This window comes from Rhinolophus sinicus, chromosome 3, assembly GCF_057876585.1.
Source record: "Rhinolophus sinicus isolate RSI-liver-muscle chromosome 3, RSI-T2T, whole genome shotgun sequence".
Lineage (NCBI taxonomy): Eukaryota > Metazoa > Chordata > Mammalia > Chiroptera > Rhinolophidae > Rhinolophus > Rhinolophus sinicus.
Genome location: NC_142503.1, coordinates 137,248,885 through 137,391,451, shown reverse-complemented (window position 1 = coordinate 137,391,451; position 142,567 = coordinate 137,248,885). Strand labels below are relative to the sequence as shown.

The following is a 142,567-nucleotide window of genomic DNA, read 5'->3' as shown; positions in this document are numbered from 1 at the left end:
TAGTGCTTCTATGGCCCAACACTCACACATGCCAAACTCGCCAGCATATGCATGTCCGCAGATCACAACCGACACACACCGTCCAGCGAATTCCCTAAGGGTCTGCTTTCCCTGGATCCCAGCCTTTCCCCAGGAGGCACAGTGCTTTCCAATGCACCCAGCAGGGGGCATCCTCGCCCTTCCAAATTCTGCCCTGGGAGTGAGCTTTGCAGACTGTTTCCACGCCCCGCCCGCCACCCCCAGCCCAGCCTAAGAGGCACGTTTCCCAAACCAGTTATTCGTGTGACCTCCTGATTTTCTCCATATCCATTCTACCATTATTTATACAATATTTTTTTGTGTCAACCCACATTTAAAAAAACCTAACTGTACTTTTAAAAGAAAAAAAGCCCTTTCAAGAAGGTTTTCTCAGCTTCCCTAATGTGTGGATTTCCTGCATTCTGAGGGCTGCTTTGTAGGATGTGAGCAGGAGAGTACAGGCCCTATGGAAGCTACAGCTGTGTGTGTGTGTGTGTGAGGCGGGGGGGTTCTTAAGAACTGGGTCCAAGCAGTGCTATCACTGGGTAAAAATGGGTGAGGATTTATTCTGTGGATTTAGAGCCTTCACCTTCAGAGAGTGAAAGGATCAGAGTAAAGAATTTGAACTCCTTGCTTTCCTGTGGCACCCAATCCTATAAAATGAGAGGAGCCCGTCCTTTCCCCTCTCCAGGCCAAGGGGGGTGGTTTGTCTTTCCAGGCCCAAAGAGGAGAGACGGCTGGTGGCTGCAGGGCAGATAAGAGGGAGGGGAATTTGGGTGCAGGATCAGGGCTGGCTGCAGGTGACAGGTGCAGGGGCTTTGGGAAGGGGCAGGGATTTCCCTTGCAAAATCCATTCAAACAGACGAAGGAAACCTGATCCCAGGGAGGGGATTGGAACTGCTAAGGGCCCCCAGAGAGGCCCCCAGCTGAAGGGATGGGGGAAGAGAGATGGGAGACAGCAGGGTGTGGAGGGAGGGGAGAGAAGAGTCCTGAGGGCGAAGGGCAAGGAAGCTGGAGGATTTCCAAGCTGCTTCCACAGGCTCAGTCAGGCCTTGCTCCATGCACCACCCCAATGGTCCTAAAATTGGTTTTCTAGTCATTATTTTTGTGCTAGGAATCCCCTTAGCTTCAGTCCCCACTGGCCCTCATCACCCTGCCCTGGCCCAGACTGGCCAGCAGAGACAGTTCTAGGTCCTGAGCGAGGGTCTCAGGGGGTGGCACAAAGGCTCGTGGCAGAACCTGGGACAGAAAGCCAGGCCCTGAGAGGGGAAGGAAGTCCTGGGCAGAGCTCCTTGCTCCCCCAGTTGAATTAACAAGGGTGATAAGCAGATCAGGTTAAGCAAGAGGAAGTGGGTTAGCTGAGCTGGGCTGGGGCTGAGCTCCCTGGGCCGAGGCCACGTTAGGGCTATACACCCTGAGCAGGTGAGCAGAGCTGAGGCCTCTCCAAGCAGCCTCCTGCCTCAAGTGTTCTCACCGCAGGCCTGTGCACAGAGCGGAGGAGAGAGCGTGGCAAGAGAGCCCAATGGAAGCTGGTGGCCAAGGGTTGCTCAAAGCTACTTGTTTTGAGGGGTCAGTGGGGGTTCTAGGTCTCAGCCAGGCCCAGACGGCCAAGAGGAGAGTCTCATGTAGTGGGTAAGGGCGTGATTGCCTCACTTGCACCTCATTTTCATGGGGAGGAAGCATTGAGAAAGAAGAGCTGGGTGTTCAGCAAACTTTGCCTATTCAAAACACTCAATCCTACCTGGGCCCTGCCCCACCCGCAGCTCCCACCTCCAGCTTGGTCCCAGCACCCTCGGGCCCTGGGAGAGACCCCTGTGTTTTGGACCCAACCTCTGTGGGGTCCCTTCGCCTGTGACCTCCTTGCTTCCTCCCCTCAGCCCCACCTGGGCAACAGTATCCCTGCTGCTGGCTCCATGTTGTTCCTTCTCCAGCCCCCCACCCTGCAGCTTCTGACCAGCGACCACCCCGGGGGCTGGGGGGCCCCTGCTGCAAGCTGACCAGGCCTCATGACCCATCTCACAGTCCTGAACAGCAGAGAGAAGGAAGCCCTGAGCAGGAAGTGCTGAGGCGCAGGGTGAGGGCGGGGGTTTGAGGAGGGGAGCCCAGCCTCCCCGGGCAGGAGCAGTGACCACAGGCCCCCACTGTAGGCAGGTGGGAGGAGGCTGATTTAAAAGGCAGCTGGGCCTCTGGCCGAAGCACTCCGCTCTGCACCCAGCCCCAGCCACCCATAGGCTGTAGGAAAACCCAGACTTCCGGACCAGCTTAGGGCGGGTGCCATGTGAGCTCAGCTTGGCTGTCCTCCTGCCAGCCCTCTTCTCTCCCTCCTGCCCACCTCTGCCTATCCAGCTTCTCCAAAGAGGGAAACTTGGCACCATGTCTCTGCTCAGTCCTGTCCTGCTGCCCCCCAAGGTGAAGGCCTATCTGAGCCAAGGGGAGCGCTTCATCAAATGGGATGATGTGAGTGGGGCAGGGGCCGTGGGCTGCTGGGGCACTGGGGTGATGGGGCCGGGCTGCCAGGGGCTCTGCTAGGGCGGATGGGTTGGTTTATGTCTGCCAGGACCCAGGCGCCTATGTGACTTGGCCAGGCCACTGACACAACTGCCTGGATAAACAAACCTGGGGGTGGAGTGTGTGCCTCAAGCATGTGTCCTTGGGCTGCTGGGGCTAAGGCTCTGAATGTGAGAAGAGGGTGGGCTGCCTGGAGGGGGTGTCGCAAGAGCAAGTTTCTTTGGGTCTGTTCTCCCCCAATGCCCCCAAGAAGAGCAGGGTTTGTTGCTCCTGGTCCTGCCCTTAGTGGGAAGAAAGTGTGTCCCCGAATTGACGAGTTGACGCAGGGCCAGAAGCAGAGATGAGCCAGGCCCCTCCTCCCAACACAGACATCTCTCTCATCCCATTAGGATGCTCAGACTAGAATCTTTCACCCCTCCCCACTTGGCCCTATCCCTGCCCCATAAAGCCTTGCTCTCCCCTGAGCTGCTGTGGGGCAGCCACAAAAGGCCCCTGGACCCAAGTGAAAACTGGAGGCTTCTGCTCCCAGGGGCCTGGGAGGAAACGGATTGACTTCTGCTTCTGCTGGCTGCTCTCAGCCCAGCTCTCTGCTGCCTGCCTGTGTGCAGGGGAAGGGGGGAGGCACTCTGCCTGGTGCCCGTGTCCACTGTGTCTGCTCCTTCCCAGATTGGGGCCTGCTTCCCAGCGTTGGTCTTCCCAGATACCAGAGGCCAGGGCTTTTCTTGGGCAGGTGAGGAGAACAATATGGGGCCCCTTCTTCAGGGAGGGGAAGCTGTGTGGCCCAGTGTGAGAGTCAGAGGGCCTGCTCCCAGGAAGGGAACATGAAGGCTCTGGGGGTGGGTGGTGGGGTGTGGAGAACATCCTTAGCGGGACTCTGGGTCTGTGAGTTAAGGCAGCCTGGGGCTCTCAGCCCTTCAGGACTGGGCTAGGCTGAGTAATCTAGTTGCCATGACTATGGGAAGAGGGCTGTGGCGAGCCGCTTTCTGCTTCCCTAGGAGTGTGTGGTCAACATGGCATGGTGGTGGCATGTCCCAGGAGCCCATGGAATGAGGGAAGTGTCTCAGAATGAAAAGTGAAGTGGCCTCTCTCAGTTCCTCTGTGAAGTGTGTGTAACCTGACTGGGCAGAGGGTCATTAAGGGTGGGGACATCTTTGTAGCCTTTTCTGCAGGCCGGCACCTGGGTACCTGGCTGCCGCACTCCCTTCTCCAAGGCAGGGCACTGCATGGTCCTCCATCCTGACTTCCAAGTGCAGGAACCTCCCAAGCCTAGTCTCAGGGCACATGCAGCTGTGAGCCAGGCCTCTGCTCTCAGACTGCTTTCAGCGCAGTTGGCAGACGACCAGTATGTCATGCCATGTTGAATAAGCACAATGCACAGGATGTAATCGACTCCCAACTTAATTTTGTCTCCTGCTTCCCTTTAAAATGGATTTGGTGGGAGAAGCTCCACTCCTGCCCATGGAAGGAAACTCAGCCAACAGATGTTCATTCCATTTGCTCTTGGGGAATAGATAATTCTATGGTCACTTTTCCTCACAAAACCCAGTCTTATGTCAGAAACTAGTTATAATTCAAACCTCCAACCTTTACTTAGATCGACATTTTCTGCCCTCCTTGCTCGAAGAATGGCTTCAGGTGGGCTGCAGTTCCTCTGAAAAGGCCTCTGGTGGGATTCTCTGCTCCTCCTCCAAGCTCCTACAGGAATGGGGTGCAGGGAGGGAGGTGGGAAAGGGGTACCAAAGTGCTTAATTGAACAGGTGCCATTGTCACATCAACTGGTTCCTACTCTCTGAGCCTGGCAAAAGGTGTAGGCTTATTCATTTTCTGATGCACATTTTTGAGGAGACCCTCCCCCCTTGAGCTGGGGTTCTCTTGTTTAGGGTGCTCCTGCCATCTCTATCTGAGGAGGTCAGTTACAATGACTTCTTCCGCCCCTCCATATCCAGTTACCACCTTCGGCTTCCTGCAGCTTTGGACTCGTTGCCTGTCTCTCACACAGGCCCACTCTGATCCCAGCAAAGAATCACACGTTCCTTCTGGGGTTTGGGCTCATGGGGCACATCAGCATCTCCTGCCTCTAACCGTTAGCCCACCTGTCACGGACTTGGTTTCCTGGGCAGGACTCGGACCTCAGTCTGTTATGTTCCACAACTGCAGGGGTGACAAAAGCTTTCCACATGCAGTTGAAACCCCTCACTAGGCTTAAGGTGAGGGGTCAGGCACCCCCAATCTTCCTTTGGGGAGGAAAGGGAATGGAGCTCACAACGCAGCTTTCTCCAAAATTAGCTCCTCACCAAGTGTTCTCTTTCCTCTGTACTTGAACCACCCCTGATCTGAGAACCTCTTTTTGGATCATTTTCTGTGTAAATTCTGCATTTGGTCTGGTTTGGTATGCAGGAACTATCGTACCTTGTTGGAAATTTCAATTTTAATATCTTGTATATCTTTATTTGTGCATATAAAGACCATTACAATCAAAGGTCACCTGTGTGCCCTGCAAACGGAACAGGAATTTAGAAGTGAATTCATTCATCATTCATGTGGTCCTTCAGCAAACCTGGGGCACCAGCTTACGGTCTAGTACACGCTTGTTTCTTAGGCGTCCACGAGCCCCTGGGGATTTCCCAGATGGGCTTCTATGTCTGAGAACCAGCCCTCACCCAGCATGTTTCAGAAAAGGCTTTTCAGAAGAGGTGAGGCTTGGGCTGGTCCTTGGTATTTCAGGCAGGGGATGGATAGTTGGGTGCTCAGGTTTGAAGGTGGGAACGTACTTGGTGGCTATGGGACAAGTGAATGGATGGGGCCCATGGAAGGGAGGACTGGGCATGTGGGAATCTAGGTTGTGACTAGATTGTGCAGGGACTTGGACGCAGGCACAGGAGTTGAGCAATCCTGGAGGTAGTATGGAGACTTGGGGAGAGACAGTCTACCTTGTGGCTGTGCTGTGTTCCTTGAAAACAGTGTGAGGTGGGGGCCAAGACCCTGGTAGGGGTCTAGAGGGAGAACCTCTCTTTGGGGTTTAGAGGGGAAACCCTCTCCTCTTCCAGAAATACCATCTCCAATCCTCTACCCCTCCCGACCCATGGTCCAAAGCTTTTAAGGCTTATGCCCAGCCCTTAGCTCTGGAGAACAAAGGGAAATGCCTGCAGATTCCCGGGACAGCAACATCCTAGGGAGATGGTGAGCTCTGAAACCACTGGTGTGGGCCAGGGAAGCTTGGCCTGAAGGCTCAGAGCAGGGTGCTCATTCCTTCTCTCCACAGGAGACGACCACGGCTTCCCCTGTTATCCTCCGTGTGGATCCCAAGGGCTATTACTTATACTGGACATATCAGAGTAAGGTGAGGCGCCTCCCACTATGGCCTGAGCTCCTGCTGATTCACTGAGTCAAAGCAGCCTCTTGGCATGCGGGGGTGGAGGTGTGGATGCTGGGGAGTGTAGAACAATCTGGAAGGGTGGCTCTGGGGTATCTCCTGTGGGCAAGGGCTATTTGCTCTGGCAGGCAGGATGCAGTCACTCCAACTGTGGCTGCCTCAGGCCCGGATACTGCAGCCTTGGCCTCCTGTGGAGATGAGAGAAAGGCAAAAGAGCTGCTGCTGAAGGCTGATTCTCTGCCTATGATTCTGGGTGAACTTGAGGGCTCAGGGAGATCAGAGACTGGCCTCAGCACCTGGGCAGAAGGAAGGGAGGGGGAGCCTGGGGAGAGTTCAGGATGCTGGAAAGACGGAGACAACAGCTCCCTGAGTTACTCCACGGGCCAGGAAAGGAGGCAATAGAGACAAAGGGTGAAGGGTCACCATGAGTAGGGAGAACCTGATAGTTGGGGAGGGAAGGCTGGGGTCTGGGTGCCCCCCTCCCCAGTTTTGGCATCAAAGGAAGGCAGCTGATGGAGACGCGAAGGGGTGTGGAAGCTGCCTCCTCCTTGCTCTTTGTCCACATCCCTTCTTTGCTCCCACCGGGCCCCTTCCAGGAGATGGAGTTTCTGGATATCACCAGTATCCGGGACACCCGCTTTGGGAAGTTTGCCAAGATTCCCAAGGTAGGTGGGCCCAGGCTCAGCATGGCCACCAGCGCTGTGGGGCTGGGGTAGGAGTCCCTGAGGGGTGGGAAGCCTGATCTCTGGAGCAAAGGGAAAGGTTCCTGGGCAGCAGGGCCTCCCTGAGTCGAGGAAGGGACATGGCTGCTCCTGGGCTTGCTGGGGCTCCGGTGCCAGGCCACCATCCACAGAGACGCTGTGAAGCCAGCTCCTACCCCTGGAGCACCCCACGCTGTCTGGGAGGTGTTACTCACACCCCCTGATCCCCTGACTAGTTTTTCTATATTTGCCCAATGCTGGTAGGAAGATTGGAGAAACGGACTGGTGGGAGCAGGATTCCCTGAGACTGAGAGCTAGGAATCTATCTTCGAATGAAAAATGGCAACCAAAACACACAGGGCTCCCAAGCCCCACAGCTTTGGTTAATCTCTTCCTGTGGGTCTCTCCTTCCCAGCCCCAGTCCCTGGAGTCAGGGAAAGGACGATGCTGAGGCCTGTGGCCGCTAACATGGGGGTGGGATTCCAGCCCCACAGGCCATAGTTCACGGGGCTGAGGGGGAGGGGAGGGAGCCCCGCAGTGGGCAGGGATGGCCCTAACCATGTCACCATTGCTGCAGAGTCAGAAGCTCCGGGATGTCTTCAACATGGATTTCCCTGATAACAACTTCCTGATGAAGACACTCACCGTGGTATCGGGTCCCGACATGGTGGACCTGACCTTCCACAACTTTGTCTCCTACAAGGAGAATGTGGGCAAGGTGCACGGGGACACCTGGCTTGGGGCTTGGCACCTAGGAGAGCCTGGCCTTCCTGAGAGACAGGCCTGGGCCCCCGGGGGGAGGGGAGGGGGTGCGGGCACCTGTAAGGTCAGCAGGCCTGATGGCTGTGCTCTGGGGGCCTGCAGGACTGGGCTGAAGACGTGCTGGCTCTGGTCAAGCACCCTCTGACGTCTAACACTTCCCGCAGCACCTTTCTGGACAAAATGTGAGTGCCTGCCTGCCTGGCCTTAGGCTGTGGGGCTGAGTGAGCCAGGCCAGGGCCTGATAAGCTGCCTTCTGTCCCACCAGCCTGGTGAAGCTCAAGATGCAGCTGAACCCTGAAGGGAAGATTCCTGTGAAGAAGTGAGTCTTCCCTAATCCTCCCCACACTTCCTCCCAACTCCCCAAAGCCTTCCCTCGCCAGTCCTGACCCCTCTCTTTGCCTGGTGCCTTTCTCTGCTCCTTTAGTTTTTTCCAGATGTTTCCTGCTGACCGCAAGCGGGTAGAAGCTGCCCTCAGCGCCTGCCACCTCCCCAAAGGCAAGGTGAGTGGTTCCCCCTTCCCCAGCCCACCCCACTATTCTCCTTCTCACCTGAGTTGGCTCTGACCAGAGGGAAACTTGGCCAGGCCTGGTGGGGGGTGGGGAGGGCAGGACTGACAGCACAGTCCCAGCCAACAGCCAGCCCCAAAGCCAGTAACCTCGAGTTACTGGTTTCTGATACACAGAGACAGAACCAGGGTGAGGGAGGTGGGGTGCCTGGGTTCAAGCAGGTCGGTCTGCAGGGTGGGGGTGGGGGGGTGGGGGGGTGGGGACTGGAGGGTGGTTGTCAGGGCAAGCAGCAGGGGTGGGGGCATTCCCATTCTAGCCTTGGAATGGAAGTGGAGATGAATGTTTTCAGCCTGGAGGAGCAGGATAAGGTCGGAGGGGACCGGAGGCAGTCTGTAGGGATCTGAAAGCAGCAGGAAGGGCCTAGTTCTGCAGGGCGTGGGGTAAGGAATAGAACCAAGGGTGGAAGCTGCCAGGACACAGACTTCAGCTCAACACAGGAAAATGCTTTTCCCTTTCTTTCCAGTTATGTAATTACGTTGTCATTACAAGTTGTATGCAGGGTTACCCCATGAGGTGCATGCATTACAGTGAATCACAAAAAGGAGGCCGCTGGGCAGATTCAGGCCTGAGCCAGGGTTCAAGCCTAGACGGGCAGGCAAGTGCATCTTGCTCCCTGTCCCCCCTTGGCCATGCCTTTATACAGGGCAGCACCTGAACCCCATGGAGTCTTTCCTCCTGGTAAGAATATGGAATATTACAATTAAACTAAGACCTCAATGATCACCTTTCCCCAAGAATCCCAGGAGGAATACTTCCCCCACAGTCACAGCTCTGTGGAGCTGGTGACCCCTGGGTGCAATCAGCCACAGGCGACATAAGCAGGGGGTGAGAGTGGGCTCCCGCTAAGGTCCCTATAGTAAGAACTGAGAGCTGCTGTCAGTACACATCCACCCTCCTTTTCTCCTGCCTCCTGAGCTCCCATCTTGGCTAAGTGCTCCTGATTTGTCAGCTCTCCTGTGTGCTATCTTTGCTTGGAGCTGATAGATCCAAGATCTAGTTTTTGGGAGATCTGGTCTAGCTCTCCTGCTCTAAACTAAGACTGATGTTGGCTTTCCAGTATGATCCTGGAGGACATTTGATGGGTTTTTCTGGAATGGAATACAGAGGCATAGAATGACACTACTTTCTATTTCTATTTCTTTTGATTTGCCCATTTTGGACATTTCATGTAAGTAGATCTTGGATGTCAGGCTTCTGTCACTTAGCGTAATGTTTTCAAGGTTCATTCATATTATAGCTCGTATCAGTACTACATTCCTTTTTATGGCCAAATAATAGTCATGTATGTAGGGATAGCACATAATAGTACGGATATATCACATTTGCTTACCTATGCATCAGTTGATGTACATTTAGCGTTATGAGTAATGTTGCCAGGAACACCATACACACAATTTTGTCTGGACATGCGTTTTAAATTCTCTTGGGTACATACCTAGGGGTGGAATTGTTCAATCATATGGTCACTCTATATTTAACCTTTTGAGGAACTGCCAAACTGTTTTCCAAAGTGACTACTCCATTTTACAATCCCACCAGCATCGTACGAGGGTTGCAATTTCTCCACATCCTCACCAACACATGTTACTGTCTTTTTAAAATTGATTTCAGTCATCTTAGTGGGAGTGAAGTGGTATCCCGTCGTGGTTTAGACTTGTGTTTGCCTGGTGACTAATGACATTGAGCATCCCGCGTTTGAAAATCTTTTTTGGACAAATATCTATTCAAATCTATTGCCCATCTTTCAATTGGTTTATTTGTCTTTTTACTGCTGAGTTGTCCCCTCTTGGATGTCTGATTTGCCAGTATTTTCTCCCATTCTGTGGGTGGTCTTTTCACCTTTTTGATGGTGTACATTGAAGCACAAACATTTTGAATTTTGATGAAGTCCAATTTTTCTCCTTTTTTATTGTTGTTATTGTCCTTTTTTGGTGTCTCCAACTATTATTGTTGACTTTCTATTTCTTTCTTCAATTCTGTCAGTTTGTGCTTTATGCATCTTGGGGCTCTGTTGTTAGCTGTATTATTTACATTCAAATTGCTTCTTTTTGAAAACATGTCCTCCACATTTAATAAAAGAAAAAAAAAAAGAAAAGCTAGTCCGCTGCTCTGGCAAGCAGCAAAGCAGCACCACTTACTTCTGCCCTCTTATCCTCCCTGTTCTGGTCATTCTTAGTTCCAATCCTGCCCCAGCCAAGAGACTAACCAGTGTCCAAAGTCAGGAGCAAAGTAAACCAGCTAAGCACGCTCTCTGCTCAGCAACCAGGACCTTGAAAAGTGGGTGCTTGGCATGTTCTTGATGGTCCTGTGTCTGCCCTGAGCCCTCCCTCTTACCAGGCCCCCTTGCACAAGGCTGGGCCTAGCTGGTGGTTCTCAGCACAGAGAAGGTGTGGCAGGAAGGATCAGGTGAGTCTCTGTCCCCCCAGAACGACTCCATCAATCCTGAGGACTTCCCAGAGTCTGTCTACAAGAGTTTCCTCATGAACCTTTGTCCTCGGCCAGAAATTGATGAGATCTTCACGACATAGTAAGCTTTTTGGGCTGGGCTGGGCATGGGGAAGGGGCGGGAGCTACAATTCCCACTTGCCATGCTGACAATTAGGTGGCTTTGCTGGAGAAGGGGGTTTCCGAGCTCCCCAGCCTAGGGGACGTAGACCTGTGCTCTTTTCTCTGACCTGCAGCCATGCCAAGGCCAAACCCTACATGACTAAGGAGCACTTGACCAAATTCATCAACGAGAAACAGAGGGACCCCCGCCTCAACTCCCTGCTGTTCCCGCCAGCGCGGCCTGACCAGGTGCAGAGCCTCATCGAGAAGTACGAACCCAGTGGCATCAACGTGCAGAGGGGTGAGGACCCAGGGGTACCCCTCCCCCCTGTGGGCCTGTCCTGCTCTGGTAGCTGGGCAGTGCCCTGACAGTTGTCCCCTGCCCCCAGGCCAGCTGTCACCCGAGGGCATGGTGTGGTTTCTCTGTGGGCCAGAGAACAGCGTGCTGGCCCAGGACAAGCTGCTGCTGCACCACGACATGACTCAGCCACTCAATCATTACTTCATCAACTCCTCACACAACACCTACCTGACAGGTGGGCCCTGGCCACATCAGTGCTGACCTTTCCTTTTATGGGGGCTGCTCCTGTCCCTTGCATTCCTCTTGGGACTGCCTGTGGGCTTCCAACAGGATAGACCATGCTGGAGTGGGGTCGGGGAGAGCACAACAGCCCGAGTGAAGTCTCTGCCCCTCCCCCTTGCCCTGGCTCAGCGGGCCAGTTCTCAGGCCTTTCCTCGGCTGAGATGTATCGCCAGGTGCTGCTGGTGGGCTGCCGCTGTGTGGAGCTCGACTGCTGGAAGGGGAAGCCCCCAGATGAGGAGCCTATTATCACCCACGGCTTCACCATGACCACAGACATCTACTTCAAGGCAAGACTCAGAGTGTGGGGGCTGGTGGTAATGGCACTAGGGAAGGGCCCTGGTTCCCAAGATTTCTGGGGGGTGGGGCGCGTGAAGCAGAGAGGAGGAACAGCTGGGAGGCCTCAGACCAGTGTGGAAACTAGAGGGGACCAGAGGAGACAGAAGGCCAACAGTGTCTGTCCAGTTCTATGTGTGTGTTGAAACTGGGGAGTGGGGCTGGGTGCCATTGGGGGAGGGGAAGCCTGGAGCCCTGATCTCTCCTTTTCTCCTCCAGGAAGCAATTGAAGCGATTGCAGAAAGTGCCTTTAAGACCTCCCCCTACCCTGTCATCCTGTCGTTTGAAAATCATGTGGACTCGTGAGTATCCAGGTCCAGTCAGCCTCCTTCTCTACATTCAGCCTGGTTGTCTTCGCTGTCCCCATCCCCTCCCATGCTGCCCTACCCTCAGCTGTCCCTGGCCTCTAGCCACGCCCTCCGGCTCTCTCCCAGATGTCAACAAAATTACCTCGGGACCCCAGCTCTCCGGTTTGTATCCCAGCTTCCTTGACCTCCGGTGTCCCTGATGGCTCAGGCCAAGGGCCCAGAAAGATGGTCAAGAGTGGGGCAGAGCTGCTGAACGCCACCCTATTTCTGCTTCCTGTAGACCCCGCCAACAGGCCAAGATGGCTGAGTACTGCCGGATGATGTTTGGTGATATGCTGCTCACAGAGCCCCTGGAAAACTTCCCAGTGAGTGGACTTCACTGTGGGCCATCTGGGCCTGGGGGTGGGGACCTGAGTCTTGGTAGGGGCCAGGTTAACCACTTGCCAGGCACTGTGCTGAACTTTGGGGGTACGTTAGCAACAAAGAGGCAGTCCCAGCTCTCAGACTGCTTACCCTCCAGTGGGGAGACAGATAAGGAACCTAGTCATGACAACCAGTGGCTGCTGTGGGAGTATGTGGGGAGTCCTGATCTACTCTTGGGGATCAGGGAAGGCTTCCTGGAGGAAGTGATGGCTAAGCTGAAACCTGAGGGAGATATCGGATTTATGTTGGTGAGATTGGGGAGAGGGGTTTCTAGACAGATGGAATAGATGGGAGAGAACATCACTGAGGAACTAGGGGTAAGTGGGATCAGGCAGGGGTGGAGCACCTGTGGGGGAGAGAGGAGAGGCGAGGCTGGAGAAGTGGGCAGGGGCAGATGGAGAACAGCTTGGTACGAAGGAACTTAGGCTACACCCTGACCGTGAGAAGATGCTGCTGACCCTTTCTCCTCTCCCACAGCTGAAAGCAGGCACTCCCCTGCCCAGCCCCGAGGAGCTCCGTGGCAAGATCCTCATCAAGAACAAGAAGAACCAGTTTTCTGGGTCAGCATCCCCCAGCACGGAGCCGGAGCCGGAGCCGGATTGGGGGGCTGAGGGCAGCTGCCCACCCAATGCCCCTGTGAGTGGGGACACAGGTGAGTCAGCCAGAGAGGACTGGGGGCGGGGTGAGGGAACCTCTGCAATGGGAGAGAGGCGCTGGGCCTGGAGGGGACGTGCTGGGGACCACAGTGTGGGGGTCCCTGTGGTCCCCAGTGCTGATGGGACTGTGTATGGCAGTGTGCGCTGATGAGGAAGGGGCTCAGCTGGAGGAGGAGGAGGAGGAGGAGGAGTCAGGAAGTCTGGATGAAGAAGGGATGAAGAAGATGCAGTCAGACGAGGTATGTGTGGGCAGCCCTGAGGCCCTTCTGCCGCCTCCACTCCAGAGCCCTCAGGAGGGGTGTGGGGCCAGGTGTGTGGGCTCTGGACTCTCTCCTTCTCCAGCCTCCTCTCTCCTCCCTAGGGCACAGCGGGCCTGGAGGTGACAGCTTATGAGGAGATGTCCAGCCTAGTCAACTACATCCAGCCCACCAAGTTCATCTCCTTCGAGTTTTCTGCCCGTAAGTTAGCATGGGGTGGTGGTAAGCTGGAGGTTCAGCTAGATTCAGGAGAAGGCCCTTAGGAAATATGTCCTGATACCAGGCAGCTTCATAGGTGGGGGTAAGAGGAAGGAGGGCCTCCCCCTTTCTTGGACTGGGGGCTCTGTCTATAAATATTCAGCAGAGGAGTCAGGCAAAGTCTTGTTTAAGTGGCAGTGGCTCCCATTTCCCAGCACAGGACTGAGGAACTTGGCACCAAGCAGAATGTTCTGGAGTGTGTCGGTGACAGGCAGGTCGTTTATGACAGGCCACCTTAGCCAGGCTGGCCTGGGACTCCTGCAGCCGCCTGCAGGTTCTGTGGTTCCCAAGCCCAGAAGCCCAGGCCCCGTGGCATGAGAACCCCTGGGAGGGGGTGGAAGGCAGAGAAACTGGTCAGTGCACATCTGCTCCCGCACTATGCTGTTTATTTTCTCCGGACATACTCAGTGTCTCCCTTTCACTCTCTGTGAGTGTTCCCAACATGAACACCGCTTTCTGTATACACTTGTGCACACATATATCTCTGCCACCTTGACAACTCATCCCTGAGCCCACAGCCTGCACCCCGACCTGTGCCCACCCATGGCGTGTACCACCCTGTGTGTGTGCCTCTCATCACTACCCCCACCCCTCTTGTCAGCGGAGCTGGCAGGCTCAGACCCTGCCCATCACAACATGTTCCTGACCCCCTGGGCTTATCCTGGCATGTTTCCCATATCCTCCGCACCCATCCCGGGCAAGCACCCCTCACCTTCCAGACTGCGAAACACACCCCGTCCCTGTGCATATTCACTGCACATGCCCTTTACCCCCAGCACACACTGTTACCCACACAGATCTACACATCACCCCACCCCCTGGGGTTGGCTCCTAAACCCTCAGGCCTCAGTGGAAATGCTAGGTTGGAGGCATTTCTGTGCTGGGGGGAGCTGCACCAAAGGGGAGGGCAGGTCTGAGAGAGGGCACAGCCTGACATGGACTCCTGCTCCTCTTTCTCCCCTACACAGAGAAGAACCGAAGTTATGTCATCTCCTCCTTCACAGAGCTCAAGGCTTATGACCTGCTCTCCAAGGCTGCAGTGCAGTTTGTGGAGTATCCTTAAGGCCTCAGTAGCCAGGGTCCCCAGTTGGAGTGGAGGGATGGGGACAGGGCTTACAGGGGAGGGGGTGTTGGGTCTTCCTGGTGCAGGCAGCTCGGCCTCCGATACTCTGGGACAGCTACAACAAGCGCCAGATGAGCCGCATTTACCCCAAGGGCACCCGCATGGACTCCTCCAACTACATGCCCCAGATGTTCTGGAATGCTGGTTGCCAGATGGTCGCCCTTAACTTCCAGACAATGGGTGAGGGCATTCCCAGGCCCTTAAGAACCCTCCCCTGCCCCTCCTACCATCACCCCATGCCCGGGGATGGGGTTAGGACAGGGGCTTCCGGATGTTTGTTGAGGCTCTGGGAGCACTACAGATGTGTGAGTGTTTAGGGACAGAAATGCACTCGCTCATGCCTGTATGACTGCATGTGTATGAGTATGTATGTGAAGATGCCAGGGTGCTTGCTGATCTCTGGCTGCTCTCTGAGTGGGTCTGTGGGAACGCCTGCTCCACTGGCCTCAGCCCCCACTGTGAGCCTGCTTTGGTCCTGCTGACTTCAGGTTGTGGGCTCTTTCTGAGAGATGAGACACCCTAGGAAACCAGACTGGGACATGAGAAACCCTCATGCCCAAGGTCTGCCCAACCTCCCTGTTCACAAGACAGGAGGAAGGTTGGGAAATGTGAAAACAGAGAGTGGGTGCAGGTAGAGGCCTCCTCACCCAGTGCCCTTGTCCCCCAGACCTGCCCATGCAGCAGAACATGGCGCTGTTTGAGTTCAATGGGCAGAGCGGCTACCTCCTCAAGCATGAGTTCATGCGACGACCAGATAAGCAGTTCAACCCGTTCTCAGTGGACCGCATCGATGTGGTGGTAGCCACCACCCTCTCCATTCAGGCAAGGCCCTGAGGCAGACAAGTGGCCGGGAGGGCTGGGGCCTTGAGGAGAAAGACACAGGAGCCCCACTCCTGCACTCCCAACCCCCTCCCATGATATCCTGAAAACTTCAGCCCCAGCCAGTTCGTGCAGTAGCGAGTTGCCTTGGAAACTACCTCCTCCTCAGCACTGGAGGCTGCCTCTTCGTCCCTATGGAAACCAAGGGGAAGGGCTGAGGCTAGGGTGGGGGAGGGGAGAAGAGTGGGCAGAGTAGGGCAGCAGGAGCCCCAGGCTCTGGGGGAGGGTTCAGTTCCTTTCTTGCCTGGGGAGGGAGGTGGTGAGGCCCACACCTCTTCCCTGAATGCTGGAAGCACCTGGTCGCCAGAGCTTAGCTGTCACCCTGGAGCCACAGTCTCTCCGGGGTGGCCCGAGCTGAGTGGGGCTCTTCACAGCACCCAGGAGTGGATGCTTCAGCTAGAGGAACTGGAGGTCCCAGGTGCTGGGCAATGGCCTGGGTGGGGCAGCTGATGCTGGTCTCCCCCGCACCCCCACTTCCAGGTAATCTCTGGGCAGTTCCTGTCAGAACGCAGTGTACGTACCTACGTGGAAGTGGAGTTGTTTGGCCTTCCTGGGGACCCCAAGAGGCGCTATCGCACCAAGCTGTCACCCACTACCAACTCTATCAATCCAATGTGGAAAGAGGAGCCCTTTGTCTTTGAGAAGGTAGGAGGCCAGGGCAGGGCAAGGGCTGAGGTCTGGCCCCAGTTCCTACTTATAGAAAAGAGGAAATACGTAAAGGGAGTTCCTTCATCCTACTCCTCTCTCCACCCCTCACTCTGTGCCCTCCTGAGTTTTAAGAGTCCAAAAAGCAAGTTTACAGAAATGTACTTAGTGGGAAGGTTTTGTGTGTGTGTGTGTGTGTGTGTGTGTGTGTGTATGTGTGTGTGTGCGCACACATGTTCATGTTAAGATCAGAGGCAGAAATGTGGATTCCCAGCCCAGGGTGCAGCGTCCCATGGGATCACGGAGTCTTTTGCCCCCACTGGAAACTTGTTGGCAAAGCTGCCACAGGCTGTCTGCACCAGGACCTCCAGAGCCCTGAGCTGCGTATCCAGCCCTTCTGCTCTGTGTGGCTTGGCCATGGCAGGAGGGGAGAAGATGCCTATATGTGTGACCTAGAGTGTGCCCTCTGTCCTCACCAAATCTGGTCATACATGCCATGTTCTCACAGTGACTCTAGACTTCTGGAACCCGGGAGAGGAGCACCTTGGCTACCCTCTCCCCTCCCCAGCTTGCCCTTTCCTGAACTCTCCTCAGATCTTGATGCCTGAGCTGGCCTCTCTCAGGGTGGCTGTGATGGAGGAAGGCAACAAATTCCTTGGACAGCGTATCATCCCCATCAATGCCCTGAATTCTGGTAAGGTTATGGGTTCTTCTTTGCTGTTCCCAGCAGGCCTGAGACCAAAGCCACCATCAGGAGCCTGTGTGGAGGGTGGGGCAGTTTCAGGGAGGTGCTCCTGAGACTTTACCTAACCCTCTCATGTCATCAGCCTTAACACGTTGTGTACGGCGGGGTTTAAATCCCTCGTGAAGATTCTCGTGATCCGTACGCAACGTGTTAAGGAGTGGGGCAGGAATAGTCCCTCTGCAGGAAACTGACAGAGGTGAGGACTCGGCCCACCTAACAGAATGTGTGTTATTTTCTGGAACTACTGGGCAGTTTCCTAAGTAGCTGACACTTGTTGGGTACTTCAAATGCTTTAAAGGCTTATAACACATTCTCACTTAATCCTAATAACAACCACATGAGGTAGGAACTATTCTCCCTATTTCACAGATGAGGAAAGTCTCAGAGATTGAAAACAACCTGCCCAAGGTCACAAGCCAGACTTGGACGCTGGCCTCTCTGACTCTAAAGCCAAAAGCCTTGCATACTGGGCTGCTCACATGCAGTGCTGGGTGCAGTGGGCTCTGCTCATCGCCTACCCCATCATCCCTAACAGGATACCACCATCTGTGCCTGCACAGTGAGAGCAATATGCCCCTCACCATGCCTTCGCTCTTTGTCCTCCTGGAGATGAAGGACTATGTACCTGACACTTGGGCAGGTAGGAGACCTATGGAATGCTGGGAGCCCGGGCTGTCCACTTTCCCTCCCCCTCCTCAAGCCAGCTTCTAGAGTGGGGCAGGACAGGGTCTCCTAGGCTAGGTGAGGATGGGGGAGGTTTCCAGGTATGTCTCCACAGCAGGCCCACACTGCCCCTGTGCACGCAGATCTCACCGTGGCCCTCGCCAATCCCATCAAGTTCTTCAATGCCCACGATAAGAAGTCTGTGAAGCTCGAGGAAGCCCTGGGAGGCCTGCCTGAGGTCTGTGTTGCTGGGTCCATTGCCAGGGCCCCCCAGGAACTTTGCCCTCTGCGGGAAGATGAGGGAGGGGGCAGAGTCCCAGGCTCCGGGAGAGAGGGCCATTGGAGCCGTCTTCCTAACTCGCTTTCCCTACGCAGAAGCCCTTCCCTCCTGAGAGTCCAGTTGCTAGCCAGGTCAATGGGACACCTGCCCCAACAAGCAACGGGTCAGCAGGTATGCACGCAGGGTCCTCCCACCTACTGGAAGGGTCTAGACTTCTCTGGGGGCACCCACAGGCACATTCCCCCCGGTGGCAGATTTTTTAAAAAAGACTTTTACCTGGGGAGGGAATACTGTGTCTGAAGCCTCCTCGACTGAGGAAATGCACTGCAGGGGGCCCGTACTGCCACCCGCAGCGGGCAGGGAGGAACAGAACTGCGTGAGCCAGGGTACCCCAGGGCACCTGTCAGCCCGTCCTGTGGCTCTTGCAGCAGTTTGGGCCGGGGCCAGGGAGGAGGCCACGAAAAAAGCTGCGGGTACTGCCTGCTGAGTATGAGTGGCTTTGGGGACGAGCCTGGGGAGGGTCCGGAACCCGCGGGGGCTCCTGGGCAGCGGGGCGCCTCACCCGGGTTCCCGTAGAGCCGCGAACCACCAGCTTGGAGAAGCTGCGGGAGCTGAAGGGCATCGTGAAGCTGCAGCGGCGGCATGAGAAGGAGCTGCGAGAGCTGGAGCGGCGCGGGGCGCGGCGCTGGGAGGACCTGCTGCAGCGGGGCGCGGCGCAGCTGGCTGCGCTGGGGCCACCGGGCGCCGGGGGCGGCGCCGGGGCCCGCAGGCTCGGCCCGGGCAAGGGCTCCCGCAAGAAAAGGTAAGGGTGGCGGCAGCATCCTGCCCTCCGAGGTTCGGACGCCGTCATCGGAGGGCTCAGGGCCTGTCCCCACGTGGCCTCCGCAGGACCCTGCCCTTCGAGGAGACCGCCAGAGCCACGCCCGGCGAGGGCCCCGAGGGCGCAGACACGCGCGTGCGCGAGCTGAGGGACAAGCTGGAGCTGGAGCTGCTGCAGCAGGGCGAGGAGCAGTATGAGTGCCTTCTGAAGCGCAAGGAGCAGCACGTGGCTGAGGTGCCAGGGTGAGGGAGGGGTGGGGGGTGACAACCCAACCCACCCCACGCCCTGCTCACAACAAAGGGCTTCACGCTAAGCCCATCCCCTAAACCCATCCTTACTCTCCCCTTAGCAAATCGCCAAGATGATGGAGCTGGCCAGAGAGAAACAGGCTGCAGAGCTTAAGGCCCTCAAGGAGACCTCAGAGAAGTACGGCTGCCTCCTTCCCACATCTGACTCTCACCTCCCGAGAGGGCTCAGGCCCTACAAAATGTCTTCCTGATGACTGTCTCTCTGCAGTGACACTAAAGAAATGAAGAAAAAGCTGGAGGCCAAGAGGTTGGAGCGGATCCAGGCCATGATCAAGGTCACCGCGGACAAAATGGCCCAAGAGAGGTGAGTCCTGGAGGAGAGGCCCAGGACTCCATCTCCAGGCCCAGTGCTGAGCAGGAACCACTCCAGGTGGGAAGAGGCCTATCTACAAGTGCATCCTGACTTGATTCCCAGAGATATACCTGTTCCTTGGCTCTTGAAAGTTAATCTAACTTCTTTCACCTCTGATCAGAGTGTCTGCCTTAGACAAAACACAGATGCTAACACTATTTGAGCAGAAAAGAGAATTTAAGGGAAAATCAAGTATGCAAAGAGGGCGGTGAAACCTTGGGACAGTAGCTTCCCACCTGTGCTTCCCATGCATGCCTTGAAGCACAGTGAGAGTTAGTAAGGAAGCCCTTCCTTCACAGGACCCCCCGGGGCTTCCAATAGCCCCTCAAATCCTCCTTGGGTCTCCATGATCACCCCTCTGCCTGGTTCCTGCCCCTTTGGCATATTTCTCATTTTGCCTACACCCTGAGGAATCTTTGTCTCACCCAACTCTTCCCAGGGGCCTCCTGCCCTCTCTGAAACTCTGATCACCCCAACAGGTTGAAGAGAGAGATTAACAACTCCCACATCCAGGAGGTGGTGCAGGTCATCAAACAGGTGTGTAGGGCTGTGTCCTTCCCCAACACACACACATATGCTCTCCATAGGAATGAAAGGGTGGCCCCTGGCATTTACTTTGCCCTTAGGAAACATACTGTCCAGAGCAGCCCATGCAGCGAGGGGCGGGAGGAGGCAGTGCCACAGAAGGGGAGCCCTAGACCAGCCTGAGCTTCTGGCCTTTCTGTGGAGCTTAGCGCACCAGCCTAAAGGGGTCTGTGTCTGGTCAACTGTCCTGGGCAGAACGATATGGGCTAGCTGGCTAGGGGAGGAAGGGATTGGAGTGGGTGCGTGAGAGGGAATGAGAGGGGCTTCCTGAGGCTCCAAGGAGCTGAAAGAGGAAGGAATGTCCTGCTGAGAATGGACCTAAAGCTCCCCTGGGGCTTATTTGCAACAGTACAGAGCTACCAGCTCCTGAGTCCTGACCTTGTCCTAGACACTAAGCCAGGGGCTTCACGTGAACTGTCTCTTACAATCCTTAACAATCTAGTGAGACAGGTGCTATTGTCCTCATTTTACAAATTAAAAAACAACAACAACAACAGAAAAACGTGTAAAGGTTAAGGAATTTGTCCAAAGTCTTACAGCTGGTTAACTGGGATTGTAGCTGGACGCCAACCCAGATTGTGTTGTCCTGATTCTCTGCCTCTCACTCCCACCCAGATGACAGAGAGCCTGGAGAGGCATCAGGAGAAGCTGGAGGAGAAGCAGGCAGCTTGCCTGGAACAGATCCGGGAGATGGAAAAGCAGGTGACAGGGACTACCACCCTGGCCCCCAACAGTTAGCCTGGCTCCTGGGTGTAAAGGGAGCCCTGTTCCAAGGAGCTGCCAGTAAGGAGCTCAGGGGAGGAGACTCACCCCTCACCAGTGGGTCATAGGCTCGAGTTTCCACGGGGTCCTGGGACCCTTTCAAATGAGGCAGCTCTGCAGATCTCTACTTGGTTGGCACCCCATCTCCTGAGAGGCTCCCTGATGGGCTCCGCTATGCCCCACCTCCCATTCCCATCTCTGAAGAGCTCTGAAAAGACCAGGCATCTCCGTGTTCCACTGCCCAGGGGAGGGAGCATGGGTAGGTGGCCCCTCCTGAGCCAGGCGGTGGTCCTTGCTGTCCCCACAGTTCCAGCAGGAGGCACTGGCAGAGTATGAGGTCAGGATGAAGGGCCTGGAGGCTGAGGTGAAAGAGTCGGTGAGGACCTGCCTCAGGACCTGCTTCCCCTCTGAGGCAGAGGACAAGCCTGAGAGGCCCTGTGAAGCCTCTGGGGAGCGGTGTGAGCTGGACCCACTTACAGCAAAGGCAGACATCCAGGAGAGCCACCTCTGATACCCCCAGCCAACTGAGACATTCTACAAGGAGTTTCGCCCTTCTCTGGGACAAGGCTCCATCCATTTAAGAGGAATGGCCCCAGCAGCCTCAGCATTCGGAGGCTGTGGAAAGCTGGGGCTCCGTTGGACCCTAGAGACTCCTCCTCAATAACCAGGCTAGAGGAGGAGGCAGAGACCAGATACCATCAGGGCAGGGGCCCATCAGGGGCACTGAGGTCCTCTCCAAGCTGACTTCCTTCTCCTCATCCTTCTCTTCCACCTTGAATAAGTCATATATGTGTTGAGGGCAAAAGAATATGGACTGGGAGGCAGGCAATGGGGTCCTAGCCCCACTCTGCCTTTCTTAATATGCAACTAGTGGTGCCTTATTCTGGACTCAGTTTCCTCACCTGGAGGCTTAGGCCTGACCACCTGAAACCTCCACTCTAGCACTTGTAGGTTACGCAGGACCAAATTCCAAACCCTTCTGCCATAAGGCAGGCAGCTCACCCAGGCTCCTGGGCCCCACCTCAGGCCTGCCCTGAGATGGCCTCATTGTCAGCTTCCTGATACAGAGCCTGGCACTACCTCCAAGCAACCTGGGGTCGGGACAGGCTGCCCCTAGGATCCCAGGCTGAGGTCCTGTCATGCAGGGTCTCAGCTCCCATTCCCCACATAAGAACGCAGGACATGGTGAGGCCAAAAAGGAACACCCACGGAGCCACAGATAGGGGAGTCATACCACTATATTCTTGCTGGCGGCTGGGTTGGAGACACAGGAAGCAGGAGCTGCTTGATCTGCAACCTGCCGTCTGCTTCTCTGCCAACCAACCCCCTCTAGCATAGCCACAGCAGTCATATTAGTGGCTAATGGCTAACTGGTTACAGCTGATGACCATCTACTACCCGAGCTAGCACCTTTCCACGTGAGGCCGAGAGCCTGGAAACTGCCCTCCTGGCTCTGTCCCCACACTCCACCCCTGCAGGGTCTTGCCTTACAATCTACACGACAAGCGCCTTCCACGAGGGGCCCTATATCAGGAACCCAGCACACGAGAAAAAATGTCAGTCCAGTTCAAGTCCCAGGAGATGTCCCTTGATGACCACCTATTTTCCTACTAAATGGTGGTTTGTTCCTAAACAGTAAAGCAGTCCATCAAATCAGGGATGAAAGGCAATTCCCCATAGTCCATAGTCATTCACCAGGGCTGTGCATTGGCCTCACAATGTGAGCCCTCTCTGCAGTTCGAGGGCTCCAAGTCCTCCCCAACCTGGGGGTGAGGGACGAGCTTGACCTCACCCACATTTCCCACTGAGGACTCAGCAAGCGTTTCCTCCTGGGACTACAAGTCCCGCATCCGGGCTGCCTTAGCAAGCACTTCCCAGCCCACACGGCCGCAATGACCTTCGCTTTCTACGGCCTATGCTGGTCTGAGAGCCATCCACGTCCTCCCACCCCTCCACGGGGGTCCAACTCCTGAGAACAGTGGTCACCGGGCACCACACACTGTGTGGAGGCCACCTGCCCTCCTGCCCCGAGTCAGACACCATTCCTACCTGGCCGGAATCCTCGCTGTGCCAGGTGTCCGAGTGGGTGGTGGCCTCGGTGTAAGATGTCCACAATTCGAGGAGCCCAGGGGCAGCAGCGGACAACCAAAAAGCAGGTGACGCCTGCTATGGCCAGTAGGGCGGCGTGCCATCTGGAGGTTCGAGAAGACCACCAATTCACTGAGGGGTCACGTTTCTCCCAGGCCGATTGCACCTCCCGCTCCCGGCGCCGCTCCTCCTGGTCTTCCCTAGACTGAGTGTCCATACACACAAACTGCTCCACCGCCCTTCAGAGAGCTTTGGCCGGCACCGTACCCTGCTTGCTGAGCCATGTGTCATGCGGGGTCTCAGCTCCTGCTCCCCGCATAAGAACACAGAATATGGTGAGGCCAAAAAGGAACACCCACGGAGCCTAGATAGGGGAGTCATACCGCTATATTCTCCCTGACGGCTGAGTTGGAGACACAGGAAGCAGGAGCTGCTTGATCCGCAACCTGCTGTCCGTTTCTCTGCCAACCAACCCCCCTCTACCATAGCCATGGCAATTGTATTAGTGGCTAATGACTAACTGGTTATAGCTGATGGCCAACTAGTTACAGCTGATGGCCATCTACTACCCGAGCCAGCACCTTTCCACCTGCGGCCAAGAGCCTGGAAACTGTTCTCTGGCACTCTGTCCCTACAGGTCCCTTCCCTGGCTTCCTGCCTGTGGGGAATGGGAGGCTGACATGGAAAAGCTGCCTAAGCTGTCTGGTCCTCAGGAGGCTGAGACAACTGGGGCTGTGGCTGGTGATGAGGAGAGAAGGACAGCTTTTTGGGCCCTCTCCCACCCAAAGCCTGGCTCACCCCTTTCCCTAGGCCTGGGGGGAGGTACTTCGTAGCACATACCCCCAACCAGGCTGCCTGACAAGGTCTGCATCATTTTCTCTCCTGACTTTATGAGGTTTATTTATTTTTCTCCTTCTTAGTCCAACTAAAGGACCCTATCCCAATATTTTCTGCCTAAGCCTGGCCTCTGTTCTACAGCTAAGAAATGGGGGGCAGGGGAGTAGAATGCCCCAAAATGAAATGGGCTGAGGGAAAATCGTTGGGAGCTGAACCCCAGGGTGAAGTGTCCTTCAGAGCCCAGCAGAATGGCCCTGCCTTTCTGCTTGGAGCGGATTCACTTCCCTTTCTGCCGGCTCTGATGCCACAACCACTGGAAAATGACATCACTCCTCTTCTCCACCCCCACCCAGATGTGGCCCTTCCTTGTCTCCACCCTCAGGGCCAGAGCCAAGGAGCTTAGTGCAAAGGTGTCCCCCACCCTCTTGGGGAGTTGCAAACCTTCAGGCCACCTGCACCCCTTTAGGCAGACTTAGAGTGGTCAGATTCTCAGGCCTAGTGGCAGTTATGTTTGATCCCAACACTGTAAAGAGGCTTGTGGGAAGTCATTTACTGCACCTATGGCATGGTCCCAAATCCCAAATCAGGACAGGCACCGGCTTGGGAGAGGCAGGGTGGGGTTTGATTCTGGGAAGAGGTTGTTTTCTTATCAGAGAGTTACAGCAAATGCTATTAACTATGAGCACCTGTGCCTTTGGAAAAGAAACAGAACTCCCCCATCCCTCTGGGGGCCTGACCTCTGGGATCCTAGCTGTCCCTGGCTGTAGGGTAATGCTAGGGTCCTGCTCATTCACAGGAATAAGCCCTGTCATATATCAGCATGCATACATCCTGGATACAACCAAGGGCAGTGCCCTGTATGCAGCCGTCCAGCTAGGCACTCAGCTGTCCCATCTGCACCCTAGCGCAGGGATGGGGACCCAAGCCTAGAGGAAGTCACTGACCCAGGCACAGGGGCATAAGCCAGAGCCAGTGCCAAATAGAGCCCACAAGACAGCCCCCAACTGTTACTAATGACTGCTCAGGGGAAGGAGAGGCTATCTCTCCCTCACCTCTCAGCTGGCCAGGCATTGTCTCTGGGACCCTAGCATGGAGCTGGGAAGCCCAGGAATGGGGAAGCAGATGCAATCTTGCCTCCTAGAGAGGCCTCTGAATTGCAGGTTTGGGACTTCCCATGAGGCCAGGCCCAGCTGCCCACCTCCCTGCTTTCTGTCCTCTGAGAAAAGGGCAGGTGCCCCTGGGAAAATGCCATAGTCTCTGATCCCTGGAGATGAATTAATCCCTGGCTTCAGGGGCGTGCAGAGGAAGCGTTGCCTTCCCTTAGGGAACTAGCGTGGAAGGGCACTAGCGTGGGAGTCCCATTCCTGCTGCGTATCTGTGGGGCTGGGGTTCCCTGTCCACTGGTCATGCCTCAGTTTCACCTTTGCATAAAGGGAAGGGTCCCTACCCCCTTCCCAATCCCACTGCTGATTCAGATGCCAGAGTCCCCTGCTGACTCACCCCATCCCCTGCACCTCCCTACTGCACCCCCCACCCCAAGCTCTCTGGAGCTTCCCAGCCATGTGCCACCAGGCCCAACCCTGCTGAGCTGGTGCAACGTGACAGGGTGAGGGGGTTGGTGACACTTAAGGAGGAAAGAAGGGGGCCTGTGGGGTGGGGGCATCTGCAGACAGAGTGACAGACTGAAGACCGCAGCAGCCTCTGGGAGGAAGCCCTTTTGCCAGCCAGAGGCCTGCATGGGGAGAGGCTCAGCAGGTGGGAGGGGAAAGCGGAGTGCCTGCCTGCCCCCTGCTTGCCTCTCTCCTGTCAGCCTTCAGCTCCCCAGCGACAGCTTCTAATTCCGGCTGTTGGTACCTCTGCTCTGCAGCAAAGTCTCAGCTTTTTTTCAGCTTTGCTATTTCTTTTCTGTTCAGAGCATACTGAGCCCACAGGGAAGTCAGAACAAAGGCTCTGGGGCCTGAGACCTGGCACCCCACCCCACCCTTCCACCACAGGCCTGGCTGGATTGGCGAGGCCAGCTGGGGCAAACGGAGCCAGCCACTTCTTCCAAAGAGCACCTAGCAGGGGGCTCTCTGAAGGAGACCTGCCCCAGCATCTCTTCCCTGGAACTGTATCCATCCTCCACCGGGAACAGGGACATAAATGAGGCAGTGTTGTCTTAGGGAGGCTCAGCGGGGAGGAGGCAAAACTTTTTACAACCAATGAGGTGTCCAGTCCATGTTTTTCCTGTTTTTCTCCTGTGTGTGTGTGTGTGTGTGTGTGTGTGTGTGTGTGTGTGTAGGGGGCTCACTGCCTGGCTGTAGGATAGCCTGCCACACACAGATTCTGGGGGTGCCTTCTTCCCTGACCCTGAAAACAGAACAAAGGGAAGAAGCAATTTCTCTCATGCTGGAGAAAATGGAAATTGAGTCATGAAGGAAAGAAGAGCCTTTCTTCCACTACCTGAGTAGAGAGGGAGAACATTCCTGCATTCTTACAGGGGTTGGAGTCTATACCCACTCCTGGGTGACACCCAGGAGGGGTCCTCAGGTCTGGGGGCTGAATAACTGCAGCCCTGACACTCTCTAGAGTGATCTTGCATGAAGCAGGCAGGGTAGTAGTATGTGAATCAGTGTCATTTTGCAGGTGGGAATATGCAGGTCGGAAGCCACACTGCTACGTAGTAAATGCCTTCAAGCTGGAACTTAACTCTGACGTAAAATACTGTGCCCTTTCTATGACACCATGAGAGAAAATTCTCCCAGGGGGATTAAAAAATGCAAAAAGAAAAAAGAGGGGCTTCACAATGTGCGCCTGCTCTATGGCTGGGTGCCATGCCAGGCAGACATCTCTGCAGTCTGGGAGCTGGAAGAAGTTCGGGTTGCAGGGCCATGTGCCCACTTTACCACTCACACATGGTCTTCCTCCCAGATGTAAATGCTCTCCATATCATACACCCCCCCTGTCCCCCCAACCGCAATGCCTGCTACAATGCTTCTTGTCAGTGAGGTCACTTTTATTCTTCCCTTAATTTCCTGTCTTTCATAGGAAGGGACCCCTTAAAGCAGTCCTCAACACTGTCCCTTAAAGGTGCTTCTCCCGACTCCATGCCCTTGCATCAGTAACCCCATCTGCAATGTCTTCCTTGTTTCTTAGCAGCCAGATCCCATCTCTCACATCCTTGAAGACCACCTCAGAAGCCCTATTCTTAGAAGACCCCAGAGCCCTCCCCTCCCCACCACTCCACCTTTCCCTCTAAGGACTGTTTCGGTTTGTATTTAACAGATGTATTCAGCTCTCAGTTGATAGCCTCCATTTTTTACGTCCTGGCCTTTAGTCCCCTGCTTGAGAAGAGAGATCTTTTCCATCCAGAACTGCGCTTCTGCTTCTGTATTTCCCACAGCTGGGAACACAATACCTGGCTCACGAAAAATCTCAGTAAATTCTGTAGTTGATACCTGATTCACTTCTTACTTTACAAAATATCCATTCCAACCCTACACATCTTCCCACCTCCGTTCGGCTCTGAGACGCCCTGACTCCCCCTCACCAGAGGCCTGCGGAGCCGGGGATTTGCTAACACAGCTGAGCACTCCGGGATCCTAAGGCGCCCCACTCTGCCCCCACCCCCCCACCCCCAGCCTGCTTCTCAGTCTTGCGGAGCTAGCAGGCGGGAGACTTGTCGGGGTTGGAGACGTCTGAGATTGGAGAACGCACTCTTCCCCCCACCCCGGCTCCGGTGAGCCTGTGCAGGAGGAACAATTGTGTGTGAGTGCCTGGTTCGCGACATTTCGAGTAGCAGTTCCCAGCCAGATTGAGCGCCCCGACCTCGAGCACAGCGCAGGTACCCCCGCCCCCCTTAGGTCGTTTATGGTCCATTTCTGCTCTCATGGGGTCCAATTTCCTTCCACCCGGACCGCTGAGGGCAGCCCTCAGTCTTCCCCGACGGACCCGAGGTCCCGCCAGTTTCTGAGGAGCCTAGGGCACCGACTCCGGTGGGGGCGGAGGGCGGGGAGAGAAGACTGTGACTTTGGGATTGGCCCGGTCGGGTGCATGTGGCCCACAGCAAGCAGCTCCCGCCCAGCAACCGCCGCCTCAGCCCCAGGAGAGCGCGGAGGAGGAGTCGATCTCCGACATCGGGGCCCACGAAGGAGTGGGGGTCCGGGTCGGTGTCCCCCGCCCAGGTAGTTTCTGCCTTGACAGCTCAGCCTGCTTCCAGGACAGCCATTGCCATGGAGACCCCCGAGGCTATAAAGCCAGGTAACCAGGCGCACAGCTGCTCCCGAGCCGCTGAGCCCCCCAAGTAAGGAGCAAGCGCCCTAGTGTGGCCCGGCCCCCGCAAGTGGGGAGGAGGCGGAGGAGCGGCGCCAGTAGCTTGAGGAGCCGCGGCGCCGGGCGCCACCGTCTCAGCAGGGGAGTGGGGGCTGCCCCGGGTGCGGGTGAGTGGCGCGGCTCCAGGCCACGAGTGACTGAGGGGCGCCGGACACCAGGAAAGCAGCGGGAGAGTCAGGAGGGGGCCGAGTTTCGGCTCCCGTCGCCTTGTGGCCGGCCAGAGCGCGGAGTAGCAAGCAACCTACACCTCCAGGCAGGCGGGAAGCCCAGGGAAGGAGCGGAGACTCACCAGGCGTGCGGCCCAGGAGCGGCGGGGCAGCGGGAGCCGCGTGGGGACAAGAGTGGGAAGCTCAGGACCCTTGGTCGCAGCCGCCCACGCGCAGAGGGAGCCACACCAGAGTACCCGCGAGGTCCAGAGCCCGGCGGGGCACCGGAACAGGGGCGCCCCCGTGCGGAACTGCCTGGCTGCCTGAGCGCGGTAGCAGGGGCCATGCTCAAGCCCAAGGACCTGTGCCCCCGAGCGGGTACGCGCACCTTCCTGGAGGCCATGCAGGCGGGCAAAGTGCACCTGGCCCGCTTTGTGCTGGATGCGCTGGACCGCAGCATCATCGACTGCCGCGCGGAGCAGGGTCGCACGCCTCTCATGGTGGCCGTGGGGCTGCCAGACCCCGCGCTGCGTGCCCGCTTCGTGCGACTACTCCTGGAGCAGGGTGCGGCCGTAAACCTGCGGGACGAGCGCGGACGCACGGCGCTCAGCCTAGCGTGCGAGCGCGGCCACCTGGACGCCGTGCAGCTGCTGGTGCAGTTCAGCGGCGACCCCGAGGCGGCCGACTCGGCAGGCAACAGTCCGGTGATGTGGGCCGCGGCGTGCGGCCATGGGGCGGTGCTCGAGTTTCTGGTGCGCTCTTTCCGCCGACTCGGTTTGCGCCTCGACCGCACCAACCGTGCGGGCCTTACAGCCCTGCAGCTGGCCGCCGCCCGCGGCCACGGAACCTGCGTGCAGGCCCTCACCGGGCCCTGGGGCCGCGCGGCCGCCGCCGCGGCGGCCCGGGGCTCCAATTCCGACAGCCCCCCTGGCCATCCGGCTCCCGCGCCCAGCCCCGAGCGCCGACGACCCAGCCCCCGCCGCCTACCGCGACCTCTCCTGGCGCGTTTTGCGCGAGCGGCCGGCGGCCATGGTCACGGCGGCGAGGCTGGCTCAGGGGGCAAGAGTTCGGGCCGGCACCGGGCGCAGGGCAACGAGCGGCCCGAGTTAGGCCGGAGCATGAGTCTGGCTCTGGGTGCAGTGACAGAAGAGGAGGCGGCTCGACTGCGGGCGGGAGCCCTGATGGCTCGACCACACTCGCCCCAGTCTTCGGGGACCGGGAGATGGCGTTCGCATGAGGTGCTGGAGGGAACGCCCCCAACCTTAGTGCAAGCCCCGGTTGGCCTTAGCCCCCACCCCGAGGGCGGCCCCGGCTCTGGCCGCTTGGGTTTGCGTCGACGCTCCACAGCTCCAGACATCCCCAGCCTAGTTGGGGAGGCACCAGGCCCGGAGAGCGGCCCGGAGTTAGAGGCCAACGCTCTGGCCCACTCGGTGCCTGGGCCCCAGCCTTGGCAGTCAGGCACGGAGGCCGTGTTGCTGCACGCTCAGCGGTAAATAGCGTGGAGGATGAGCCCCGTTCCCTGCACCTTTCTGTCTCTGCTCCACTGGGATTTTTTTCCAGGTCCCTTATTTCCCTGGCAGTTTCCCTAACCCCCATGAGCCTAGAACCTGTCCCCACTGCCAAGGCGAGTTGCCCTCTCTCTGAAAGGGACCCCTGTTATTTATTTTTTGTGCTTGTTGGTATTTTTGGTATTTTCTGCCTAAGTCTCTCACCTTCCCTACAGCCTGCCTTTCCTGTCCTGGAAAGGGGAGGAGTAGAAGAAATGGTTCCACGGGCTTCCAGCCAGGAAGATGGATCTCCTTTCCTCTGCCTAAGGCTCAGTCCTGAGTCTGGCTGGCTCCTGCCGGTCTCATTCCCGTTTCTGGGTTTCTCCACACCGTGGCAGTCAGGTGGGCAGAAGAGCGGACTTGCAGAACAAGGGCCTATCCCCCCTTCCCTCCCAGTGATGCTGACAATCATGCAACACACGACCTAAGTCTCCCTTCCCCTTGCGGGTTGGAGAAGGGGACTGAGACCTGCCTTAGAGCTTTTCTGGACAGGAGGGCTGATTAGGAAAGAATGTGAAGGTTAAGTTTTTCTGGGGAAAAACTCCTGCCTCAAGGCAATGAAAGCATATTTTGGACATGGGAGAGCCCCCGGTGTTGAACACCAGTTGTCCCTTGAACCAGCTTCTGGGTAATTACAGCTTACCCAGGCCCACCCAGGATTCAACTTAATTGACAATGTGGGGTTATTGGCCCACACCAACCCCTACCCAGCCAATCCAAGGGCTCGGTTGCATTTGAGTACCATCTTTGAGGTCTCACCCCTCCTGGCCCAGCCTTACTTCCTCTCACTGAAGTGGAAAGGAGTTAGTGTTTCCCCACCCCCATCGCCTCCCAGCTCCCCCATCCCGCACGTGGGTGCTCCTGCAGGGTGGAACGGTTGCGAAGGCTTTGCTTAATTGTACTTCTTCCAATCCTCAAAGAACTCGTCTTTTGAGCCTTTGTATATGAAGCAGAAAGCAGCAGGTCTGATCCGAGGCTTAAGAATTTGACAATGTCTCTTTAAATAGAAGCTCCGCGAGGGGGATAATTGACTGAAGTGTTTGCCACGTTAAACCGCGGCGCGCGGGAGTCGGAAGCCCACACGAGCAGCAGGTCCGGGTTTAAATTACATCAAACTCTGGCGAGAGCTGGGAGAGGGCTGTTAAACGGCTCTAGCTTCTTGCTGGGCGGTTAACGGAGGGTCGGGCGGATGATGGATGCTAGAGGTCGGGACCAAGGACCCCTGCCTCTGCCCGACACGTGGGACGCAGGCCCAGCCCAGCGTCATTACTGGGCAGATTAGTGAGTCAGAGGCAACTGCGGAGAGGTGGTTAAAGGCCCTTTCCCTGCCTGGTCCTTCGTTCCCTCCCTCCCGGTCGTCTCCTCCTTTGTGCCGACCTAACGTGGGGGAACTAGCGGTCTGATGAATTGCGTACCCTAGGACCCTTCGGAAGCGCCAGCACATGTATCTGAGCGCCAAGCCTGCGTGGTTGCAGAGTGTGGGGGCTGTTGCTGTGAATCCCGAAGGTTGAGCGTGCACCCAACTCACCCACCTGCGTTGTGGTCTTTTGAAGACGTCGATCTATTACATCTTTGCAGAACGGAAGGTTTCTCACCAGTAACTCGATGGGAACTGCCTAGAGAGAGAATGACCTGTGCAGAGAAATTGGGCCTGGGGGTGAGGGGTGGGTGATCAGGAGCGGGCCTGGTGTAGGTGGCAGACACCTCCCCAATCCTTCCACCCCTCCTGGCCCGCGAGGCCGTTAGGGCCCCAACACTGGACGCGATCTCTGGTGCCCCCTGGTGGCAGCACTGCGCTCTTCCTCGCTGCACCCTGGCTGGGAGTTCCGACTTACGGTTTCATTTGGGATCACCGCTGTGTACTTCTCCCACCGTGTGCATTTACCAATGGAATCCTCTAACTCTTGTAGTATATTAAATCCTGATACTTGAAATCATTTCATAGCAGTGAAGGGAGGGACAATGAATAAAAAATTCACATTTGGGGTAGCAGGAGCCCAGACCCTTCACTAAGGACCCCAAGATCTTCCAAGCTAAGGCTGTGTGTCCCGAGAGGTCCTGCTGTCTTCTGAAAAATTAGAGCTTCCAACCCCTTCCTTATGATTTCTGAACCTTGGGACCAACTCATTACACAGTTTTCTTCTGATGAGTTTTGCTTTCGTTTCTGGGGGTGTTTGCCTTTCCCCCACTCCTTGCTCCTCAGACTTCTGCCTCCCCTTAGTCCCACTGTCTGGATGGTGCGTGAACGATACAGAAGGGCCTGAAAAGCCAGAGGGAGAGTATCTGGGGTGGGATGGGGGTAATTGGATACCTCAAGTGCAAACTCCTTTTTTCTGATCCTTGCTTGCTCACTCCCTTTACAACTGTGTTTAATTTTCATGAAGTTTTTAATGGTGTAAGAATACAAGTATTTTGGCTTTTTCAGAACACCATGAGGTCTGGGTTGCACGTTGTGCTGAAGGTGCTGTCATCTTTCAAGTGTTGTGACATAGGGCTTTCTGGTTGAATGTCACATTGGGCTCTCTTTATTGGGTAAACAACCACGAGCGCTCCTCTCCATGGAGCTGCCAAAGGCTCAGTGGTTGAAAGTGATGTTTCTAAAAAAAAACCACAGCAGATTGTTTCTGTCTGAACTTAATTGTGTGTTTGACTGACTTGCTGTTCTTGCAGATTTCTTACCAGGCCCAGCTCTGTGCAGAATTTAAACGTTTCACCACATTTCGCTCTCCTGAACTTCCTCTCGTTGTCAACCCCAAGGTGTTGGGGTTGGGGTCATCTCTCGCTCTCTCCACTTTAGAAGAGACTTTTCTAAACATTTTGCTTTTCCAACTCTTGTTGCTTTCGTCGCTGTGAAGAGCCACCCATGCCACTGGAGCTCAGTACCAACTCAGCACTGGTCTGTGTGAGGCTGAATGACGTACACATATGCTTTTGGAATGACCCTGTGTGGTGGAAGGACTATTAGAACTCAGAAGGATTGTTAATAAATCCAGTCTTGCTCAGTTGCGAGAAATAGCCTCTTTTTGCCTTACCAACCACTCCTGACCCTGGGCTCCTTCTGCAGAGGTGGAAGAGTGCACTTGGTTTCCTGGGAAGGTTCCACCTTCCTTCAGCCTCTATCCCAGGCTCTATCCATCTAGAAGGTAAGACTCAGGTGCTGTTTCTGACTGAGTTGGTGAGACTGGGACCCTCGGACCAGGTCAGCTGTCGAGGCGTGAAAGCTCTGGGGAGCAGGAGAAGGTATGCATGATTCCTTGCTCCTCAAGGTTTCAGTGAGCCCATGGTTAGTGGGTAGGAGGTGCTCTCCGGAAGGAAGTACTGGAATCAGTGTCAGAGCTAGAAGTTTAAGGATAATTTTATCCACCTCCCCCACCCCCAGGACTAGAACCCAGGTTTCTTGATTTCCAGCCACTGCACTGCTCTTTCACAACTCCTCACTGTCTCCCTCAGTTCTGAGAACTGAAACAGACTGCTTTCTCACAGGAAGCAGTTCCAGGCCCCTTCCTATTGAGGCGAGTATGCTCTGACTTTCCAGGGAGTGAGAAGCAAACCAGGGAAGGGAGAAGCTGCTGCAGAAAGTGGTTGTCAGCCCAGGTGACTTCCCCAAGAACCCGTGTGGCACCTGCAAGCATGATGATGCACAGTCCTGGGTTTCCTGGCCGGGCTCTTTTCCCCTGGGAGGGAGCCCTATTTCTCAGCTCTTTCGGACCCAAGGGTCTTTCACTTCCTGTGTCCCTCCTTCACTGCCCTCATTTTGGGTCCACCAGGGATACCACCAGGGAGCTGGGATTTCTGTGGACTAGAGGGGCCACTGGAGAGCTCATGGTGGGGAGGAGGGCGGGCCCCACCAGACACCCACTACAGGGTGTCCAGCTCGAAGATGGCCTGGCTCTATTCCCAGAGACAATAGGAGGTCCAGAGGTTTTGAACACTCAGTTTAATTTAAAACAGGCACAAGTGCAAACAATTCACAAAAGTTTCTAGGGAAGATGCTTTTGTTTTTAAAATTCTGACCCTTAAAAAAAAAAAGTCCTTGCAGTTTTTCTGTTTGTTTTGCTCCAGAGCAGGCCACTGGGGAGCAGAGGAATCTAAAAATATGATCTAGATAGGGTCCAGACACCTGGAGTTCTTCCCTGGGCTTCCCTGTCTCACAACAGCCCTGAAGGTAGGGAAGGAAGGAGGACAGGAGACAGGTGTCTGAGGAGGCAGCTAGAGGCAGGTGGTTTGCACAAATGGGGTGATGGGGTGCCCCTTCTCTCGACAACATGGAACCCTGGAAGCTGGTCCCCCTCCCCCAGACCAGGATTTTGAAAAGGGTTCCTGATGACCTGGTTATTGAGATGAAGCTCACAAGTAAAACAGCGTTTGTTTCCTCACCCTTCTGGTTCTTGGGCTCTCAGACTCCATAGTATAGGAGAAACTCAGAAGCCTGCCCCGTCCGCAGGATGTATTAGACTCAATACAGACCTCTTCACTGGTCAGGTGGCAACCTGGGACTTCAGAGGTGGGAAGCCAGGCCAAGAAAGCAGGTCCCTTCAGTGCAGAACTTAGTGGGAGAGAGGATGGGCAAGCCTCACGGATGGGGCCAGGCTGTCAGAGTGACGTTCCTCTGCTTACACACACACACACACACACACACACACACACACACACACACACACACACGTGAGTATACGCATCCTGTAAAGTAACAGCTCTTTTACCAACCCTATTGTTTCTTTTACCCAGAAAATGCCCCTCCCCTTCCTGTGGCCTCCCGTGGTCTCTGAGCAGACTGTGCATACCAGTGTTGTGTGTTGTCAGTGCAGGTGGGTCGGGAAGCAGGTGCAGGTGGGGCTGTGTCTTCAGGAAGTCAGACACAAGGGAAGAAGACAGATTCAGGCAATTAAAACCTTCCCTGTGGCCCTCTTGAGTTCCCAGGGTTTGGAATTGGAGCTGAGCACAGAAAGTATCCTGGTGAAGACAGGCCCTCCGCCCTCATGGGTGGCCTGGGATGCTAGTATACAACTGCCTTTAAAAAAACTGCAGCAGCCTTTTCTGCTGTGTTGGCTACAGTGGCCAGAAGTGCTGGTCTTGGTGTTTCTTAGAAATATCCCTGTGCAAATAACAAAGGGTCATCCTGAAGAAGGGGTCTCCATCATCCCAAAGGCAACTGGGGACTCTCTTGGAGGGGAGAGAGACTGAGGGGCAGGTCCGGCCTGGCCCAATGGGCTGAGGGGCAGGAGGGTGGGGGCGGGGCTTCACATTCAATCTTTGGAGAGAATACTGAGAAAATGAGGCAGGCAGGCCCTGTCAGCAAGCTGGTTGCCCAGTGTCCCCTGCCTGTGGGCACAGGTGGCAGGTGCACTCTGGGGGTGGGTTCAACAGGTGGAGGTCTGCTTGCGGTAGAGATGGATCAGGGGTACCAGGCACTCTGGTAGTCCCGTCTGCAGCAGGAAGGGATGGTCCAGGAGCTCCTGGGCTGTGGCTCTCTCCTGGGGGTCTCGCACCAGCATCCTTTCCAGGAAGTCTCGCAGCACTGGGGACACCTATGGAGACAGGGCAGTGAGAGGAAGCCACAGTTGGTAGTCACTGTTATTCATCTTCCTGGCCCAACCATCGTTTGAAAGTGTTAACATGTTGCGTACGGATCACAAGAATCTTCGTTTTTTTTCTGAGCCATGCGTTAAGGACGGATACGAGAATTTCAAAAGACTGGGCAGAGAGCAGTGAGAGGCCAAGACAGGGAGGTGAGACGAGTGGCGATAGGGAACCAGCTGTGAAAGTGCTTACGCAGCGGGCCCCCAAGGAAGACAATCCGGCCAGGCTCTTGGGATATTTGGCCATGCATCATCTGGAGCCCATAGTGGGAAGAGGAAAGAAAAAATATCACACACGGGTGTGTAAAGTGTGCGCATCAAAAAAAGTGAGAAGTGAAACTCGGTACATATGCAATTTTTGCCGTGTCCCACTGCACAAAGGAAGCTGCTTTCTGCAGTATCACACCAGGAGGGATTACTAACATCATAGGTGAGTAAATCCTAAAAAATTCCATAGAAAAATAATAAATGACATAGAAGCATTTACGCTTTAAAGAGAAGAGTGCATTTTAAAGTAGTTTCTTTTAAAAACCTGCCGGAACAGAGGGGTATGAGGGATTTAAATCCCGCCGTACGCAACGTGTTAAATTCTCTCTTTTCTTACTTCCTGGTTCCTCCCAGGCTCAGCACATTTTGGATCATCAAGTACGTAAAGAAAGTCAGCTTCAGTCCAGGAAAAGTGGCCAGCTCGCCTCTAGGGGTTGCTCCTGAGCAACAGAATTAGGATGTTTGGAGCACTGGGGAGCTGGGCTCCAAATACAGCCCATTCTACACTCTGCTTCTCTGAGCTCTCAGCATTTAGGCTCTGGGGCTCTGTGGAAAGGGGGGTGAGACTGATATCAGTGATTCAGTCCTGAGTCTATCCTTGATGTTGGGAAAAATTGCAATTTTCTCTAGACCTCAGTTTTCTCATCTGCAAAATGGGCTAATGATAAAATGTGCTTTTCCTGTCTGCCACATAGAGCTTTAGTGAAGATAAAAAAGAGGTCAGGGATGAAGAAGTGTTCTTTTAAAAATAGAAATTAACACGGTGGGACCTGAACAGGAAAATTTCTTTATTGATCTAAGCCTCAGAGTCTGAGTTATTGGTTCATTTTGAGCCAATACCTTGGGATGAGACTGACTCTTAGGCTGTTACAGAAGGCTACATCCTCTGGGGAATTAGTCTATTGGAAATCTCCCTCGTCTGCTGTTCTTGGAATCAGCAGTGGTCTCCAAGCACCAGTTGTCTCAGAAAGTGTTTTCTGTCTGTCCTCCCATCCTGCTGTGTTGGGGGGCACACAACTATTTTGCCGTTTAGGAATTGCTTCAACCCTTTGGGACATTTCTCACTATGGCCACCAGATGGCAGTACTGTCTTGCAGCCCTGTGCTGACCTGGCCACCATTAGGGGATATCCACAGGTAAGACCTGCTGGTTTGGGAGTGGATTTGGCAGAAAAGGGTTTTACACACACACACACACACACACACACACACACACACACACACGTTTTAAGGAAAAAACTGTGACTCAGATGTGGTCAGGATGTGCACTGATAGAGGACAAGCCACTCTGCGACAGACTGGGAACACTGCCATGGCTCCCCTGACAGATGTGGTGGAGGGGTTCTTGCCCAGTTAACTCCTCTAGATTCCTCCTGAGGACATCAGGAATTCCTGACAATCTTGCTTTCCCTTCTGTTGGGCTCCTGTCAATTGTTTGCAGGTGGAAACTTGTCAGAGTGACCGTGGGAGTTTGTACATTGGTGTGGCTCCACACGCAGGTGCAGGTTTTGTGTGGAGAAAGAGGAGCCTTTTCCAGGAGCCTAGACTGTCTGGCTTCTGTGAAAGGGAGAGGCTGCGCCTGGGAGTCCAGGCTGTGGTCCTATAAGCCTCAGGAAGAAGGGGGTCTGCAGAGTCATACCTTGGGTACCGACTGACCTTGTGAGAGTTTTTCAGCTTAGGTGGGGGGCTGTCCCGGAGCCTCTTCATGGCTTGCACTGGGGAGTCACTGAAGTAGGGGGGCTCCCCATCCACCATCTCTATCACCATGATACCCAGAGACCAGATATCCACCTGCAGGAGGAGAATATCCCTGATTCCACTGGCCAGAGTCTGGCCCCTTGGTGGCAGCATGCTGCAAAGGGAGGCGAGCAGCTGTCCCAGTTGTCCTTGGTGAGTTGGCTTCCTTCCTGGCCACCTACCCTGTGGTCAGTGTCATGCAGGGTGGCATGCAGGGTCTCTGGTCCCGCTCCCCACTTAAGAATGCAGGATGTGGCGAGGCCAAAAAGGAACACCTACGGAGCCATAGGTAGGGGAGTCATACCACTATGGTCTCACTGGAGGCTGGGTTCACATGACGTGCGACCTGCTGTCCGCTTTTCTGCCTGCCAACCGACCCCTTGCTAACTGCACTCCACCGTGCCAACTGCAATCCGTGCTTGCTAGCCACCATCTTCTTGCTAGCCCCCATTTTCTGCTAGCGTAGCCATGGCAGTTTTATCAGTGGCCAATGGCTCACTGGTTACAGCTGATGGCCAACTAGCCAGAGCTGATGGCCATCTACTACCTAGCCAGCACCTTTCCACTTGAGGCTGAGAGCCTGGAAACTGCACTCCTGGCTCTGTCCCCACAGTCAGTTACTTCCTGCATAAACGACCATTGCCTAGGGACACAGCTGTCAGCCACTCTCTGAGAAAGGCCATTACACATGGGGAAGCCTGGCCATACCCCACCCTGCTCTTGAGCTGGCGGGGGGTGTGGAGTATTTTGGGGATGAGTTTGTTGCAGCTAAGTCACAGGCAAGAGTAGACCCATCCAAGAGGGGACAGTGGGCAGTTGGGTAAGGTATTAACTAAGTGGGAACCTGAGAACCAGGGCTATTTTTGGTTGGAGGGGCCTTTGGAGGTGGCAAAAGTGGAAGAGTCATGTGTTCCCAAGCCTCTTCCGGGAGGACTGGGGGATGGAGTGAGCGGTTACCTCGGTCGCATACAGAGACCTGGAGATCACTTCTGGAGCCATCCAGTAGGGAGTTCCCACCAGGGACTTCCTCTTAGGGACATCTTTGCTGATCTGAGCACAGAATCCAAAGTCCGAGAGTTTTACCTGGGGTTGGGGTAAGAGAGAAAAGGGGGAGTGAATGGTGAACCAGGAGGAGGAACTGTGCTAGGAACAGGGAAGTGGGGGCATCGCTGTGCCAGGGTGCGGAGGGCCCTACCCTGCCATCGAGGGTCAGCAGGATAGAGTCGCTCTTGATGTCCCGGTGGATGACACCCTGGGCGTGCAGGTAAGCCAGGGCCTGCAGCACGGCCTCACACACAGTGGCGATCTGCTCCTCGTTCAGCCTGGACAGGGAGGGCAGGGTCACCGGCGGAAGAGAATGTTAGCTTTGGCTGGGTTGCAGGGCAGATGGGCTGGGAGAGGAGGTGCCCCTGGTACCGGGCTCCGCAAGCCCTGGGCAATGTGTACAGGAGCCCAGTCAGGACAGAGCCCTGGTGGAAATGGGGGCCACCTTGTCCTCCCTCCCCTGAGACTCCTGGGTCTATTAACCCAAACAGACAGTGGGCACTCAGGACGATCTGATAGGCCCCCCAAGTCTGCTGGGCCTGAGGCTGCCTGAGACCCCAGCCAGGGCAATGGTGGGGGCAGCCAGCGCCAGGGGCCCCGCCCTCCAGCTGCCCACCTGACTTGGGAGATGATGTCCGTGAGGGCCCCGCCCTGCAGGAACTCCATGAGCACCCATAGTTCCTCACCGACCAGGTAGCTCTTGTACATCTCCACCACATTGAGGTGCTGGTAGTCCCTCATTATCACCACCTGGGGGCGGGAGGGGTGCCTGAGTGCTGGGCCGTCCCCACTGCCCCTGCTCACACCTGTCCAGCCTGGCTCCGTGCCCACTGCCCAGCCCAAATGCCCGCCCCTGTCAGCCCTCTCCTCCCACCTCGTTAAAGAGCAGCTCCCTGCGCTGCTGCTTCCTGAGGTCCATCATCTTGACGGCCACCTGGCGGCCTGAGTGCTTCTCCCGGGCCAGGCAGACAATGCCTGTGGAGCCCTCGCCAATCTTCACGTAGCTGTCCAGCAGCAGCCGGGGGTCACCCTGGTCCACCACCATCCTGAGTGCAGCCTTGAACTGCTCGTGGGTCACAACGCCCGTGTCCTCAGTGGCGAGGGCTCCCTTGGCCACTGCAGCGTCCTGGGGCAGGTGCAGGTTGCTGCTGCTGATCTGGGCGTGCCGGGTGCGGGGGGAGCCCGCTGGTGAAGACCGGCCCGGAGGAGGGCCAGACGCTGGAGCTCTGCGGAGGGACTTCTGAGGGCTGCTGGTATCTGAGGTGGTCAGAGGGCTGAAGGTCCCCATGGGCTGGTCTGAAGGCAAGGACTGGGCCTTGACCACCAGGCTCGCAGGGGAGGTTCTTTGCTGCGGTCGGAATGAGTTGGGCTGCAGGGAGGAAGAATGGAAAGAGGTTTGGCAGTGCCAGTGTTTGGAGCAACCTTCCCACAGACAGGGGGTGGCTGCTGTGACCTCTGGACATGGGCAGGGTCAGGGCATCAGACCAAATGGAGGAGGCTATGAGCAAAGATTTTCTAATGGAACTGACGCCAAACCATAGACCTGCTTGGGAAACCAGCCCCCACTGTTCCCAGGGGAGCAGGCCAAACAAGAGCTCTTTACATCCACTCCACCTGCTCCTGGGAAGACAGAGAAAGCACAGTCCCCGGGGTGTCCTTGTGCTGGGTATTTCTTCATGGGTAATGGACAGCCAGACCCCAGGGAGGCCACAGGGAGGCAGCCCGCCCTCTGCTGCACGGGGAATCTGGGTCAGAGGCAGTCGCTCCCATGCCTTCCCCACCCAAGGGCCCACACAGACAGAAGCCCTGTTATGTCCCCCGCAGAGGACCACAGAGCCATGTTACCATCTGGGGGTTCTAAGGTTCCCCCTGAGCTGGGGATCTGGTACTGGGAAGATCTGGGGTCAGAAGGGCGGGTCCAGCCAAACCCAAGCCTTGGGGCCAGGGACCCCAGAGAGGTTTTCTAAGGGCTCCCCAGAGAAGCCCCCTCCTCTTGCTCCCAAGCATGAAACTCCTGACTGATGACCCCCCCCACAAGGAAGGGAAGGCAGGGCCTATCCTGAGGATGAGGAAGAGAAGGTGGAGTGAAGTGGTAGCCTGGGCCTTTCCAGGCCCAAGTCCTCCTGCCAGCCTTGCCAGGAAATGTGTTTTTAAAAGGGACCCCTGGAGAGGGCACTACGTAACCTAAGAGAGGACACTTTAGGGGCCACAGAGATGCGTTCTCAGAACTTCATCACCAAGTGGTTGTCTAGGGGCCCAGTGGCTCCTGGTCCTGATTCCTAGAGCTGAATCAAGGAAATCTCGAGGAGTCAGCTTGGGCTGGGCTGCTTGCTCGGGGACCCCAAGTCTGGACCATGGACCCACCAGGCTCAGTAAGAGCTTTTCCCACCTCTTTAGCACCCGCTCCCCAGGTTTCAGGGCTCCCGTCCCCACCACAACCCCTGGCCTTGTATAGGGTCACACATGTGCATGGGTGCACCTGCTGGTAGAGAGTGGAGAGCCCAGTACTGGCATGGCCTGGGGCGTGGGACATGGGGGTGGTGGGGCCATGCTTGGTTTTCACCTCAGCAGAGGCAGGTCCCAACGTCCCTTCGTTGGCTCTGCTGCCTGTGTCCATAAGAAGGGAACTTTTACTTAATGTAGCCACAGGAAAGGACGAGATGAAACTTGCCAAGCCACACCAAGAAAGGGAAAGGGGGGGAACAAAAGGTGGAATTACTGAATTGTTATGGGCTCTGGATTAATGCTGGAGTTACTTGTGTGACTGAGGCCTCTTCTTGGGCAGGAAGCCACTAGAAGAGTCATGCGTGGAGTTACAATGATGCTTCATTTTCCCTTCCTGGGCCATGGCGGCAGGGCTGGACTCTCCAGTCGTAGGCTTGGGGTGCTGTACCCTACGTGCCCCAAAGGCAGAGGCCATGTCATAACATTAAAAAATAATTGTCATTTATTGAGGGCTTACCACCTCGACAAGGGCCTTAAATGTGTTATCTCATGTAAGTCTCATAAACCTGTGGGTTATTTTATTATCCCGTGGACACTATTATTATCACATTTGTAGGGGAGGAAACAGGCTCAGAGAGGTTAAGTAACTCCCAGAGTCACTAAGTAGTAAAGGGCAAGACCAGACTTCAGCCCCGGTCAGTCTGAACCCGGACCCCTATGCTCTAGTCCCATTGGTGCTGTGTGTCCTCGGCATATGATGTAGCACACGATACACAGCAGGGACATAAGCAACGTGTGCTGATTACTGAGGTCTCCTGACGTGGCCTTTCTGCCTCTAGGTGGAACCACTTCTAAATTCCCCACACTTGAAACTCTCTTACCTCTTTGGCCTCCCTGCCCCCACTCAGGGTCTCCTTTTGATCTTTAGCCAAAGTGTGTGACCACAGGCCAAGCTGCCTGGGCTGAGTCAGGAGCCCTCGGCCACAGAGTCTCCTGAAACCACACCTGGCACATCATGGCCAATGGCAACCTGATCTCCCAGGGCATCAGTGCGTGAGTGCTGCTGTGGGAGCTGCTGTGAAGGTCCAGAGCCAGCCTTTCTGGGATGCCTCGGGCTGGCAGTGACTGACAAAGGCTGAGGCTCCTGGCCACTTCACCAACTCCCCACCGCATGTTCAGGCTGGACCAGATTTGCGCCATCACTGTCAGGGGAGGACCCAGGATTGTCCCCCTCCAGGAGAGGAGGCTCCATCACTCGAGCCCCTGTCCACAGCTGTGCCTTAGGTCTGACTTACAACCCTCACGCTGCCACCTAAGCTCATTTCTGCCTGACCCTCAGGAAGGAGCTAGAGAACAGTGGGTGCCAAGATGCCAAAGCCTTCCTAAGAGGCGAGAGCTGAGAGCCGTCTCATGCCTTCCTTCCCTGACTCATCTGAGACACCTAGGGGCTGTCTCACCCTCTCTGAATCAGTCTTTTCATTTGCCAAATGGGAAAGGATGTTATTGTCACCACGGACAGGATGTCACAGGGCATGTAAGAAGCAAAACTGTTCTTCTCTGCCTGCCAATAAATGTCACCGTTAGGACTCCCTTCACTGTTTCCTTTTTTATAAGGAAAATATATGCATTTGAGACTGTCACACAGCCCCAACGTCAGCTCTTCTGCTGCTCCTGGACCTAGGCAAATTCAATCCTTCAGATTGTCACACGGCACACAAACGAGAATAAATCATTACAGAAATGTTAAATAAAACCACCCCTAAAAAAAGGGAAGGCAGGCAGGCAGGAATCGTCCCTAGAGGAGGGAACACTGCTGAATGCCTCAGGGAGAAGCAGCCCGGGGAGCCTCTGCACAAACTCAGGAGAGCGCTGAGAAGAGCAAGGGGTGCAGGCAGAAAGAAGGTCCGAGAAGAGGGAGGCAGGGAGAGCCCCTGCCCTGCCCAGTGCTGGAGCACCTATCTCTGCTGGAGCCTGGGTGGGCACTGTGGCAGGGCAAGGTCTGGGCTTGTGGTGAAAGATGCTGCTTTTGTAGAGGGTGCTGACCACTGTGGTCCACCTAGACACACCCCAGCAGTCAGGAATGTAAGGAGGGTGTACAATGAGCCCCTCTGAGGCCCCCCCAGAAAAGGACCCGGATTGCAACCTCAGACACACACATGCTATTCTAAGCCTTTGGAGGACAAGGGCTCAGCTGATTCAAGCTAGATCCTCAGATGAGGTGGAGCTGGTTTCTTGATTATTTTGTTCTTCATGCAGTTCCCAACCTGAGCCTGTAAGGGGGGACGGCCAGACAGGGCCTGTGTCCCTGACATGCATTCCTCAGTGAACACCTGCCAGGCCAGCTCCCAGCCCTGCCTGTGTGGCTGCGGGGGGCAGTCCTGCTCCCCGACCTACCTTGCTCTGTGGTGGAGGGCCTGGCTTGCTGCTGCTTGGAGGGGCCGTAGCAGGAGTGGACAGGAACATGCTTCGGAATAGTCTGCGCTTGAGGCTACTCTCCTGGGTCTTAGGGCTGGGGCTGCCCTCCACACCGGGCCTGCCCGCCGCTGAGCCCACTAAGCAAGACTGTGGCCGGGCCTCCTCGGCTCCATGCCTGGCAGCCTTGGTCCCCCGCTTCCCGGCGTTTGCAGGGGGCGAGGAGCTGGGCGGGGAGCTCTGCAGGCAGGCCCCCAGCTGCAGGCAGTGCTGTGTGGCACCCTGGAACTCGGCGGGGCCCAGGGACTGCGCCTTGGTGGCCAGCCCGTTGGGTAGGGCCCGTGGGTTCTGTGGCTCCGGCTGCCTGCGGCCTGCTGGTGTACCCCCGTCGCAGCTGAGGTAGAGGCCATGGGGGTCAGTGCACTCAGACTGGGGGCTCTGCAGGTACATGTCGGGGTTGGCGGTCCACTGTTCCTCGCCCAGCAGCCCCAGGGACTGTGCCCGCCGCCGGCTGGCGGGGCTGCGGCCACGCAGGGTGTTGGAGCTGATGACCGACAACTTCTGGATGTCGTTGAGCAGCCCAGATATGTAGCCGTCCACGGGCACAGAGCTGCCGCGCACCATTGTCTGCAGGGCAGGGGAGAAGAACGGGAGGGAGGGGTCTGTTTGTGGTGGGGGGCGGCCTGGGACCAGATCAGAGTCTCCCTGGGGTCCTTGGGGAGGAACATCTAAGGACCTTGCCTGCTGTGGCATCTAGCCATGCTGTGATTTTTCAGTCATTTACCAGGGCCCATTGCAGGTCAGGCCTGTGCTGGTGCAGGAATACACGGAGAAGGCCCACGTTCATGGGGCTTGCAGCCCCGTAGGTGAGCAACCATGAGTTTACAATCCAGCACGCCAAATGGTGTGGGCAGCTCTGCTTGGGGCAATGAAGGGGTACTGGGGGGCCTCCAGACCCCACCTGGGGCCTGCAGATGTTCCCCAGCTGTCTGCAGCCTTCTGGGAGACATGCAGAGCTCTCTGAGGAGGCAGGAACCCGTCCAGGGCTCTCTTCCACACACACTGGCTTTGTGGCCTCCAAATCCCGACAGGGCCCTGACCCCCACCCCTACCAGGTTCCTGGATCTACCCTTCCTGACACACACAATTAAACCCCCAGCCCCACGGGGGCTGCAGGTCCAAATGTCGCATGGGCGCACTTAATACTAAAAGATAATTTGTTGCTATCTGAAATTCAAATGTTATTGGGCACTCTGTATTTTTATTTGCTAAATCTGACAACCCTACCACCCTGCAGAGAGGGACTCCCCAGGCTCCTCCTCCCTGGGTCACCCAGGGAGAGAATGAGAGGCTGATTAACAGGGAATGAAAACAGTGGCTAATTGACAGCTGGTAATTAGGAGTTTCCTCCAGGTGCCTTTGTGGTTTGGCCAAACATGGCATCTACAGAGCGGAGCGAGCGAGAGAGCCAAAGAGGCTGAATGTGGCCCCGTCATTCCCGCCACCCATCTTACCTTCATGGGCTGGAGCTGCACCCGTGTGATGCGTGAAGGGTCCACCACGGGTTTGGGGCGCCGAAGTGTGTCCAGGATGTTCTGCCATTGTGGGGGGAGGCCCACAAACTTGCCTTCTTTAGGGTCAAAGGAAGTGTGGACGCGGTGCTGGAAGTTCTGTGGGGCCGAGATCTCAGGGCGTTTCTTCTTTTTCTTACGGAACATGGTGTCTGCATGGGAAGGTCAGGCTGAGCTCCAGCGGGGGCTTCACAGGAGCCTGGCCCAGGGAGCACAGGTGGCTGTGATGGGAGCTGAGGCACCAGGCTCTGGACTCCCTCCCGCCAGCACAGCTCCCATGTGCTGGGCCCAGGGTGTCCCACCTATCTGTCCTGCCTCAGGGAAATGGCTAGCTCCCAGCAGAGCGGTCTCAGAAACAACAAAAGCACCATAGATAAGCCAATACAGACTATAAACAAGGAAGAGGTGTCTGTCTGTCTCCTTGCCTGTGCCAAGTCCCCTGCTGAGCAGGCAGACTCTGGGGGTGTGTGCTTATAAGATCCAAAGCCCATTACAAATATCATCCCGCTGTCAAAGAATTAAAAACAGGAGAAAGAGGGAAGAAAGCCAGCAAACGCATTTTATGAAGCGAGTGTGACCTTGATTCTTCTACCAGGTAAGAACAGTACAAGAAAAGGGAAATTTGAACCAATCTCATTTATGAACATAAATAAAAATCCTAAATAAAACTAGCAAGTTGAATCCAATAGTACGTTAAAGTTTTTTGTTTGATCACAATCAACTTGGGTTTGTCCCAGGATGGTTCAACAACAGAAAACCTGTTAATATGACATGAAACATTCATAAAAAAACAACCCGCCGAGTCACAGACATGCTGCCCCGTCTGGGACCATTTATCATAGGACTAGGAACCCCAAAAGGGCCCTCATGGTCACCAGGTGCTTAGTCCTAATTCTGGAAAGCCCTGAGGGGTGGCTATCTCAGGGGTAAAGCTCTCCAGGGAAGAGAGAACCCAAGTCCTCTTGGGCACCTTTCTCTCAGGTCTCAGAACTCTGTCTTGTACAAAACATCACTTGCAGTCAAGCCTTCCTCCCTCACCTGATTTGGGGTTTGTCCAAGGCTCTGGTGAGCTCCCTCAACATCTCAGAGTGCTGTGGCACGTGGATTTGAGAGAGGGAGACTGGAAACCCAGGAGCTAAAGTGACTCTTCCCAAAAGTTGCTCTAGTCTGGCCTTCAGGGAGTCTGGCTGGGACCACATGTGATCGAAGTCAAGGTCACGGGTACCCACTTGAATGCTTTTGTGTCTGAAGTGGCTCAAAACAGCTCAATGGTTTTGTTTTTTAAATGTTCTTTATTGTGGTAAAATACATTTAATGGGTTCTTACTCATATGTCACCTGGAAAGGTCACTTCCAGGTTTCAAGAAACAAATTTCAAGAAATAAACACGTTTGTTTCTTGAATGCTTGGGTCATTCATCTATCCACAGATCTGGGGTATCTTTGGATACTGGGGCATGCTCTTTTGACTCCTGCTCTGGAAACAGCACTTTCCAGGTCACGTTAGCAGGTTCTAGAGTAGGTCTCAGATCTGGAAGGCAGTTGGTGCTCACTCAGAAAGGCAGCGGGCTCGAACAGCCAGATTCCCCACTAGAATTAACCCAGCATGAATCACGCTGAATCCATGTCATATCTCTTAGATTGTCAGCTACATTTTGGGACCTATAGGTTCAGGAGTCCACCAAATACCCCCTTTGGGTAAAGTCCCCTGTGCAGGACCCACAAGGACCAAGCACTTTGGAATGACATACACCTGCTTGAGTTACATGTGAATTGTAGGGAGTCTCCCACTAATTTGGGGAGACTTTGAGCAAGTTACCTAAATGATTGGATCCTCGGTGTTCTTTATCTATAAAATGGGGTTAATAAAATAATCTCACAGGGTTTGGGGAGTATTACATGAGTAGATTCCCAGTAAATGGGGGCTGTTTCTCTTGCTGTGTTATCTCTCTCTATCCCTGTCTCTAAGATCAGGGCCCTACAGATATGGCAATGTGAGCAGATACTGCTGTGTTTCCCCAAAATTAAGACGTAGCTGGACCATCAGCTCTAATGTGTCTTTTGGAGCAAAAGTTAATATAAGACCCGGTCTTATTTTAATATAATATAAGACTGGATATAATATAATATAATATAATATAATATAATATAATATAATATAATATAATATAATATAATATAATATAATATAATATCAGACTGGGTCTTATATTACTTTTTGCTCCAAACGACACAGTAGAGCTGATGGCCCAGCTACATCTTATTTTCAGGGAAACACTGTAGTCTGGGAAAGCTGCTGAACTCCAGCCTCTCAGATTCACCTGTCAAGGGGCCAGGCCTGACTTCTGGGACCTCAGGCCCTTGTCACCTCTCCACTATGTCAACTCTTGGTGGTTTGGTAAAACTTGACCTCCTCCCTCTCAGCCTTTGGCTACAGAAGAGTCTTTATCCTGCAGTCTGTCTTCACAGCCTCTGAGACAGACCATTTATCCCCCCTCTGCTCCCTCTGTGAACTCCTCTGGAGGCACAGGGGCACACCCTAGGGTTAAAAAAGAGCTGGTTAATACTGCTTCCCCCCCACAACATCCCTTTCCCCTACTCCCCTGCCCTGCCTGAGGGCCAAGCTTTTGCTGCAAGAAGGCACAGGACAGCATTGTTAGCAAATTATCTAAGTGACTCTAGAACCCTCCTCCTGAGGCTGCCCCAACAGCGATTCCAGAACAAGTTCTTTCCAGAGGCAGCAGGGAAGGCCTGAGGAGGAAGAGGGATGGATGGCGCAGAGTCCTAGGGACTGGGCTATGGTGGTAAGGGCGGGAGCTGGCTGAAGCAGTGAGTGAGCCAGGCTTCTGTGGGTAGGACAAGCAGAGATTTAGAAATCAGAGCCAGTCACGTAGCTAGTGGGAAAGTCACACCTACAGGGACGCTGCCAGGACACATCCAAAATGCGGCAAAGCCAACGCTGCCTGGGACAATATAATTGTGTACATAGAAAATCCAGAAAAATCTACATACAAAATATTGGGATTATATAAGTGAATTTAGGTCTCCAATTCAAGGTCAATATAAAAAAATCAATTGTATGTCTACATGCCAGCAACCAATACAAAGTGATATTTTGAAAAAGATTGTGTGGTACAGAGGGAAATAGAAGTTTGGTCCTTATCCGCTCCTCCTGGGACACCTCTCCTAAAACCCTTGGAATCCCCAGAGGGACACCAATGTTGGAACTTTCACGCCCCCCCCCCCGCCCCCACCTCTGGGAAGGGAAGAAGGGCTGGAGATGGAATTAATCACCAATGGCCAATGATTTAGTCATGTCTATGTAATGAAGCCTCCATAAAACCCCTAAATGACAGTATTCAGGGAGATTCTCAGTTGGTGACCACATCAAGGTGCTGGGATGGTGAGGTGTCTGGAGAGGACATGGAAGCTCCTGCCCTGTGCATCTCTTCCTGCTGGCTGTTCCTGAGTTGCATCTTTTATAATAAACCAGCAATAATAAGTGCTTTCCTGACTTCCATGAAACATTCTAACAAATTATCGAGCCTGAGGAGGGGGTCATAGGAACCCTTGATTTATAGCCAGTTGGTCAGAAATACAGGTGGCCCAGCACTTGAAATTGGGATCTGAAGTGGGGGCGGCTTGTGGAACTGGGCTGGTGGGGTCTGTGCTAACTCCACGTAGTCAGCGTCAGAATTGAACGCCCATTGGTTATCCGAGTTGGAGAAATGGTCTCGGAAGGAAAACAAACCTCTCATTTGATGTCAGAAGTGTTATGGGGGGAGGGGAACCCTCAGATACCATTTTGCATTAAAAATGTCAAATACTCAGGAATAACTCTAACCAAAGATGTGTAAGTTTTCTACAATGAGAAGTATAAAACAAAGATATTAAAGGATGTTCATAAATTGGAAGACTCAGTGTTGTAAAGATGTCAATTATTTCCAATTAACCTACAAATTTATTTGAATCAGTCAAAATCCCAGCATATTTATTTTGGTGAAAATTGACAAATTGATTCTAAAATGTACAGAGAAACATAGAGAACCAGGAATTGCCAAGACAATCTTGAAGACCAAAGCTGGAGGATTATATCACTAGATATCAGGGTTTATTATAAACCTATAATAATTAACATAGGGTGGAATTGGCACAAAGATTGATGAATAGACCAATGGAACAGAAGAGAGAATCCAGAAATAGACGCAGTCATACAAGGTCACTTAATTTATGACAAAGGTGGCCTTGTAATATGGTGGGGAACAGGTGACCTTTTCCATATACGTAGCTGAAGCAATTAGACATCCGTACGAAAAAAGGAAGAATCCTGAAAAATGAATTCATATCATCCTCCAATGATGTGGATCTACATGTGAAAGGTAAAATAATAAAGCTAGTGGGAAAGGTGGTGGAAGGCAGGAGAGGGGGAAACCCAATGTCTGGCCAACCCCTGCCTCGGGTCCAGTGTGTGTGCGTCTGTAGGACCCAAGTTTGGTGGGCTGTCCTGGAGCCCCTGACCTGCTGGGGCCAAAATCTGTCCACACTTGGGTCCTAGAGACAAATTAAACTATACCAGGTTTTCTTTATCCAAAGCAGATTTTTATTTTATTTTTTTTATTTTTATGAGAGTTTGAGCCAAACTGACAACACATGGCAGGGAGCAAGATCTCAAATGCTCCCGAGAATAACAGTTTTGCAGTTTCTTTTATGCATTTGAAATTAAGGAAGATTACATGAGGTGGGAGAATGCAAGGCCAGGTTTGGATTACAAACTAGTTAAGATTATGTGCTGTCACACTTTAGAAGGAGGGGTCTGAAAGGGGGCATTTCAAAAGTGTGTTAACCTAGAGGCACAGAAACAATGGCCAGGGCTGTTTAAGGCAAAGATAAGCCTTTTACTAAAGAACTTATTACACCTGAGACGTGACTACCCTCCATGACTTGCCCAGTTAGGAATTTATGATCAGGTCACCCTGTGAGGTTCCTTTCCACAGAATGAACCCCTTTTTATCCCACACCAAAGCAGAGTTCTTAATGGCACAGATTAGGAGTAGGGCTTCTTTCTACAGATTTCACCTAGATTAGTTTGTAAACGCAGTCTGAATGCAATGAATAGTTGAAGGAAATACAGCAAAACATTCATTGTTGTGTTTGACTGGTGGGGCTACAGGTGATTTCCTCCTACCCCCGTTTTCTACTCCTTTAAATGTTCCTTAAAAGTGATGGGCTGCTTTTCTAAAGAAAACACAATCTTTTTAAAGAAAGAAAAGAGTCATCCGTGAAGACTGAGTTCCTAAGGGACATTCAACAACTCAAGTATTTAATGTTGCCAAGTCGTTGGGTGTGAAACTCCTGAGACACAAACATCCTGCATCTCTCCAGCAACAGAGCCACACACCTGCCCAGACTGGGGTCCTCAATGTGCCATTCCTAGGTCTCCACCTTCCACGCCAATTTCCTACCTTCAGACTGAAGCCCAAGCCCCCGGCCCCAGCCGGGGCTGAGAGAGGGTGGTTGTTGCATCAGCCCCGAGGCCGTAGCGTTAAAGCAAATCAGGCCATGCCAGCCCTTAAAGTTGCTGTCCCTAGTGTCCCACTTCTTTGCATCCACGCTCAATTCATCTAGTGGTAGAGCTTTCCTCCAAGAAGATACATATCCCTGAAGAGGAAGAAGGAAGGAGGAAGGAGGCAAGGAGATGACTTTCGATCAGAGCACTAGTCACTGCTTTTCCTTCTGTCTAGCTTGACGGAAGTGATGTGTGCCTGAGACTCTGCAGTAGAAATGCACAGAGGCAGGGCGCCAGCTCAGGCTCAGGGTGACCTCCTGTCTGCCTGACACCTCAGCCGACTCAGGGCAGAGAGGTGCTGATGATTCCTTCCCAGGCTGGGATGTGACTGAGGAATGCTTTGAACTTCCCTCTTCTGATTGTCTGCAGACATTACTTTCTGGCTGGCTGGCCCTTGGCTGGACCAGAGGGGGATGCTGGTGGTGGGAGGGAATTGCCCAGCCCAAACCAGTTTGTAAAGGAAGCTCCCCGGGCACAGCTCCCGCTGAGGCTGCTTCCTCCAGCCTGAGCCTGGCAAATGGGGAGCAGGTCAGTTCCTGGCAAAGATTTTCTGGACAAAAGGCCGCCACACCCAGGAAACCCCAGGGCAGAAGTGGGGGGAGAGTTCAGGGAGCCCCAAGGGTTGGGACTGTCATGTCAGAGATGTCAGAGAAGATTCAGGACAGAAAGGGAAGTAACTATTCTTGAGTACCTACTATAGGCTAGGCTGTTTCTGAGGATCAACTCATTTCCTCCTCACAACAACTCTGGGAGGTAGGAATTATTATTATCCACAAATCCAGATGAGGTTCAGAGAGGTTAAATGACTCGTCCAAGGTCACAGAACCAGGAAATGACTGAGTTGGGGCTGGACCCCGGATTTGGTTCCAAATCCCTGCTCCCTCCACCATGCCCACTCTGATGGCTCAGAGCTGTTGTTAATCTTCTCAGATCTCAGGGCTGAGCAACCCAAGTAAACCCACGGGAGTATGTTGAAGTGGGTGGGCCAGGGCCAGCTCCCTCAGCCAAGATTGCTAGGTTCTTTCCTGGGCTGATCTGTGAGCCAGAGGCGAAGGGAGCTGGGGCTGCCCTGACTTGCAGGCTGACCCTCACTTTGTTTGGAACCAGGTTTATTTTTGCCCTGCAAGGGATGGGTAAAAATGTTCCAAAGAGCTTATGTTGGTGGCTGTGACGTCAGGGCCTGACGTATATGACACAAGCTGCAGAAGCAGCAGAAGTGTATTCTCTCCAGAACAGGTCAGGTCCCCTCTACAGGGTCTCAGCCTGACGTCAGGCAATCCGTGGGCCTGGCTCGAGAGTGGTGGGTGTAGCTTTGTAGCTGATGCTATTTGTTCCACAGCAATAGAGGGTTTGGATGGTGTCCCTCAGAGTGGGTCACCATGGCTTGGCTGGTCTGGAGTCCACAACCGGGGTTAGCAGAGCAGCCACAGTAGGTGGGTCACCCTCTCAAACTGCTTCTCCTCTGGGAGGAGACCGCCATCTGTCAGGGCCTGGGGTGCCGTGCCACCAAGCTATTGGGCCCCATAAACCCAAGGCAGAGCTATATAGAAATAAGTCTGCATTCGAACCTCAGGCTAGAGTTCAGACATTCAAATGAGTGCTGCCATTTGAGGTAAACCCTTGGGAGTGACTCTGCCTGTTCCAGCCATGCTCCAGGACTTCTAGAAGTCCTCTTTGGAAATCACCTTTGGGGCCCATCTTGAGCCAGTATCAATTGTTCTCCTAGCCTGTAGCCTCCACTTTTCACAGGAAGCGGTCGCCCACCTTACTCTCCATGCCTGGCTTTAAGTGGGTTTGGGCTATTTGCACACATCTAATTCCTTTCAAGGAAAGGACACTTAGTCGAGGGTAGGGATTCCTCCTCTGCGCTGCAGGCTGGGAAGGTGGCTTCTACAGAGCAAGTTTAAAGGAGTTTGCAGCTACTCTGAAGGGGGCGGGTCTTGGTTGGTTAAGTTCCGGAATGTTGGTTAACTAACTGTTAGGCTGGTGTGATTCTTCTCCATTTCTGGGTGACTGGAAGAGAGGAGCTGCACCCAGGACCCTGTTCTGAGTGCCAGTGAGCAGGAATGGGGGGCACACCCGGGCTTCCTCTGCTGGAGGGAGGTTCAGGGCCTTATCAGAGCTGAGCTTGGGCTCAGTGTGGCCCCAGGACGCAGGGTTCCTAAGTTCCAGCTAGTGATCTTGGCCTACTCTCCTGCTTTCGAGGCCTCAGCATTTCAGGGGGTAACAAGGGAATTGACTCCTTTACCACTGGGAGCTTCTCCAGATACAGTGAGGAGAGAAACAGCATCTATGCTAGCTCCAGGAGCCATTTTGGGTGTTTTAAATAATCATCACTCAGGGACAGCCTGATGGAAGCACCAGGCTGCGGGCTGAGCGTTTCACATATAAGATCTTCTAGCCACAAGCCTGAGAGGTAAGACTGTTATTGTCCCATTATGCAGATCAGGAAACCAAGTCAAGGAGCAAGTCCACCAAGTCCACCAGGGGTCCAGGCCTGCCATCTGCCCCTCTTCACATGGGGAGAGATCGTACCCTCCCCACCCTTTCCTGGGCTCCCAAAATACCTTGGGGGAAGGGCCTGAAGAACATTTGCTTTTCTGCCCAGTTGTCACCTGCAGGGTGGGTGGGTCCTAGACCCAGGCTGTGGCTCTCACCGCCATTGCCTGAGGGCTCTATAAGGTCTGCCCAGGGTCACTGTGCTGAAGTGTGGAGCATCCCCAGGGCGCTGAGCCGTACTCTGAGGTCCTACTGTCCCACTGCACTGGCCTAGAGAGAGACGCTAATTGTGCAGGGCAGAGGGCACTGTGCACATAATAAGCCAACATGTCTGGGCTCCCCGCCCTGCAATCACTCCCACACTATAGGTCCCAGTGAATCCCCAGAGGAGAGATAATGGGGCCGTTGTTGAAAAGAATATGATAATAAAGCTCGTTCAATCACTTGTGTCAACACTCCCGTTGAATGAGAGGCCAAAGAGCCAGGCTGGCCAGCCGGAGAAGGTCAATATTGACTCAGGCCCACCTCTCGGCCCAACTCCAGCCTGTACACTCAGGCTGCAGTCCAGGAGCGGCTCAAGCCAGACCAGTCATCTGACCTCTATTCATTGTACTTAGAATCCTAAACCCATCCCTAGTCGGTCTACAGCCCTGGGCCTTCCTGGGCACGGGGTTATCTCCAAGGGAAGAGAGAAAAATGGCCTTCCTGGGAGGTCTGCAGGCCAGACCCCTCTGCAGCAGCCCAGATTTTCAACAGTCTCTGAATGCAGAGGCCTGAGTCTTATCACAGAGTCCTCAATGCCTAGTCAGAAAGAACCCCTGGAGTCACCTACTCACAAGATTAGGTCCCCAATCTCTCTCTCTCTCTCTCTCTGTTTTTTACAGCCCTTAGTTTTCTATTCTTATTTTGTTTACCTCTTCACTTTATGTTCATAATACCACTGTGACTTGGGCCACACCTCCTTTACTGGGTGCATTTTAAAGAAGGCAGGGAGCTGGGGAGAGGAAGGAGGAGATGAGAAAGGGAAGATACACATATACACGTATAAAGCACATGTCAGGCACTGTGTTATGTACTGTTAACTGGTGCACTTAATGGTCACAACTCTGAGACAGATAGTACGAGCTCTGTTTTACAGGTGCAGAAACCGAGGCTGAGAGAGAAGTAATTGTCTGAGATGTAGGTGTGGAGCTGGGATTGAAACCCAGATCTCTCCGACTCCAAGCTTCAAGCTCCTCTATCATATGCAGAGAAGTTAAATGACCTGCCTCAGATCACACCGCTACTAAGATAGGACTGGAAGCTTCAAGGCAAAGGCTCCCTCTACCACAGGCAACACCTATGTCCAGGGTCACACATGGACATGTGACCACATATGACAGGTACAGAGCGTGCTAGTTTCTGCCTTGGAAGCTGGGTCTCCTTCCAGAAACGGCCCCTTCCCTGGGGTCACCTCACTATCTGCCCCCAGTGGACCCTCTGCCTTTACTGTATTCCCATTGCTTTGCTCTAGCAACTTCCATAATCTCCTGACATATAGACAGATCATTCTCCAAGTTCTCCAAGAGAGGAGGGCTCAGGTAGCTTCACCTTTTCAAACATGAGCAAGTGGAGGTGGGGGGAGGTGGCCCCCTGCTGGGCTATTCTCATTTCTCATTTATCACTGTGACTCCTCACAACTATCCTATGAGGAAGGATAGTTTTATAGACGAGGACATTAAAGTTTGGAGAGAAGTAAAGCAACTTGCCTAAGGAATCAAAGGCCAAGTCAGGATTCAAACCCAGCTCCTTCTGGTTCCAAATGTTGTATTCTCAGCCTACACGTGGCCTGAGGCGAACTCACAGCATTGCAATTAATGCTGCACAAGCCACAAAAGACCTGACCACAGACAGACCAGAGCCCCTTCCCCTCCCCCAGCTAGAAAAATAAGTCAGAGGAGTTGAAAAGAACACCAGAATGGGGCAAGATACAGACAAAACAGCCTACACCTGGGAACTCTTCATGTCTTAGTCCTAGCGGCATCTACATCCCGGGGCGGAAGCCGCACAGTGGGTGCCGGAAAAGCTGCAGGGATTTTAGTAGGTTGGAGATCTGGGAAGCTAGTCGGCAGGCAGGGGCGTGCTGAGCAGCAGCTCTGCCTGGGGCTGCTTGCTGGCCTGCTCAGCATAGGTGCTGGGCGTACTACCGCCCTTCCTGTTCGGGAACCTCTTTCCCAAGCAAGAATTCAGCGCACAGCTTTGGTGACACTGCCTTGCCCCAGACAAGCATCAGACGTGATGACAAGGAGAGGCTGGGCAGTAGGCAGGGCGGGGCATTTGAAGCTTTGCTGCCTGCTATGGGCCAAGGTTGTGGAAGTAACAATGTACATCCACTAAGGACAGAAGTGGCACCTAGAAGGGACCACTGTGCTGCCCAGCAGTACCAAGAATGAGCCAGCCCGGGCGGGCCACCTGCCTGCCCACTGTCCCTTCCAGCCTGTTCCCCAAGCTGGTCTCCGGAAGGCTCCTGGGCACTCTACCAGGGCCGGAGATCCCTCACTCACCTCTGGCCTGCCTTCCTCGCCTCCTCTTCCTCTCAAATCCTCACTCGTGCGTGGGCAGAGCTCTCAGGCACCAGAAGAGGGAAGACTAAAGATCTTCCCGGCCAGTCCTCCAAGGCCTGGGTGGAAACATCAGAAATTCACTGTGACAAATGTGGTAAGTTGTCCCGCGGATTTTGCGAATGGACCGAATCCAGAGAATTTGGAACCGCCCCACGCCCGCTGCCACCCGACTTAGCCACCTTCTCAGGTGCAAGGGGAGGCGGAGGGTTCCCCGCGGGGCGCGTGGGGAGGTGCGGCTAGTGGGCGCAGCGCTTCCGGCCCTTCTGCCCACCGCGTTCCGAGTTCCAGAGGCCATGAGTCCCCACCTCGCAGACCCGCGTGGAGCGGGAATCCCCCAGCCCGTTGGGACGCTAGCGCCAGGCGCACACACGCGGAGGTAGGTCCTGCTCCGAAAGCAGCCCAAGCTCTCCGCCCCTGCGCTCAGGCCTCTTCGCCTGGAGCCGGTGGCCCCGAACTTCGCGGAATGAAAACCCGCGTGATGGGAGGCCTTTTCCCTCTTCTGGGCCACAGTCCGAGGAGGTTAGCCCCCCTGCAGCGGCGGCCGGGGCACCCACCTGCGAGCAGAAAGACCCCGAGAGGCCGTGGGAGCTGGATCCGCCCTCCGCGGGAGGGACCTGCGCGCCGGGAACAGCAAGGAGAGGCCGCGCTTGTTACAAGTTGGTGCAGCGCCGGCTTCACCTGGCCGCGAGTTTGATTTCAGGGTGTGGCCTCAGGTAGGACACGGAGAAAAGTCTCCGGAAAAGTCGCCGAGGGGTCCAGGAGCCGCGGCCGGAAGCCCTTCTGCCCAGAGAACGCTTCCCTGTTCAACCCTTTCTGTCTACCTGTCGGCGCCAGCTTCCTCCGGCCCATCGCCGAGGGGCCGTGATCCCGCTGTGACCGGCCGTGATCCTGGTCCCCGGGCTGCCGTGCAGAGGCCTGACCTGGATTATCCTCTGAGCGCCTCTCTGTGTAATTAACTCCTTAATTTGCATTGCAGACGCTCGCTTTTCCCGGATCCTAGATGTGCGGCTCTGCAGGGGGTGTGGGCGGGTGCCCACTCACAAACCCTGCAGGGCCCCAGCTAGAGTCCTGCCACCTGCCACCTCGGCCTGTCTGTCCCATCTTAACCACTCGAGAGTGGTTAAGGAACTAGCCTAAGGTCCTATAGTTACTGAGTGGTGGAGCCAAAATTTCAACCCATCTACATGCCCCAGCCTGTTCTCCTAGGGTAGCCCCTTTGTGCAGGAAGGAAAGCAGGATTTAAAGAGATTCCAGTTTCCTCGTCAGCTCTTGCTCAGATCTGAGGACCCTCTGGCCTGGGAATGCTAGGGTAGAGGACCTCTAGGGAAAAGAAAGCCTCCAGGACCCTGCACCCTCAAACAGGATGGGCCCAGCTCCAGAAACAGCATCTCCTGGTTGTCCCCAGCAATGCCCTGGCTGAGGAGCAGGATGGCTGTTCAGAGTGGCTCACTCCTGATTGTTCTTTGCCCTGCTTTTTTCTGGATTGAAGGATGGTTTCTCCTGTGTATATATGTCATGGGGGAGTGGCGGGGCCACCTGTCTGTCTCCTCTCTAAACAAGGAAGTGAGAAGACCCTGTTGTCCTAGATGTGGGCCCCCAAGAGGGCTGTGTCCAACTGAGTGCTGAGGGGATGCTGGCTTAGAAATTCAATACATCTGGACCCCACATGGCTGCCCCAAGCAGTGGCTGGGTGACCGCCAATGTTGCAGAGCAGGCACCAAGGACAGTGCAGAGATTTTTTGTCATTGTTGGTCACCTCAAACTTGATTCACTGAGGTCTCTATTGCCATGTATCATTTTTGTTCCCTGATTCTTTAGGTATATTAATGCATATAGATAAAGCATTGCTTATGCACATTTTACTCGATGCTCCAACCAAACAGAGCTAAGGTGGCGAGTAGGAATTACCCGGCCCCAAACAAGCCCGAACCCTGTCTGGCAGCACCACAAGCCCCATGTCCTCAGCCTCCCTGAGGCAAGCATGGTGGTGCCCGGTGCTGGCCCTGGAAGGCCACAGACAGTGGTGTGGAAGCTGGGGCAGCTGCAAACAGGTCTCTGCTCCTCTCCTCACCCTCTGCCTTTCCCCCTCCTCTCTGTGTCTTTCCCAAGCTGATTTGTCTGACCAGGCAACATTGGAGGCCGGACCCTGTTAGCCAACCCCTGACCTCCTGAGGTCTCCCTGACCGCCTATGGTCAGCTACCTGCTGAGCCGAGGATGAGGGGGCCACGTGGTGGGGAGGGGGCAGGTGATACAAGTGACTTTCCCCAGGGATTCCCCAGGGACATAGGAGCACTGGCTGAATGCTGGCTTTGGAAAGTGGGTTCTGCTGGTGGGGGTGGGGTGGGGGGAATTGGTTGCTGCGGATTTGAAATGAACCATGAACCAAATGAAATGCATAACATTGTTGAATCCAGAATCAACATCCTCAATTATTTTTCACTGACTCACAAATTCATGCATAAGTTCTTTTCTTTTCATACAAATACCTTATATACGCAAACCACAGCTCCAAACAGTACTTTTGAACAGTTGAACTATGATACAATGAGAATATTATCAGAAATGAACTGGTATTTAATTTGGTTTGAGCCCAGGCTTGGGTATCCCACAAAGGCTGCTAGCCAAGTCCCATCCTCTCCCTGTAGGGAGTGAGTCTAGGAAACCCTGGGGTCCTCCCACCTTTGGGAGCTGCAGTGGGGTTTGAGGAGAGGCAAAGACGCCCTGATAAAACTGACCAACCATGAATCCCCCATCATGGAGGTATTCAAGACCCCAGATAACTTATCAGTCAGATATGCTAGTGAAAAGGTTCCCATACTGGATACTAGGCTAGACCAGGGGACTTCTTGGGTCCACCACAACTCCAAGTTTCTGTACTTCTGGTCACATCTACAGGGGAGTCAGCTGCACCATATTGGATGACCCCCCGCAAACTGGGATGGCTAGGATGTGCACAGGGGGTCCTGAGTGATTAATTCCTATGTGTGACTCCCCCGCTTCTCCCTCCTCCTCTGATCGAACTCAGCCCTGCCCAGAAGAAGGCAGAACAACAATGCATGAGGTGGCAGGAAATCTGGGGGACAGTGTCTTCTCCAGCATCCATGTGCCTCCCTCTGGCTCTGTTCCCAGGCCCAGGGAGAGGGATTAGGCACACCTTCCTTTGAGGAGCCCTAGCAGCTGGCAGAGGCCTTCTGGTTGAAGGGAGTTGTCCACGTACTGCCATCTACAAATTGGGCAGGAGCTCTGGACAGGGATACTTGAGAACTGACATTTCACTATGAACAATGACTCCTGGAGCCCTGCCAGCTCTGGAGCATTGGGCAACCAGAACTGTCTGGGAGGGCATCGGGTGGGCACATTGGGTAGGGCAGGCTCTTCCCGGCTGTCTCTCAGCCTGTGGCTGTTGGGGCCTGTTACAACATCTAAGCACGGGTTCGCGCCAAAGAGGAAAGATACGAATCGACTTGTGGTTTAGAAACACAAACACATTATCCATTGCCTGCACCTTTCTGCTGTGTGACTTGAAAAGCTGCCTGGGGATCAGGAATGCTGCTGATAAGCTCGCTCACTCCTTCTAGGGCGCCTTCTCTGGATGACTCTGCCCTCCTCTAATAATAGCAATAATAATGCCTGCCAATTATTGAATGCTTCCGATGGGCCAGGCCTCATGCTTAGCTATTTACACATATTATCTCACTCAAGTCTTCACGACGACCTTGGCACAGAAGAACAATGCTATTATTATTCTCATTTTACAGATGAGGAAACTGAGGCTCAGAGTGGTTAAGGAACTAGCTCAAGGTCCTGTCGTTACTGAGTGGTGGAGCCAGAATTTCAACGCAAGTCTATGTGCTCTCAGCCTGTTCTCTTAACTCGTACTGCTCAGAAGTCCCCGGTTCCAAGGACTGTATGACATGACTTGAGCGTGTGGGGTTAGTGGGGGAGGCACTGGTCTTTTCCCTCCTTGTGCCAACTCTGCCACCCTGGATGGGTAAGTCATGTGACACAGAGAGGTGGTGGAATATCCCTCTCCCATTTCTGACAAGGGCAAGAGACCCCCCCCACAGCACTGGGTGTGAGGGGCAGAGGGGGCCTCAGTTTCCCACACCCTGTCACTGAGTTTCCTGTTAGGACCCAGGTGCTAGATCTACCCAGTCGTGAGCCAGCGCCCTGCCTGAAGTCCCTGCATCAAGCCATCTGTCCTTCACAGACCTGCAACTTGCCCAGCACCACGAAGCCCACATGCAGCCACTGCTGGGAAGACGGGCCTGGCACACCGGCTGGATGAGGTCACCCACCCACTCTGCAGCCCCTAGCCCTGCCAGAGAGGCACTCGTTGGGGAAGATCCCTTCTTCCTCCTCTCTTCCAGGCTGTCCAACATCTGTCCCTTCCTGCTCTTGGGGTGGCCTGAGCCAGTGTCCCTCATCCTAACCGGACCACCTATCTCTCTTTGGTGGTGGGGCTGAGAGGCAGGTACCCACCTCTGAGAGTCTGGGAGCTTGAGTTGAGGGAGCTGACATTGCTAAGCTCTTGGAATCCTTAGGCAGGAGGACGGTAGATAGAGTCTAACTGCAGAGAGCATGAGGTTTTGCAGCATTGGAGCCCTTCTGCCTCTATAGACTGCCAGCATGTCAGTTTCTTGATGTGTATAGTGGGGGAGGGAGTGCCCCCTTCTTTGAGACAGTGGTGAATGATGAGGTCTAGAGCATTAGGGTACAGGGGCCCTAAGGTTCAGCATCCCCAAACAGAGCGAGAGGCTCTTGACCTGGCCGCCCTCACAGCTGCTAAAGGGACCATGGAGGAAACCCCCTCCTCCATGCCATGTGTGCACATAGCTGCTGCAGGGAGCAACAGAGACCAGCTGGGTGGGCCACAGGGACAGAATCCTAGGCTTCTTCCAGGAGAACTCGCTATGAAACCAACCCTACAGGTCTATCCCCTCCAGATCTTGGAGAGAGAACCCAGCCAGAGGGCGCACTGTCTGGGCCCAGTTAGGTGTTTGGGAAAAGTCCACCGCTCTCCCCCGCCTGGCTGCTGGACACGTGTCCTTTTGCTACCCTGAGCTTCAGCAGAGGGAAAGTCCCACACCCAGAAGCCTCCAGCCTCTCTCTGCCTTTTTCTCAAGTTCTGCATCTATGCTAGGCTCCCTATGCCAACAGGAATATACAGGCCAGTCTTCCCCAAACACAAATTGACACTTGCCTCACAGTCCCAAAGGGGCCTGGCGACCTGGATGAGCCACTGGGATCAAGGGGCTGAAGCAGGGGCAGGGCAGGCTGTGGCACCCTTCCCAGGTACAGGGGCTATGAGCTACCCTGGGGAGGGCTGGGAACGGAAAGAGTCACCTCCGTGCTGACGACACTCATTTCAGAGACATGATGAATTCATTTAATATCTTCTCACTGTGATCACTTTCCAGCCCCTGCTCTTAATGGGCTCCAAAGTTCCATCCAAATGTCTGTTGCTGGCAGTTTAGCTCCCTGGCAGGCATTTTTGCTGGCAGAACTAGCCGCTGGAAGCCTCCTTGAATGGAAACCCTTCACTGTCCTTCCCCTCTCTTCTGAGTTCCCAGCGGCCGCCCTAGTCTGAGGCTGGGGCAGGGCTGTGACTGGCACCCATGCCCTGGTGCCCAGGGCCTGACTGAGGAAGGGCAGGCGAGCGGGCGGCGTAGAAGGCTTGTCACCAGATGAGGGCTCAGGCCAGTGCCCAGGGAAGGAAAGAGTCTGAGGAAGCGTGATGTTGGCTGCCCAAGCCCCATCACAACCCTCCGGCTGGGATACCTTAGCTCTAAATGCACAGAGGTCCCAGGCTCTGTGCTGCGTGGCCTCCTGGGAGCACTGACCAGCTGGCCGTAGAGCTCGAGGAGCTCTGCCTCTGTGTCTACCCTGGGTCAGTGTCAGAAGCAGGACACGTCTCACTATGACTCGGCTGGACTGTGCTGTGCTTAGAGGGTCCTGGAGAGGCCCACACTGCTGCTGCCATCCCTCCTCAGGGCCTTTCCTTATTCTCTGGCCCACACCTTGCCAGCCCCCGGATCTTCATGTGAATGCGGCTGTGCCTTTGCCAGTGGCTGGCATGGTGGCCTTTGCTGGGATGATAGACCATTTGGAGGCGGCTCCTCCCCCTGTCTTGCCCTCCCCTCCTGCACAGGAGCCCTGCACGCCTGGTCACTCCTGGCCTTGCGTTCTTGCCCCTGGCCCTGGCTCTAGCCCTCCCCAGGGTCTGAGACCTTCACCTTTCTGCACCTTTCCCAATCCCAGTCACCACATCTTCCAGCAAGACCCGCTACAGTGGAAAACAAGTCTTCTTGTCCAGCTTGGGCCTGGTGACAGAGTGACAGATGACAGGCCTCCAGCTTCTGAGATCTGACCTCTGATGGCAGCCATTGGACATTTAAATTCCTGCCTGGGGTCATAGTATATTCTGGTGAAAAGACCACCCGAGGTAAAGGGTCTGCTGTGCGCTTCCCCTAACTTCCGCTGCAGAATCTCTTTCATTCCTACCGTGTTTCCCGAAAAATAAGACCTAGCCAGACAATCAGCTCTAATGTGTCTTTTGGAGCAAAAATTAATATAAGACCCGGTCTTATTTTACTACAACATAAGACTGGGTCTTATCTAACATAATATAAGACCGGGTCTTATATTAATTTTTGCTCCAAAAGACACATTAGAGCTGATTGTCCGGCTAGGTCTTATTTTCAGGGAAACATGGTAGATACTCTTGTCATTGCTCCCTTCTTTGACTGAAGACATTGACAGCCTTCTGGTTAAAATATAAAATACTTCCTGGGACAACTAGAACTTGGGTCAATCCATTTACAAATTATCTGGGTCTGTTTACATTCAGACAGTGGCCTGGATGGGGTGGGCAAAGCCTCTGCTTGGGGGGCGCTGCTGAATGAGCAGGGGCTAAGCTGGGGCTCCAGGTGGAACATGATGCAGGTGGGGAGGTTGGGGCACCAGGCCCCTGTTAGGGCAGGAGGCACAGAGGAATGCTGTGGCCTGTCCAACCTCCTACGTTGTCAGGCCAGGCCATCTCTCTGAAGCCATCAAGTTACAAGGCAGCTAACACCTGTCCCTGCTTGGGGTGCCTTTGATGCTGCTGCTGATGGAAGGGCAGCCTGGGTCAGGAAAGGGTACTGGAATGAGAGGTGGGGACCCCCAGAATTGAAACTGGCTCTGCCACCAGTTAGTTATGTGATCTCAGGACCCACTTTCCTTCTCTGAGCCTCTCCTTCCCTCTATAAAATGAGGGGACTGGATTAAACATTCTCGGGGACTCCCTTTGGCTTGAATGTGCTACAGCAACCCAAGGCAGCCAGCTTCTTTCTGGGGCAGCCCTTGCCTCCTCTGCGTTTCTCCTCACTGACCCAGGACAGCTCTCCGATGACCCATCGAGGCTGTGGCATAACGGGTCCCCTGGCTGCCTCCACCCTCTTGCCTACTTGCACAATTCCATGGGAAGCTTCATTTGAAGCTGAAAGAAAGAAAATGGAGGCTGGAGGCTCCAGGCCAGGAAGCTGCAGCAGAGAACCAGTCCTCCCGGTTTTAACCCTGCTGCTGCTGCAGCCTTCAGGAGCTGGGGCCCTTGAGCAAGGTGACTGCTTCCTTGCCATGTGCCCCAGGGTGACCTGCTCTCCTGGGATCAGAGACCAGAACAACACACCAATTGCCCTGAGCTTTCTTGGACCTGCTTCTCTGAGCACCCAAAGGCCCCCTGTCCAGGTCCTAGGCAGCCTGAGTGTGCAGGAGAACACAACTCTGCCCCCACCCCCTTAGCCAGACGCCCAGGGGCCCAAGTGTTTTGAGGCTTTGGCAAACCAGAGTCAAGTAGAAAGATGCAAGCATTTGCTGACCAAGGCAGCACTACAAAGAACCCACAGGTGTACAAAAAAGGTCATTGTCCCTCTGTAAAGACTTGGGTGTTTGCACTACCTGATGTGTCATAATGAGGTTTTATAGAAAATGCTGGCCAGAATGGGTGCCCCTTTGCTGGGGCTGAGGGAACCTGTTTTTTGCATACTAATTCCCCCAGCATATGAAACTCTGTCATGTTCTGGGTTTGCCATGTTCTTTTGGGGGAAAAGAAGCTGAGATTACCTTTCCTCATTTCATAGAACAGATAACTCTTTGGCAGGGAAAAGCAAAACGTCTCTCATGTTGGAGCCATAGGATTCCTGGGCATTTCTAAGTCACCTGCCACAGTGGTCAAGGAGATCTCTGTGGTCTCCAGTCTGGCCCCTCGGCACGAAGCTCCTCCAAGTGTGTGCTTCTGAGGGGCTCATCAGTCACAGTTCTTCAAGGAATCGGAGCTACCACGTGACAAGATTCCAGGCCCAAGGAGTGGAATCAAGGCCAGACCGGCCTCTTAATTCCTTCACTATGTACAGCCCATTTCAAGTTCTGAAGACCTCAGACTCTGAACCCCAGAAAGAAAAGGAAACTCTTAATAGGCTCAGGTCATTCCTTAAAGAACCTCAGTGGACAAACAGTATGCTATTTGGGAAAAAATGAATCTGGTATTGCGTTGCTTCCCAACGTTCTCGGACATGGATCTATTGGCATTCTGAAAGCTTTAGCTTTTCTTCAGGGCAGGGTTCTTCCGAAGCCACCTCCTCCGTGAAGCCTTTTCTGATTCCTCTAAAGACCCAAGTGAGGTCTCTCCTTCCCGGCACTTTGTTTCTATAACACTAATAATTATCACAATCATAATGCATCTTTTGCCGAGCGCTATGTGCCAGCCATGCTGCTATGAGTGCTCACATAATGGCCTTATTGAATCGTCTCAGCAACTCTGCCTCGTGGGTACTACAATTATCGCCGTCGGACAGGAGAGGAAATGGAGACCTAGAGAGATGAGGTAACTTATCTGAGGTCACCCAGGCAGGAAGAGGCAGCCCTGGGCCTGACGCTCACCTGGCTGACTCCTGCTGTTAACCATCCACCATCCTGCCTCTTCCTGTACTTGTATATCTCCCTGAGCACTCATCTTCCAGCTGCCCCATAACTGTAACTGTTTCTTCTTTTGTTTTTCGTTCTCGACTAATCTTTTTTTTCCGTCCATCTTTATAAAGCTCTATGTTAAGAACCGCTCCCAGTATCGGTCTAAGTTTATAAATTATCTGGACTGAATGGGTCGTGGCTGACAATTTCAGTTATGAATTGGGGGCTCAGAGCAGGCAAAAGGACGACACCCCCTATTGCTGCTTACAGCTCTGCAGCTGAGCTGGTTCCTGTCGGGGCTGGCCCCACGCTCAGCTGTCCTCTCTACTCCTCTGTTGAAGGGCTATGAGCTCCGAGGGCAAGGGCACTGTCCGGTTCATTTCTCTGCACTTTCCCTGATCCCTTGTTCCTGCAACCAGTGTTTTGTACTTAGTAGCCAGGCAATCGCTGTTTCCTGCCTGAACAGGGGTGCCAATTGCCATCTCCAAGTGCTGCCTGGAGTTCACATCTTGCCAAGAAAAAACAAGTTCTCCTTTATCTCACACCTCACCCATCTTATCTGAGCCTTTCATGGGCCCTAAGGCTGAGCTCAGGAGGGGGCTTCCAGTCAGCCTGCTAACAGGGCAGAAGGGCGGGCTCGACTTCAGGGGTGCCTCCCAAGTTCTTTCTGCCTCCCAAGCTTCCATTCTCCGTGCTCCATTCCAGCCTGTTGGGTAGCCCACTCCTTTCCACCAAGGCAGGTTCACAGAAATGAACACTCTGCTTGAGCCCTCCAAGGGCAGGCTGCAGAACCCCTGTGTATGAGGTGTGCTAGTATCCTTCCTACTGCCCAAGTCCTAGAACCTGCTCCTGCATTCTGGGCTTTCCCACTCCTGAAACTACGAGCAGGGCTCTGCTTAAGGCCACAGGACAGCTTCCCACGAGCCCTTCTTGCCCTTTGTACCCAGGACAGAGTGTGCTAGAGGTGTCTCTGGGACCATTTGGGTAAAGAATGCAGTTTCTCAGCATCTTTACCTCTTCCCTGCCCAGCCCTCCCCACAGAGGCAGGCAGGTGTAAGAAAACCAGCAGCCAGAGTCCTCCCCGAACCCTCTTAAAACTCCAGGTAGCTTTTTCATCTCCTGCCCCCTATGTCCTGGCCTCTACCCCTGCTCCTTTCTGCCCCTGTCAGCTGCCACCCTGCTGGCCTGCTGTTTGTTTGGCATCTCATAGCCTCTGCCACTCTGAACCCAGCTGGGCACCAGACGCTGCTCAGCTCTGCACACACTGGGGACCCCCAGGCTTGAAGTCACCTTTTGCGAGGAGGCAGGAAATACCCTCACAGCTGGGTCATTTTCCTCATCCTGGAGCCAGGTGTGGGGATTGAGTGGGAGATACTTCGGGGTTCATCCTGACTCTGGTCCCCGGTGCCAGGACATGGGGCATTCCTGGTCATCCTTGGTAGCTGTGCACAGAGTAGGAGACCCCAGACCTGCCTGTACCTTCCCTGTGTCTGGCATGACCCAGAGAGCTCAGCTCACAATGAATCAATCTGTCCTCGATTCACTGGGCCTTCCGTCTGGAAGGGCCATGCAGCCCCCACACTCCCACCTATGGCTACTCATGAGGCACAGAGCTTTCCACCCAAATGAGGTGCTTCCGGAAGCCTTGCTCCTGGTGCCTAACCCCTCCTGACTAGCCCCCTTGTCACTAGGATTCCAGGTCTGCCATTCCTGAGCTGCAGAGGGGACCCCTTGCTTGGCCCAAAGGCCTCCTTCCCAGCTAGATGAACTTCTGTGGGGTTTGGGGACCTGCAGCCCAGAGCTCATCCTCAACTCTTAGAACTCAGTTCCCACCGGAACCAGCTGAAGGAGAGACCCTGATAGGACGCTCCGGCCGTGGTGTGGAACGCGAGGGAAAGACCAAACTACACTGTATTAGTCTGGCTTCTTGGTGGGGCCCCAGCATTTTATAACCCCGAGCTCTCTGGGCCTGCGTGACGTCCCTGGAGCCGATCAGGCATTACCCCTGCAGAAGTGGGGAGCCCGAGGCCTGTAAGGAAGGCTAGTGCTTAGCCAGGCTCCCCCTGAACCTGGTTCAGACTTAGAAGCGGTGCCTCACTGAGCTCTGCATAAGGGCGTGACTTGGAGCCTGGGTCCCAGCAAAGCTCCATAACTATCTGAGGGGTGAACATGACAGGGGAATGTCAGCAACAGCAGAACTAAGCATTTCTCCCTTTGGCAGGGAAGCCAGAGACCTGCTTAGATTGGACTGTTACAAAACGGATGTAGAAAAGGAGTGGCAGGCGGTGGGGCGGGGCGTGGGGCTCCCACAGCTGTGCCCTTGTCCTAGATGGCATGTGGCTTGGACCCCTCAGCACCCCCATCCCGCCCAGGAAGCCGGAGCCCACAGTGGTAGCAGGGGCCTTACCGTGGCCGCTCCTCCGGACAGCTGAGCCTCGAGCTCCCGACTGCAGGCCAGTGCTTGTCTCCAGCCCAGGAAGCGCCACTCCCTTCAGGCAAAAAGGAAAAGAAAACCTCAGTGCTTTTCTCACCCAGTCGTGTCTCCCAAAGGATCCTGGTTGGTGTCGTCCTGCCTCTGTGGGCACATAGCCTCCTCCCTCCCCAGCTTACTCACCGGTGTGCCCGTCACACTGCTGGCTGTGTGGGGGAGGCGGGGGGGGGGGGGGCCCACACCCCTCTGCCTGACACATTAGAGCATGGCATGTGGGGGCCAGGGGCTCGAGGGTCGGACCTGAGCGCCAGGCCGAGCGGTGGCCCCTGACTGGGTCCTGAGTATGGTGAAGCCATGCCCTGGCCAGCACCCCTGTGAGCTTGGCAGAGAGCACACACAGATGCTGAGTGCCACTGCAGCGGAGAGTGGCAGAATTCCTTGGTAGGACGCTATCTTCTCAGTGCCCAGGGCTGTCAGAAGAGGTGGCACCCATGTGCTGTCCAGCCCCCTGGAGGGTTGGTTGGCTTCCATCCTTGGCCTGCCCCTCTGGACCAAACCCTATGTTGGCTTCTCACCGTGTCTCTGTCCTGTGGAGAGAGCCTGGGCTTTTGTGAGCTGGAGCGTCTCCACATCATGCTCAGGCCAGGTGTTAGTGTCCCTTTTCCCCGGCACCCATCTCACAGCACAGGCTGGCCCTGCATTAGGACGGGCTGCTGCCAAATCCCCCATCCCCACCTCTCTGCCAGACCACCTGCTGTCTTCAGCAGGGGGACAACACACACTCTGTCACACACGTGGGGCCACACCCAGCACAGAGCCACCTACCTGCTCAGGCCAGCCTAAGCCAATCCAGCTTCACTCTCCAAGTGTCACTCTGACCCTAGAAGCCACTCGTTGACAGAAATAGCTCGTGGGAGGTGAGTTCCAAGCCAGCCCGGGAGGACTCCAATCAGGGCAGACCAGACTCCCCTTCTCTCCTGACACCTCCACAGGACACAGCAGCCTGGTCACCATATCTGCTATTGCACTTTGTTGGCTGGTGTATCTCCCTGGGCATCTCGGGCCCCCACAGTGTCTTCCATATCCTCAGGGGGTAGCAGCAGATTTTCAGCTGGTCCCATCTTCCTTGGAGCCCAAGGTAAGGAGGGCAGAGCTAGAAGGGGCGGGACTCAGGTGGGAGCTCCAAGTTTCCAGCTCCCCAAATAATCAGATGCAAAAGGGAAGGAAGAAACCTCCAGGCCAGGGGATGAGTCAGTGCCAGTGGGCTGGCTTAGTCACCTGGATGGCTGCTCCTGGCTTCTGGCACATCAGGGAGAGAGCAGTGCCCTCCCCCACCTGCTGTCCACAGCGGGGCTGTCAAGGGGAGCGTGGCCCAAGCGCCCCAGCTGGCCCAGGGCTGCCTGACAGGCGGCACCGGCAGGCTCCGGCCTCCTTCCCGGCCGCCGCACACCCCTCCTCCACAGCGCACTCCGGCTCACTTTGGGATTTCTCCATTAAATCCTCCGGCAGCGACCTGCTCCAACGTTGCTTGGCAATTTTGATATCGTCGAGGGTTGCCATGGGGAGGAGGGTGATGTCATTGACACAAAAAACCCACTGAATTTACAAATCAGCTGGGGCTGGAGCTATTTATAAAAACACATTTTTTTCCCCTGCCTCCTTTTTCTGAGGGGGGAGGGAGCAGGAAGGCTGCCCGCCTGGCTCAGTGGGAGCCTCTGCAGCCTCCCGGGAGCCAGACCTCCCAGGCTCTCCCCACCCCCATCCCCCTCGCAGAGCTTTGAGATTCAGACCTGGCTGGCAGTGGCCACAGCTGGGCTGAGTTCCCCTTTATGGGTCTCAGCTGGTTTTGCTGTGAGCGGCATATAGGGGGTGCCGGGCAGCGCGAACGCTAGCCTCCTGGGTTGGCAGGGACGCAAATGGACCCTTTGGTTTCAGTGGCCCCTGGTCAGCCACAGGGGCATGTGCAGGAGGGTGGCTTGAGCTCGTCCACGTGCGCACCCACCTGCCAGCCCCTGATTGTGCCAGGTGGAGCCTGGTCTCCCACAATACCCCCTTCTCTCTGAGCCTCCCTGCCTCCTTCCCTGGCTCCTTCTTTTCCCAGTGTCTACCTGTGGGGTGCCCAGGCTTGGCCCCTTGTGCCTCTCTCCTCACACTTATCCACACTCCCATTGAAACGCCATCCTCTCCATGGCTTTGACCATCAACCTGGAAATGCGTACCCTGGAGCCCACGTCTGGCTGCCCCACTGAGGGTGCCACCCTGACTGGCTGGCTTCTGCTCCCAGTGCCCACTGGTGCTGACAGATGGGAACCTGCTCTGACTTCCCACCTCTAGCCCCTTACATCCAAGGTGGCACGAGGCTGCTCATATCACTATTGAAAGCTCTTTCGTACATTTCTTCCATAGTGAAACCACGTGGTGTTTGGTTAAAAGCCCAGGCTGAGTCTTCACAGTCCTGCCGATCATTAGCCAAATGACCTTCGGCATGTTATTGAACCAACTGAGCACATCCATAAAATGGGAATGATTTCACCTGCCTTCCATGATGGTGGGAATTAAATGAACAAAGCTCCTGGCACAGAGACTGCTCATCCTGAGAGCTCAACTGTTGTGCGGGGCGGCCTGCAGGGTCTCTGCTCCCGCTCCCCACATAAGAATGCAGGACATGGTGAGGCCAAAAAGGAACACCCACGGAGCCATAGGGAGGGGAGTCATACCACTATAGTCTTGCTGGCAGCTGGGTTGGAGACACAAGAAGCAGGAGCCACACTGTCTGCAACCTGCTGTCCACTTCTCTGCAATCTGCAACCCGCACTCCACCGTGCCAACTGCAATCTCCTCTTGCTAACTCAGCCACCATCTCCTTGCTAGCCCCCATTTTCTGCTAGCGTAGCCACAGCAGTTATATTAGTGGCCAATGGCTCACTGGTTACAGCTGACGGCCAACTAGCCACAGCTGATGGCCATGCAATCACAGTTGATGGTCATTTATTACCTGAGCCAGCACCTTTCTATGTGAGGCCAAGAGCCTGGAAAACTGCTTTCTGGGGCTCTGTCCCCACATCAACAAGCATGAATTTTCTTTTCACTTTCAGCTTTATTGACTGTGTTGCTTGTTGCTCCTTCTTACCCACCTACCAGCCGGTTAATCTTCCAAAACCATGACCCCAGTCATCTCCTGTGCAAAGGTCTCAAGCTGCACACATAGACATTTTGATGGAACGGCACTGTATTGAACCACGTGGCATTAATCATAAAAACTTTAACAATTAGTCAGGTCTTCCAAGTACCAGCCATGGAATCCACCCCAGCTCCACCTTGAGCAGGAAAGACATTTTTTGACGGCCATCGGGTAACTGATTGCTAGCACAGATGAGCAGTCTGGAGCATCGAGTCCAGGACAGAAGTCAGGGTAGCCCCGAGGTCGCTAGGCATCAGGATTGACTCTGCAGTCTCCACATTTCCCCGCACCTGGATGGAAGGTGCTCCCACCATGCACTCTGTCCATCTAGAACAGGGAGCATCTGGTTGGTGGGCTTAGCTCACACGTCCGCCTCTAGCTTTGGTGGAGGGGAGGGGAGCCTGGCACAGTGCTTGTTACCAGCTACGATGTGGGAAGAGGATTAGGGTCCTGTTACTAAAGGAAAGGGGTCCTGAGCCAGCCAATGGTCACACACCATCTTTGCCACCTTTTCTGATCCTTTGAAATTCCTGAGTGTGATAATCAGGACTTGTTAATTCTTTTTGTCTTCACGGACTTCTGAAAACTGATGGCCTGCACAAACAAGACTCAGTCCTCTGCTCTATCATATTACATGACTTCTTGATTTGGAGAAATATCTGCAAACTTAGATCCATTTCTTTCACAGGTTATAGAAAGGGGGGATCTGCCAGCCATTGGAGGAAATCCTGCAAAGCGTGGCTGCCTGTTGCATAGATGCCTGAGTTCCTGGGTCAGTGTTATGCCCTGTGCCCATCTTTATCCCAGTGGAGTCACCTCTCTGCGAACCCCAGTAAGCTGTGAGCTCTCCAGGGCAGGCATCCCAGCATGGTGCTTGGCACATAGCAGGTGCTCAGGCAAATTTGGTTGAATGAATGAATGAACATCTGAAGAGGTTCTGTGCTTTAGACACCTTTACTTAGAATACAGTGAACTGGGGAGCTGAGAGGGATTCTAGAATCATCAGCCCCAATCCTTTTACAGGTGAGAAAACTGTAGCCCTGAGAGGTTAGGTGATCCAGCAAAGCCACAGAGGAAGCTGGAGGCAGAGTCGAGACTGGAACGTGGCTTTCCCTCCTCACAGGCCCGTTCCTTTGCTGCCTGCCCATGCAGGCCCATGGAGCTCAAGCCCCAAGTGTGATGTACCTGTAATTTAGTCAAAGGAAGCAACGGGGCTGTCACCATGGGCATTTCTGCCTTTGGATCTTGGCTCCAGGGTTGCAGCTGTGTGAATCAATACAGTCTTTCACTTCAAGCTCTTTTGTGTTGAAAACTGACATATACTTATAGCCTCAAAAACAACTTGCCTCACCTGCCCCATTTCGGTGAGTTGGGTGCAGTTGGAATGATTGCTTACATCAGCAATGTGCCGCTGCATGGTTTGAAAAGAATCACTTGGGAATGTGTTTAGAAAAGGCCACGTAACAATGATGTCCTAAAATTTTCCTAAACTAACGCTTCCTAGGCCTTCCCAAAGAATAAAAAGTTTCAGAAACCGAGGCTAGGGTTCTAGCGTGTGGGGAAAAAAACCCCTTTTACTGCCAGAGTTTTCTAGATCTTTGGATTCACCCCCACACTCCCCGCCCCCCTGTGCTGCATGTAGAGGACGATTTATGCAGGCCTTTCTGATGGCTGAGTGGGCCTGTCTCCACCTGCCTACATGCGTCAACACCTCTCACCGCAGGCCCAGGAGGGGAGGAACAGATTCTGCCTGGCGTCACCCCCAACCATCCCAAGCCAGGGCAGGCTCCAGAAAGGAAGGGCTTGAATGAGCCGTTGTCACTGGAGGCATGTGTCCTGCACTCCGAGGCTCGTGTTATCTGAGGCACCCCTCAGCCCTGGGCCTCCAGGAGAGCCAGGTCTGAGGCAGGGGCCCCACCTTCAGGGCACCTGTCTCCCCCCCACACCCCGGCAAGGTGTTGGTAGCAAACGCAGGACGACCAGGTCAAGTCCTGGGGATCCTTAGTGGGAAGGGAGCTTAAGGACCTTGTCAGATAGGGTTGCTCTGTCCCTCCTGTGCCCTCCTGGGACCCTGGCCCGTTCCTCCTTCCCTCCTGTGGGGGTGGGGTGGAGCAGGGACCCGGGGCCCTGAGGTGCCCTGGTGGCAGGGCAAGGTGTGTGGAGGACGGCTGGCAGGGGCTTCTCTTCACCGTGCTCCTGGAACAGGAGTGCCTTCTGGGCTGCAGATTAGGGAATTTCTCCAGAACTCTGACTAAAGCAGATTGGAAAAGCCTTGGAGCTGCTGCGACCACTCGGGCCTCGATAAAAGGCCCAGTGCTGGCCCTCTGCCTAAAAGCGAAGGAAGGACGAGCCCTTCCGATAGCCCAGTTTGGGCTGCGTGACCTGCCTGGAAACCAACGGGCAGGGAAGTGGGGAGGCGGCAAAGGGACCATAGTGCTCTCTGAGGGAAAACAGGGATTATACTCAGAAGCTGGTTTAACACCCTCATGCCTCTGGGGCAAGTGGGGAAGCAAGAAGAGTGACAAGGACATGACCAGTAAGGACAGACCCGGAGAAGAGGGCAGTGTCAGTAGCATCTGGCCGGAGAGGGCAGAGGTGGGCACCATTCTGCAGGGTCTTCCCTCTTGCCCAACCTGTCACAGTGCTGTAGGGCACGTGAGGGAGGGGGCACAGACCAGACTCCCATGAGGACTAGGAGTGACTCTGGCTGGGGACTTGCTGCTGACCTCTTGGACTCTCCCCTCAGGAGAAACACTTTTTCAAGCAAGTGAATAGGGAACGGAATGCTTTTTCCAGGAACAGGTGTGTGGAATTGTGAGAACACTTGGTTTCGTTTTTGATGAAGTATCTGGCACGTGTCAGCATAGGACGGACAGGCTCTCCGCCTGGTAGTAGCTCTAATCCTCAGAACACCAAGAGGTGGGTGTTGTCGTCCACATTTGCACAGATGAGGAGTCTGAGGCTCAGTGTTGCCCTGGCTGTCACTGTGACACCCGTGGCCGAGGCAGGAACTCCCTGGGAGAGCTCTGGGTGACACTGCACAGATGGCTGAAGGGAGCCACTCAAGTTCAGGTCTGGCCTCCACCTGCTTTGACAGGCTGAGTGCTGCTGAAAGGGATGCGCCTGTCTCTGGCAGGCTTTCATCTCTGTGGGAAGCGCAGGACAGGCCTTTAGACTTTGGGAGGGAGTCAGCACTCAATCCCCAGCTCTGTGGCTGGCAGCAGGCCCAGCAAAGGCACTTCCTAGGGGTTAAGCCTTTCCTGGGAGGGGTTGGTCTGTCAGAGCAGGGAGGAGGGACTAGCAGGGATGAGCTGGGCCCGAGAGACAGAATGCAAAAGAAAAACGTCTTGTTAGAGTCAAATGGCCACCCCTCTCTGCTCTGGCGACATGGTCTTAGAAATGAGTTAGGCCAGCCGGACCCAGGGACACTTCAGGAGATTGACCTGGAGGAGTTACCACTGTGAGGGCCGGCGTAGAAACTGGTCAGAGCAGAGTTCCCAACTGCAGAGTCCCACGTACTGGACTCAGAGGATGTGATGGGCCTTTGCCAATTCAGCCCTAGTCCACCAGAAGCAGAGCGGTCTTGACACATCTCAGCTTCTGCAATGAGCAAGGACTCGTGATAAACGTGGCCACACAGGTGATTCGAAGCAGCAAAAAGACACACGTGGAGGGTTTCCAATGTCTCTAGAATGACTGTGGCTAAGTCTTGAGCACATACATATATAGGATGTGTAGTGTGCTAAGCCCTTACCATACATCTATTAACTCATTAAGTCCTCGTAACAATCCAGTTCATGAATCCAGTCAATAAATATCTATTGAGTACTTGCTAGGTTCGCAGCTCAAGTCGCTGTCCTCATGACATTTACAATCTAGGTAGGAACTATTATTATCCCATTTCAGAAATGGGGAAACTGAGGCCTCCTAAATTTAACTCATTTGCTCATGTCGCTAAGTAACTGGGCAGGGATTTGAACCTGGGCAATCGGTTTCAGGGTCCAGGATGCTATTTTGCTACCGCGTCCTTTATAATTCCCAGCACCATCTATGCAGCAGACACTATATTGGATGCGTAAAACCATCTCACCCCCCTTCTTATTTGCTAGAAGAAACCCAGTGCGTGTGAATGTACACTCTTCAGGAAGGGCCCCTCCCCAGCACCAGCCCCAGGAGTGAGTGACTCGATTAGTTTGCACCAATTTGGGTAATTGCCTTCCTTTTGCCAGGGATTGGTTTAGGTCCCAGGGCATGTGGCAACCCGGCCAAAAGATCAGAGGGGAAGTTGCTTGGAGGGTTTTTGGGAAGTTTTCTTGTGCTACTCCAGGTTGTTGAGCTTGGAACCATGGTAACCAACCAAGTCCCTGAGGGGTCCAGCCTGAGGACAAAGGCCAATAAGCCAAGGATGGAAGAACAGAAAGGTGAAAACAACTTGGGTCCTTCCCCGGTGCTGAGCTCCAGGCTTGTTATGTGACACAGCAAATATTTTTACCCCTTACATTTTGAATTGTCTTTTGCAGGTGGAAACCACCAAACACAAGCCAGCTGCAATCCCTACCACGCCATGATGGCTTCCAGGACCCCCAACCCAAGGTGCCCCTCACTTCCTGAGTGTCCTGACACAGCTGCTCCACTCCTTTGGCTCTTGGTCATGACCTTGACAGGTCCTTTGACTTACTGCTCTGTCGTCTTGGCTTTTAACCTGTAATATCCTGTTTCTCTAACTAAATTATAAACTCCCTGAAGGAAGTAAGCATGCCTTATATTTCTTTATAGCCTTTCTGGTGCCTGTCATTAATTATGGAGACCCAGTAGAGCTTAATAAATACTTATTGGCTCATCTTGTTTGACATATTTCGATAGATTATTTGTTGCCCGGAGGGGGTAAGTAGGCATGTTTCAACAAAGTAAAACAGGAGGCAACAGGCTGCAGCTGACCAACATCAGGCATCTCAATTGTAGTTGATTTCACAATGCGTTTAGCCTCTGTGCTGGCTCCTGGGGAGACACAGGAATCCGCTGCTTGCTATGGGCCGAGGAACTTTCATGTTTGGCAACCATAGTTAATTCTCACGACAGCCCCTTGGAGTAGGAGCCGCCATCACCAGTGTATATACATGGCAGTGACCTGCCCGCACCAAGCAGCTGGTAAGGAGCACGCCCGTGGTATGAGCCCAGGTTTTCCAGTTCCTGAATCAAGTTTATAGGGCTTCCCAACTTGCCAACTGCCACGTCTGTGCCTTCTGTTCCCTGGGCCCCAGGATCTACCGCCTTCCGTCTACCCATGCAGATCTTACCATCTGTCCAGGCCCAACTCAAACCTCCCTTTTCCATTAAGACTGTCTAAGTCCCCTAACACCCCCATTCCACTGTATGATGAGCAGTGATTTTCCCCTTCTCTGAAATGCTGCCCCAGGTAATAATACATGTTCTACTCAGCATTCTCAGGGACAGGTCCTTAGTGTTTCAGGTTTGTCTGTCTTGTTCCCCTACTAGATTGTATGTTCCTCAAAGGCATGCTATTATACTTGGCTTTCGTAACTATTGGCTGTAATTGGTTAACTGATGGATTTGATTGATTAAAACGCGAGAATTGAAAAAAAAAAGTTTATAGGGCTTCCTATGCGCCCCTTTTCCTTGTTCTTATTAAGTAGTGGTCACTTTTTATCCATTGGCTCAGGAAAGGTATGTAGCAGAGCACAAAACAGAAATAGTTCCAAAAGCCTAACTCTAGCAAGAAGTCACAGCAAGAATGTCTTGGCCTTAAATAGGGAGTAGGCCCTGCTCCCTAAGCCAGAAAGTTGGGAAGACTGGTACAGGAGAGAAAGAGAGAGGGAAAGAGGGAGAGAGGGAGAGAAGACAGAAGAGAGAAGAGAGAGAATCTCTATCCTGCTTCCCACCAAGGTGGCAGCAAGACCCTGCCTGATATGTCAGAGACAACGGGACCAGAGGCAGCCTTTTCGTCTATTCCTGTGCTCTGAACACAGCACAAAAGTGGCAGAGCGGTAAGCCAGAGGCCCTTTGGACTGAAATGGCCTTGTACATTGAAAACTGGGGACAGATGGACCTTCCTGATACTTGGCTGACTTTGAGACTGGCTTCTTTAAGTGCAAATATTTATTTTGCTGAAGGTCATTCCCAATAGAAACACATTTCCCATTATCTTTAGATTATAGGATACCATGTTTCTTTCACCTACCTTTATTGTATTACAAATTTAGCTATACTATGTACTGTCAATTAATACATACATAGTGAAGCTCCGATCAACTAGCTGGGACCCTAATCTACTTGAGAGGTTTCCAGAGAACCTCTAAATATTACCACTAAATCAGTACAAGCATCTTCAAGTATCTGTACTAAAATCTTTAGTTCTCAATATTCCGTCCAGTAGGCACTCAGGTTATCCTCACTTTATAGAGGAAGACACTGGCTCAGAGAGGGTAAGTAACTTGCTCAATGCCACACAGCCAGGATTCAAGCCCAGGCATTCTGGTTTTTAGAGGCAGCATTTCTAACCACCACGCTGGTGTCTGGTTTGGCACCAATAGGCAAGGAGCCACCTCAATACTGAGGAGTTCCAGTAAATCCTGGGCCTGTGAAATTGATGCCATATAAGGTGAGTGCTATATGCAAGTTATAACGAAGGTATAAAAAGACAGACTGGGGCGGCGGATGGCTCAGTTGGTTAGAGTGAGAGCTCTGAACAACAGGGTTGCTGGTTCGATTCCCACATGGGCACGTGAGCTGTGCCATCCACAACTAGATTGAAGGACAATGACTTGGAGCTGATGGGCCCTGGAGAAACACACTGTTCCCTAATTAAATTTTAAAAAAAAGAAAAAGAAAAAAAAGACACAGATTTTGTCCCCAAGAGCTCATCTGAGTTAGGTAAGACATGTACCTGTACCTGTCCTAGTCAACTAATAATATAATGTAGCAGGGGAAGGGTACAGGCAGGAGCTATGGGGCTGCCCCGAGTGGTCTATACCATGGAACCTCGACCACTGGTCCACATGGGAGGATACTGGGTGTGTCTGGCAAGGGGAGTCCTGAGCAAATGGCTTCCTTATCTATTTAGTGAGTGTACAGTTGATCTGGAAAATCTCTCCTAGCAGTGCTAGTTAACTTTGCTCTGCCTAGCTCATGTTTCTGCCCACCTGACCCCCTGGGTTCACTGGAACTCCTTGGCTCGCTGTACTGCACACACACTCACCATTAGCTATCTCATTTCCTTAAATGAACCAGCTCATTAAACTTTTGGTCATCCTTTTCAATATTTTTATCACTTTATTCTAGGGTTACCAAATTTTTAAATTTTGTTTTAAAAATGCAAAACCAAACAAGTAAATGTATACTCATCTTTTTGTTTATAAATTTTAATGGTATTTGTTTTTATGAAATGCCATCCTCACTTTGCTAGTCGCAGGACTGAAGCAATGAAATAAAATGCATCACATGACCAAGCCAGTAAAATTAAACTACTTTGAAATTGCAGCATACTCTGATTCACATAACTGTTTCAAATGAACATGAGGCTGAATTTAAACACACGTGGGAAATAAAGTACACATTTTGATGGAATAAATACACCTGTGAAAATAATATTTAATTTTAAAAAGAGTAAACAGGACAATGAAATATATCACAATGTAAAATCAGCATCAAATTATAACACAAGGTTAAAGAAACATACACAAAGTGAAACAACAAAGTGAAAGTTGAGATTATGATTCTAAGCACATCTAGAGCCTAGGAGAGAATTTTCCCCCGCCCTCACCAAGGCTCTAATATAACTAGTTTTTAAAAATTCATTGCTGCTCTTTTCTAACATTTTATTTTTGAGAACTATGTGCTAATTTCTGGGATTATATAAAGTTAATAGACACACAGTCCTTTGCTCACATGGGCTTTAAAAACTAGCAGTTTGATCGGGCAACCACGATTTCCCACGGAGAGGCCAATTTGAATTTATGGGACAATAATGCTCAGAAGCCAAAAGTCTGCCACAGGAGCCTCTGAGAGCAAGATTATTGGAAGTGGTGTGCTCTGATGGGACAAGAGTGTATGTTTATAGAAGTTTAGCCTAAGTTCATCATTGTTTTCTCCTTTCTTAATCATACAATGCCAATTTGTAGAAACTCAAGTTTTTATACGAAAGCCATAAAATATATTTGTTTTGAAAAAAGCTGAGTTTTATATAATTTAATCCCTTGTTCACAGACACAGGAAGTTTTAATAGTAGGAAGATGGTAATTTTCAAAAGCATATCTTGAATAGAAACGTTATAAAACATTTGACCACATATGAATTATTAGCATACTAAAAATAGAAGTTCAGACATGTTATCTTCAATGATTTGAGATTATTTTTAGTCCGTCATTTTAATTCCAAATTAATCTTGCTTTTATATTTGGATGATAAAGAGTCCCACATTTCCCATAAAAAACCCAACTAACACTTGTTAGGCTTTTCATTGTTTAAAATGTAGCGAAGGGAAAAGATGACAAAACCATGGTCCATAATTTCTTAGCCTAGATTATCCTAGAGATATAAAAAAAGTAATACATATACATGGTCAGAAAATTCAAAATTTCAGAAATGTACAAATTGAAAAGTAAAAGCCTTCATTCTTCTCTCTCCACCCATGTACTCTCCCCAAAAGCAATCACTTTTTCCCGTTTTTTGTTTTTTTTTAAATATAAGCTGAAAATGTCTGGAACTCATCTTTCAAAGCCTGACTTAGGTTCTGCCATCTCTATGAGCTCGTGCCAAATTGGAAGACTGGCCTTCAGAAACAATGCCAAGTTACTCCCCTCCGCCCGCAGTTTATAGAAATGGTCTGACGTCGCCTCTGCATTAGTTCCAGGACCCTATTTTCCCAGGGTGTCATACTGATTATGCTTTTAGGACGAATGAGCTTTGGCAGCAGGGAGGACAACTATTACAAACAGTGCTTTATCTTTGAGCACCTGTGTCAATGTTTCTTTAAGATAAATTTTAGAAAACTTTATCAGCTGAAGGGAATATTTAAATTCAATAAAAATTGCCAAATCACATTCTAATAATGTATCAAATTTGCACTCCAACTGCTAATATGAGTGCCTGATTCTCTTTCACCCTCACAATTTTTAACCATTTACTATGTGAATGGTGAAAATTTCAAGTTTATTTTGCATTTTATTTAATTAGAAATGAGGGTGAACATCTCATGTGTGCTGGCCATCAAAATATTTTAGTGGGTTGTTCAGGATCCTTTGTCTATTTCTATTGTTTTTCAATTTTTTAAGACTTTTTTTTTTACTTTAGGTAAAATAGTGCTTTATCATATTTTATTCATTCAGGCATTGCTCTAGGCTCTGGGGTTAAAACAGGAAACAAAGTCAATTCCTTACCTTAAGGAGCTTAAATTCTAATAGTGGGATATAGGAAAAAGAATTTACACACACACACCCACACATACGAGATGGTGACAGTTGTTAAAATCAAGTTGCTAGTTGTGATAGTTGAAAACATAAAGCCGGGTAAAGAGGGATAAAAAATAATAGCAGTGTGTCTGGGGGATGCTATTTTGTACAGAATGGCCAGGAAAGTCTGGCCATAAGTCTCTGATAAAATAGAGATTTGAGAAGACACCTGAAGAGACGGGAGTAACCAAGACCCAAGAAAGAACATTCCAGGCAGGAGAAATGGCAAAGCAAAAAAGGCTGCAGAGAGAGAAACTAGTGGGCATGTTTAAAGAGCAGCAAGAAGGTGGACAGACTAGAACGGACAAGGAAAAAGGAGTCAGGAAATAGTGGGGTCAGATCTAGTAAGGTCTTGTGAGTGGTGATCAAGTCTTTAGATTTTGTGCTGTGTGAGATGGGAAGCCTTTGAAGGAGTCATATAAGACTGGAGGTGGGTGGGTGGGGAAAGCATAGAGACCAGTTAATGTGATCTTGGGATAATGCAAGTGAAAGATGATGCAAATAATGTTTGCAAGTAATTTTTCCTAGTTTGAGCATATGGTGTCTTTTTTTTTTTGGAGGGGAGAGATAGGTGGTCATGTTAGATTTTATCTGCTATAGTAATAAATAGAAATCTTTGTGTTTATATCTTGGGTTTATGTCCCATAGACAAAAGATTACAAAGTCATATAGTGTTTTATATTTTCATTTGTTTACATTAACATTTTTGATCTATCTAAAATTATTTTGTGGATAAGCAGTAAAACCGGCAGAGACCACAGACCATGGCTACGCAATTTATTCACTACACAAGGGACCAGACTGAGGAATAAGTAGGGACTGAATTCTAGTGGAGCTATGGTGTCCTGAGAGGTGCTGAATCCACCAGGGGAAGGGGCCTTTTATAATATGTACAGAGGTGCTGTATGAACTAATGGTGGCAATGGTGCTAGTCTAAACTCTAACCCATTGTTTCAATACCAGTTATTGAATAACCCATCTTTTCCCATACTGATTTGAAATGCCACCTTTATCCTATTAAATATTCATGGCTTCTTGCATCTTTCGTAGAACCATGGACCTCACTAAAGTTGAAGTCTGCCATATTAAAAAAAATTTTTTTTAATGTATTTTCCTCACTAGGGAAGTCTTTATTTTAGGAGCCAGATTGGAAGCAGATTTTGGCATACTAGAAAGAGTTGGTGCAGTTGGATGAAGATTTCCTCATTTTCTGATGGCAATAAAAAAGCACTTCTTTGCTTAAAGACTTTAGCTTAAACACATCAACAAGTCATTTCAAAGAGCCTTGTGCCAACCCTCAGAAAGGCTTTCTTATCTATCTTGATAATAGTTCAACTAACAGGCTAAAGTCCTACTGTTATAGGAAACGTTTTTATTTCCAGACTCAGGATTGGCATCACTTAGAGCACTGTGACTTGGGTGGAAGGTTTCTTACACAACTGTCACAGGAGGATGAAGGCTCACAGTGGCAGATTAGTGGATGCACACTTTGTGAATGGTGAGGCATTATGTATTCCATGGTCTCTTTTCAAACAAAAATGAAAATCCTGTCTTTTCAGCTGTTTTTTGCCCCCAGGTCCATCATTATGCTATTTCTGCCTTAGTGAGACAAGAAATAAAAATCATTTGAAGCTTCTGCCAACAAACAGAGGCTTTTCTCCCAAAACAAACAAATATAAAATACAAGGTTAATGGGGATGTGCTTGCTTTGTGGTTTTATGCTTTGGCAAAGAGAAAACTAAGACATCATAGCTCCTAACTGATCAGGTACTGTTTTCTCCCCTGTACAGAGGGTTGGAGGGGATGGGAAATGGCGGGAGTGGTGGCAAAACAGTTGCAACGTCTCTAATACAGTAGCTTCCTCAGCTTCTCCACCCTCTCCTCAGAACGGACTTGCAGAAACAAAGTTTTATCCGTAGAGCAGTTGTCTGTCAGTCTTACTGTCAAGATTGCTGAAGAAGTCACTAGATGGTAGCTAAGCCTATCTTAAGAAAGAATCTAGATTTATTGTCCAGCCTCAAAGTAACAACTTTATATGTCAAAGCGATAGACTGAGAAATGAGAACAGAGGGATAGAAGGGCTCAATTACATAAAAGGTGCAGATACATAATTTTATATCATTAGTTGTAGAAGCAAACATGAACATATTTAAAGAATTGTATTTTGGTTAAGAGCAAGACTTTCTAAGTTGATTATCTTTCAGATCCAAGTCATGTTTCAGTGCTTCAATTATATATGCTTAATTATTTTTAGTTGAGATATACTTAGAATTTTCTGCTTTCCAGCAATCTTAGAGTAGTAACAGTGACAAATAGAGTTAAAAAAAAAAAATCAGGCACCAGCATGAAGGCATATTTGATAATTTTGATATTTGGATATGAAATAGATCATTTTCAGTACCATTTTACACCAATTTTCTTGCCTGTCCCCAAGGCCAGGTGTAGTTTGTGCTTCCGTTTGGGGGTCCAATACTTCCTCTAGACCTATTCTCCCCCAAATTATTCCATACTTCAAAGTTATCTTTTTATTCTGACCTTCTGCCTCTTCCAACCTTCCAAACAACAGAACCCCTTTTATTCCTGCATAACCTTGCCCCCACCGAGTCACTGTATTAGAATAGCGGTTATCCTATTTCTGAAAGGTTGCTAAACCCCATTCAAAACCGTTTCTTTTCTGGTCTAACAGCCACAATCCTCATCAAGAGACCCAGTAGCAGCAGCACCACGAGGTTATTTAATAGACCCAGGGGCTTGGTGGGTAAAAAAACATTAAAATATAATGAAAATATAACAATATTGCCTCCTGAAATTTAAGAAAATTTGGCCTTGCGTAAATCATTTTATCTACTTACTGTTCAATCTAGACCACTTAATGGAAGGTCAGGAAAGTTATTAGCCTATCATAATAGTTCCAAATCTAGGATATATAAATTTCCGTGGTAAAATAGCTCCTGTCTGCAAAAAACAAAAAAAAAATCAAGCCATTTTTTTTTATCTTAGTTGGCAAAAAGTAGATGAGATGTTAGAAGCACAAATTTAACAAACACTATTTTATTATTTACAAAATACATAGTGAATACATAGGGTACATGTCACAAATTACAAAAGGGAAAAAAAATTATAGACAAATGTGTTGAACGACAAGGTACCCATTCACATGAAGTCCCATTTAGAATAAAGCAGTTCTTTGCTAAAGTTAGACAAAGCCAAGTGTAGGTACATTGCTGTGTAAAAAAATGTCGGTTACCTAGAAATACAACTCTACCAAAAAGTAGAAGTGTTGATAGTGTATTAAATGTGTCCTAAACTAGATTTTATAGCACATATGCCCAGTGTTCCACAACAGAACCACTGGTTTTAGGCAGGAATCTGTGAGAGACTTGACTGCCTATCTCGCTGGAAGAACAAAGCCTCAGGACCAATTAACTTCCCTACCTTCCATAAAGCTTTGTTCAGGTGACTTTGGAATGTGGTGTCAAACACCCCATTCATTTCTGCTGCAAGCTCCCTCAGCACAGACACTGTGGGCTCATCACTGGCATTCAGAATCCGCACAAAGAATTTATTCCACAATTCACCATCTTTTAGCCTAAAAATATATAAAACCATTTCCATCAAGATTAGGCATATAAAAGTTAAAATTCTTAACGTGTTTAACTCAGTGGTACAGTTATGCACTAAGATGATTTAAGGTAATGCCTAGAACTCGAGGGTTAGAGATTATTCAGTAGTCCTTTGAAAGCCCAAGGTGGTACTAAACCAAAAAAAAAGAAAAAAGACTACCCATAGTGGGAAAAGCCATAATACAGTGCACATAAAGGGGCAAAAAAGTCTCTCATCTAAATCTGTAAATTTCCTCTGTGTACTAAGTAAGACACAGCACTTCTGCAAATAGAAAAATATTTTTTTTCTCCTCTCCTCTGATTTTCCTAACGTCTAGGTTATTAGAAAAACTATAGCTCCCTTCCCCCACCCAAAGGTTTATTATCTTCACAATTCTGAGAATCCTAAGCTTGATTGAAGTAACTACCGCTTAAGTCTATGACATTTGTACTTTTTTTTTTTTTTTAAATCAAAGACGCTTCCATTACTGCATAAGGCAGAGCTATTAGGAGACCCTAGCTGACCTCACCTGTTTCTGTTTGTGTTCAAGACCCACCTAGGACCATAACCAGCTGGAGATACTGAATCAATCCTATGTGTATATTTCAAGCTTATTTTTAAAGTATATGTTAGAGACAAGATTGGCCAAATTCTGAATTTAATAAAGAAAAAAAATACAATTCAATTGTTGGGAGGGGGGAATGGAAAAGGGGTGTTAAATCTTCAATGCTGATTTTCATTTTTTTGAAATCAAAGAACATACCAAAAAGTGATAATTGGTAAACTTATTCTGGGAAGTTATTAGCTCTGATAAACTAAAGTGGAACATGGTGTATTTAGTACGTTTTCTGAGTAGGCTTGAGGGAGTATTAAGGTGCTAAGCCCAAGCAGCTCTTCTTAAAGAGATTCAGTTCTTTGCGTTGGTCCCACCCATTCAATAAATAAACAAACAATAGCCTACTATTAGTATGTAATTTAGAAATTTAACTTTCTTCAAGAGATGCTTATTAACTTTTGATAACAATAGCTATTAAAAAGGGGTATAAGACTAACACCAATTGGTCAGAAAACTATTCTCATAAAATGTTTCTACTATCACTTCTAAATTGAGAGGCTTCAACACTATAATTGCATTCTTTACAACACATCTAAAGTCCAGAAGGATATCCTGAAGTCTGAATAATTTCATATTCTTAATTACCAAATTCTTTATCCTGCACTAGGTGTTCCATTGATACTGTAACAAAAACTCGTTAATGGCATCATGGCATTTGGACTAAGAAAACTAAGACTGCCAAAGCTGAGAGAGCACCTAAGAGAAAGAGAAAATTATTTGGACAGGTAAAGACCCTGAAATCACCAATACTTACTCAGAAATATTTTGGCTAAGTTTCCAGAGGGACCCATCCCAGAAGACCTGTAGGTGTTCCTTGAACAATAGTAAATGTGCTAAATCTGCTATACCAAACAGATCTACCTGAAATCATAAAAAGCACATCAGCTAAAATAATTCTCTGCTACTATCAAGGCAATTTATTTACGTAGGAAGTTAAGATATTGTAGTGATTAACTAAGTTTATTTCATGACATATATTTCAGTAGAACTGTTCCTTACCCTTACAGTAAAGAGAGAAACTCCCCAAAGAAGTGATCAGTAGAGCCAACTCTAGGAAATATCTTTAAGAACAAAAGATAAAAATATCTGGACTGTCAAATTAAAATTTGTAGACCTACTGAATTTGCATGGATTCCACCTGTGATCTAAATGTGGCTCATACGACTAGTCCAGGTTCATGCTATATATTTAATCAGCAAATGCCGTTATGTCCAGAGCTGAATTACAAGGGAGTTTTTGTATATAATGCCATCATATAAAATACTTTACATTTGTCCTAATGTTCTTTTTATATACATTATTTAATTTAATCCTCACAACAATTCGTATGTACATAGAGCCAATCGTTTTCCTTATTTTACAGAGAAGATCACAGAAAATGACTTATAAAGATTACATAGGTAAGTGGTAGAAATGACCCTGAAACATAGGTTCCTGAGTCAGTCATGTGTCTGCACGTGTATGGTACACTCTTCAGTTTTGTGACAGAAAAATGGTACATTTTGCTTGACTTGATGATATTTGAAATCTAGGTCATCTATTCCAGGAGAGACAATATAAGTAAACACTAGCTTTCATAGCTTATTTAGATAAGAAAGATTAAGAAACCCTCTCCCTATTTTCTCAGGCTTGTTTTACACTTACCTGGTAGGGAGAAGAACAGTTAGCCAGGATCTTTTGTCCTTCCAGGATCTGTACAGTCCGAAAGCCGCTGAGGGTAAAGACGTCTGGCTGTACCCTAAGGTCGACACTGTAGGAAAAGTCCACTATGTTCAAAGCTTGATTGTTCTTATTACAGTCATATGGATCGTGGATTCTAAGCCCAGATTTAAGAAAAAGAGATATTAAAAATAGGCCATGAAAGAAGCTGCACAGCTGGTCTTATTAAAAAAAAAGAAAAAAGAAAAAAGAAAAAAAGAGGTACTGCAGGTGTGTCTTAGCTATGTCAATGGCTCCCTCCAGTGGTTAGTTTTGAAAATGCATCTGTAAGAGCAGTGGCAATATCCACCCAAGTGGGGAATGTCAAGATTATAGTTTAGTGACACATAGTATTGTATATCTAAACCATAGTGTATGGTCACCATAGAACATTTATCAAGTTTCCATATTATGTAAAGTAAGTACTGGAAGTACAGTGTAGAACTCTGCCTTGTACTGTACACATTAACACATATAAAAATAATGATGTTATACACAATTACGATGGAGGAAATTAAGCTTTTACAGGGGTCACAGCCCTTCTTGTTTACTATTATAGATTAAGCGTTCCAAATGTTATTCAGATTCCTCTCTTCCAGAGTTTAACTGAAAACTCTATAAGGTTGGTTTTTGGTAAAGTGCTACCTATACTGTAAACTATCCTGGTTCTATTAAACTAATAACATATTCTATCTTACTCTTATTCCAACGTTTATTTCCTTAAAAAACAACAAAAAACTCTGTAACACTAATTGTCTACTGATTATTTTCTTTGGGTTTATCTATTCCATGCAACAAAGCTATAATACTATCCAAAGAGACACAGGAACTATTTGTGTGAGAGGAAAGAATGGATTGTTTTTGTGTTTCTTTTGTCTCTCTGCTTTTCTCAGTTATTTCCCTCAAAGCCCTGACTGACATCACTGGCAGGCCCTACATTCCTAAATACGTAGGCTTTGAGTAACCCCATCACATACTTCCACATCACAGAATGATTTATTTTACTTTAAAATTTATATTTGCTCCCATTTTTCCTTGGCACAAGATGCAACCATTTTGGGCATCATAAAACTTAATTCCCAGCTATTTTTAAAACTTGGGAGAGGTAGGGAAAATGTTTCTTAATAAAAAGAAGGAAGGTCTCCTAGCTTTCTAACTGGCCACTCAATGTAACCATGGGTAAGACATTCAATTTTTTTTGGATCTCATTCCTCACACACACACACTGTGTGTGTGTGTATGTGTGTGTATTGCACTAAATGATTTCAAAAGGCTCTTTCAATTCCTTGTGAATCTATATGAAATTCCCTATCAAATTTGATAAGTTGTAACAAAGTAAAAGGCAATGTCCCTTTTCCTGGAGTCCTCTGGTGACTGAGAGAAGGGATATCTGAATACATAGCACAGAAATTCCCCTCCTTAAAAGGCTTAGAATATCCCTTTGCTTACAATTTCTATAGCCCTGAGAACTTTAGCACTATCCTCTGAACTTTCAGTGTGAAGTAGGGTGAAAATAAAAACTATACCTGGGGTTCTCACATTTGGAAACACATGTGTGATTTTTGGTGGTCACAACAGCGGGGAATATAATTTGTATTTAATTGGGTGGGGTGGGGGGAGTTCTGGGAAAATAGAGATATAAAACATCCTGAAATGCTTGCAACAGACTTGCACAAAGAATTCTCTCATCCAAGATACCTATAGTGCCCTGGATGAGAAATGCTGCTATATTATGCTGGGGAAGACTTTAGGATTCTGCTATCTCAGGAAAGAAAGTGGGACGCTCTAGTTCTTTTGGTTATAATTGCAGAAATACATTGAGGGTTCTTTTAATTTTCTATGCTAACTATAATTTAGAGTCTAATTCAGTCTCCTCTTACAGATGAAGTAGTCAGAAGTGTAAAGAATGATTGCAGCTTTTAGTTGTACACCAATGACCTCAGAGAAAAAGTTAAATACTTACCCAAGGTTGGGGTAGACACAGGATTGGGCAGACAAAGCATCTTTAAACCAGATCGCTTTATTCAAATACCATGAGACCAATAATCATTAAAAGGGTGTGATGGTCCTTTTCATAATACAAAAATTGTGGGATGTCTTTGCATTGTTCATGCCTCAATGTTTTTTATATTTTCTCAGTTCTTAGTATTTAGGCTTCATTTCTTATTTTATTCTCTGCATTCACCCCTTGAACCTGATGGCTAAGCCCCTTTTCTTGGCATAGTTTGCAGCTGTACTCTGGTTTTCCCCACTCCTCTTGGCAATTACCTCAGTTTGGCCTGACTTCAGGTTTGGCCTTTGGAACTGAACAGTGCCTCGGTTTCACTAGCATTATTTGCTAGATCTGCACTAGTCCCACTCAAAGGAAGACTACACACAATCTACTTCCCATTTCCCCAAACATTCGTGTGTTATACCTCTTCTTGACAGGAATCATCACAATACTCAGAGGGGTTAATTCTTTTTTCTGAATTAATGTATTTCCTCAATGTGTTTTTTTCTTTGAATTCGTTTACACTATTTCCCATGATTATTGACTTTTAGATAACAAATATTCTCTTAACATACTGTGTTCATCAATATGGCATTTCTCAAAAGGCAAAAGAAAATGGCAACTATCCATGTGTAAGAGAAAGGTGACAGAATCGTAAGAGAATGAAAAGGACTGACCTGTTTCTAAGAATCAGACTCCTTGGACTCAAGTCACCATGGACTATTTCTGCTTTGTGTAGTTTCTCCACTATTGTCAAAAGGTTATAAACAATCAACACTGTTATTTCGTGGGTAATAAATTCACTGTGTTGAAAAAGATCCTGGAAAAAGAAGGAAAAAAACCTCACTATTTCTTACGTTAGTATGACTGTACTTAAACTCAATACCTTGCTAACTGCTGCTTTGTACTCTTCCCTGTTGTTCTCTATTACAATGTGGGTTCCTATGTAGGTTGGGTCTTGCCCCAGTTTTAACAACACTGCTCTCCTGTAATATTATTTGTGAGGATTTAATGAAATAATGGACTAAGTGCATCAAGGATGAACCTGGCCCATAACAGGTGCTCTATAAAGGATAGTTTTAAAATACCCTTATTCCAACCATTTTAGAGAATTCATATTACCATCAAAACATGCAGCAAAACCTAATATACTAAGAACATTCCAAGGAATAAAACGATATATTGTGTTTGTGTTCAAAAAGTAATCCAGTCTGTGAGGGGGAAGTATAGACAAAATAAGAGTGGCAAAAACAGACGTCTCCACCTCGGGTTCCCACTCCTTATGCAAGGAGTTTGGAAGTCGCCATTCTGTCCTAACAAAAAGCTGAACAGACTGAAAAATCAATAACTCAGAAGAAATCTGTAAGCATCGGGGACCTCCATGCTTTTGTGAGTTTTACATTTAGAAGCTAGACCAGGTTCGCTAAGTAAATATCAGAGAAAAATTTCCCTTGTGCTGCAGCAGGGGAAGGGGAAAAGGAACCATTCTGAAACAGTCCCGAGCACGCTGCTCTTCACAAGGCCTGCACTCAGGAAGGGAAATACCCAACTTGAGCCCTCTCTAGCCATTTTATCCCACGTAAGGGGCAGAAAAACAAACTGAGAAACACTTGTGAAGTTCACAGTGCAAAGACATAGCCTCACTATAAACGAACATAAGTCACAGGATTCTAGAACCTCACACCTTACCTATCACATTACTAAAGGCCTATTTACAGCAGTTCCTTTCACCATGTCTGGCTGTCAAGAAAAAATTACAAGGCATACTAAAAGGCAAAACCACAATTTGAGACAGAGCAAGTATCAAAACCAGACGTGGCAAGGATGTTGGAATTATCAGTCCAGGAATTTAAAACAAGAGTGGACATAAGCTGATGATGATCACAGTTAGATGATTTGGTAATTGCACAATTCTCTTTACTTTCGTATATGTTTGAAAATTGACACACTAAAAGTTAAAAGAAGTTCTTGGTCAAAATAACTTAGGAAAAGAAAATGATCAATGCTTTTAATTTATAACGAATTGGACTATTTATAGAAGATTAACTGGAATTTTGTACTATGTACTAAATTCTTTTGCTAAGCGGAGCACAAATCTCTCTACTTGAGACATGAAATTCTATGTTTCAAACCTGAAGGGTGAAGCAGTTTATATATTGGTGCCAAACAATACAGCCATCTTGGTATTGATAATAGCTGCACAAATGATCACACTCCTCATTTAAACGTTCCCTTAACTTGAGGTTGATATAAAAGTCCCATGGGACAGTTTGAGAAGATACCTGTAAGAGATTATATTTTAAAATAAGAGCAATTAAAATCTATGGTTGTCATTGGCAGATTGAAAACATTCCCTCCAAGCCCTTCCAATACCCCAACAGAAATAATAGTAAAGGGATGTTTTAAAAAGCATCTATAATAAAGGGCACAGCAGCAACAAATTCTGGAAGCTGGAAAGAGACCACTAAGAGGTAAAACCCACTTAGCAGACCCAAGGAAAGTTGATTCCAGCAATGGAGAAAGCTGAGAGCAACCAAATTTATACCATCTGTCTATAGTATAAAACTGGTAGCACCAATTACCTACAGAAGTAATGGTGAAAGCAGAGCTAAAACAGGAGCGGTGGAACTGTTAAAGAGGAAGTTACACCCCAGATTCTCCCTCCTCCTCTTATAACCCAGCCTGGCAACTGCCTCTCTTCCCCATTCCAGAACACCAGAAGTTATTCCTAGAGAGTATAAAACAGAAGGGCTCTGGACTAGAGGACACTATGCACTGTTGAGGGTGGAAATACCATATAGAAAAGAAGAAAAAGCTTATATAAGGCTTGACAATTAAGTTCGCGAACTTGTTGCAATGATGTTGCTAACCTTTTTTGATATCAGAGGGATTATTCATTACGAGTTTGTACCAACTGGACAAACAGTTAACCAACAGTTAACCAAGTTTACTATTTGAAAGTGCTGAAAAGGCTGCCTGGAAAAGTTAGACCACCTGAACTTTTCGCCAACACTTCATGACTCTTGCATTATGACAATGCACCAGCTCACATGGCACTGTCTGTGAGGGAGTTTTTAGTTAGTAAACAAATAACTGTACTGGAACACCCTCCCTACTCACCTGACCTGGCCCCCAATAACTTCTTTCTTTACCTGAAGATAAAGGAAATATTGAAAGGAAGACATTTTGATGACATTCAGGACATAAGGGTAATACAACGAAAGCTATGATGGCCATTCCAGAAAGAGTGCCAAATTGCTTTGATGGGTGGACTAGGTGCTGGGGTCAGTGCACAGCTTCCCAAGGGGAGTACTTCGAAGGTGACAATAATGGTATTCAGCAATGAAGTACATAGCACGTTTTCTAGGATGAGTTCGCGAACTTAATTGTCTGACCTCATTATCAAATGTTAAGATGCACCTTTCTGCCCCTCCATTCTCCAGACTAATTTCCCCACCCAGCTTTCGGGAAGCTAGCAGCCAGGATTATATGCATGAGGCAGAAAATTAGAAAAGTTTTCTCTGAGGGATCTGATCAGCTCAAATGAAAAGACCTAAAAATTGGGGGTTTTCTAATAAAATCGCCAAGTGAGATCATCCTCCAGTGAGTCCCACAGCTGTCAAGGTCCCTCCATATACAGAGCTTTCAATTGGTGTTTAGAGTCCTACACTTAAATATGAATAGGAAGCCAAAGACTTGAAGAAAGCCTCTAATATGAAAGACAAATCCAAACAGGAAACAGATCATGCAGGGAGAAAAAAATTTAAAGCATCATAAATATAGTCAGAGAAATAAAAAATATTCCATCTTTGAAATGAAGAACAGAATGCTACAAAGAAGAAAATTCTGAGAATAAAAGCTCTTGCAAATTAAATACATGACAAAAGAAATGAAAAACCCAGTAAAAGACTGAAAATAGAAAATAAAGTTGACAAAACATTTCAGAAAGTAAAGCAAAAAGACAGAGATAGAAAATAGGCAAGATTTTTAAAGACCTGTTCAGGAGACCCCATATCCTAATAAAAAGAACTCTGAAATGAGAGAACAGAGAAGACTGAGGGGAAGAAAACTGTATTCTTTGAAGAAAATTTCTTAGAAATGAAGGAGTTTCCAAACTGAAATGGCCATTGAGTGCCTAGCATATGGGCAACAAAAGACTTTTACCAAAGCATATTAATTGTGAAATTTCAGAATACTGGGGACAAAAATAAGATCCTGCAAGGACCCAGAGAAAAGGGAAAATAGCCTCACATAAAGAACAGCAAGACTTTAAAAGCAAGGTTAGAAGTCAAAAGATAATAGAACTCATCTTCAAAATTCTAAGGAAAATAGTTTTAAACCTAAAATTCTAACACCCAGCCAAACTACCAATCAAGTAACGATGTGAAATAAGGAATTTTCTGACATGCAAGGTTTCAAAAAACTTATACCCATGCATCTTTTCTCGGGAAGCTACTAAAACATGAAGGCTTAAACCAAGAAAGATGACAAAATGGGATCCAGTATCACTGAGCATCCAATATAAGAAAGAGGTAATGTGAACCCCCTAGGATGGTGGTGAATGACAATTTCAAAGTAATACACTGTGTGTGTGTGTGTGTGTGTGTGTGTGTGTGTGTGTGAGCGAGCACACAGCCATGGATGCACACGTGTTTGCTAATGCTAGAATATAACTACTGTGTTTCCCCGAAAATAAGACCTAACCAGAAAATAAGCCCTAGCATGATTTTTCAGGATCCCCTGAACATAAGCCCTAATGCGCCTTTTGGAACCAAAATTAATATAAGACCCAATCTTATTTTCAGGGAAACAGGATAGTTCAGATTGGAGAAGGCCAGAAATTTCCTCAAAAAGATAAAATTAATAGAATACTTAATAGGTTTGGACATATTAAGAGACTTACACAATAGTTTATTTTTGATATCTGATCCTGTCATATAATGGTAAGCGATTTCTTGATGCATCACTGACTTTTCGATAAGGAACTTATAGACTATCCAAAGGATTTGATGGTACCATGGGGCCACAGTTACTGCATCAACCCACATTATTTATACAAGGCAATTGAAATGACAAAGAATCAGTCCCACCTTTATTATGGTTAATTCTGCAGAGTTTCTTGGTGTCACCCAGAATAATTTGTAATCTTCACATATTAGGTATTCTTGTTTAATGCAATAATCCTCATTACCTGTTGAGAAGGTTTGATTCCATTTAAAAACCACTGGTATAGTATAACCCCTAGCTTATACTTCCTGGGGTAAGGCCTTAAAGGAACTTTCTATTTGCCAGTTAGTAGTAGCTAGAACAGTTTTCAAAATCATTTGTTAGAAATTGAAAGAGGGGAAAACAGGATTCCAATTGTTACTGGGACATGAACTTATCAGTGTGTCAACTTCTATAATGCTGTTTCTTCCAATTTAGAAATATTTACTGGGCACAAGCATCAAGCTCAAGTACAAATAATCACTAATTTGTACACTGTCATAACCAAAAGGACATCCATTCAATGTTACTTACCTAATTCAATTTCCTCCTCTGTTTCCAACTTAGGCATTGGTCTATCTTCTACAAAAAACTCTGCAGAGGCACTCAGCTCTGGCAGGGATTTTAGTAGTTGACTGCGATACTGTGAACACCAGGGTGACTGAACAGTGTTTTCTGCGGGGGGGAAAAAAACCCATCACCCAAAACACCTAAAATGAGTATGACAACAGGGGAGGGGAAAATAAACAAGATTTCACGATGAATACTGTTAACCTAACAACACTCATTCACCTCAGGTCTTTATGATACCATACTCAGTTATTATTAACTTATTCTAGAAATTTCACAATTTATGGGAACTTTTCTAGAGAAGAAAAACAGCTTAGTTTGCGAAGATAAATAAGTATTCACTAAACATGGATGTAGACATTTGCTTGCAAGTAAGTGGTATATATGAACTTACCTGCAAACTCATTAGTAAGCTCTAGTTTCTCAGGAATTTGAAGACATTTGATGGAGGAGGTGCTTGCAACTGAGGCAGAAGATCCAGACAACCCAGAGGAGTGTGTGGCCTCCCGGCTGTCCTCAATAATTGGGCTGAAAGAACCACAAATGGGTCAATCCTCATAGGGAAAATACTGGGGGTACCAAAAAAATGTATACACATTTTAAGAGATATTAACACTTTGGTCAACATTGCTCAAGCAGCAGTTCAACATAATCAGAAGTGTCTTGACGCTGGTGCCACTTTGAGCACCTTTTGTAATTGCAGAAGTCAAATGTGAGTTGTACTCATCTTTCGTTATCAGTATATATTGATAACAGTTTTTTCCTTTCTTAAAATGTGCATACATTTTTTGGCACCCTCTGTATATATGTCAACTTACATAATCAGAATCTAGGTAACTTTACCCTGGTTGAAAAGCAATATCTAGCATTAAATTTCTGAACTTATACTTTATTTATCTAATGTATAGTAAATGCCTATTTACATCTATTCTAAAATACTGAGAAAAACTTACTAAGACACTATCTTTCTTCCTGTTTATTCCTTCTCTGGAGTTTTTACTCTGCAATAAGAAAAGGTCAAGAAAGAAAAAGGGACACCAACATTGCTAGCAAATATGATAAAAAATATGTTGGAGGAGAAGTTTGAAAATGTAGTTTTAAAAACACAAACTGGAAAATTAAAGAATGTTTCTGAACTGGAATTAGTTTATATTAGACGACTTTTAAATATGGATAGATCATAAGGCTTAGTCCCTGGATCTCTGTGCCATTCCTCACACCTATTCTTTATTAATTTCCACCACTCTATCAAATGATACTTTAGAAAAAATACACTTCTAGTTGCCTATTTGAAATTAGAATCAAGTTATTCTACCATTGTTTTAAACTTAGTATCAAAGGGGAAAAAATGCATCCTCTCTCCTAATCAGGTACACTTTGCCAAATGTCCTCAAAGATACCATAATCCTCCTGGGCCTTAGTCTCATAACCAGCAAAATTTACTTCTTCTAACCCTCATATTCAAATCAATTATTAAGGCCCACTGACACTTTATCTGGGGGAGCTCTACTGTCATGTAAAGCACTTAGCATAGTACCTGACAGTAAAAGCTTGCTAATAATTGCTATACTTGATAAGCACACACAGAATAAGAGAGTATTCAACAGTCTGGTTTGGGCAACCAATAAGCACCAGTCACCTCAGCTTCTTGATGCTGAGAGCTGGATTGTAGATAGTACCACAAGCAGTCTGTTGGTCTTCAGAAGTCTTCACATCCAGATCGTCTTCCTGCAATAGTCTCTCAGGATCAGAAGGGATATCCTTCAAGGATATTATCTCATGAAAAGGAGTGGATACAAAACGAGCTGCTCTAGCAAAGTCACAAGTGTCTTCTGGGTTAGGACAAATAGTCACATTCCTGAAACCTGTGATAATAGCATCTTCACTCAAGGGCTCAATTCCTGTAAATTCATCCTGAAATAAAAACCACGTAAAGTTTAGCTGAAATATTTCAATAAGCACATTAATGTCCTATCCTTTTTACTTAGAGAGACATTTATTAGATAAGTGATTTTCAACACAGGGTTCAGGGTAGCACATCAGAATCTCTAAGGAAACACAATTTAAAAAAGCAGATTATAACATTTGAGGAAAAAGGTTTTGTATCATGAAAACAGCAAACTATATTTCATCAAAAATACACTATGAGGATTCTCCACACAAAGGAAAAAAAAATACTGGGCAACAGTTTTTTTCTCCAACCAGTTTCACCTAAGTAGAGGACTAATACTACTTTTTGTTTGGCTTTGGCCTAGAAAATGTTCTGATGATCTGCTATCCTCCCAGCTTTTAAGCGGTCTACTTCTATGCCAAATACTTAATTTTTATTTTATTTCTTAAGGTAATTCACAATCATGGTAGAAAATATGAAAAATAAAGTATAAAAAAACCCACATTTAAAATATGCCTTTGTTTTTAAAAGTTAATACATGTATATGGTTTTAAAAAGCCAACTAGTTTAAAAGGATATATAGTGAAAAAGTCTCCCTCAGGCACTTGACACAGCCCCCGCCCCTATCTCCACTTCAATTACTACTCCCAGAAGCAACTGCTGTTACCATATATATCTGTAGGTACAAGCACAAGCATATTCTTCACATTTAAAAAATAGGTTTTAAAAGAAGTGAAATTAAAGCATATATGCTAATACAGTTGACCCTTGAACAACGTGTGGGTTAGGGGTGCTGACCTCCATGCAGTTGAAAATCCTATATAACTTCTGACTCCCCAAAAACTTAACTTACAGTCAGCCGTCCCTTGGTATCTGTGGGAGACTGGTTCCAAGACCCCCCCCCCCCCCCCCGTGGATTGGAAAACTGGGGATGCTCAAGTCCTTTCTATAAAAGGGCATAGAACAATGCATAGAGTTCTCCACATATGCGGATTCCCAACCACGGATTAAAAATACTGTTTGCAACCCACGGTGATCCATGGTTGGTTGAATCTGTGGATGTGAAACCCAGGGATATGGAAGCTATTTATTTATTGAAAAATATCCGTGTATAAGTGGACTTGTGCAGTTCAAACCTCTGTTGTTCAAGGGTTAACTGTATATATTATTCTTTCTCATATTTTTAGCCTATTTTTTGTGCTATTAAAAATTAAAAACATGACGGTCACACTGTGGGGTCTATCAGAAGACAACCAATTATTTTAGGTTATTCCCTGTTTTTTATTATTATAAAACTTTCAAATATCCTTGTACATGTAAATCTTTAGGAATATCTTAATTTTCTTAGGAATAATTTCTAAGAGTAGAATTATCAGGTCAAAAGATTATGAACACTAAGATTCTTTCTACAGGGGCGGCTGGATGGCTCAGTTGGTTAGAGCGTGAGCTCTGAACAACAGGTTGCTGGTTCGATTCCCACATGGGCCAGTGAGTTGTGCCCTACACAACTAGATTGAAAACAATGAGCTGCCGCTGAGCTTCTGGAGGGGTGGCTGGATGGCTCTTAACAACAAGGTTGCTGGTTAAATAATCACATGGGATGGTAGGCTGCATCCCCTGCAACTAAATATTGAAAAAGGCGACTGGACTTGGAGCTGATGTGCCCTGGAGAAACACACTGTTCCCCAATATTCCCCAACATTTATGAGAAAAGAAAAAAAAGATTCTTTCTACATATTGCCTAGCTGCCCTCAGAAAGATTGTACCGCTTTATATATTTACCTGCAGTATACAAAAGTGCCGATTTCATTTAACCCTTGTAGATACTAGATATTGATTTTCTAGGTTATCAATTTGACATATACTTTAAATTTTTGAGTCAACATAAGTAAATAGAGAAGTACATATAGAAGAAACAATAAATATGGCTAAAAATTATTAGATTAAAGTAAAACAGTATGTATAGTCTAACAATACATTTTATACTATTATTTTAGACATTTTAAATATTATCTTTTTAGGGGGAAATAATTATGACAGGTACCTATTAACAATTAAATACAAGTAAAAGGTTTAAAACCAAAAAACCAGATTGACTCCTTTAGTAATTCAGTCCATCCCTGAACAGCTGAACCTAGAACCACTACTTCCAAATCCAGCCTATCTATTCATCATGTTCTCTGGTGCTATTCTCAAGAACACAATATGTAATTAATTATTCTTCTACAATGTTATCTTTTCATAGCAGTTAGTGGACTATCCGAATTACCTGGGAAAGTATTTAAAACAAACAAAAATACATGTTTAGACTTGATCCCTGGAAATTCCAATTCAGTATAGCTAGAATTCGGCCTGAGCACCTTCAGTAATAAATGGCTCCCTAAGCAATTCTGGGTTGCTGGAAATTTTCTGTATCTTGATCTGGGTGGAGATTGCATAAATATTCATACATGTAAAAATTCATCTAGCTGTACAATGAATACTTATGCAGTTTACTGGGTGCAAAATATACCTCAATAAATAGGAAACAAAACATGTTTTAAAAAAGTACCTTCAAGTAATTCATTGCTTAGGATGTGGAGAACACTGCTTTAAATCTTTATAGCTACTCTTCACATCTCATCTTAAGTCTTAAGAGTAAACCTATTCAATCCTCTTCAACCTCAAGACAAGTTTCTAGATACTGGTTTGAATAGAAGGATGATTTTCTTCCTTAAGACTTTAATGAAATGTCACTGATAAAGGTTATTTACTTTGATCTGAATGTCTACATGGGGTCTTTTTACTCTAATAATGTCATGTCACCGGTCCATAGTAGTTAAAATAGGACATTACTAAAGAAAAAATGGTTGGTCCACACAACTTTTCCATTGCCACAGAAAGCATTTTATATAAAAGAACAAAGATCGTTTGTCACGTTGGTTTAAAAAAAGTGTTCTAAAGGCTTTTAAGACAGTAATTTTTTTTCCCCACTTAAAAAAATTGAGGTATAATTCACACAACAAAAAGTTGATCCTTTTAGAGAGGACGTTTCAGAGGTTTTCATCAGATTCACAGAGTAGTGCAGCCATCACCACTAACTAACTCTAGAACGTTTTCATCTCCCCCAAAAGAAACTCCATACCTATTAGCAGTCACTCTCCCTAATCCCCTGGAAATCCCTAATCTACTTTCTGTCTTTATGGATTTGCCTATTCTGGACATTTCACATAAATGGAATCATACAGTACGTGGTCTTTTGTGTTTGGCTTCACTGAGCAAAGTGTTTTCAAGGTTCATCCATGTTGTAAGATGTATCAGTACATCATTCCTTTTTATGACTAAATAATATTCCGCTGTATGGATACAACAATTTGTTTACGCATGCATCAGTTGATGGACATTAGGTTGCTTCCACTTTTTGGCTATTATGAACAATGCTATGAATATTCACGTACAAGTTTTTTGTATGAACATATGTTTTTAATTTTCCTGGATATAAACCTAAGAGGGAATTTCTGGGCAGATGGTCATTCTATGTTTTACATTTTGAGGAACTGCCCAAGTGTTTTTCAAAGCTGCTGCACCATTTTTAATTTCCAGCAGCACTGTATGAGGTTCCATTTTCTAACATCCTAACCAACACTTGTTATTTTCTGTTTTTTTTCGTTATAGTCATCCTAGTGCCTGTGAAGTAGCATCTCACTAGGGTTTTGATTTGCATTCTCTGGTGACTAATGATGTTGAGTATCTTTTCACATGCTTATTTCAAGCCAGTAATTTTCATATGAACCCTAAACTTTTGTGAGAACTGAATGAAACAATCTACTAGTCCCTTTATATTAACTTAGGAATACTGTTCCTTACACAAACATCTGGAGACACATCCTCATTTGAGGTGATGCTTTCTGAAGTTTTGAGAACTGCAAGGGGTCTTCGTTGGACTGGAACTGGTGGGGGACCTGCAGGACTGGAAAATGACAGACTTTATTTAGCCATTTTTTCCCTGTTGACATAGATAACAGTAACCCCTCATTTATAATAACCGAAAAGTTTTCAGTGTCAAAACAAAACAAAAAGCCTCAAACCTGATATTCTTTTTTTCTGAAAGAAGAAACTCGTCAAAAATGGAGAAAGGAGTACTGGGACCTATAGAACAAGAGACTAGATTCATACTCTTAAAAGTAAACGCTCTATTCTTTAAGACAACTAGATCAAGTAATATTTTGCATTGTTTGAAAGCAGAAAGGCACTCTTTTTTCTAACGAACAATTTCACACATATAAAAGTAGAGATCATTTAATAATAATTATCTAAACACAGATGGATGATCTTGTTATATCTTTATTCCCTACCACTATTCCCCAAATCCACCCCAACTCCAGATTCTTTTGAAGCAAATTCAAGACATCATTATCATTTCATCTATAAATATTTCAGTATGTATTTCTAGAAGAGAGGCTCTTTTTAAACAGCATAATCTTAAAACATGATCATATCTATAGAATTAATTTCTGAGTATCAAATATCCAGTCAGAAATTTCACATTTTAACAAAATTTTTCAAAAAGTTTAAATTGGAAGGACTGGGTCAAAGAAGAAATTAGAGGAGAGCTCAAAAGATACATAGAAACAAATGACAATGAAAATACATCCTACCAAAATTTTTGGGATGCAGCAAAAGCAGTTTTAAGAGGGAAATTTATCTCATTACAGGCCTATCTCAAGAAACAAGAAAACTCCCAAATAAATAACCTCATGTTACACCTCAAAGAACTAGAAAAAGAAGAACAAGTAAAACCCAAGGTCAGCAGAAGAAAGGAAATAACAAAAATTAGAGCAGAACTAAATGAAATAGAGAACAAAAAGACAATAGAAAAAATTAATGTGACAAAGAGCTGGTTCTTTGAAAAGATTAACAAAATTGACAAACCCTTGGCTAGACTTACTAAGATAAAAAGAGAGAAGACACTGATTAACAAAATCAGAAACGTAAAAGGGGAAGTTATCACGGACACCACAGAAATACAAAGGATCATCCAAGAATACTATGAAGGACTATATGCCACCAAATTCAACAACCTAGAAGAAATGGACAAGTTCTTAGAAACATATAGCCTTCCAAGGCTGAACCATGAAGAACTGGAAAATCTAAACAGACCGATCACCAGTAACGAAATTGAATCAGTCATCCAAAACCTTCCCAAAAGCAAAAGTCCGGGACCAGATGGCTTCACTAGTGAATTCTACCAAACCTTCAAAGAGGATCTAATACCAATCCTGCACAAACTCTTCCAAAAAATTGAAGAAGAGACAGTACTCCCTAACTCATTCTATGAGGCCAACATCACCCTAATACCAAAACCTGGTAAGGACAGCACAAAAAAAGAAAACTACAGACCAATATCTCTGATGAATACCGATGCAAAAATCCTAAATAAAATTCTAGCAAATCGAATACAACAATGCATTGAAAAGATTATTCATCACGACCAAGTGGGGTTCATCCCCGGGGCACAAGGATGGTTCAACATACGCAAATCCATCAATGTGATACATCACATAAACAAAATAAAGGACAAAAATCATATGATTATATCAATTGATGCAGAAAAAGCATTTGACAAGATACAACATCCATTTATGATTAAAACACTTAATAAAATGGGTATAGAAGGAAAATACCTTAACATAATAAAGGCCATATATGACAAGCCCTCTGCAAATCTCATAATTAATGGAGAAAAACTGAAGCCCTTTGCTCTATGTTCAGGAACACGACAGGGATGTCCCCTATCACCTCTGCTTTTCAACATAGTGTTGGAAGTCCTTGCCAGAGCAATCAGGCAAGAGAAAGAAATAAAAGGCATCCAAATTGGGAATGAAGAAGTTAAATTATCACTCTTTGCAGATGACATGATGCTATATGTAGAAAACCCTAAAGACTCCACCAAAAAGCTATTAGAAACAATCAACAAATACAGTAAAGTTGCCGGCTACAAAATCAACGCACAAAAGTCCATTGCCTTCCTATATACTAACAATGAAATCTCAGAAAAAGAAATACAAAAAACAATTCCTTTTGCAATTGCAGCAAAAAGGATAAAATACCTAGGAATAAACTTAACCAAGGATGTGAAAGACCTATATGCTGAAAACTATAAGACATTTTTGAAAGAAATTGAAGAAGACACAAAGAAATGGAAAGACATTCCGTGCTCATGGATTGGAAGAATCAACATAGTTAAAATGGCCATATTACCCAAAGCAATATACAGATTCAATGCAATCCCCATCAAAATCCCAATGGCATATTTTAAAGAAATAGAACAAAAAATCATCAGATTTGTTTGGAACCACAAAAGACCCCGAATAGCCAAAGCAATCTTAACAAAAAAGAACAATAATGGCGGTATCACACTTCCTGACTTTGGCTTGTACTACAGGGCTACAAAAATCAAAACAGCATGGTATTGGCAGAAAAACAGACACATAGACCAATGGAATAGAATTGAGAACCCAGAAATAAAACCACATAAATATGGACAGATAATTTTTGACAAAGAAGCTAAAAACATACAATGGAGCAAAGACAGCCTCTTCAATAAATGGTGCTGGGAGAATTGGATAGCCACGTGCAAAAGAATGAAACTGGACTGCTATTTGTCACCATGTACCAAAGTTAATTCAAAATGGATCAAAGACTTAAGCATAAGACCTGACACAATAAACTGCATAGAAGAAAACATAGGTACTAAACTTATGGACCTTGGGTTCAAAGAGCCTTTTATGAACTTGACTCCAAAGGCAATGGAAGTAAAAGCTAAAATAAACGAATGGGACTATATGAAACTTAAAAGCTTCTGCACAGCAAAAGAAACCATTGACAAAATAAAGAGGCCACCAACTGAATGGGAGAAGATTTTTGCAAACAGTACCTCCGATAAGGGGCTAGTATCCAGAATATACAAGGAACTCATGCAACTCAACAACAAAAAAACAAACAACCCAATTGAAAAATGGGCAGACGACTTGAAGAGACATTTCTCCAAAGAGGACATACAAATGGCAAATAGACATATGAAAAAATGCTCAACATCACTAATCATCAGAGAAATGCAAATCAAAACCACAATGAGATATCATCTCACCCCAGTCAGAATGGCTATCATCAACAAGACAAATAGTAACAAATGTTGGAGAGGCTGTGGAGAAAAAGGAACCCTCATACACTGTTGGTGGGAATGCAGACTGGTGCAGCCATTATGGAAGGCAGTGTGGAGGTTCCTCAAAGAATTATGAATAGAATTGCCATATGACCCAGCAATCCCTCTCCTGGGTATCTACCCAAAAAATCTGAAAACATTTAGAGATAAAGACACGTGTGCTCCAATGTTCATTGCAGCTTTGTTTACTGTGGCCAAGACGTGGAAACAACCAAAATGTCCTTCAATAGATGAATGGATAAAGAAGTTGTGGTATATATATACAATGGAATACTATTCGGCAGTAAGAAAAGATGATATAGGAACATTTGTGACAACATGGATGGATCTTGAGCGAGTAATGCTGAGCGAAACAAGTCAGACAGAAAAAGCAGAGAACCATGGGATTTCACTGATATGTGGTATATAAACCAAAAACAACAAAAGAACAAGACAAACAAATGAGAAACAGAAACTCATAGACACAGACAATAGTTTAGTGGTTGCCAGAGGGTAAGGGGGATCGAATATATGGTGATGGAAGGAGAACTGACTCTGGGTGATGAACACACAATGGGATTTATAGATGATGTAATACAGAATTGTACACCTGAAATCTATGTAATTTTACTAACAATTGTCACCCCAATAAATTTAATTAAAAAAAAAAAAAAGTTTAAATTGGGAATGCAGAGTGAGATTCATGTACTGTGCCTGGTTGAAATGTTTCTTAAATCATTTTTATTCCATAGAAATTTTTTGTTAAAGAATCTAGCTTGTTTGTCCCACAATGCTGATTTTTTTTTGGCCAATTACATACTTCTGTGTTGTTTAACCTGTTCCTCCATGCTTTTATTTCCTATAATTTGGTGGTTGGAATTAGAGGTTTAATCAGATTCTGTTTAACACTAAAAAAAAAAAAAAAGTACTTATAGGTAGATATTCATATTTTTACCATTTTAGCATGTTTCTGAATGGAAAAAGAAGACAAATTTAAATATAAAATAGCTTTAGTTTTAAGCTTTTTAAAATTTGTTCCAAAATCCACTTTCCAGTCTTGGCTGCTGTATACTACAGATATGCTTAGCTTAGTGTACATTAGCTAAAGTGGAAGATTATTTGGTGTTAGTATAAATTTAAATTTACATTTAAACCAAATATTTTAAAACAGGAATCTTATGAAAGTACTCTTTCAAATATCTATCTTATCTCCAATCATATGATTATAACTGAATTCCATGATTCAAAGATATAATAATACCTAGTAGCCCTCTCAGCCTTCTTTCAACTCCCTTTACTGTAATTTAAAAAAATATGTACCACTTGTTACATAATGCGTGGGTTATCAGCAAGTTCTTCACAACATTGTCAAATACAACTCACCATTAGAATGCGGTTGTTCTTGCCAAAGGTTTTCTACAAGTGAAGATTCCCTGAAAAGAAACTCATTTTAAATCATGTGTTTAGAACCCACAGATTTATTTAATTCTTAAAAATCCAAGAGGTTTTCTCATTAAATATAACCTTCTTCACTCTAAGATAAAGAAATATTCTAGTACTGTCAATCCAAATTCTTTAAAAAGATGGAACCTTCAGTCATTAAAATTGTTGAAGTATTTTTGATAATAAATGCGAAGTTGCACGAACAGTATAAGCAGATTACAAAATGGTACTTTCATTTTTATAAAACAAAACAATAGAACACATAAGGAGAGATATATCAATCTTAATAGTCATCTCTCGGTGGTAGAAATGGGCAGTTTTATCTTTTAAAAAATGACATGTTTGATGGCTTCTATACGAACCACCTATTTTTTTAGTATACGTGCTGCCAAAGAGAGCACAAACCATGTATTTTTTTAATGGCGAAAAGTCAGTACACCCAGTCCTCCCTCTTCAGCATCAAAGTCTGTGTTGTGACAGATACTTGCAAACTCTTATCTTGATACTATAATAGTCAAGGAGACTTCAAGTCATGCAAGTTGCTTCTAAATGCCCTCCCATAAGCATTGTCCTTTCCACCAATGTAGTCCTACCTGGCACCAGAGTTTACTGGACAAACAGAATTGGATAGAGTCATTCTTGGTATTTCCTGAGACTCTGAAGCACTTTGCAGTTCAGCTGTCTCCTTTGCAGGCACCTTCTCTTCTTGCTGTTGCATTAAATAGACAAAATCAATTTGTCCCTTCTATCTAAAAAATGCTACCTATTTTCAATCTTCAGTTCCAAAATTAGCTTTACCATTCTTTCCCCTTAGATAGCCGCTGACCATATAAAATGTCTGTTCCACAAAAGTTCTTTCCAATAATTTATGTTCCTACCAGTAGTATAAACTAGTACTTTGTACTTGACGGAGCAGTGCCAAGCACATACTGAATTTCTTCAGTTAACCTCATTTTAATGGAACATGATTAGAATAAAAAACTAAAGTTAGAAGTAACAAAACGATGGTTTAGAGTATAACTAAGAATCAATAAATTGCATCACTTACATCACATGCTACAAATTCTATTGGAAGTCACCCATTAAATTACTTTCCTGCTCTTAATTAATAGCTAAGAAACCACAGAAAACTCTAAACAGACGTTGGGGAGACTTTTACCTTCTGATTTTAAATTGCTTAAACTTGTTTCAGTAAGCTTTACTTTTATGTATTAAAAAAAGAGAAACAACCTGATCCCCCGCTCTTTCTTGCAGAGTGGTTTGAATTTCTTTTAGCTTCTTCTCCATCTCTTCAATTTGTTTCTGCATTTCTGCTCTCTTCTCTGCACTGGTCAGTAGCTCAGCTAAAAACAGTAAAGTTGGCTGAGGCACTTATTCCTCGTAGCAATTTATTCTGTCAAAAACTGTCTTTGGGGCTCATGTTCTCAATATGTATGTTAATATTACCCAGATGAGAATGATGTAAGTGGAGCAGAGTCCTCAATTTGAGGTCTCTATTCTTTTATTTATTCAGTCAATAAAAAAAGAGAGTATCTACTATATGCTAAGCACAACTCTGTGTTATACACCACAAAGTCCTTGGTAATGCTAATGTTCAACTTGGGGGAAAGAAACACACACACACACACACGAAAATCAATATTAAAAATCAAGTCAAATAGGTGATGTGAGAATGTGTGACTAGGTAGGCGGATGGAGGTTAGGGGTTAGAGACCAGTGACCAGGGGAAGAACATTCTAAGAAGACATTATAAAACTGTAAACTGAATGACTAGGGGCCGGTTATATACAGATCTGGAGAAAGACTTGAGGCCAAGGCACTAGTTGGCACCAAGGCCCTAATACAGGAACAAGGTCACTGTGTGCAAGGATCCAAATGAAGGCCAGCATGGCATATGGCACAGTAAGAGGGAGAAAAGTAAAAGGCGAGGTGGAGAGGGGCCAAGTCATGTGGGGATAGGAGTTTATACTGCATTCTAAGACAATGAAAAAACACTGGAGAACTTTAAGTAAAGGAGTGACATGATCTGATTTTTTAAAAAGATCATTTGCTATGAGCAAAATGAATTGTGGTAAGACCAGAATGAATGCAGAAAATCTAGTTGCAGCTGTCTAGTTAAAAGATTGTGGCTTGGATTAAGGTAATAATGGAATGATGATAAACGAAAGATTTGGGAAATTTTTGTGGTAAAGTTGATGGGCTTATTCATTAGATGGGGGGCTATGGTAAGGAAAGAGTGCTCAAAGATGATTTCTGGATTTTTTTGGCTTTAATCAACAGGGTGTGTGGTGACGCGTTTTACTGAGATGGGGAAGCGTGATGGTCCCTGTGTGTTGAGCTGTGGTTTGTGGCAGATCAGTAATCCTGTTTGGCTGTGTTGAGTTTAAAATGTTTATTAGGATAGCCAGTAGATGCAGGCAACTAAGTATGAGTCTGGAGTTCAGGTGAAATGTTGGGGGTGCGGATATAAATTTGGGAGTCTACAGCTTATAAACAGTATTTAATCAATTACTTACAGATAGTTGTAGAAAGCAAAGATAATTGGAATATTCCAAGACTCCATCCTGGGCCTCAGGAAGAGGTCCTGGATGAGAAGAACAGCAGTAAAGCAAATTGAGAAGTAATACACACCAAGGAAGAAGCCGAGAGAAGCAATTCCTAAAGAAATATTTCACACACTGTGCCAAGTGAAGCCAAGAAGTCAATAAAGATCAGGAATGAGGAAAATACCCTGGATTTGGCAAAAAGGAGATTTCTGGGACGTGATCAGAGCTGTTTCGTTGGAATAGAGAGACACTTGAGGAAATCATAGGCAGTGAAGAAGACTACAATTCCCAAGAAATTCTGCTGTGAAGGGAGAAAAATAGGGTGGTAGCTGGAGAAGAATGTGAGGATAATGGAGGACAGTTTTTAAAAAAGAATTGAGATATTAAGAGTGTGTATGTATGATGGTGAAAATGATTTAGTAGAAAGAGAAAATGCTGGGGGTAGGGCGAAAAAAGGGTCATTCCTTTGATAGAAAAAGAAAAATGTTAATTTTAACAGAATATTACAGTGCATAGATATGGATTACAGATACGGTAGATGTGGTAGAAGAAAACGGAGTTACCATTATATTCCTTCTACTTTCCCAATGACGTATGAAGCAAGATCATAGCTAAGGAAGGGTAAGGACATAGAAAATTTGAAAATGAGAAAAAATTAAATTAGTTGTTTGGCAGAAAGAAGAAATTCACCTACCAGGAAACTGTAATAAGACTTCTAGGCACTGGTAAATGCCCATTTGAGATCTGTGATGGTGAATTTAAAATGAGACCAGTACATACAATTGCATTTTTCTCCAGCTATATTTAAAGTACTTGGATGCAGATACAAAGTGTGAGCAGTTACTGAATTTAACCAGGGTTCATGTTTTGCCAGGTGAAAACAATATAGAGATAGAAGGATAGAGGGGTTAAGGACATTTGAAGGCTTGACTATAAGAACGATCATTGACTCTGAGCTGAGAGGAAAGGAAATCAGGACATCAGGATGGTAATGAAAGGTAAAACGTACAATTGGTAGGGACGGACTGATGGTGATCTCAATGAGGGTAAAGAATCCCAGGAGGAAAGTCCTAAAGTAAGTAAGCCAGAAGAGAAGGTGGTGGTCAAAGAAAAGGACCTTCAAAAGAGTTAATGGGTGATAAGGTCAACAGTTAAGATTATGAGAGGTGGTGGTGAGTAGGGTTAAGGAAGGGATCATAGGAGGGATGGTGGTCATGGCATTGAGAAGCCATGGTACTGGATGGTGTAGGGGTGGAAAGGAAGATACAGAGCCAGGTGCTTGGTCAATTCATGAATGATGGGGAGTGACTACAAAGTCTGAGGTGAGAATACTAAAGAGGCTCAGGAGGTAGAAGAAAATTGAAGGACATGGATGTGAAAGAAGCTAGAGTTATTGAAGGAGTGGGGAAAGATGATTTGAAAGTAGCAATAGGAAGAAAGAATCACCTCGTGTCTTGGCCCTGCCTGTGGTTTCCTCATTTCTAGTATTCCAGATAGTAAGTAGTCAGCAAGTCTTTGAAGCCAGTTTTTAAGAGTAACAAGAAAGCACTTTATTATAGGCATGAGGATTTATAAGAATACAAACTACACACAGCAGGGAAATTACAAGTTCATGAACTAGACTCAGAGACCAGCTTAGAAAATGAGTATTGAAAAATCCTCAGGTCTTTTTACCTATTCAAATCCCATCTAACCCTAGCACAGGTCCTTCTTTGGCTAGCTATGAATAAAATGTACTTTCATCTTACTTTTTTATACCAGGTATAAGCAAGATATTCCCCTTAAGAAAACAGTATTTAAAAAAAATTTTTATTGAGGTATAATTGACATATAACATTAATTTCAGGTATAAAACATAATTATGCAATATCTGTGTATGTTGCAAAATGATCACGATAACTAGGTAACATCTGTCACCATACATAGTTGCAAAAATATTTTTTTCTTGTGATGAGGACTTTTAAGATTTACTATTTGAAACTTTTAAATATGCAATATAGCATTATTAACTATAGTCACCATGTTGTACATTACATCTCCAAGACTTATTTTACAAATGAAAGTGTACCTTTTGACTCCTTTCACCCATTTTGTCCACCCTCCATCCCCCACTTCTGGCAACCATCAAGCTGTTCTCTGTATTTATGAGTTTGTTTGTTTTAAGATTCCACATGTGAGATAACATAGTATTTGTCTTTCTCTGCCTGATTTATTTCACTTAGCATAATGCCCTCAAGGTCCATCTATGTTGTCTCAAAAGGCAAGATTGCATTATTATTATTCTCCTTCTCTTTCTTCTTTTTGTGGCTTAATAATATTCTGTTGCATATATATACATCACATTTTCTTTATCCATTCATCTATTGATGGACACTGAAGTTGAAGGAAATACTAGTTTTTTATTATATCTAAGTACCTAGTTCTTTTCCCAGCTCATATTTGGCTATCCTCCTAACTTACTTCTTTGTTAGGGTGGTTCCCATTTTTTAAAAGCTTTACTTAACTAGCTCCTTGCTTTCTGACCATTCCCCCTCTCCTACCTAGGTACATAGGTTCCATTTTTCAATACATTATTTGAACCCAGAGCACCTTTGTTAATCTTGGAAGGAACTAGTTGTTATGAACAAATGAAGGCAATTCCAAACTTACTAATAGCAAGTCTGCCTTATAGAAGTTTGCTTCTAAACTTGCCACCTGGACCTCAGAAATATGTCCTCAAATAAATTGATGGCTAAGTTTCCCAGGTAGCCCTTACAAATGCCATATCCTGTTAAGTGAGCTGAGCTACAATAGGTTATTCTGGATATCTGTGTAAAAAGAAACATTTCTTTCTTGGCATAGATCCTAATCAAAATATCTAAATGGGGAGGCATGGCATGTACATGTATGCATGTCAGGGATCATAACTGTCTGCTGATAGCATTGGAGAATATGAATTATTTCTACAGGTTATAGTTTCTTCTCCTCTTTTACTTTTGAACACAGACTTAGTTGCTTAAATTCCCCCCTACCCTGCCCAGGGACCTCATGGAAAGCAGCAATGGGAGTTCAGCTTAAATAGAGAGAGGAACAGTAGAAATCATAGAAAAGTCACATAAATGTACAAACAACGGGGCAATTTTCCTCAGCCTTAGTATGTCAGGTCAACCTTCTTACAACTAAGTTAAGTTATTTTTACAAACTTGAACTGGATCAATACACATACCTTCCCTCTGCTCTTTTAATTTCTTCCGGAAAACTTCAGCCCGGATCTCTTCAAAGGAGAATTCTCCCACTCCTGCGTAAATCTTCTCCTTACAGTACATCATCTTCTCTTTCTTCTCCTCAGAATTTTGCTGATGGTTCTGAACTCTTTGCAGGAGATCACCTTCTTCTTTTCCAGGCTTTCTTGTGCTTAGAATGTGGTTTATACTGGGTTCAATTTTACACGGTGTCCTAAAAGAAGCAATATAATTATTATTCATCATACAGGTCAAATGAGCTATTTCTTATAACACAGAGACAATGCCTAATCACTATGTTGTACAATTGAAACTACTAATACAATCTTGTATGTAATTGAAAAAGAAAAAATTTTTTAAAAAGAGAATGAAACCCCTCTGGAAGGTGTATCCTACAGGATGGGAAAAAACAAACAAACAAACAAAAAAAAAAAACAGAAAAGTTAAAAGACACACACAAAGAAAGAAAATTTGATACATATGGAAAATAGAAACACATAAAAGGTAGACCCTGAGAATAGCTCAGATTTTGGGATTATCAGACAGGAACTTTATCGTAAAATGCTAAAGGATTTAGCGGAAAAGATGGACCATGTGTGTGAAGAGCTGGAAATCTTCAGCAGATAGAAATTACAAAATAAGCAAATGGAAATTATAGAAATGAAAAATACAGTATCAGATGTCTTTAATAATAGTTGAACTCAACATCGAGAATGAGTGCATTTGGATTCAGATCTATAGGAAGAACCTAAACTGAAATATAAAAAGGAAAAAATAGTGGGAAGATAAATAGAAAAGAGTATTCAAAATCTGTGAGAAAATACCAAATGGTCTAACAACAACAACAACTCAGTAAAAATATACGGAGATTTAAACAACAGGATCAAATGACCTAATTGGCATGTATAAAATGCTACACCCAACAGCAGCATGATATAAAATCAAATTCTTGTAAAGTGCTGGGTTATAAAGTGTCTCAATAAAAATCAAAAGCTTTATTTAAATCACACAAAATATATTCTATGACCACAACGTATAAACTAGAAATCAATAATATAACTAGAAAATGCCCAAATAATTGAAAATTAAACAACATACTTGTAAACAACCCATGGGCCATAGAAGAAATCACAAGAAAAATTAGAAAATATTTTGAATTGAATGATAATGAAAATAAAACATCAAACCCTATGATTTGCAACTAAAGGTAGTACTTAAAGATAAAATTTTACCTCTAAATGCTTTTATTAGAGGAGAAAAGTGTGAACTCAATGATCTACACTTACACCTTAAGAAACTAGAAAAGGATCAAATTAAACCCAAAGGAAATATAAAGAAATAACAACAAGAAAAGTGGAAATAAATGAAATAGAGATCAATAGAGAAAATCAACAGTCAAAAAGTAGGTTATTTTAAGATATCAGTAAAAATGGTAAACCCCTAACAATACTGATCAAGAGAGAAAACACAAATTACTTTAGGAAGGGAAAAAGAGACATCATTACAGATCGATCCTAAACACATTAAAAGGATATTATAAATAATTTTGTCACTATATTTAACAATTTAGATGAAATAAATTTCTTGAAAAGCACAACATATAAAATTGACACAAACTAGAAAAATCTAAATAGTATAATACTAAGAAACTGAATTCCTAATCAAATACCATAAAGAAAACTCCAGGCCTGCATTACTTCATCTGTGAATTCTATCAAATGTTTAAGGAAGAAATAGCACCAACCTTAAAACAAACTTTCCCAGAGCAGAGAAGGTAACATTTCAGTTTACTTTTACATATACCAGTTCAACATAAAAATTGTGCTTAAAGAGGAATTGTAACTTTCAGAAACTGGAGTCAAGATTAATATTAATTTGTCTTTTAGTATAACCAACATTCAAGAAAAGCGGTTTTTCTTTTTTGGCATGAGAGGGATCAATATGTTAACTAATGTTTGCATCGTGAACATTTAAAGGGAGGCATACTTTGCACATTAGTGGTTTAACAAAGGTAGGTTTTCTTACACTGATACTATGGCAATACCTGGAAGAAAAAAATAACAATTTCTTTAAAACAGTAATTTTTTTAAAACCTTAGTTCCTAATGATATGCCATGTGGAAATTTCCAGTGAAGCAAAAATAAAGTCAAGTAATTTAATTTTTAATGTTCTAAAATTTCTGCATTGAGTAGATTTCTGAAGTATTTGACTAGTATAACAAGGTTGTTCTGCCTTTACTGTTAGACACTCCATGAACCCCTAAAATGATTAAAAATAACATAAAGACACTATGAAATCTTACTGTTCAAATACAACTGGTCCTTGATTCCAAAGTACTTGAGTTATACTTTTTGTCAATCACGTATTATTGTGAAAAAAGAACGTGATGTGTTGATGTTTTATTCAAACACTAGTACTGTTTCAAACTGTAATATAATTCACACAAAGGGCCATCTATTCTATGTATGTAAGATAGAAAAAAAAACGACTGAAGGCTCATATCCATCACCAGGCTTCAGAGAGAATACTGTCAACACTGCTGAAAGCCTTTTCTGTGTCCTGCTCTGACCACTGTTTCACACCAAGTAACTACTGTGCTAAATTCTGTGCCTAGCATTCCCCTACTTTTCTTTATAGTTTTGCTATATATGTACTTCTAAGAAACTTATTTGTTTATACCACTTAAATTTATTAAATAGAATTGTATTGTTTGTTTTCTATGATCAGATTTCTCAATCAACATTGTATTTGTGAGATTCAATCATACTGGTAAATGTAGCTCTAGGCCATTTCTCTGCACTGTGGTATAGTGTCCCATTGATGAACATGTGTTTTTTTGCCTTTGCATATGTTAAAATATATAAAATAACCAGCTATCTTCTTTTTAAATAAGGGGGAACTATCCTTATTCTTATTCCACGTTCATGAATGAGCATAGAAGATAGGAATTTCAACCCTTTTAGAAACATTAGGAAAAACAATCTCATGCTTCCCTCTATACCCTTGAGTTATCCTCACCCAAAAAAATAGGTAGATGGAAGGTAATTTGTACTACTTCAGTAATGATGCTGCATTGTTATAAAGTGCAAATGTTGGGATTTTTATGGTATGTCTATAAACTAAAAATCATGACTTACTTTGCTGAGTATACCTTTCAGTATGTTTTGACTTCTGGAACCATGTTAATGTTTTGCAAACCAAAAATAAATAAATAACATCAACAAGGATTGGTGGAAAAATTCTAAAACAAAATACAAACAGAAAATAACTAATCTAATTATGTTATTCATAATCACATGAAAATGATTTTAAAAACTGTCCCAAGTAACTTTTTAACACAGTATTTTAACTACACACCCTCATATTTGGGACAAAAAGAACTATAAATGCATATTAATTCTAATCAGTTAAGTTTTTCACAATAGCATGGGTTAGCTACTCTGAAATTCCTTTCTATATATTCTAGGGATTGAGAAAATAAGTAAATATTTTTAGAATAATGGAAGAAAGATCTTCACATAATTGGAGAATAGAGTAACAAATATGGAAAGAGGGAAGAATGAATCCAAGGTGTTGGATTAAAATGAGAATTATCAGTGTGATTCCTGGTTATATACATACATGTACACATACGTACACACAAATACATATGAGTATGTGTTTCCTAGTTCTACCCACTGAGACAGGCTAAAAGCAATGATCTCAGTAGTAATGGATATACCTAGCACCCTGACCTTGGTTTCTATAATAAATACAACTCTGTACTTTGAAAACCTAGGAATCCTTGGAGAAATCGTTGACAATATTCTTGAACCAAAAAGAAGTGCTCACAAAATGGTGGGAACATGTCAAAAACACAGAAACAACTTGATAGGACTTGCACTGGCCAAATCTGGGGAAACAAGAGCTCAAAACAATGATAGCAAAGATGATAAACCAGTAAATAAAATAACTCTTGAATGGACAGTGACATTTAAAAAAATAAATGGGGGAGGGACAGCCAGGTGGCTCAGTTGGTTAGTGCGCGAGCTCTGAACAGGACTGTGGGTTCGAAGCTCTCTACAACTAGACTGAAGATAATGGAAGCAGCTGAGCTTCCGGAGGGGCGGCTGGATGGCTCAGTTGGTTAAACGGTGAATTCTCAACAAGGTTGCCGGTTCAGGTGGGCTGCGTCCTCCACAACTAGATTGAAGGACAATGACTTGGAGCTGATGGGTCCTGGGGAAACACACACTGTTCCCCAATAAAATTTAAAAGAAATAAATAGGTAGATAAATAAATAAATGGGAGAGAGAAGAAAGCTCTTCTTTCCAGTAAATACCAAACATTAAATACTACATACAGAATAGTTAGAAAATCACTATTTTGCAGCCATCATGGCAATAACTGAGCCAGGTAAGAATAATCAAATGCTTGCTAAAACTAATGGAAATTTGATGAAGAACAGAATATTTGCATAGTCTCAAATTATCTCTGCAATTTATTAATTTCTAAGGGGAAAACAGCAACTTTAGAGTGGAGAAACCAGGTAGACAATATCCAAGCAAATGACCGAAGTTCATATCGTTAGTCCTAAGACAAACCAAAATCATACGCTTCCTGACGTAATGCACTGAGGCTACAATATCATTTATGTAGTATTCCTGCCAAAAATACATAACCAGTCATTAGGAGGAATCAAACTTATATTGAAGGATATTCTATAAAATAAGTAACCTTTACTCTGCAAATGGCAAAGTGACGAACATGGACAAAAATAGGAACTGTTCCGCCTTACAGGAATCTAAAGAAATGCTATGACCATTATACACAATGTATGGTTTTGAATCCAGGTTTTCTTTTTTTTGTTGTTATAAAGGATATTACTAGAGAATTGACAAACTGAATAAAATCTCTATTATATAATAGTATTGGATCAAAGTTCCTGATTTTAATAGCTATACTGTGATTATGTTGGAGAACGTCCCTGTTCTTAGTAAATACACACTGAGGAGACATCATGTCTGAAACTTACTCTCAAATGGTTCAGAAAAACAAAATAATACATACGTATATATGGTGAGAGAATATAATAAAGTAAATGTAGTAAAATGGTAACAATGGAGGAATCTGGATGAAGCTTTCTTTGTACTCTACTAGTCACTTTTCTGTAATTTGGAAATCATTTCAAAATAGTTACAAAACAATATATGTATTCATTTCATATCTATAAATATTGTACTTACAAAACTCAAAAAGCTATCAAATTCAGGTTCCATGATATTCTCAGAAGAAAACACTCGGCTAGAGCTGACACAGTTGGTAACTTCTTCATCTCCTTTTGATCATTCCATTTATTCACACACTGAGGCCCATGACCCACAGTGAACACCTATCTCTTCTTCATGCTGAAAGCCTTTTGAAATATTTTATCAACTTGGTACTCACAGTAAGAACGTGATTTCTTTATTATTTCTAGAGGAAATGATTTCCTCAATTCATCGACCTGGCTTAATTTTTCCTAAATATTGTCTTATACACAATAAAGTTGCATTTCATGGTAGTCATCCCCATATTTAATACATTCCTAAGTTTGCATTCTTATATGTTTTATTTGTAGACTTTTTTTCATAATCAGAGATGGCTTTCAAATACCTTATGGCAATCAAAATTATTCCCTCGTGTAAATTCTCTAATATCACAGCTTGTGACTTTTAATAAAAAGTTTTTCCTCACATTTATTACTCTTAGAGGATTTACTCTGGCGTACATTCTCTGATGCATCTGAAATTAGATTTCTCAATGAAAATATTGCAACATTTCTGTCTTGTCTAATTTTTTTCCTGTGTGAGCTTCTCTGATATAAATTAATGTACACTTCTTAAAGCTCATAATACCATTTCTTAATCAAACTCAGTGTATGAAAAGAAATTAACCTATTCAATACAGCCCATTTCCACTGTTTAGCACCCAAAAGAATCAGTTAGACAGCATTTAGGGACTGATGATGTAAAGTTCAAGATTCTCAGCTGAGGGAGAAGTATGAGAGTGGTAATACAGGTTTGAAAAGAATGAAGCATAAAAGAATCTCAATCAGGACAGAGCAAATGTTCTCAACTCCGACTATGGATCAAAATCACTAATATACCTTTTATTTTCTTATGTACCTTTTTACAACTAAAGATACCTGGTCTTTACCCCAGATCTACTGACTCAGAGCCTTTAACGGTAGGGTCCAAGTATCTTCATACATAAAAAACTTCCTCAACTTGCTTAACCTGATAAAGAACATCTGTGAAAAACCCATAGAAAGATACTTAATGATGAAAAAGTGAATGCTTCCCCCACTAAGATCAGGAACAAGACAAGGATGTCCATTCTTGCCAACATTGTACTAGCAGTCCCAACCAGGGCAATTAGGCAAAAAATAAATAAATAAATAAAAGGCATCCAAATGGGAAAGGCAGAAGTTTAAAGCAATCTCTATTTGCAGATGACATGATCTTATATATAGAAAATCAACTGGATTTTTATATACCTGCAATGAACAATCTGAAAATAAAATTATGGAAACAATTCTGTTTGTAACAGCATCAAAAAGAAAACTTCCGAATAAATGTTTTTAGAAGTAATGTGAATAGACATACACCTTATTGAAGATAAATAATGTGTAAATAAGCATATGAAAACATGCTCAACATCGTATGTCATCAAGGAATTGCAAATTAAAATGAGAGACCACTACACATCTATCAGAAAGACTAAAATCTAAAACATCGACACCACCAAATGCTGGCAAGGATGTGGAACAACAGGAACTCGCATTCACTGCTAGTAGAAATGCAAAATGGTACAGTCACTTTGGAAGAGAGTTTGGTACCTTTTTACAAAGCTAAACTTAGTCTTACAATGTAATCCAGCTAAATGCTTTGAAAACTTAGATCCACACAAAAACCAGCACATAAATGTCTATAGAGACCTCACACGTAATTGCCAAAACTTGGTAGCAATCAAGATGTCCTCCAACAGATGAATGGGTAAACATCCATACAGTGGAACACCATTCAGCACTATAAAGAATGAGTTATTAAGCCACAAAAAGAAAATAGAGAACCTTAAATGGATATTGCTAAGTGAAAGAAGTCAGTCTGAAGAGGCTACATATTGGGGGATTCCAACTATATGACTTTCTGGAAAAGGCAAAACTATAAAGACAATATAAAGATCAGTGGTTGTCAGGGATTCAGTAGAGGGTTGAATGAATAAGGTAGAGGGAATTTCTAGGTCAGTGAAACTATTCTGTATGATTCTGTAATAATGGATACATGACATTATTCATTTGTCAAAACCTATAGAATTGTAAAACACGTTAGAGTGTACCCTAATGTAAACTATGAACTTTAGTTAATAATAATGTATCGATATTGGATTATCAAATTATAACAAATGTACTATGCTAATGCAAGATGTTAATAATAGGGACAATTGAATGCAGGGTGACGGTGAGGGAGTATATGGAAACTCTCGGTACTTTCTGCACAATTTTTCTATAAACCTACAATTGCTCTAAAAAATAAATTCTACTAATTTTTAAAAAGAGCGCAAAACTTGTATTCTGAAAACTATAAAACACTGTTGAAAAAAATGAAGAAGATATAAATAAATGGAAAGCCATCCCATGTTCATGAATCTAAAGATTTGATATTGTTAATACGGCAATATTCATTAAATTGATCTACAGATTCAACACAACCTGTATCAAAACCCCAGCTGGCTATTTTGCAGAAATTGACAAGCTGATCCTAAAATTCACATGGAATTTCAAGGGGACCAAAATAGTCAAAACAATCTTTATAAAGAAGAACAAAGTTGGAGGACACTTCTAGATTTCAAAAGGTACCACCATAAATCTATAGCAGGGATGTCCAAACTGTGGCCCGTGGCCCACTGTGGCCCATGATCCATTGTTAATTGGCGCACAGCAAATTCCAAAAATATATTTAGTTTACTTAAATAAACCAGGTGAGGCAATACGTACTTCACCTCGAGTGAGTGGCCCGGCTGTGTATTTTACCGCATATGGCCCTTGGTGAAAAACATTGAAAAAAGTTTGGACACCCCTGATCTATAGTAATCAAGACTGTGTGGTATTGGTATAACAACAGACATATAGGTCAATGGACTAAAATTAAGAGTCCAGAAATAAACCCATACACAATGGTCAATTGCTTTTCAATACAGTACCAAGACTATTCAATGGGGAAAGAAGTTTTTTCAACAAATGGTACAACTGGATATCCACATGCAGAAGAAAGAAGTTAGACTCCTCATCTATACCATACACAAAAACATTAGCTAAGGGCCAGCCCGGTGGCTCAGGCGGTTAGAGCTCCGTGCTCCTAACTCCGAAGGCTGCCGGTTCGATTCCCACATGGGCCAGTGGGCTCTCAACCACAAGGTTGCCAGTTCAATTCCTCAAGTCCCGCAAGGGATGGTGGGCTCTGCCCCCTGCAACTAAGATTGAACACGGCACCTTGAGCTGAGCTGCCTCACTTGTTGGTTGGCGTGCGGGCTCTCAACCACAAGGTTGCCAGTTCAATTCCTCGACTCCCGCAAGGGATGGTGGGCAGCGCCCCATGCAACTAAAATTGAACACGGCACCTTGAGCTGAGCTGCCGCTGAGCTCCCGGATGGCTCAGTTGGTTGGAGTCTGTCCTCTCAACCACAAGGTTGCCGGTTCGACTCCCGCAAGGGATGGTGGGCTGTGCCCCCTGCAACTAGCAACGGCAACTGGACCTGGAGCTGAGCTGCGCCCTCCACAACTAAGACTGCAAGAACAACAACTTGAAGCTGAACAGAACCCTCCACAACTAAGATTGAAAGGACAACAATTTGACCATTGTTCCCCTATAAAGTCCTGTTCCCCTTCCCCAATAAAATCTTAAAAAAAACACAAAAACACATTAGCTAATAATGGATCATAGACATATGGTGATGGAAAGAGAACTAACTCTGCGTGGTGAACACACAATGTGATATATAGATAACATATCACAGAATTGTACACTTGAAACCTATGTAAGTTTACTAACCATTGTCACCCCAATAAATTTTTATTAAAAAAAATGGATCACATACATGTTAACAGCTAAAACTATATTAACTCTTGGAAGAAAACATAGGAGTAAATCTTCATGACTTTGGGTTAGGCAAAGTCTTCTTAGATACAACACTGAAAGCACAAGGAACAAAAGAAAAAAAATAGACAAATTACACTTCATTGAAATAAAAAAAACACTTGGGCTTCAAAAGATATCATCAAGAAAGTGAAAAGACAGGCTGGCCCGGTGGCTCAGGTGGTTGGAGCTCCATGCTCCTAACTCCGAAGGCTGCCGGTTCGATTTCCACATGGGCCAGTGGGCTCTCAACCACAAGGTTGCCAGTTTGATTCCTCGAGTCCCGCAAGGGATGGTGGGCTGCGCCCCTTGCAACTAGCAACGGCAACGGCAACTGGACCTGGAGCTGAGCTGCGCCCTCCAAAACTAAGATTGAAAGGACAACAACTTGACTTGGAAAAAAAAAAGTCCTGGAAGTATACACTGTTCCCCAATAAAGTCCTGTTCCCCTTCCCCAGTAAAATCTTTAAAAAAAAAAAAGAAAGTGAAAAGACAACTCACAGAATGGGAGAAAATATTTGCAAATCTTATATTGACTGATAAGGCACTTGTATCTAGAATATATAAACTCTTACAATTTAACAATAAAAAGACAAATAATCCAATTGAAAAATAGACAAAGGATTTGAATAGGCATTTCTTCAAATAAGATACACAAATGGCTGATAAGCCCATGAAAAGGTGCTCAACATAACTATTCATTAGGGAAATACAAATCAAAACCACGATGAGATACCACTTCACAATGACAATAACCAAAAACAACTGACAACAGGAAGTGTTGGTAAGGATGTGCAGAAATTGGAACCCTCATTATGACACTGGGAATATAAAACGGTGCAGCCTCTTTGGAAAACAGTTTGACAGTTCCTCAGAATATTAAACACAGAATTACTATATAACTCTGCAACTCCCCTTCTAGGTATACCCAAAAGAAATGAAAACATATGTCTACACAAAAAAGTATACAGAAATGTCCACAGAAACATTATTCGTAATAGCCAAAAAGTAGAAAGAAGTAAACTAAATGTAAAAAGGGTGGCTATTCTAGACAAGTTCAAGAACTTGCAAACAGTATAGTGTGACTAAATATAGTGGGAGAAAACTGGGGATACTAGCAGAGGCCAAATCATAAGTGGTTCTTATAATTAATATTAAGGAGTTTGGATTTCATTCCATAGGTTATGGGGAGCTAGCAAGGAAAATGACATGATCAGATTTGCACTGCAGACTTGTGACAGCACAATGAATGAATAGGAGGAGTAGAGTAGGGACATTAGTTAGGCTGCAGTAATCCTAGCGAATGACAGACATGGAAACCATAAAACAGATTATAAAATTTGATTGTATAAAAATTAAAAATATATTTATAATGATTACTTTATGCAAGGTCAAAAGATGAGTGACAAACTAGGGGAAAATATTTGCAATTCCTATTACAGATTTTAGCTGGTTTTCTTAATCTATGATGAGTCCCTGGAACACAGTAAGAAAAACCCAAAATAAAGAAAAATGTTGCAGAGGTCAAATAAGACAGCCGTGTAAAAGAGCTTAAATAAAAATAAAGTTTCACGTTTTCTATACCATATTTATTCTGACATAATTGTTTTCACAAAGTGCTTTGAAACATTAGAAAAATTAAATACCCATAAACGTTGTGCTATCAATTTCTCCAGGTGATCCCTTGTAAAGGCTCTTATGATTTTCTTAAGAATAGCTTCTCATGTTGAGCTCTTATCAGACAGAATTAGTGCTCTAAACCTTATCTATTTCTACATTCCTATACTACCTAGCACATAGTGGAGGGTTACAGATTAGCTACGAGGAAACGTGCCCTGGGACACAACACTATCTAGCATCAGAACTCCACAATGTTATGTATTAGACCGTCTGATTACCTACTCATCACCTATCATACTTCTTCTTACAAAGAGAAATGCTAAGGGTCAGAAAGAAAAAGACACCTAGAAGAAAAAACTCTCAGAGGCAATACTACTGTAATTTCTAATTACTGTCAATAACAAAGGTAGAACATTTCACTTAAATCACAGTGATTATCTTTGACTACAGCAATGTAAACGTATTAAGTTTATTCCTCAGTAAGAATACCACCAAATGGTCTTTTAGCCCTAATATACTCAAAGGAATACAGACATAAAGAAAAACAAAATTGTAGTACTTTCGTCCCTACAAAGAAGAAAATGCCCTTGGGAACTAGGATAGATGCCCCTGCCCATTTTAAATAATAATTCCCATCTCAAAATATCTGGAAATCAAACTCACATAACTGGCTGTTGTGCAGTCTCTTCCACATATGGAGTAAAACTGGGGAGCACAGGTGGTACAGTTGTAACAGAAGTTGTATTGCCACGAGGCTGGAGATGAAGAAGAAAACTACAATTACCACAGTTTTACATTCTGACACAATACATGCAGACATTGCCTAATTAGTTATTCAAAAGGATTTAAAAGAGATGCTAAAATTACCCCTCTTCTCTAAACCTGAAGTTTTTGTTATGTCGGCAACTAACACTGGATCTAGGAGTCCTTACCCCATACTCCAAAGGCCTGCCTGCATTCCAAGGGCCTGCTTGCAGCTCGTTTTCTTTGGCGCTGGTCACGGGGGGTGCAATCCATGGTTGGCCTACAGGCTTAGAGAGCTCTGCTATAGAAGCCTCATCAGCATTTTCATCAAAAACAGTAATTCTAGAATTACTTTGCATCGGTTGAGGAAATGAATTTTGGAGTCCTCTGTTCTGATTTGGAGCTAGGAGAAAAATATTGAAACTTCATGTTAAAATTTTAAATTATTAATTTAGGTGCCAGATGAGTTATACCTAACTCATCCCCAAATCAAGGCGATTATTTCTACTATCATAAAATCAGAGATTTTAAAAAATAACAACTGAAAAAAACCTTAATGGATCACATTAGTAATTTTTTAACCCATTCTGTTTGTTACTTATACTCTCCCTCCTTTCCCTATCTCCAATTTTTTATTCAGATATAAAAAACCCCAAATTCTACATTTCCTTCAGTCATCATTCTAACATTGTCCAGTTTTATTCTAGACTAATCTAACCCAAATCTTCATTTCTCAGTTTAAAATATTTTATCAATAGAAATCAGTTTGGCATGTACTGAATCTAGAGAAGACAAATTAAAATTAGCCCATTTATTAGGGGTATTCTCTGTTGTGTGACTTTATTACAATCAAGCCTCATCATGATCTGAATGAAATATTCTTTTGGACCACATATTCCACACACTCTAATTCTAGGATCTCCAGAAAACATTCTAAATATTGATAAGTTGATACCAAGAAAGGGATAGAGATTTAAAAAAAATATCCTGGTCTACATGTCTAACTGCTATAAATTTAGTTAATAAAAGATCTCTTTACCCTCTGTTCAATGCTGCTGTAAACTTAAAATTTCTCTAAAAGACACTGAATTAAAAAAAAGCTTAGGTGTACAAAGAGAGCCCAATTTCTGGCCCCAAAAGACTGAAGACCATGTTAATACATTCTCTGAGACTTTGGTACATGTAAACTTTACTTTGACAATACCTGCTATATTATTACATATCTTCTCTCAACTAATAACTCTTAAACTCAGAAATTCTTGGTGTTTCCTATATGTTAGGTTTTTCTTAATTAAGACACAAAATTGCTGACATGTTTTGGTTTTAGTGTACACTGTGATCTCAGCTCTCCTTAGACTTCATTCTTTTTGCTGCCTAGTACTCAGAAAACTAGGACAATGTCTACATATATATTTATACATTATCTCTTTACATAATTTGCCTACCACCAGAGACTAAGAGTTTCCCATAATAACATTTAACAAACTCACCCCTGAGAGCACTGCCTACACGGCTGATTGGGGCTCTTGCTGTCTTCTTCCCTTTGCTTTTCAGTTCAGCCAGTGAGCTTCGTTGTGGTACAGAGGCTCCAAACACTTCCTCCTCCTCGTCTTTTTCAAGTGCCAACAGAGTTTGCCGAGTCACTCGAGCTTGGAATTGCCTAAAGTAAAAGAACAGGCAATTAACTTTTGGTAAGATGAACCAGATTCAAAACTTCCAATTTGTTAATACAAACAAGGGAGGAAGGTAGAATGGGGGAAGAAATACATAGGAACAGACCAAAGAAAGTGCTTATTCTCTCAGGAATACAGAAAGCCACCTTGAGCTCAGAGTCGGTTTTGGCTAGAATGATTTAACTCCTTTCAATGTCCTAGTTCGACCAATTAAAAATACTCTGAAGATTAGCATTAAGTTGATCTGAGGATCAGATCAGGGTGACGAAGATTACAGAATTTATTAATATCACAGTTTCCCATCAACTTGTTATTATAAAACTTCTTACACTTATAAAGTGGTTGAAAGAGTAAATAAGCACTGGTATACTCTTTGTGTACATTCACCAATTGTTAACATCTTGACACATCTTATCACTGTCTGTATGTCTCTTTTTGCACACACTGCATCCACATGCACCATTTCTCTGGAATCATGAAATAAAGTTGCATCCAATGTAACATTTTACTTTAGCAAAGCTGGTAGAAGTTTGAAGACTAAACTTCCTGTGTTGCTACCAAAGTTTTAGGTATTATCAAAAGGGTTAAAAAAAACTGAATAAACTCCAAGGGCTGGCGGAGATGGAGCAAGACCATAGAGTCTCTCTCACTGATTAGAAGGAAAAGGAACGGAGGCCTCTGAAAAGTAAACAAAAGCAAGTGGACTGTGGAGAGGAGTCAAACTTGAAGAAACAACCCACACAGGGTTGTTTCCTGTTTTTTTTCCCCCTCCTTCTCTTTCCTCTAACAGTTTTGAGAATTGCTGCAGTGGTAGTGTAGAAAGCTATAATAAAATTTCTAGAGAAACCTCATCTTTCTGGCCAGAGGACTAGGAAAAGGGGACTCCGAGAGCCAATGAGTATGGGAGAAATACGGGAGAAGATGAGCTGTACGTGAATTGGCACGAGCTATGCATGCGCAGGGCAGAGCCAAAGCAGCACAGAAATGGCTGTAAGAACTGGACTCATAATAAACCATTGCCCAAGTCCCAGGCTAACCCCTGAGTAACTAATACAGCTGGGATAGACTCAAAGGTCTTGAAAACTGAACTGACATTGAAACTGCTACCACATAAGATGAGACAGAACTTGTGACATCTAAAGGCTGGTTGCTTACTAAGACAAAAACATCAACATTCTCCACAGAATAAAAACCAACAGGGCCCAGAATCTAATAACATAGTATCAGGACAGATGTCCAGGATATAATTCAAAATTACTTGATACACAAAGAACCAGGAGAATGTGACCAATTCTCAAAGGAAAAGATAGCCAGCATCAAGATGACCCAGATGTGGGAGTTTTCAGATAGAGATTTTAAAGCAGCTATTATAACTGTGCTCCATGAGATAAAGGTAGAAACATTTGAAATGACTAGAAAGATAAAAGCTCTTAGCAGAGATACAGAACATATAAAAACCAAATGAAAATTTCAGACCTGAAGAACACAATATGTGAAATAAAAAATTTACTGGGAGGATTCAGTATCAAAATGGAAAGGGCTAAGGAAAGAATAAATGAACCTAAACACAAATCAATAAAAATTGGCCACTTTGAAAAACTGAAAGAAAAAAGGTTAAAAAAATTTTACGCTATGGAAGGCACTGTGGAGGTTCCTCAAAAAAATTACAAATAGTATTACCATATGACCCAGCAATCCCTCTCCTGGGTATCTACCCCAAAAATTTGAAAACATTTATACATAAAGACAAGCGTGCTCCAATGTTCATCGCAGCTTTATTTACGGTGGCCAAGACATAGAAACAACCCAAATGTCCTTCGATAGATGAATGGATAAAGAAGTTGTGGTATATATACACAATGGAATACTATTCGCCATAAAAAGAGATGAAATAGGGCCATTTGTGACAACATGGATGGATCTTGAGATTATAATGCTAAGCGAAATAAGTCAGACAGAAAAAGCAGAGAACCATATGATTTCACTGATATGTGGAATATAAACCAAAAACAACAAAAGAACAAGACGAACAAATGAGAAACAAAAACTCAGACACAGACAATAGTTTAGTGCTTATCAAAGGGCAAGGGGGGTGGGGGGTGGGAGATGAGGGTAAGGGGGATTAAATATATGGTGATGGAAGGAAAACTGACTGTGGGTGGTAGACACACAATGTGATATATAGATGCTGTATTACAGAATTGTACACCTGAAATCTATGTAACTTTACTAACAATTCACCCCAATAAACTTTAATTAAAGTTAAAAAAAAAAAGTGCTGATAAATAAGCCTGACTGCGAAAATAATTTTGTAAATTTAAATTATACCAATAGAAGTGAAATGAGTACTTTTTAGTGTATTATTAAATGAAATAAACCATAACAGTAAAAACTAAATAAATAAATTTTAAAACATGAACTGAGATTCAGGAACCTGTGGAACAATATCAAAAGGTCTAACATATATGTACTGAAGTCCCAGAATAAGAAAAGAGATACAGGTACAGAAAAGTATTTTTAAAATAATGGTTCAAAATTCTCAAATTTTGTGTGAGGTATACATTTTTACATATTCCAAAAGCCCAATAAACCCCACATGGATTAAATGCGAAGGTAATCACACCTAGACACATCAAACCAAACTGATGAAAACCAGTGGTAAAGAAAAAAAATCTTAAACACATCCAAAGAAAAATCAATAGGTTACATAAAGGGGAAGAACCATTCATGACTGCAGATCTCTTATCAGAAACCAGGGAGTCCAAAACACAGTGGACTAACATCTTTATTTTTTTTTTCAGCTTTATCACTGCATTTGATCAGGTTTTTATTCAAAATTAGCTGTCCAAAGTGATCTGACCTTAAACAAATTTGTTTATGCCACAGGCTTCTTTTCTTCAGTTGTAGGTTTCTTTTCTGCGGGCTTCTTTTTAGCTGCTGGTTTCTCAGTGCAGCCTTTTCCCCACCAAAAGCTTCTTCTGCTTCGTCACGCCAACAGCCTTCTTCCCTTTCTTCCCTACCACAGGCTTCTTGCCTGGAACCCTCCTCTCATCTGATTTGGCTTCTATTGCTGCTGCAGCTTTATCCACCTGGAGCTTACGATTCTTGGCCTGGTAAAGAATGGTGTTCTGGCGTATGGTCTTTGCATGTGGGTTTAGCTTCAACACGATTCTCAGGTTTTTCGCAGGATTCTTCTTCAGGACTCTGCAATGAATCTTCTTGTGGGTACTTGGAGGGCTCTTAGGATCTCTGGGCTTTTCAAGATTTTGCTAAGGTCTGTATTGAGCATCTTGTGCATGGGAAGCTTGTAGTTACTCTTGAGGGAGGCAGCTTTACACCCAATGCCACAAGTTCAATAACGTGCAGAAAGCACTTTCAGTTCAAATGCAGAAATGGCCCACATGCCTACCAGGAGCAAGTTTCAAAATGTTCAGTTTGCTGAACATAAAGCAGAATAATTCCACGGATGTTTCTGAAAGCTTTGATGATGCCAGTGCCCTCATTACAGATGATGCAAGGTCCCCTGCAACAGATATGATGACAGTCTCTCATTTTGCCCTTGCCAGCTCTCATTCCCTGAGAGACATACATATTTTTGATATCATCCCAGGCCTTAAGTGTCTTAAGAAGCAAAACAGCCTTCTTGGTGTTCTTGTAGCCTTCAACCACTTTTATCTTCAACCACCAAAGGAAGTTCAGGAACTTCCTCATTACGATGACCTTTAGACATGACCAGTGCTGGTAAGGCCGAGGCAGCCAGGGCAGAGCAGACGGCATATGGCTTCTGGGTTGTGTTCACTCTGCAGTGCCAACAGTGCCAGTTTTGGCTGGTGCACACACGCGGCCCCCATTACACATACTGAAAAGCACCCTGGCCGGAATGATGAGTCCCACCGCTTCGAACACTGGGCATTCGAGCCGCAGCTCTGCCAGAACCCCACGGCTCAGCACCGGTTTGATGACCTGCTAATCCACTGACAGCACAGGGCTGTCTATTGTTTCTGCGCAAGTTGGGATCAACTAGGTTCACAATATCTGGTTGAATGGGAACCTTGAACACAGCAGGCAAAGTGACATTTTTGCCAGATGATTCCCTCTGTTCTGAGTGTACCGACTATCAGTGGACGAGCACACACCATGGCAGGGAGAGACCGCCATGCTCCTCTCAACTCAGTGGCTCCCATAGGAAAACGCTGGAACAACATCTTTAAAGTGCTGAAAGAAAAGAACCCAGAATTCTACATCCAGTAAAAATATCCTTCAGGAATGAAGATGAAACGAAGACATTCTCAGATAAAGAAAAATAAGAGAATTTATTGGCAATAGACTCTAAATGAACACCTAAAAATAAAACCTCTTCTTCCCGAAGGGAACTAATACTAAAAGAGAACTTGGAACTTTAGGAATGAAGAAAGAACAGAAATTGTAAATATAAAAGACTATTTTTCTCCTAAGATTTTAAAAATTATGTATGGCTGTTGAAAGCAAAAATTGTAATACTGTCTGGTGGAGTTTTCAATGTACGGATATGTAATACATACGGCAAGTATACCAAAAAAGATAAAGGGACCTATATGGGTATAAAACTTCTACATTTTACTTGAAGTGATAAAATACTAACTCCAAGTAGGCTGTAAAAGGTTAGGTATGTGTATATAACTTAGAGCAACCATGAAAAACATATTAGATAGAAAAACCAATAAAATAAAATGAAATACTAGAAAATATTTTAAAAACTCAAAAGAAGGCAAGAAAGGGACAAGAACAAAAAACAGAGAACAAACTGAAAACAAATAAAATAATAGACCTAAATTCAATATAATTAGTCATTATATTAAATGGTCTAAACCAGGGGTGTCCAAACTTTTTTCAACATTTTTCACCAAGGGCCATATGCGGTAAAATACACAAACAGCCGGGCCACTCACTCGAGGTGAAGTATGTATTGCCTCACCTGGTTTATTTAAGTAAACTAAATATATTTTTGGAATTTGCTGGGGACCAATTAAAAATGGATTGCGGGCCGCAGTTTGGACACACCTGATCTAAACATACCATATAAAAACATTGTAAGAGCAGGGAAAAAAAAAAACAAGACCCAATTATTTTCTGTGTATAAGAAACCCACTTTAAATATAAAGATATAGATTAAAAGTGAAAGGAAATTCACACAAAAACCTGTAACATGAATGTTCAGAGCAGCATTATTTCACAATAGCCAAAAAAAGTAAACAACATAAATGTCCATTAACTGATGGATAAACAAAATGTGGCATATCCAAATAATGGCATTTTATTCAGCAATAAAAAGAACGAAATACTGATACACGCCAGTATTATGAACTTTGAAAACTTGACAATAACTAAAAGAAGCCAGTCACAAACACCCCATAATGTAGGATTCCATTTATGTCAAATGAATAGGCAAATCCAGAGACAGAAAGCAAATTAGTGGTTGCCTGAAACTGGGGTGAGTAGGAATGGGGAATAACTGCTAATGAGTACAGGGTTCATTTTGAGGTGTTAAAAGTGTTCTAAAATTAGATTGTAGTATTTAAAAAAAAAAAATAGTAAAGCTGGGGGCGGCCGGTTAGCTCAGTTGGTTAGAACATAGCGCTCTTAACAACAAGGTTGCCAGTTCAAGCCCCACATGGGCCACTGTGAGCTGCGCCCTCCACAACTAGATTGAAACAACTGCTTAACTTGGAGCTGATGGGTCCTGGAAAAACACACTTAAAATAAATAAAAGCAAAAAAAAAAAAAAAAAGTAAAGAAAGGAAAAAGATGTATCATGCAAAAAGAAAGCTGGAGTGGCTATATTAGTATACACCAAGTAGACTTTAGAATAAGTATGACCAAGGATAAAGATGGACATTGATAAAGGGATCAATTCTAAATGTGTATGTATCTAACAATAGGACTTCAAAATACATGAAGCAAAACTGATGGGAATGAAAAAATAGGTAAGTTCACAATAAAAGAGACTTCAAAATTCCTTTTAGTAATTGACAGAACAAGTAGAGTATCAACAAGGATATAGAAGAATACACAACCAATCAACTTGACCTGAATGACATTTTTGGACCATCCCATTCCCTAAAAGCAGACTATACACATATTTCTCAAGTGTACATGGCATATGTACCACTATAGATCACATTCTGGGCCATAAAACGAACCTTAATTAGTTTAAAAGATTTGCAACTGTACAAATTATGTTCTCTCACCATAAGGAATTAAGTTAGAAATCAGTAACAGGGAGATATCTGAAAAATCTCCAAACATTTCCTAATTAAATAACACACTTTTACATAAGTCCAAAGGAAGGCACAAGAAAATTAGGAAATATTTTTAACTAAATGAAAAATAATAATACAGTATTATATCAAAACTTGTGACACACAACTAAAGCAGTGCTTAGAAGGAAAATTTTCATATTAGAAAGAAAAGGTCTAGAATCAGTGATCTAAGCTATCCCCTTGCACTTTAGAAAAAGAAGAGCAAGTTAAACCCAAAGCAAGCACAAAGACGGAAATAATAAAGAACAAAAAATTAATAAAATTAAGAACAGAAAATCAGTAAGAGAAAAATCAAAGCAAAAGCTGGTTCTCTCAAAGCCAATAAAAATCAATTAACTTCTAGCCAGACTCACTGAGAGAAAAAAAAGAGAAGACTCAAATTACCAAGATCAGGAATGAAAGAGGGGAGATCACTACACAATGTACAGACACTAAAAGGATAATAAAGGAACACTATGAACAATTCTTTGCCCATAAACTCATCAATTTAGATGGAATGGTCCTTGAAGAACATAACTACAAAAGTTCACTCAAGGAAATCAAAGATCTAAATAAGTGGAGAAATGCACCGTGTTCACGCACAATACTAATCAAAATCCCAGAAAGCGGATTCAAAAATGTATATAGAAAGTCAAAGGAACTAGAAGAGCTAAAAAGAACAACAAAGTTATAGAACTCATATTACCTGATTTCCAGACTTACTATAAAGCTACAGGAATCTACACAGTGTGGTATATACTAATGAATAGACACATAGATCAATAAAACAAAATCAACAGGAATAAATCTACAAATACGATCAAACTGAAACTAATTTTTAACAAGGTACAAAGGCAATTTAACGGAGAAAGTCTTTTCAGTAAGTGGCATAACGGGGCGGCCGGTTAGCTCAGTTGGTTAGAGCATGATGCTCGCAACACCAGGGTTCCCCGTTTGATCCCTGTATTGGCCAGTGTGAGCTGCGCCCTCCACAACTAGATTGAAACAACTACTTGACATGGAGCTGATGGGTCCTGGAAAAACACACTTAAATAAATGAAAGTTAAAAAATAAATAAATAAATAAGTGGCATAGGAACAAATGGAGGTTCATTTGCAAAAGAAAAATAAAAAACCTTGACCCATACCTTCTACAAAAATTAACTCAAAATGGATCACAGATCTAAATGTAAAAAGTTAAAACTATAAAACTTCAAGATGAAAACATAGGAGAAAATCTTTGTGACCTTTGGCCAGACAAAATTCTCAGATCAAAAGCATGATCCTTAAGAAATAATTGGCAAGTCAGATTTCTTCAAAATTAAAAACTTTTATTCTATAAAAGACACTGTTAAGAGAATGAATAAACCAGACTTAAGCTGGGAGAAAAGATTTACAAATCACTTATCTTACAAAAGACTTGTACTCAGAATATATGAAGAACACTTATACCTTAAATACATTTTGCGAAATGAAAGAGGCCAGATTCAAAAGGTTACATAGTGTATGATTTCATTCATATGACATCAAGGAAAAGGCAGAACTATAGGGCTGGAGAATAGATCAGTGGTTGCGAGGGGTTGGGGGTGAAAGGAGGTGTTGACCACAAAGGGATAGCATGAAAGAATTCAATGGAGTGATGGAACTATTCCATATCATGATCATGGTAATTATTACCTGTCTCTTTTCATTTGTGAAAATTTATAAAACTGTACACCATAGAATGAATTTTACTGTATGTTAAATAAAAAAAATTAAATATACCTTTTTAAAATTGAATAGTAAATAGGGAACTTGGCAATCCATGGAGAACACTATTCAGATGCAAAAACAATCATTTACAGCCCGTTTTAAAGAGTTAAGACAAGCTCCAGAGAAGCAGCTTACCGGTGCTGGGACTTCAGCCTTTCCAGTGGTTCAGCCTTCTGCTGTATCCCGTCCTGAAATATCATATCTGCTTTCTTAAAGTTTTCTCTAGCTTCATATTCTTCAGCCCATGAAATATAGAACTGAGCAAGTGAAATGCCAATCCCTTGGTTTTGTAAATAACTGTACATATCCAAAGGCTCATTGCATAAATGCCCCTGTAACAAATTAAAAGCATTAAGAGTTAAACAATTTCTATCCACTTACTGTCTAGTATGTCCCAATCACTGGAGATACTATCTGTATTTTCTGCATTGGAAAAAAAAATCTATTATAATACAATGTTGTAAGGACCATACTGGGAGGACCTAAAAAGTAGACAAGACATTAATTTGTGAAAAGAAAAAAAAAGGGGGGGTGGGAAGGAAAGACTTCAAGAAGGTATGACATTTGAGTGTGGCCTTGGAGGAGGAATATACTTACATCAGGTAGAGAACGGGAAAGGAAGGGCACTCTAGACAGAGAAAATAGTTTGTAGGGTTGCAGGCAAGGTAGGAGTTTGGGAAAAAAGGTGTAACAGATCTTGAATGTCAAGCTAATCAATTCTGAATTTGCCTGATAGTGAATGTATGTGTACTGGGGTGGGACAGCTACATGCAAAGGAATGACATGGTCCAATCTGTATTTTAGCAGGGACCTTTCAAGACCAGATACAATGCAGATAATTCTAGTAGCAAGAAGGGGTGGGTAGGGGGGCAGATCACTAAAAATCCCACACCATTAACACTTTGATATATTTTCTTTAGTCTTTTATACAGGATAAAAGGCTTTTTATCATTTTATAAAGTTTTAATAATAAAAATTGCTTTTATTCCACTTAGTACATCATTCATTTTTCCATGTTGTTGTTTACTCTTCACTCTTATTTTTAAATGGTTGGATAATGTTCCAGCTGTAGATCTTTCATCATTTAACTATTCCCCTATTTTTTGGATAAACAACTTTTAATTTTGCCCAATTATAAATAATTCTATAATAAATATCTTCATGCATACAACCTTTCACGTTTTACATTACTCCCTTAAGATAAATCCCTAGTAGGACTATGTTAAAAAGTTAAAATTGCTTTTTAAGAGAGTTGTAAAAATATTAAATGCTACTAGTAATCCCCAAATACTAATTTCACAGAAACTTTTAAAACTTTCTAATTTCATATAAAAATGACATTTCAGTGTTCTAATTAGTTCTTTTACTACCAGGGAGGATAACATTTTTCTCCTATTTATTAGATGTCTTTTCTCTCATACCTACTTTTTCCTGATTGTCTAGCCAAATAAGTCCTCCTGATATGCATGACCATACAACTCAATATTTTTCTTTTTTGTTACACTTACAAACAATAGCTTAACATCTGTCTTCCCCAACACAAATGTAGAAAACATTGCTATCTACTATACACCAGTCCCTAGCCAGGGTTTGGTAGAAAAAGGCTGAATAAATGAAATCCTCCATTTATATCTTTCACAAAAACAATTAGTATTTTATAGTTTAATTTTGCAGTAATTCAGTAAATGGGTTTTTTCTGCTTACCCAAATTAGTGATGTTTTCCCATATGTAATGGTGTTTCAAGCAAAGTCATAATTCTGAATGTGTTACTAATATAAGATCTAGTCCTTTGTATCTGTTACTACATAAATAAAATTTAACATTGATTTCATTTTGTTAACAGCTTTCTGAATAGCTCTGATGCAACATGGGACAGCCAATAAATGTTGGCTGCCCGTGGTTATTCCAGAATGCTGAAGGAGATCTCTTAAGAAATGACATAAGTAAAAGGACAACATGGTTAGAGTAATAGATCCAAAAGTTAAATTTTTTGGTACCTCCTAAAAAGTCAAACTAAAACAATTTTACACTTTTAACTAAAAATATTGGATATTATCTAAGAACAAAATTTTTCCTTAGCTAGACTGTAAATATCCCTTATAAAAATAACTGACTGGAGACATCTTTCTACAAAGCAAAAGAAAATTCTTCCTGACCATCCTAAAGGAAAAAAAAAAAAGCAAAATAGCAAATATATAGAGAGATAACATGCACCTTGTTATCCATGTACAAAGTTCAGATTATTGCTGATCATTCTAGGGCTGATCATTTGAATTTGAGGGTTGTCCCAATTAGTGCTTCTCAGATTACCTGTGCTGAAGGGACCAGTTTTGGGGTGTGTGTGTGTGCGTGTGTGTGCGTGTGTGTGTGTGTTTAAAAATTTCCATTCCATTATGGACCGTTATTTTTTAAATACAATAAAAATAGAAGTTACTAGATAGATGATGATGTGCTTGGATGCTATGGCAATGTCAAATTGCTAACAAAATTTCTAAATGATTATTCTCAATTTTTATACTTACCTTGAACAGTCTGCAGACCATTCTTTCAGTAACACTGGGCTAGCCTATGATTTTTACTTTATGATAATGTCATTGCTCTTCAGTACCAGCACCAGGTTAGCAAAAGCGAACAGAGAAATTATTCCAATTAATTGGTACTTTCAGTAGCTCCAACAATATATAATCACAGAATCCTGGTATTAAGTCACTTTAGAGCTTTACCTAATCTAACCTTTTAGTAAATCACATATAAGAATATTATACAAGGTAAGAATATTACAGAGGACAGAATGAAAAACAAAATCCACTAGTATACCACCAGGGACTAAGAGTACAGTCTTCATGCTAACAAATCTGTTTAGCATTCTTTGAGTGCCATCCTTTGTTATAAATTCCTGTAAGTAATATCCCTAACGTAATTTCTCCAACTTGTCAATAAGGATAACAAGCTATGTCAAATGTCCTGCAGAAATCAAGAAACATTATGACTTCAGGATTCACCTAATTCCTATATTGGTAATTATTTGAAGTTTAAGAGAAGCCCTCATCAAGAAATATATTTTAGCCAAAAATTTTATCAATTTTAAGTCAATATTTTTAATATCAAAACGGTTGTTGTAAATATTCTATTTAAAATTATCAATTATCTAATTACCTATTTTTATTTTTTAAAATTTATTTATTTTTGTAAGTACCTAATTATCCATTACCTAATGATCTATTACCTAATATTCTATTCTAAATATTTATCACTTTTTTAAAATCTCTTTTAGGATAAAACAATGAAATTACTGTCAAAGAAACCCTGGTCATTATTTTTTATTCATAAAAAATCCTCAAGATTGTGTTCTAGAAATAAAAGAACTACATGTCAAGTTAAGACAGTACAAAGTAGTCAGGCGGACATTTTTGGATGTAGCAATATACTAGGCAAAAGAAGCTCAAAGACAGATGAAGAATTAAACATCATTTTTCATGATGATGATTCTCAAAAAGAGGAGAAAGGGATATAGAATCACCTACAAAAGCTTTACCCCAATTTTACTAATGCCCTATGTTGGCTCCTACACATCCTCCTCCAATACAGTTGCCTGGCCCACTTATGTTTAAAACAAACAACCCACTCCCATGGAGAGGCATACCAGCCTGTGATCACTCTTAAAGGGGTAAAAAAGCTTATATTAAAATCCACCTTTAAAGTAGAACCAATGTAGCAAATACTAAGTATATATTAAATGTTTAGTACATCCTAAATTGCTTAGGTTTTTTCCATTTTTTGGTGTACCAGATATCTCTAGAGAAAATCTTGTTTTAATATTTTAAATTCAGATGGTGTTTGAGACTTACCAATTTAAGCCAGAGACTGAGAAATCGAGGATCATTATAATATCTTTTTTCTCCTTGTAGTGCTTCTACAGCTCTTTCTAACAATGCTGACATATTACTTTCCTTCCCTCCCTGAGGATAGTTCTGCTCTGTCCAGTTAATATACCTGCACAGAAAGAAAAGGAAAATAATATTTTTAAAGTTTAACATGTACTTTTGTTCTTGCTCCAAAACCCACTCTAGATTTTTTTAAAGCAGAAATATCTAATATATTGAAAATGTTTATTTAGAGGTCCTCAATGACATGTCCTAAGCCTGTCTCCCTCAAAATTTCCCAAGTATTTCTAATAAGTGCCTGTTGGAAATAATAGGGATGGGGATAGAAGGGTATATAGCTCACAGCTACATGCCACAAACTTGAAATTTATTCAGTTCTAAATACCTCAGGAAGAGACGCTATGATTATTCTGTCTCTCTGTGCCCCCAAGACACCACTTTCAACTCGTATTCTGGCACACTGCTCGGTACACCCCAATTTGAGAAGCACGGCCATAAGGACTCCTCTGTTAAGTTTCCATAGCCCTTGTTTAAATAAAAAAGACCTACCTATCCCAAACATCCAGAGGGTCATTTCCAGTATAAAATCGAATTTCAGATTCAAATGCCCTGAAATTTAAACAGAAAACGTAAGCATAAGCAATTGTGATAATAGCCAAATGAACAAGTATCACCTCCATTTTTATTCATTTAGTAAGTGTTTAATATGAATCTAGATAACTCCACTGGAGTTTGAAACTTTGTTAAACAGAATGAAAAATAATACAAATAATTAGGATTCTGCCTGATAACAGGAGGGACAAAACATGTAGAAATCAGAGGAACAAATTCTAAGACAACATATAGAAAAGCAATAGTACACAGTAATTTAAAGCTCTCGAACAAGACTTCTTAGGTTTAACTGTAGCTCCACTAATCACTAGCTGAGTGACACTGGACAAGCTATTTAATCTCTGTAGTTTCCTCATCTATAAAATGGGGATAATATAATAATAGTACCTATCTTATTAGGTTGATTAGTCTTAAATGTGAAGTCTTTAGACATAGTAAGTATGCAAAAAATGATAGTTATTTTATATGTACATGAAGTATTGAACAAACTAAATACATACACAAATATATATAGAAATAAGAATCTTAAAGAAAAATTCCATAGGCAACATTAGTCAGAGAAAAATACCATATATAATTTGGCAAGTGCCTTAAAGAAAGTATAAAGTGTGACCTAGTAAAGACAGAGGGCAAAGACTAAGTTAAGACTGACCAACTACAATAGAGGGGAAGTATTGAGTAATAAACCTCAATTTAGATAAATTAACAAATACTATTAAGGGTTTATGTTTGATATAAAAAAATAATAAAATAGTCCTTGACACAAGGGAATTTATACTCTAATAAGATAAAGTATACAAATGAAAAATTAACAAAATACAAAGCAGTATAGTATATAACAATTGCAAAGAATGGATAGTTAAGGCTTCAAGAAGTCAAAGAAGCAGCCTCAGAAGGTGGGACTCTGAAGGAACCATAACATTTGAAAGAAAAAGAGAGTTTTTCAAGAGAGAGGGAAATCAGTATTAAATAAAGTTGTGAAAGTGGAAATTGAGGAAATCGAGCTATAACATAAAGTCAGAATTGGGAATAAATGGAGCTCTCTGGAGAGGTAAGAAGGGAATATTTTAAATGTAAATCTAAAGACTCTGGATTACATGTACTCAAGCCACTACTGGGTTTTAATTGGAGAGTTATCTTGAATATGATAAGAAAAGATTTCAAAAAGACTAACCAAGTAACAGTATAAGAATACAACTATTAGAAAAAGGGCCATAATTAGGAAGCTAATATGGTGATTTCAGTATGACATAATGAGGGGATTATCTGCAGTAATCGTGAAAAAATTAAATCCAAGGCACCGCTGATAAAAATCAGCAATCCTCCAAATAAATCTATAGATCCAATGCAATCCAACCAAAATCCCAGCAGGCTCTTTTCCAGAAATTAACAAGAATTTAAAAAATTTGTTTGGAGAGGTGGCCAGTTAGCTCAGTTGGTTAGAGCGCGGTGCTGGTGCTCTTAACAACAAAGTTGCCGGTTCGATCCCCACATGGGCCACTGTGAGCTGCGCCCTCCACAACTAGATTGAAACAACTACTTGACTTGGAGCTGATGGGTCCTGGAAAAACACACTTAAAAAAAAAAAATTTGTATGGAAAGGCAAAGGACCAAAAATAGCCAAAATGATTCTGAAAAAAAAACACACAACACAACAAAACTTGGAGAACACACTTTACCTGATTTCAAGATGTACCACATAAAGCTAATAAAGACACTGTATAATTGGTGAAAGAACAGACAATTAGAACAGTCGAACAGAATAGAGAGTCCAGAAATAATCCACACACAATCAAATGATTTTTGACAAGGGCCCCAAAGCAATTCAATGGGAAAAGGAAATACAAAATCCAACAAAAAACCGGAGGCAGAACAACTAGATATTTATATTGGAGGAGAGGGAAAGGAGAACTTTTACTCCAACCTTAAACCAAACACAAGGATAAATTTAAGATGAAAGCAAGGACCTGAACATAAAAACAAACAATAAAGCTACTAGAAGAAAACACAGAATGCCTTTGCAACTTTGGAGGAGCAACGATCTCCTAGAGAAGACACAAAAAGCACTAACCATAAAAGAAAAACACTAATGAATTAAACTTCATCAAAATTAAAACTTCTTGCTTATCAAAAAATACCACCAAGAAAATAGACAGCCATGGACTGGGAGAAAATATCTGCAACACATATATTTGATAAAGGACTTGTATACAGACTATATAAAGAACTTCTACAATCTAATTTTAAAACTAGGCAAAATATGTTAACAAATACAGTACTAAAGAAGATATATAAAAGGCCAATACGCATGCAAAAAAGTGCTCAACATCATTAATCACCAGGGAAATGGGAAGTAAAACCATATTGAAATACTATTACACACCCCCCAGAATGGCTAAAATGAAAGACTGACAACACCCAATACTGGAGTGGGTGTGGAGCAAATAGCCTCTCTTACATTGGTGGCAGGAGTATAAAATGTCACAATCTCTATGGAAAACTGGCAGTTCCTTAAAAAGTTAAACATACATTTATTCTATGACCCAGCAATTACATAGAAGTGAAAATCTATGTCCACACAAAGCCTTGCACAAGTATGTTCATAGCAGCTTTATTCATAAAGCACATAAAACTGGAAAGACTCTAAATGTCCATCAATTGATAAATGGATAAATGGAATACTACTCAGTAATAAAAAGGAACAATCTACTGACACATGCAACATGAAAAAGCCTATATAAAAAAAACCATACTGAGTAAAGAACTGTATGATTCCATTTATATGAAATACTGGAATAAGCAAAAATAACCTATGGTGACAGAAATCTGATCACCGGTTGCTTTGATTGGGAAGGAGCATGAGAGAACTTTCTGAGGTAATGCAAATGTTCTGTGTCTTGATATGCATGTCAAAACTGATTAAATGGTTTACATAAAAACCAGAGCATTTCATTGGATGTAAATTATACTTTTAAAAAAAATTACCAGTCCTTAGTAACCAACTAAATAAAATTAGGGTGAGAGGGCAGTAAGATCATTCAGGTGAGTTTTGGTACTATTGACCAAAATGGAGTAGAAAAAGGAAGGTCATTTATAAGAGAAGAGATTCAGTATTTAATACATCAGTGAAACATTTAATTATATGTTGCAAGTAGATAAAAAGACATTTAGAAGGCAAATAAGAGATGTACACAGTAGTGAAACAATCCTGAAAAACTTGAATATGGACGAACAGAGGGCAAAGAACAGAGACTATGTAAAACACAGCCAACAAGAAAAATGGAAGAGCAGTTAGAAAAGTAGAAAAACTAGTACAATGTCACAGAAGCTTGGAAGAAGAGGTAAGAATAGGACACCATAATCTCTGGAACGAAACCATAAAACCCAATGCTTTTAAAGATCCATTGAGATGAACAAGGATATTCATTACATTATAACCTAAATTATGATAACTTGTTTATGATGACAGAATTTTTTGTCAGAGATTAAGGATGGAAACTGATACTTCACTTTTTTGAAAAAAAGCATATTTATCAAAATACGCATTAGTCAAAGCAGAGCAAGTTCCATAAGTCCATTTGAATAAGTTGTAGTATTTTTCAGCTTTTGTTTATCCAGAGTTTGTTAAACCATCATACTGAAAAACTTTCTAGTATAAATTCAGTTTCTCTGAGGTTTCCATTTTCTTTGGAGATCACTATTTCTTTTTTCTCATTATCAAAAGTACTTTCTAGAAAGTTAATAATTGAGCACACATAAAAGAGCAGATTCACTTTTTCTTATTACTAAGAATCTGAGGACGAAATTTCTCTAATTGATTACTATCAAAGAATTAATTCTATTTAAAGATTCAGAATGACATAATACTTTGGGGAAATACTGTAATATGATACTTCCTTTACTTTGCTTCTCATTGCCCCCTGTATAAGATGTATTTCTAATGATAGAAGATTTTGGCTGCTCCACAATGAAATGAAATCCTATAGCTCTTGTTCTTAATGGTACTTGAGGAGGGAGATCTTTAGATAGCTGTCACGTGATGAGAAAGCAGGCAGAGAACAGATTCTCATACTACCAATTTTGAAGAGTACTCTTTATGCCACTGTGCATAGATCCACATACATTGTCTACCAGTCAGGGATGAATGATGACAGGTTGAACCCCAACTGTTCTACATACCGTTTCTGCTGCTGCAGGGTAGTGTTACGAACAGATTCTTGCTGTGCCAATACTCCCTGAAGAGTGGATATGCTCCGCCCCTGCCTTAAGGGTTGTACATTTTCTTTACTCAACTCCCATTCATCTCCCTCCAGGGACATGGCTTCACTGTGAGGGGGAAACAAAAGTAAGTCTCATACCAACATTGAGTTATTATATCACTAGATTGTTGTAAATGTTTTCAGATAAGTGATTATTCGTGATGCCTGGGTTGAAGATCATGTACAGACACATTAGTAGTGTTATTATACTCCTAAACTTCTCAGCCTTTCTGTGACCTGGTTTCCAAGTTTATGGCTATCGTATTTGCCTAATGGAAGACAGAATGTAGCAAGGGTATTGTGGACAATACTGTAAGAATAAAGTTTAAGGCAGGAAGAAAAGGGAAAAAATATACATTTGGCAAAGTAGACAAAAAGCAGTTCTATGCCTACCACTGAATGCATCATCTAGTTTAATCTGAAATTACCAAGGTGTTGGTCAGACTACCATCCCATGTTTCAACTCATGACTTAAAACTGAAATTTACATATATAGATAGCCCAGAGCAGACGCAGAAAATAGTTTACTGGTCACAATTGCCCCTCCCACCCACCAAATTCTATCAAGCCTGGGGGGAAAGGGGAGGGGAGAAAAGGGGGTGGGAGAGGGGTCAGGAATCCCCACCAGTTTTTGGAGGCAATCACCATATTGGGTATGTGCTCTGAACTTCAGAGCTCTGCGACGTTATCTCTGGGTTTAAAACGAGAAAGATAAGGCACTAATCTTCAAAACAGAGTAAAGTTATGTGTAACCTCAGACTAGATGAGAGCGAAAACTCTCCTGCAGTAAATAAAGTATAACTGATTAATAATTTAGGTTGTAACTACTCACATCTTTTTAAAATTGTGTGAACCCTGTAACGGCCATGTTATTTATTTCTGTATCTCCGTGGTCTAATATGGGATCTGACACTAGTAAGCACTGAATAAACGTTTGTTGAGTTCATCTGAATTTCTTCTCTTGCTCTTAAACCAGCAATTAAATGATCTCAGTTAAATGTCCTAAACTGAGTTGGGACTACTCCCTTGCTTCCTCCTCCTCCTGCCTCCTCCCAGACGTGCTCCTCCGTCTTCCCTCATCTCAAATAAATGGCAATTTTATTTTCCTAGTTGCTCAAGTCAAATGTCTTAGTGCCAACCTGACACCACTCTCACACATCCCCAATCACTCAGCAAATCCTGATGGCTCTACCTTCAAAATATATCCAGACATCAACCTCTTCTCACCGTCTCCACTATTTCCAGCTTGGCTCAAGGCCCCGCTTCTCTTGCCTCAATGATTTCAATCACCTCTTAACTGGTTTCCCTGCTTCCACCCTTTTCTGCCTTTAGTCTTTCCAACACTCCAGCCAAAGTGCTTCCATGTCAGATCATGTCTTTCCTGTACTCAAAACCTTCCAATGACGTTCAACCTTCAGCAGAGTAAAAGCCAAGTACTTACAATATCTGCATCCTCCCTTTTCCTCCTTCATTTCCTTTTTCTCTCCTGGTCCTTCTTCTCCAGCTACTACTTGCCAGGTGCAGCTCCACCCTCAACCCTCACCCTCCAGCCTTTGTGCTTCCCCCCAGATATATGCATGACTAGCTCTTGAGTTTCCTTTAAGTCTTGATATAAATGACACCTTCTCAGTGAGGCCTCCTGTTCAAAACTATCTAAAATTGCACCAACCCCCTCCACCCCACCATTTTTTTTTAAAGTACTGACCACCAGCAAACTTTTAGTTTGTTTATCTTGTTTATTGTTTGTTGCCCTCATCCCACCCCACCCAGAATCTAAGCTTCAGGAGGGTAGAGATTTTTGTGTCTTTTATTTGCTGCACCTGGTGCTTAATAGGTTGTCAATATTTGTTGTGTTAATGAAAGAGCTCATGACTTGACATTTATCTAAGCACTGTGTACCCTACAAGGAAAACACATACAGAATTCCAACCTAGAAGAGCTGATACATATTTATTTAAGTAAAAGGAGCAAGCATGCAGAGAAGGGCTTTTTAGATTTCTAACTATGCCACTGGTATAATGATAGTACCTACCACTTGTTGAGCACATATTCGGAGGCAGTGACTTTACAAATACTTTGAATTCTCCCCAAACCCGGCAATGTAGCATTGATATCAAGCATTTTCCATGTCAAAGAGCTAGCAAATGGCTGAGCAGAGAGAGAGAGATACAGACCCCACCACAAATTCCAAGCTCTTTGTACCACGGGGGTCCCGCAGCGTTTGTGTTGCGCTGGATGCAGCGGGATTTTCACGCGCCCACACCCCATAGAGGTCAGCGCTTACCCCAGTCTTCGCTTCCACCCTTTGCCGTCTAATTCGATCAGGAAGGAGGTTGCGGCCTGGACTTCTACTGATCGCGCCGCTCCTCTCCTTAACTGTTCTGAGTGGGGCCTCTGTCACCTGTTAGGCACCCTCGGGTCTCGCAGGCCCAGCTCCCAGCCTTTCTCCCGTACCTACCTGAGAGCACCCTCTTCCTTCATCGCCGCCATCCTGCATTCCCGGCTCTCGTCCTGCCGCGGGCTTTTCCTCCGGGCCGCAGACCGTTTAAGTTTCCTTATGCAACCTGCCCTTAGCGGTATTGAAGCGACCAGACGGTGTTTCTGGACTAAAGTATGCACCTGACTCACCAACCGGCCACCTCAAAGCCAGTCGCCAAGATTCAAATTTAACGGTCCCGCGCGGGCGACGTAGCTACGCCCCTCCGCTCCTCCGTACTCGCGCCTCTTGCCCAAGGCATTCTGGGACTTGTAGTTTATCCCGGGCTTAGCCCATTCAATTGCGGTGCCTAGTGGGAGTTGTAGTTTCCAGAATCTACCGCTGCCCAGGTGCCGCAGGTTTAAGTGGTATAAATTCTGTGCTGGTGCTTTCTGCGTCCTGGCTCTAAGGCCTATCTCTGAGCCAAGCAAGACGTACTTTAAGCACCAGAATTTCTTTGATGTTTTAAGTGTCGGGAGATATCTTTGAGTGCTTGCACTTGGCCTGACTCTTTTCTGGGGTGGCTGGCAGGGCTGTGGTCACCCCCTGCTGTCTGCCCCAAGTCTCACATATGTCCCGAGTTCTTAGGCCTCTCTGACCCAGCTGTTTCCTGCCCAACTCTTGAATTCAGAAAAGCTGGATTCTAGTTCTCTAAACATCGTACCAAAGATGCAACTTTAAGTAAGCCACATAATCTCTCTGACCTTCAATTTATAATGTGATGAAATTGCCTTTCTGTCTCTGTTGCACAGTCCACAGGCAGAAAACACAGCTATACCACAGCTTGCAAAGTTTTGCCTCTTTTCCCCTTCAGGAAACCACCTCCACTGTACTGAACTCTTAGTCCCAGTTCTAATTTCCTGAGGAAGAAACTGGGGTGGATTCAGTTATGGCCAAAGGAGCAGAGTCTTTTTAACAAGCCCAGGTACATCCTCTGCAACTGTGGGGATGGTGGCAGAGGTGTTCACTACTGCTTGGCTCTTGGTCCCCAGCTTTTTCTTTGTTCTTACTATGTAAGCTCTTATTTCCTCTGCATCATTGGGACTCTTTTGATAGTAATAGAGTGGAAATCCAACTTAAACTCGCTTACTCAGAAAAGAGAATTTACTGGTTTATATATAAAAGACTTCAGATGATGCTAAACCCAGGACTCATGTGGTGTCATCAGAACTGGGCCTTCCCATTTCGTACCTCTGCTCTTTTTCATACTGGTATATTGTCATTCTCCATCGAG

At 45.9% G+C, this 142,567-nt stretch overlaps 4 protein-coding genes, 1 long non-coding RNA gene and 1 pseudogene across 8 annotated transcripts; 3 read left to right on the top strand and 3 right to left on the bottom strand.

The window, feature by feature from the left end:
- The first annotated feature begins 2,108 nt into the window (after window positions 1-2,108).
- PLCB2 (phospholipase C beta 2) lies at window positions 2,109-26,821 on the top strand. Its single transcript, XM_019725495.3, has 31 exons — window positions 2,109-2,475; window positions 5,789-5,866; window positions 6,496-6,564; window positions 7,178-7,318; window positions 7,465-7,544; window positions 7,628-7,681; window positions 7,787-7,862; window positions 10,355-10,455; window positions 10,610-10,776; window positions 10,865-11,011; window positions 11,188-11,345; window positions 11,611-11,693; window positions 11,980-12,064; window positions 12,600-12,774; window positions 12,917-13,017; window positions 13,140-13,236; window positions 14,262-14,346; window positions 14,472-14,596; window positions 15,084-15,238; window positions 15,776-15,940; window positions 16,535-16,634; window positions 17,221-17,325; window positions 17,492-17,586; window positions 17,724-17,799; window positions 18,205-18,430; window positions 18,517-18,682; window positions 18,798-18,874; window positions 18,965-19,060; window positions 19,588-19,645; window positions 20,309-20,395; window positions 20,763-26,821. Exons 1-31 carry the CDS (start codon window positions 2,392-2,394, stop codon window positions 20,964-20,966), a joined length of 3,516 nt encoding a protein of 1,171 aa, XP_019581054.3. The 5' UTR covers window positions 2,109-2,391; the 3' UTR covers window positions 20,967-26,821.
- Window positions 26,822-27,102: 281 nt separating this feature from the next.
- ANKRD63 (ankyrin repeat domain 63) lies at window positions 27,103-32,386 on the top strand. 2 transcript variants are annotated; one of them, XM_019725497.3, is made up of 2 exons: window positions 27,103-29,075; window positions 29,561-32,386. In XM_019725497.3, the coding sequence occupies exons 1-2, from the start codon at window positions 28,182-28,184 to the stop codon at window positions 29,810-29,812; spliced, it is 1,146 nt and encodes a 381-aa protein (XP_019581056.3). In that variant the 5' UTR covers window positions 27,103-28,181; the 3' UTR covers window positions 29,813-32,386. The 2 variants fall into 2 exon arrangements, with proteins under 2 accessions (XP_019581056.3, XP_019581055.2); XM_019725496.3 differs by having other exon boundaries at window positions 27,106-29,706.
- A 918-nt stretch (window positions 32,387-33,304) lies between these two features.
- PAK6 (p21 (RAC1) activated kinase 6) lies at window positions 33,305-44,585 on the bottom strand. The gene is made up of 8 exons (XM_019725499.3): window positions 44,382-44,585; window positions 42,850-43,494; window positions 38,885-39,379; window positions 38,627-38,760; window positions 38,162-38,288; window positions 37,924-38,049; window positions 36,886-37,020; window positions 33,305-34,912 (listed from the first exon to the last, which is right to left on the bottom strand). Exons 1-8 carry the CDS (start codon window positions 44,583-44,585, stop codon window positions 34,745-34,747), a joined length of 2,034 nt encoding a protein of 677 aa, XP_019581058.2. The 3' UTR covers window positions 33,305-34,744.
- A 10,459-nt stretch (window positions 44,586-55,044) lies between these two features.
- Window positions 55,045-141,541, bottom strand: BUB1B (BUB1 mitotic checkpoint serine/threonine kinase B). 2 transcript variants are annotated; one of them, XM_088797139.1, is made up of 23 exons: window positions 141,316-141,541; window positions 138,778-138,924; window positions 134,536-134,595; window positions 133,951-134,095; window positions 130,237-130,433; window positions 121,890-122,059; window positions 120,588-120,802; window positions 120,319-120,410; window positions 108,865-109,094; window positions 104,344-104,456; window positions 103,707-103,822; window positions 103,054-103,103; window positions 98,555-98,615; window positions 98,334-98,436; window positions 94,236-94,510; window positions 92,991-93,124; window positions 92,561-92,701; window positions 92,131-92,231; window positions 89,173-89,322; window positions 87,718-87,860; window positions 84,994-85,165; window positions 66,459-66,540; window positions 55,045-55,160 (listed from the first exon to the last, which is right to left on the bottom strand). In XM_088797139.1, exons 1-23 carry the CDS (start codon window positions 141,345-141,347, stop codon window positions 55,108-55,110), a joined length of 2,982 nt encoding a protein of 993 aa, XP_088653265.1. In that variant the 5' UTR covers window positions 141,348-141,541; the 3' UTR covers window positions 55,045-55,107. The 2 variants fall into 2 exon arrangements, with proteins under 2 accessions (XP_088653265.1, XP_019581057.3); XM_019725498.3 differs by lacking the exons at window positions 55,045-55,160; window positions 66,459-66,540 and adding exons at window positions 77,772-82,719; window positions 84,104-84,210 and having other exon boundaries at window positions 141,316-141,540.
- Window positions 67,483-74,513, top strand: LOC109444244 (uncharacterized). Of its 2 annotated transcripts, XR_016020845.1 has the most exons (3): window positions 67,483-67,620; window positions 70,352-70,435; window positions 74,184-74,513. It is a non-coding gene; the product is annotated as an uncharacterized LOC109444244 (long non-coding RNA). The 2 variants fall into 2 exon arrangements; XR_002136820.3 differs by lacking the exon at window positions 70,352-70,435.
- Window positions 124,948-126,375, bottom strand: LOC109444243 (large ribosomal subunit protein uL4 pseudogene; annotated as a pseudogene).
- Window positions 141,542-142,567: the final 1,026 nt, after the last annotated feature.

Bases quoted from the DNA above. Each gene is read 5' to 3' on its own strand.
- PAK6 (XM_019725499.3), bottom strand. From the start codon at position 44,585: ATGTTCCGTAAGAAAAAGAAGAAACGCCCTGAGATCTCGGCCCCACAG. The intron at 38,289-38,626 runs GTGGGCAGCTGG...CTCCCTGTCCAG, and splicing joins GACATCATCTCCCAAGTCAG to GCTGAACGAGGAGCAGATCG. The intron at 37,021-37,923 runs GTAACCGCTCAC...CTCCTCCTGCAG, and splicing joins GGTCTCTGTATGCGACCGAG to GTGGATATCTGGTCTCTGGG.
- ANKRD63 (XM_019725496.3), top strand. From the start codon at position 28,182: ATGCTCAAGCCCAAGGACCTGTGCCCCCGAGCGGGTACGCGCACCTTC.
- BUB1B (XM_019725498.3), bottom strand. From the start codon at position 141,347: ATGGCGGCGATGAAGGAAGAGGGTGCTCTCAG. The intron at 103,104-103,706 runs GTAGGACTACAT...GTTTCTTTTCAG, and splicing joins CCAGTAAACTCTGGTGCCAG to GGAATCTTCACTTGTAGAAA. The intron at 85,166-87,717 runs GTCAGTCCTTTT...ATCTGGGCTTAG, and splicing joins AGTCTGATTCTTAGAAACAG to AATCCACGATCCATATGACT.
- PLCB2 (XM_019725495.3), top strand. From the start codon at position 2,392: ATGTCTCTGCTCAGTCCTGTCCTGCTGCCCCCCAAGGTGAAGGCCTAT. The intron at 7,682-7,786 runs GTGAGTCTTCCC...CTGCTCCTTTAG, and splicing joins GGGAAGATTCCTGTGAAGAA to TTTTTTCCAGATGTTTCCTG. The intron at 13,237-14,261 runs GTAAGTTAGCAT...TCCCCTACACAG, and splicing joins CTCCTTCGAGTTTTCTGCCC to AGAAGAACCGAAGTTATGTC.